The sequence below is a fragment of the Oryctolagus cuniculus genome, chromosome 1, assembly GCF_051225735.1.
Source record: "Oryctolagus cuniculus isolate XC-2025 breed Fujian yellow rabbit chromosome 1, ASM5122573v1, whole genome shotgun sequence".
Classification (NCBI taxonomy): Eukaryota; Metazoa; Chordata; class Mammalia; order Lagomorpha; family Leporidae; genus Oryctolagus; species Oryctolagus cuniculus.
Window position 1 is genome coordinate 111,996,298 of NC_142867.1, and position 142,773 is coordinate 112,139,070.

The 142,773-nt window shown below is 52.0% G+C and overlaps 2 long non-coding RNA genes across 2 annotated transcripts; one reads left to right on the forward strand and one right to left on the reverse strand.

Annotated features, from left to right (window-relative positions):
• Nucleotides 1-3,378: 3,378 nt before the first annotated feature.
• On the reverse strand, nucleotides 3,379-82,197 carry LOC149128557 (uncharacterized). Its single transcript, XR_016213220.1, has 3 exons — nucleotides 82,082-82,197; nucleotides 30,716-30,847; nucleotides 3,379-3,868 (listed from the first exon to the last, which is right to left on the reverse strand). It is a non-coding gene; the product is annotated as an uncharacterized LOC149128557 (long non-coding RNA).
• On the forward strand, nucleotides 38,022-41,314 carry LOC149128558 (uncharacterized). The gene is made up of 2 exons (XR_016221003.1): nucleotides 38,022-38,153; nucleotides 41,011-41,314. It is a non-coding gene; the product is annotated as an uncharacterized LOC149128558 (long non-coding RNA).
• Nucleotides 82,198-142,773: the final 60,576 nt, after the last annotated feature.

The window sequence follows — 142,773 nt, forward strand, 5'->3', positions numbered from 1 at the left end:
ATCTGCCCCAAGACTTGTGCAGACTTGCGCAGAGCAGAGGGCCCCTGCCCCAGGACGCTGGGCGGGGCTGCTCCTGGCTGTTGTAGAGGAATGCCAGGTGGGATGGGGGCGTGGCTATGTCAAGCTGCGTCCAGGGAGCCTAAGCAATGCCCTGGCCCCCGCTGGCCTCTCTGGCAGCCCTAAGGCAGGCTCATAGGGTGGCGGCGGCTCTGTAGACACTGGTACTCTTAGCTCGGGGACAGGGACAGGGGAGGGAGAAGGACAGGCACTCCCAGGATGGGGAACCAGAAGACCCCTTAGTGACCCCTCAGCAGGTCTGGGGCTCAGAGTCTAGGACCCCTAGACCCGGCAGCCATCATGCTGCTCCTGTCTTAGAGGTCACTGCCTTTCTGTGCCTGTCCAGGACAATAGGGGATGAGAAGGACCAAGACCTGCTCTTCCCCATGATCATCCATGTTCTCATCTCGTGGGACCCCTGGCCCTCGGCATGCACCATCTCTGCCTCCTTGGAGCGTGGGAAATGAGGGAGGCCAGCTCTGCCCTCCAGGGTGCCCAAGGCCACAGTGGCTGGGAACTCAGGTGGACCCTGTGTGACACCCCTGCTGGTAGCTGCCCAACCTGTACTTGGATGGTTCCAGGGAATGGAATACATCATCACCCATCCGGGCAAAGTTCTGACACCTATTTCCAAAGCAGGCGTTGACACAGGGGCTGTTCCCTGTGATTCAACCAGACTCCTCCATTCTCCTCTGTGGGCATGCGTGGCAGAGGTCAAAGCCCACTTTCCCAGGGCAGCTCCTTCACTGGCTGGCTGCTGGCGTGAGGTGGTTTCAAGTCCCCTCACCCGAGTGAATTTCTCCAGAACCAGGCCATCTTTACACAGGCTCTCTCGACTCTTTACAGAAAGCTCCCCCAACCCCCCCCCCCACCACCCCCGTGGGTTGCCGGAAATGCCCACTGGGCTGCTGCTGACCTTGCCACAGAAATGAAGCAGCTGCCCACAGACAAGCAATGCTGACAGACAGGTAGGGCTGAAGCCAGCAGAGCAAACAGGAGTCCACCTTCCCACAGCCATGTCACGTGTTCACAGAGCAAGGCAGGGCGAGTGAGTGGCTTGGTCCTGTGACCTCAAGAATCTCCCATTCGGACAGGAATGCCTGTAACTTCCCTCTCATCCATCCGAGAAGGCTTTCTGGAGGAGGAAGAGAGATTCCGGAAGCTGCGGACAACAGACAATGTGATAGCCCAGTCCTCTGGGGCTGCTGGGGCACTTGCCAGCCCTGGGGGACACTCAGAGTGGTGAGTGCTGTGCGTGCTAGACCTTGAGGTCAGACTGCTACGGAACCACAGCTCTTCCATGCACTACGTGCCAGGCGGGTTTCAGACTTCAGGGTTTTTTTTTTTAATTTTTGGAATATTTGCATATACATAATGAGATAGCTTGGAAATAGGACCCAAGACTAAACACAAAATTCGCTTGTGTTTCATATACGCCTATCACATTGCCCGAAGGTGATTTAACACAGTATGGTTAGTGCTCCTGTGTTTTGGCTGCAGCTCGTCAAATGAGGTCAAGTGTGGAATTTTCCACTCCTGGTGTCATATCAGGCCTTAGAGAGTTTCAGATTTTGGAGCAATCTGGACTGGATTTTCAGATCAGAGCCTCAGTTTTCTCATAAACTGAGGGTAATTGTTCTTTTTTTAAAATATGTATTTATTTATTTGAAAGGCAGAGTTACAGAGAGGGAGTTAGAGAGAAGTCTTCCATCCGCTGGTTCACTCCCCAGATGGCTGCAATGGCCAGGGCTGGGCCAGACCAAAGCCAGGAGCCAGGAGCTTCTTCTAGGTCTCCCAAGTGGGTGCAGAGGAACAAGCACTTGAGCTATCTCTCACTGCTGTCCTGGTGCATTAGCAGGGAGCTGGATTGGAAGTACTGTAGCAGGGACTAGAACAGGTGCCTATTTGGGATGCTGGTGTTACAAGCGGTACCTTTTATCTGATATGCCACAGCACTAGTCCCAATAATGGTTCTTTTCAAACAGGATATTTGTGCATTCCATGAAAGATTTGTATAACACATTTGGCACAAGACCTGATACCTGACACCTACCAATAAAGAGTAAGGATTATGATACCCTATATTTATATATATCTAATTTTTTTTGACAGGCAGAGTGGACAGTGAGAGAGACAGAGAGAAAGGTCTTCCTTTTCCATTGGTTCACCCTCCAATGGCTGCCGCGGCCAGCGCACTGCAGCCGGTGCACCGCGCTGATCCGAAGCCAGGAGCCAGGTGCTTCTCCTGGTCTCCATGCGGGTGCAGGGCCCAAGCACTTGGGCCATCCTCCACTGCACTCCCGGGCCACAGCAGAGAGTTGGCCTGGAAGAGGGGCAACCGGGACAGAATCCGGCGCCCCGGCCGGGACTAGAACTCGGTGTGCTGGAGCCACAGGCGGAGGATTAGCCTAGTGAACCGTGGCGCCGGCCTATATATATCTAATTTAATAACAAGTAGCAAGGGGCCAGCTCTGTGGCATAGTAGGCTAAGCCTCCGCCTGCAGTACTGGCATCCCATATGGGCGCTGATTCGCGTCCCAGCTGCTCCACTTCCGATCCAGCTCTCTGCTAGTGGCGTGGGAAAGCAATGGAGGATGGCCCAAGTTCTGGGCCCATGCACCCGTGTGGGAGACCAAGAAGACGCTCCTGGCTCCTGGCTTCAGATCGGCTGAGCTCCAGCTGTTGCGGCCACCTGGGGATTGGGCCAGTGGATGGAGGACTTCTCTTTCTGTCTCTCCCTCTCTCTGTAATGCTGCCTCTCAAATAAATAAATAAATCTTAAAAAAAAAAAGTAGCACCTTGAGCAGGAGAGGAGTGAGATATGTTTAGGACCCAAAGCCCAAAGGAAAAGGTCTTTGCCGGGGACTTGGTAGACACAGCCCCGCTGAGGCCGTGGGCTGGGCTCTGGTGGAGGCTCTGTCACTTCTGAGCAGTGCAGCTTCCTCCCAGGTGGCTCCCTGCATGTCAACTTCTTCATCTTTAAAGGTGAGGTCCCTTCCAGCTCTAGAGACCCCAGAGAGGTCTCTCAGCAGAGAGACTCGGCACAAGCATCGACAAAGGTGATCAGGGGGCCTGGAGCTCTCTGCTAAAGAGATGTGAAGCAAAGAATAGCTCAGAGAGAAGAAAACGCCCCCAGAGAAACAAGAACAGGAGAACGGCCGGGGCCCAGACAGAAGGCCAAACAGGTGCCGTGTGCAGTCGCTACACATGAGGAGGAGAAACTGCATATACTTGGAGTAGAACTATAAATGCATGTATATGTATTTCACGGATAAAAATAAAAAAGAACACCAGGAAGTAACAACTCCCATTTGCAAAGCGTTGGCGCATTTATGATTTCATTTTGTTCCTGGAACACAAGTGCATAAAATTATCACTCCCCGCCCCATTTTGCAACAAGGAGGCAACAGCTCAGAGAAATGTAAGTTCCAGGGTCAATGGCTTCCCAAGGGTGGGGTTAAATCCCGAAGCCACATCTTCTGCCTCCATATCTGAGTTCTTGCTAAGACAACGTCAGTTATAACAGAGATGTATAATGAGTAATTGTATTTTTAAATTATCCTTAATGCCTTCTACTGTTTTGATAAAGCATTTCAGGATGTTAGAGTTATATATTCCTGCTGGAACCTTTCTCAGTTCACTTTGCAGCTCGGAGCAGTTGCACAGCAACGCTTTCTTTTGATGCAGTCCTCCGAGCTTCACTTCCCAGCTGCTGCAGATGATGTGTTCTTATCCAAGCAGGTGACAAGTGTGAAGTCACTGACGGTGAACTCTGGCAGCGTCCCAGATTAATCATGTGATGTTTTGCCACCTGTCATCCAAAGATATTTATATTGTTTGCTCAATGAAGGGGAAATGTTATGCATTTTGAGTTTATTTTTTTCTTTTCAAATGTGAATCATAGGGCTGGTGTTGTGGTGTAGCAGGTCAAGTTGCTGCCTGCGATGCCTGGATACCATATGGGTTCTGGTTCGAGTCCCGACTGCTCCACTTCCGACCTAGCTCCTTGCTAATGTGCCTGGAAAAACAGTGAAAGACAGCTCAAGTGTTTGGGCCCCTGCACCCACTTAGGGGACCCAGATGAAACTCTAGCTGCCGGCTTTGATCTGGCCCAGCCCTGGCCTCTCTCTGTCTCTCTTACTATCTCTCTGTACCTCTGCCTTTCAAATAAATAAATCTTTTAAAAAAGTTAATCGCTTAAAAATATAAAGTCATACAGATTTTCAACCTGGTTAACATAAGAAATGACTTTTTAAAAAATATTTATTTATGTATTTGAAAGTCAAAATTACAAAGAGAGAGGGAGAGACGGGGAAACAGAGAGATCATTCATCCACTGGTTCACTCCCTAAATGGCCACAATAGCCAGGGCTGGGCCAGTACAAAGCCAGGAGCCAGGAGCTTCATCTGGGTCTCCCACATGGGTGCAGGGCCCAAACACTTGGGCTGTCTTCTGCTGCTTTCCCAGGTGCATTAGCAGGGAGTTTGATTGGAAGTGGAGCAGCCGGGACAGTAGGCGTCCTACGTGGCGGCTTTACCCGCTACACCACAGTGGCCCCGGCCTTGACATACTTGGACATGCAGCTGTATGACCCCATTTCTCTTGTGTCCTTCAAGTTTAGAAAGAAAACCTGAGCCTTTTAGCTCTTGTAGCTCTCAAAAGATTCCTCCACTTACGACAAAATCCCCTGAAGGGTATGATGTTTCCTGTGCACATGGAAGTGCTGGATGGATTCTGAGGTCATTTCTTTTTAAGATTCATTCATTTATTTATTTGAAATGTAGAGTTACAGAGAGAGGGGGAGAGACACGGAGAGAGCTCTTCCATCTGCTGGCTCACTCCCCAGATGGCCACAACAGCTGGGGCTAGGCCAGGCTGAAGCCAAGAGCAGGAGCTCCTGGTTTGGGCGCAGGGGCCCAAGCCCTTGGCCCATCTTCCACTGCTTTCCCAGGCCATTAGCAGGGGGCTGGATCGGAAGCGGAGCAGCCAGCACACAGCTGGAGCCCATATGGGATGCTGGGGCTTCAGACAGTGTTTTTACCTGCTGCACCACAATGCCAGTCATTTCCTAACACAAAGGTTTACCCTCCTGCTTTGATTTTCTGGAGGAGCCTGTGCGAATCCATTCTTCGACCTGACTGAATGCAGCTGTCTGGGTAGAGAAGGTTATACCTGCTGAGTCACCCTGGCTGGAAGCTTCCCCTGCAGATGTACAAAGAGGCATCTGGTGATACCTTTAGTACGATATAAAGACTTGGAATATCACATTTGCAAAGCGCTGTCTCTTCCTTTATCTCATCTGGCCCTTAGGACAACCCTCAAAGTGTTAGGACACCCCCCATCATAGATAGGACAACCTCCAAATTAGCATTCCTGCTGAAGCCCAGAGAGTCTGTACAACTTGCTCCAAGTCCTTGGGCTGGTGGACGGGCTGAGCGGGGCTGCAGCCAAAGTGGCCCCCAAATGATCACTTCCTGAAGTTCACTCTCCCAACAGCCCCAAGGGCCCTCTGGGACCATGAGCAAGATATGGTTCTGGAAAATGCGCACACTCACCTTGAACCTGTCTTGTTCCCAAACTCCTTAGGCACAGTGTGTCATGACCTTGTCCTGCCCTGACTTGGCTCCTCCCAGGAGTGGAACCTGGGCCGATCTCTGCACTCGCGCCTTCTCAGCCGTGGGGCAGCAGTCATCTGTCAGTCCTGCCTGCCCCTCAGACATGGAGGCGGGGGTGAGACAGCTCTTGGGAAGCTTCGAAGTGCTCTGAGGACACTGGGCATTATAACTCTGTGTTTAAAGCTCTGTGCTAACCATCTTCCTACCATCGGTCTTAACTCACCGTGTCTGGGTTCTAAGATGCCCGGGCTTCAGGGGTTTGTCGATTTGCTTTGTTCTGCTTTTCCCCCTCAGTTTTCTTGCATGGACGGATCCTCACTTCTGGTAGCTCCTGATGGAGCCCCCTTAGCTGCACAATAGCTGAGTAAGGGACACCATGCAGGAAGAGGACCAGGTTTCCTTCCCTTCTGAAAATACCCGGATCTCACAGATCTTTTGGGCTGTGTCTGTGTTGAGACCGCCCACTAGTCGGCTGTACCCCCAGAGTCCTTCATAGCTCTGAGGTCCCTTCCTTGAGTCAAAACCAGTCGCCCAGGGCCCTCAGCTCAAGCATGAGCCATTTTGCCAAGTGAGCTTCCTTCTGCTTTAGCAAATCAAAGCCCGTTCGCGAGTCTGCCTTACTGTCCGTACGTTCTGAAAGCAGCTCTGTACCGCACGCCCGTCATGTTCCAGGTGCGGCTCAGGCTGTGAACCGGAGCAGGGGCAGCCTACCGCTGGGCCTGTCCTCACGGACTGCGCTTCCTTCCCCTCCGTCCTCACCCTCCCCACCCTGGGGTCTATTGTGCTCTCTCCCTGTGAGGGGTGTGTCTTACTTGTCACACCAACCAAGGGTACCATTTGGAACGGGATTACGCTTACTCCCATTTCCCAGGTGAAGAGGCAGCTGAGGCTCAGAAGGGTGAGTAGTTTGCCCAGGAGTGCATGGGATCTGGGCACACGGGATGGAATCCAGCTCTGCGTGGCTTCTGAACCGCGAGCCTCCAACTCGTCAGCTTCAAGTGTGGAAATGGTGATCTCCAGAGTTCATGAAGCTCTCAATACGGTTTGTTCACACGGAGATTCCTGGGGAGTGTTCCGTGAGAATCCTTTGCGTGGAGCAGCCTCCTCCTTTCCCTACAGCTCTGAGCCAGTCCTCAGCTCTACATAGTGGCAGTGTAGCACAGTGGTTAGGAACACAGCCTACGTCATGCTTTGCTTTGTTGTTTCATTTTGTTCTAAAGAAACACTTTGGATTCTGGCTACTACCTGCATCTCTCAGTTTCTTTGTCCATAAAACAGGGAGTATGATGCCTATCCTGTGGAGTTATAAGGATTCAATCAGCTAACACTCAATAAAACAGTGGTGCGTATTATTATACAACTTTTTTCTATTTTTTTCTTTCTTTTTTTTAAAAAAAGATTTTTTTATTTATTTGAAAGAGTTGCAGAGAGAGGTAGAGACAGAGAAAGAGGTCTTCCATCCGCTGGTTCACTCCCCAGATGGCTGCAACAGCCAGAGCTATGCCGATCTGAAGCCAGAAGCCAGGAGTTTCTCCCGGGTCTCCCACATGGGTGTAGGAGGCCATGGACTTGGGCCATTCTGTACTGCTTTCCCAGGCCATAGCAGAGAGCTGGATCAGAAGAGGAGCAGCTGGGACTAGAACCGGCGCCCATATGGAATGCCGGCGCTTCAGGCCAGGGCTTTAACCTGCTGCACCACAGCACCAGCCCCACAACTTTTTTCTTAGCTACAATTTTTTTCCAATAGCTTTGAATGTTGGACCCTTTGAACATATGTAGAAAATCTAAAACAAATGTAAGCTGGCTGCTGTTCAGTGGGACTCACAGGTGTATCTCACTCCATTTGGACAGTATTATTTTCACCTGAATTCATCACCAACATTTAAAAATCCAAGGACGTCTGGGCTGCCATTACTGGCCACCACATGCACTCAATAACTATTCATTGATTGACACACGTGCATTCCTTAGAGCACCCAGAAAGAGAGCTGCATTTCTAGAGTTGCAGAATTCAGGAACACAGGGCAGTGGTTCGTTGAGACCTTGGTCTGAGTCAGGCAGACCCGGATTGGAACCCAGACTCAGCAGGTGGGAGGTTTGGGACATGGAGACACCAGCAGACACTTCTTCTCAGAGCCTCGGTGTGCTCCTCGGAAACCCAGGAGGGAGAGTGGGAAGTCCTGGCAGGCGTGCGGGTGTGGAGAGAGGGGACGTGAGGCAGGCCACGGTGCAGACATGGTGCTTGGTGGAGGGTGCCAGTCGGACGTGCTGGGGGCATCACAGCTCCCCTCTGCTGGCCGCTCAGCCATTCCCTGAGGCTTCTCATGCCAGGGCAGCCCTGGACACCCTGTGGCCAAGCACTCAGAGAGCCTGGGATTCTGAACACTGGTTTCCTGCCTACCCTTGGTCTTTCTTCCCAGCCCACACAGAACCCTGGGGCCAGAGAGTGCAAAGCCTCCAAGGTTAACGGTGAGGTTAACCAGGCAGAGGTGGCTCTGCCCCACCTGCCGTGAGATCCTGTTTTGGGGTGAGGAAGACCAAAGAGCCCTCTGGTGCCGCTGCCTCTGGCTCCCGCTCTCAGCACCGGGTGCCCCCGCTTTGCACTCACTCGGTGCCTGGTGGAGGAGCCAGTTCTCCCAGTCTGCACTGGGTCGAGGCTGCCGGGATGTCACGAGGCCCGAGTCATCAGCCGTGGGTTCAGACAGTGACTCACGTGTGCAGATGACACTGCGGAGGGGCTAACAGCAGTGCTCCCCGGGGTGGGGTGACAGCTCCAGGGTGCTGTCCTTTAGCTGCAGAGAGCTGGAGACAAAGCTGCCAGGAGCCCGTCCTGGGCCTGGACGCTGTCTCAAGGGGCTGGAATCCCGATGGGGGAGGGGGAGAGGTGTGTGCAGGTGCACATGTAGCTGAAGTGGTCTGGGATTGCTTGAGCATTCCCAGGCCCAGTGACCAGTTCATGGGAATGTCCTGCCTGATGTGTTTCTCCTAAGAGCCAGGAGGCCATCGGATGAATATGGTTCATTCATTCATCCCGTGTGAAATTTTTAGCAACATCACCTAGACAGAATTCAGATACCATTCAGGGGCCAGCACTGTGGTATAGTAGGTAAGGCCTACGCCCACAACACCAACATCTCATATGGGTGCAGCTTTGATTCCCGGCTGCTCCACTTCTGATCCAGCTCCCTGCTGATGTGCCTGGGAAAGCAACAGAAGATGGCCCAAGTGCTTGGGCCCCTGCACCTCACATGGGAGACCTGGAAAAAGATCCCGGCTAATGGTTTTGGATCGGCGCAGCTCTAGCTGTTGCAGCCATCTAGGGAGTAAACCAGTGGACGGAAGATCTTTTTCCCTGTCCCTCCCTCTCTCTGTCTGAACTCTGCCTCTCATAAATAAATATTTTTTTAAAAAAATCAAAACAGATACCATACAATTCACCCACTCAAAGGTGTAAAGTCAACAATTGTGAGTATGTTCACAGAGTTGTCGCATCGTCACCACCATTGACTGATTCTAAGACATTCGTCATCCCCCAAAGATACGCCCTCCTCTGGCCGGTGCTGTGGCTCAATAGGCTAATCCTCCGCCTGTGGTGGTGGCACACCGGGTTCTAGTCCCGGTTGGGGAGCCGGATTCTGTCCTGGTTGCCCCTCTTCCAGGCCAACTCTCTGCTGTGGCCCAGGAGGGCAGTGGAGGATGGCCCAAGTGCTTGGGCCCTGCACCCCATGGGAGACCAGGAGAAGCACCTGGCTCCTGCCTTCGGATCAGCTCGGTGCGCCAACCGCAGCACGCTGGCCGCGGCAGCCATTGGAGGGTGAACCAATGGAAAAGGAAGACCTTTCTCTCTGTCTGTCTCTCTCTCACTGTCCACTCTGCCTGTCAAAAAGAAAAAAAAATAGAAACGCCCTCCTCCTAGGCATTTTCCCTGCATTCCTCCCCCCAGCCCAGGGCATCTATTTGCTGTGTCAACAGGGTTGTCCGTCCTGGACATTTCCTGTGAATAGAACCAGGGAGCAGGCGGCCTCCGGTGCCTGGCTGCTGCCGCTCACTGTGGTGTTTCTAGGGTCAGTCCACATGGTGGCTGGCATCAGTACCGCCTTCCTCCTCGTCGGGGACCTACGGTCCACTGTGGGGACAGGCAGCCCATCCCTGACCCACCCGGCGGTTGAGGGACCTTGGGCGTGTCCACCTTTTAGCTCTCAGGAAGCATTCTGCGTGAACGCTCAGCTGCCAGTTTTTGCGGGCGAATGTCCTCGGTTCTTTACGGGGTGTGCAGCTAGGAGCAGGATTGCTGGGCCATGTGGGAACTACACCTGACCTTGCACAAATAAGCCAAAGATGTTGAGAAGGCAGACGGTGAGCGCAACCAGGTAACGGGCACCATCATTTGTATAAGGAAGGGAGAAGGCCGAGAGGATGGAGGCGCGGCCACAGAGGCTCCAGAGAGCAGAGAGGAGTCGGTGTGCAGGGAGCTGGAGGCGCCGCGTGCTGGGAAGGGGAGCGGGCCGGGCAGAGCCCCGCGGACCACAGCACGTGAGCCCTGTCACGCAGGCGCAGGGCGGAGCCAGCGCTGGCTGACGGCACCTGCTGACCCTGTTCATACAAACCACACTTGGCAGAGTACGCACGCCCACCGAACAGCTCCCTGTCTGTGGTCTGACGAGCGTTGACAAATACACTCAGCTGTGTAGCCACCACTCAGCTTCGTACACGCTCCCGTTTCCCCAAAACAGTCTCCCTGCCTCTCCTCAGCCAGGCTTCTGTCCACACCCCGGCCCCGACACGGATTCACTGCATTGTCCTGTTTGTAGAATATCGTATGACACGTGTATAACCACAAAGAGGCACTCCCGGGCGTGTGGCTTCTTCCACTCAGCTTAATGCTTCCGAGTCCTGCACAGCGGCAGCCAGCGATGCTCTGCTTCTTAGTCATGATGGCTGGTGGGATCCTGTTACAGGGTCCGGGCTCCATTCATTGATCTTGTCACCAGTTGACTGACGCTTATTTCCAGTGTGGGGCTATTATGAATGAAGTGCAGCTGAATGTTGGTGTGGACATTTTTATTTATTTATTTATTTATTTATTTATTTATTTATTTATTTTGACAGGCAGAGTGGACAGTGAGAGAGAGAGAGAGAGAGAGAGAGACAGAGAGAAAGGTCTTCCTTTTTGCTGTTGGTTCACCCTCCAATGACCACCATGGCCGGCGCGCTGCGGCCAGCGCATCGCGCTGATCCAAAGCCAGGAGCCAGGCACTTCAAGCACTTGGGCCATCCTCCACTGCACTCCCCGGCCACAGCAGAGAGCTCGCCTGGAAGAGGGGCAACCGGGACAGAATCCGGCGCCCCGACTGGGACTAGAACCCGGTGTGCCGGCGCTGCAGGCGGAGGATTAGCCTAGTGAGCCTTGGCGCTGGCCGTGAACCTGTTTTCATCCCCTGGGTAAATACCTAGGAGGAATGGCAGGGTTGCAGGATCGGTGTATGCTTCACCCTAGAGAAATACTACAGTGTTCTCAAAGTGGCTGTACGGTGTGTGCGCCCAATGCCCACCAACCGCTACTCTGCGTCCTCACCAGCACCCGGGGTGTGGAGGAGTATGCCAGTGTGGTTACAGTTGCATCTCTCTAATAGCCAATGGTGTTGAGCATCTTTCTCTTCCTGTGCTTGCCAGAAATTTTTAAAAAAGATTTTATTTATTTATTTGAGAGACAGAGTTAGAGACAATGAGAGGGAGAGACAGGGAAAAAGGTCTTCCATCTGCTGGTTTACTCCCCAAATGGCCATAATGGCCAGATCGGGACCAATCCAAAGCCAGGAGTCAGAAGCTTCTTCCGGGTCTTCCACGTGGGTGCAGGGGCCTAAGGTCCTGGGCCATCTTCCACTGCTCTCCCAGGCCATAGCAGAGATTGGAAGAGGAGCAGCCGGGACTAGAACCGGTGCCCATCTGGGATGCCAGCACCACAGGCAGAGGATTAACCTAGTGCACCACAGCGCCGGCCCCTCCATTTCTTAAGTGAAGTATTAATTCAAATTTTGCTTCCCATTTTAAATTAAATTGTCTGTCTCCATAATGAGCTATAAGAGTTCTTCAGATACACTGAGTACCTTTCACGTGTCATTGATACATCGTTTGAAAATCCTTTCTCCCAACTGTAGCTTATCTTTTCACTTTCTTCTGACTTTTAAAGAGCAAGGGGTTTTCATTTCTGGTGAAATGCAACATATCTCCTTTTTCCTTTGTGGCTCATGTTTCTCATGAATTACCTAAAAATTTTGCCTGACTCAAGGAATTTGCCTGTTATTTTCCTCTAGAGTTTTTAAGTTTGAGTTTTTACATTTAAAGTGAGTGCATGAGTATGGTCTGAGGTAAGAGTCCATTTCTGCTTTCTATTTTTAAAATTTGTTTATTTGAGGCAGAGTTACAGAGAGAGAGGGAGAGAGGGAGAGAGGGAGAGAGAGGGCTTCCATCCACTGGTTCACTCCCCAAATGGCTGCAAAGGCTGTGGTGGGGCCAGGCAGAAGCCAGGAGCCTGGAACTGCATCCAGGTCTTTAACTCCATCTGGTAGATTTATTTATTTATTAACCAGCTGCACCCAACACGGTCCCCATAAACACCATATTGAAAATTTCTATTTTCTATTGTTGATTGGTAGAAATACAACAGAATTTTGTATATTAACTTTGATTACTATGGCCTTGTTAAAATCATGTTTTTTTTAAAATTTAGTTATTTGAAAGGCAAAGTTACAGAAAGAGGGGGAGAATTGTTGGGGAGAGAGAGAGAGCGAGCAGTATCTTCCAACCACTGGTTCATTCCTCAAATGGCTGCAAAGGCTGGGGCTGGGCCAGGCCAAAGCCAGGAGTCTGGAACTCCATCTGGTCTGTCGGATGGGTGACAGGGCCCAAGGACTTGGGCCATCTTCTGCTGCCTTCCCAGGCACAGTAACAGGGAGCTAGATCACAAGTGGAGCAGCCAGGATTGTTCCGAACTAGAGCTCATATTGTTAGGTAGGAAGCTAGGAATTATCCTCTGTGTGTGAGGGGGCCCAGGGAGAACGCGGCAGCTGCAGAAGCTCCCCTTGGAAGCAGCCCAGTATTTCACACCACAAAGCGCACCCACGCCTCTACAGGGGTCTCAGCCTTCCCCGAGGGAAGCTCCCCAGGGGAATCCTCTCCCTCAGCACCAGGCGGGTTACCCGGCTGATGACACGGAGCGACAAAACCCTCACAGCCCCGTCCAAGGCAGGCCCACAGAGGGCAGCCCCTCTGCCCTGTGCCAGGTGGGCTCCCCGGCCTGACAGCTGAGGAGTGAAAACTTGGGGGGAATTTCACCTGATTCACACTCCGCAAACCCCTGTCCTGGAGGAGGAGGAGGAGGGGAAGGAGAACCGGGGTTGGGGGAGGACTGCACCCCTTTCCCTTAGATGTCCTATGCCCAGCTCTCTGCTGAGCCGCCCGCCTGGCCTGCCGGGAGTGTTCTCTCCATAGAACCATGGAGCCTTGCTCTCCCGGGTCTGAGAGCCTGGGCACTGTCTCTCAGATTCTGTACCGTTCGTTCTGACGGATGCCCTAGCCCAGAACATCTTGCTACCGTACTTACACTGCTCTCTGTCTCACCCCTGAATTCTTTCTTGTGCGAAGACAAGAACCTCGCCCACCCATTGCCACTAACAATATGGGATGCCAGTCCCATATGGGTGCCAGTTCTAGTCCCAGCTGCCCCTCTTCCGATCCAGTTCTCTGCTGTGGCCTGGGAAAGCAGTGGAAGATGGCCCAAGTCCTTGGGCCCCTGCACCCATGTGGGAGACCCGGAAGAAGCTCCTGGCTCCTGGCTTCGGATCGGTGCAGCTCCTGCCATTGCAGCCATTTAGGGAGTGAACCAGCAGATGGAAGACCTTTCTCTCTGTCTCTACCTCTCTATGTAACTCTGTCTTTCAAATAAATAAAATAAAATCTTAAAAAAAAAAAATACGGGATGCCTGCATGGCAGGTGGCAGTTTAATCCACTGCACCACAATGCCTGCCCCAGATGTCTTGGTCATTTTTTTTTTAAATGTAGATACCATGTTGTTTGTGAATAAAAATTTTACATTTTCGGGGCTGGCACTGTGGCGCAGCAGGTTAACGCCCTGGCCTGAAGTGCCGGCATCCCATATGGGTGCTGGTTTGAGTTTGGCTGTTCCACTTCTGATCTAGCTCTCTGCTATGGCCTGGGAGAGCAGTGGAAGATGGCCCAAGTCCTTGGGCCCCTGCACCCACGTGGGAGACCCGGAGGAAGCTCCTGACTCCTGGCTTTGGATTGGTGCAGCTCCGGCCATTGTGGCCATCTGGGGAGTGAACCAGCAGATGGAAGACCTCTCTCTCTGTCTCTACCTCTCTCTGTAACTCTGTCTTTCAAATAAATAAAATAAATCTTTAAAATAAAATTTTACATTGTCCTCTCCAGTATGTGTATGCCTTTTATTTTTTTCTATTTTTATTATTACAGTAAAATGTTGAATTAAAATGTCCCCATTTCTTCTGGGGATTCCACTTCAACATAGACTAAAAACAGTAAGAATAGACACCTTTGTTTGTTCCTGATCTTTGGAAAACCATTCATCTTTCATCATCAAGTAAGATACTAGCTGTAGGTTTATCTTTGATGCCTCTTATAGACTAAGGATATTATTAGATTTTCAAGTTTTTTTTTTTATTTTAAAAATTTATTTCTTGGAAAAGCAGAGAAACAAAGAGAGGGACAGAGACAAATTTTCCATTTGTTGGTTCACTTCCCAAATGCCTGCAACAGCTGGAGCTGGTATGGGCCAAAGCCAGGAGCCTGGAACTTAACCCAAATATCCCATGTGGGTAGCAAGGGTCCAAGCACTAGAGCCATCATCTGCAGCCTCCCAGGGTGTGCATTAGCAGGAAGCTGGATCAGAAGCAGAGGAGCCAGTATTCAAACCGGCCACTCGGATATGGGATGTGGGCACCCCAAGAGGTATCTTGGCCACTGCACCATACACCTGCCCCTTCCTCGCCTTAACCACAGATGGAAGTTGATATACCAAACTTTTTTCTGCTTGCACGGAACACTTTTTCTTGCTTAGTCTGTTGATGGCGAATCATACCGATGGCGAAGTCTAATTCATGATCGTAAAAAGCATTCTTAGGATGAATCAGAGAAGAGCTGGGAGGCCAGTTTGGAGGTTCCTACCATTACCTGAGGGAGGGACGAGGGGGCCGGGGTGGGCTGTCAGCACTGGGTCCTTTTAGAACTAGAGCTGTTGTCTGCAAGCTTTACTTGGACAACTGAGAGGCTGGCAGTGCCCCTGTGAGCCAGGTCGGAGCCAGGTGGAGGGCAGCAGTGAGCACACATCTGTGGGGGCACCGAGCACCCCCACCGCCAGCACTGAGGGGACTCTTGAGACCGTGTGCTAAGGTGTTAGTTAGAGCAGAGGCCTGGCATGGCTGTGTCAAGCCCCCAGTCAGTGTGGAAGCCGGAGTTGTGTCCCATCCTGTGACCCCGACACAGGGAGGCAGTAGGACCACCAGGTACCAGCAGGTGCCCTGGGCTGGGAGGGGCTCCCCCGGAAGTGGCCTCCACTGAGCAGAAGCAGAGGGAGGAGCCCAGGGCATGTGTCCACTCTGTCCCCAGCGACCTCTTTCAGCTCCTTTAACGGGAAGCAGAGAGGCTGGGGACGGGCAGGCCCTGGCGGGTGCTGGCCATCGCCAGCCGTCCTGTGCCCACTTTTGCACTACCTCTCAGGGCTGCTGCTGTGGCACTGGAGCAGTTACCAGAAGCAGGCCTTCTAGAAAGATCCACAACCTGGAGACAGTCCAAGGGAAAGAGCCCAGGAAGGAGGTGGAGAATTCTGCAAAGCTGCGCCAGTGTGTCTGCCACACACAGCCCTCAGCTCACCCACTGGGGATTTTCTCATCAGCAGAGCAAGGCATTCTGCCCCCAGAAGCCAGCCCCCAGGACACCACCTGCTCCCCCAGCTTGGAGTAAACCTGCACAGGGGACATGAGAGGGTGCACAGGCTCTCAGCCTTCAAGAGTCCTGCCCCTCCCCCAGGCCTGAGCAAGCCAGACCTTTCTGGAAAGGTTCTAATGCTGAATATTAGGGACGTGTCAGCCCTGCCTCTCCGTCCTGGGAAGACCCGTACTGTCCACTGCCGAGCCTCAGCCGCTGGCTCCTCTTCCTCCCATTCGCCTGTCGACCAGGCGGGCACGTTAGAGTCTGTCTGTAGCCCAGGGTTGGCCAGGCGGGTTTATCAACACAAACTCTCAGCCCAGGCAGAATTAGAATCCAGTCCTGGCTGCACCACCTCCTGCCAAGCAGCCCTGGGCAGCATATTGGAACTCTTCAGGTCTTGGTTTCCCTGTCCATTAACTACAGTCTCCTGGGGTTGGTGCGAGGTGCCTGGCATGGCGCCTGCAAACTGGCGCCCGCTCTGTTGATGCGCGCTTGCACCGTCGCTGCTGTCACCTTGCAGAGAGCCTGGCGATGGTAGCCAGCTCCTTACACCATGGGTGCCCAGTGCATGTTTGTGGCTCAGGGAATTGAGCTGATCTCCTTCCTGGGTCTCCACCTGTGTCAGCTGTGTATGCCTGGCTGCCCTGCGCAGGTGCAGAACTTGAGGAGGAAGACAGGACAGTGGCACAGCCAGGTGGGGTCAGAGACCTGGATGCAGCCCTGATGAGCTGTGTGACCACAGCGGGGGCCCTGCCCACTCAGTTTCCTTATCAGTAAGGTGGGGCAGGTGGTGACACCTACCTTCTAGACCACCACAGCTTGATGGAAACACACACGAGCCACATCATGGTGGGTTTTGTTTTTGTTTTTAGCCTTTAGGACCCACAGCGAGTCAAACAACAAGAAGAGGCCAGCGCCTCCAGCGCAGCGATTGCCCACCCCTTGGTGTGTCCATGTCAGTGCTTCTCTGAGCCTGAGTCCTGGCTCCCTGCTGATGTGCACCCCAGGAGGCAGCCGATGATGCCTCAAATACTTGGGTTCCTGCCACGTATGCAGGAGATCCAGGTGCATTTCCTGGCTCCTGGCTTCTGCCTGGTCCAGCCCAACCCTGACTGTGGCAGGCATTTGGAGAGTGAACCAGCAGATGGGAGATCTCTGTCTTTCAAATAAAAATATAAGCAAATTAACAAATTAAATTTAAAAATATTGGGGCCGGCATTGTGATGCAGTAGGTTAATTCTCTGCCTACAGTGCTGGCATCCCATACGGGTGCCAGTTTGAGTCCCAGCTGCTCCTCTTCAGATCCAGCTTTCTGCTATGGCCTGGGAAAGCAGTGGAAGATGGCCCAAGTCCTTGGGCCCCTGCACCCACATAGGAGACCTGAAGTTCCTGGCTCCTGGCTTCAGATCGGCCCAGTTCCAGCCGTTGCAGCCATCTGGGGAGTGAACTAGTGGATGGAAGACCTCTCTGTCTGTCTCTCCCTCTATCTGTAACTCTGCCTCTCAAAAAATAATAAAAATCTTAAAAAAAAAAAAGAGCACAAGGGCTCTCTCTGCTTTATTGAAAATATTGAAATTAATCTCAATAGTATCTGTTTAGCCCAGGATTTCCAAAATATTGCCAGTTTGAAATGTAGTTAATTAAAAGAGGAAAGGGAGGCCGGCACCGCAGCTCACTAGGCTAATCCTCCGCCTGCAGCGCCAGCACACCGGGTTCTAGTCCTGGTCGGGGCGCCGGATTCTGTCCCGGTTGTCCCTCTTCCAGGCCAGCTCTCTGCTGTGGCCCAGGAGGGCAGTGGAGGATGGCCCAAGTCCTTGGGCCCTGAACCCCATGGGAGACCAGGAGAAGCACCTGGCTCCTGCCATCGGATCAGCACGGTGTGCTGGCCGCAGCGCTGGCCGCGGCGGCCATTGGAGGGTGACCCAACGGCAAAGGAAGACCTTTCTCTCTCACTGTCCACTCTGCCTGTCAAAAATAAAAATAAAAATAAAAAACAAAGAGGAAAGGGTTACTTATATTATTTATTAAAAGCAGCAAACGTTTGAAACACAGCGTGCACATGCACACTGATCTCAGCTTAGACTAGCCAGCTACAGGGCGCTGAGCTGTTGGGGTGAGAAGGAGCTACCGCGCGGGATGGCGCAGCACCAGGGGCTGGAAACACGCATGCACTGATGGAGGCAGACTCAATGTTAATGCACCTAGGAAGGAAGCAGAAGATGGCCCAAGTGCTTAGGCCCCTGCACCCATGTGGGAAACCCAGAAGAAGCTCCAGGCTCCTGGCTTCAGTCTGGTCCAGCGCTGGCCATTGTGGCTATTTGGGGAGTGAACCAACCAATGGAAGACTTCTCTCTCTGCCTCTTCCTCTGCTTCTCTGTAATTCCACTTAAAAAAAAAAAATTTAGGGGCTGGCGCCGTAGCTCACTTGGTTAATCCTCCGCCTGTGGCACCGACATCCCATATAGGCGCCGGGTTCTAGTCCCAGTTGCTCCTCTTCCAGTCCAGCTCTCTGTTGTGGCCCTGGGAAGGCAGTGTCTATAACTCTACCTGTCAAATAAAAAAAAATTTAGAAACAGAAAAGAAAAACTCAGAAGTTGCAAAGTTGGATAAAAACAGAAAGACCCAGCCATATGCTGCCAACCAGAAATGCGTTTTGAATATAGAGATACATACTGGTTAGAAGTAAAAGGATGCAAAGATAGGACGTGCTAACACTAGTCAAGAGAAAATGAGTACTGATATTAACCTCAAACACGCTGGATCTCAGAGCAGAGCATATTTTCAGAGACAGAGTTCATCTTATTGATAAAGGGATCAATTAAGAAGACATGAGAATCTTGAATATCATATACCTTTGAAACACAGAAAGAAAAACTGAAACAGATAAATGCAGCTTTATAGGTAGAGATTTCAATGTCTTTCTCTCGAGAGTTAGAGCAGCAGGTAGGAGATCAACAGCAGTACTGTTATTCGCACAGCTCTGTCAGTCATTGACTTGATTGACTTTTACGAACCATCAACCCAACAGCAGCAGAATACATCCTCCGACACATAGAGCATTTACCAACACAGGCGTCAGTCTAGGCTGTCAAATAAGTCTCCATAAACTCCAAAGGAGCATGCTCCCTGATCACAGAGATACTAATCAGAAATCAAGAACAGGGGCTGGTGCCGTGGTGCAGTAGGTTAATCCTCTGCCTACAGCGCCGGCATCCCATATGGGTGCCAATTCTAGTCCCGGCTGCCCCTCTTCTGACCCAGCTCTCTGCTATGGCCTGGGAAAGCAGTGGAGGATGGCCCAAGTGCTTGGGTCCCTGCCCCTGCATGGGAGACCCAGAAGAAGCTCCTGGCTCCTGGCTCAGAGTGGCACAGCTCTGGCCATTGCAGCCAATTGGGGAGTGAATCATTGGATGGAAGACCTCTCCCTCTCTCTCTCACTGTCTGTAACTCTACCTCTCAAATAAATAAAATCTTGGAAAAAAAAAAAGAAATCAAGACCAGAGGAATATCTGAAAAATCCCCAAGTGCCTGGAAACGGAATCTCCTGTTTCTAAGGAACCCATTTTCACAGAGAACCTAGAAAAGGGAATCACAGAGGAATCTGAACTCACTGAAAATGAAAACAGAACGTGGCAGGGTTTATGGGATGCTTCCAGGCACCATGCAGCAGTGTGACTGTATGGAAAAAGCAGTCCCCGGTGCAGCAGCGTGGAGAGGGGAGACCTTCACTCTTGAATTAGCATCATTTATATGGGAGCTGGTTGGCTGTCTCTTCTCTTGTGTAAGCGGGCTCGCTTGCCCTTCCGCCTTCTGCCATCGGATGACACAGCACAGAGGCCCTCGCCAGACACCTTCTCAGCCTCCAGAGCTGTTGTAAATAATCTCTGTTCTTCGCGAAGCGTGCAGTCTCAGGCGTGCTGTCACAGCAGCGCAACACAGACTGAGGCTCAGCGCCCAAGGGGAGCTACGCACGCTTCCACGGCTTTCCTAGAAGAGGATTGTCAAGTAAGCAAGCTCGTATTCTGCTTTCACAAACTAGACGGAGACAGATAACATGAAACTTCAAATAAGCGTAAAAAGAAAATAACAGGACCAAAGTGGAAATTAATGAAAGAGGAAACAAAACAAAACAAGAGAGGAAGTCTGTGACCCCAAAAGCTGGTTCCCTGAGAAGACGAATAAACCGGTAAACCTCTAGCTAGACCGACCAGCACAGAGAGGAGACACAAAACACCAGTACCAGGCCGCTGGCACCGTGGCTCATTTGGTTAATCCTCCACCTGCGGTGCCGGCATCCCATATGGATGTCAGGTTCTAGTCCTGGCTGCTCTTCTTCCAGTCCAGCTCTCTGCTGTGGCCCGGGAAGGCAGTGGAGGATGGCCCAGGTGCTTGGGCCCCTGCACCCACGTGGGAAACCAGGAAGGCACCTGGCTCCTGGCTTCAGATCGGCGCAGCGCTGGCTGTGGCAGCCATTTGGGTAGTGAACCAGCAGAGGGAGGGCCTTTCTCTCTGTCTCTCTCTGACTGTCTATAACTCTATCTGTCAAATAAAAAACAAAACAACGGCTGGCGCCGCGGCTCACTAGGCTAATCCTCCGCCTTGCGGCGCCGGCACACCGGGTTCTAGTCCCGGTCGGGGCGCCGGATCCTGTCCCGGTTGCCCCTCTTCCAGGCCAGCTCTCTGCTGTGGCCAGGGAGTGCAGTGGAGGATGGCCCAAGTGCTTGGGCCCTGCACCCCATGGGAGACCAGGAGAAGTACCTGGCTCCTGCCATCGGATCAGCGCAGTGCGCTGGCCGCGGCGGCCATTGGAGGGTGAACCAAAGGCAAAGGAAGACCAAGACCTTTCTCTCTGTCTCTCTCTCACACTGTCCACTCTGCCTGAAAAAAAAAAAAACAAACAAAACAAACAAAACAAAACAAAAAAATAAAATAAAACAGTACCAGGAATGAGGGAGGGACAGATATTAGAAGTCTAATAAAGAAGTACTACAAACCTTGTGTCAAAAATCTGAAAACGTAGATGAAATGGACTAGTTTTTCAAAAGCAATGACTGCCGGTGCCGCAGCTCAACAGGCTAATCCTCCCCCTAGCGGTGCCCTCACACCAGGTTGTAGTCCCGGTCGGGCGCCAGATTCTGTCCCGGTTGCCCCTCTTCCAGGCCAGCTCTCTGCTATGGCCCGGGAGTGCAGTGGAGGATGGCCCAAGTGCTTGGGCCCTGCACCCCATGGGAGACCAGGAGAAGCACCTGGCTGCTGCCATCGGATCAGCGCGGGACACCGGCCGCGGCAGCCATTGTAGGGTGAACCAACGGCAAAAAGGAAGACCTTTCTCTCTGTACAAAACATAAAAGAAAAATTTTAATTTAATTTAAAAAGTAAAGCCAAAATGTTAATTAGTTGAACATCTAACACCAGATCTACACAAACTGTTCCAAAAACTTGAAGGAAAAGGCATGTATCCCAACTGGTTTCATGAGGCCAACGTTACCTTGGTACTAAAACCAAAGCCATTTACAAGAAAGGAAAACTGAAAAACAAAATCTCTTACGAACATAGATGCAAAAAATTTAAACCACACTGTAGCCAATCAGACCCAACAATGCAGTGATTATCAGGACCAAGCGAGGTGGGCCCCAGGGGTTGGGCTGCAATTAGCACTTGAAAACCCCTCCGTGTAATTCCTGACATTCAGAAGTCAGAAAGGGAAAATCATGGCCTCATCTCTGTAGGTGCAGGAAAAGCACTGAAGGAAATTTAGCACCCATTCCTGATACACATTCTCAACAAATGAGGACTAGAAGGGAACTCCTTCAATCTGACTTAAAAAAAAAAAAAAAAAACTTCTAAAAAATACCCCCTTCAGCTATCATCACACTTTAGGCAAAAGACTGAATTTGGGGCCGCTGCCCTGAAGCAGCCGGCAGTGCCAGCATCCCTTACGGGCTCTGGCTCAAGTCCCGGATGCTCCACTTCCAATCCAGCTTCCTGCTACTGTGCCTGGGAAAGCAACAGAAGATGGCCCAAGTGCTTAGGCCTCTGCTCCCATGTGGGAGACTCCTGGCCTCGACCTGGCCCAGCCCTGGCCACGGCAGCCATGTGGGGAGTAAACCAGTGGATATAGGACTTCTCTGCCTCTCTCCCTCTCTGTAACTCCACCTTTCAAATAAATAAATAAACCTTTTAAGAAATAGAAATTTCCCTCTTAGATCAGGAATAGGACAGACATCCCTGTTACTTCCAATCAACATTTCACTGGAGGTTCTAACCAGCACAACCAGGAGAGAAAAAGACAGAAAAAACATCTAGTTTGGAAAGAAGTAAAATGGACTTTATTTTCAGGCAACATGATCGTCTCTGTGGAACACCTGGTAGGATCTATGATACAGCTTCAAGAGCCAGTCAGTAGTAAAAGGCAAGGTAACAGGTGAGGACCCATATACGAAGATCAATAGTATTTTATATAGTAGCAACAAATAATCAGAAATTGAAATTCATAATAACAGCATCAAAAATATCAAATATCAAATTAATCATATCCTATGTCATAAATCAAAACTCAGTGACTTTCAAGAATTTAAATCACTTCGAGGATGTTCCACAAATCAATAAAAATGATAACAGGGGCCAGAGTTGTGGCACAGCAGGTTAAGCCCTCACTTGGGGTGCTGGCATCCCACACTGGTTCAAGTTCAGGCACAGGAAATCGTAATAAAGATTTAAAATATTTTTAATCAAGTGGTAGACACAACCAAACCTATGGAATGTGCCTGAAACAGAGCCCAAAGGGAGATGTAGAACCTCAAATACATAAATTAGCACTGATTTGGCCGGCGCCGCGGCTCAATAGGCTAATCCTCCACCTAGTGGTGCCGGCACACTGGGTTCTAGTCCTAGTCGGGGCACCGGATTCTGTCCCGGTTGCTCCTCTTTCAGGCCAGCTCTCTGCTGTGGCCAGGGAATGCAGTGGAGGATGGCCCAAGTACTTGGTCCCTGCACCCCATGGAGACCAGGATAAATTCCTGGCTCCTGCCATCAGATCAGCGTGGTGCGCCGGCCGCAGCACTGGCCGTGGCGGCCATTGGAGGGTGAACTAACAGCAAAAAGGAAGACCTTTCTCTCTGTCTCTCTCTCTCACTGTCCACTCTGCCTGTAAAAAAAAAAAAAATAGCACTGATGAAAAACTGAAAATCAGTTATCTAAGTTGTCAAGTCAAGATGACTTTAAAAAGCAAATCAAACTAAAGTAGAGGATTATAAAAAAAAAGACAAGAGCAGAGGCTTATGAACAGGAAACATGGAATTCAGGGCCCAGTGTTGTGGCACAGCAGGTTACGTCGCAGTTTGCGTCACGGGCATCCCATATCAGAGCCCTGGTTCCAGTCCCGGCTGCTCCACTTCCGATCCAGCTCTCTGCTATGGACTGGGAAAGCAGTAAAAGATGGCCCAAGTCCTTGGACTCCTGTACCACGTGGAAGACCTGGGAGAAGCTCCTGGCTCCTGGTTTCGGATCGGCCCAGCTCCTGCCATTGTGGCAACTGGGAAGTGAATCAGAGGATGGAAGATCTCTCTCTACCTCTACTGTCTCTGTGTAACTCTGACAAAGAAAGAGAGAGAGAAAAGAAGAAGAGGGGAAGGGAGGGGAGGGGAGGGGAGGGGAGGGGAGGGGAGAGGAAAGGAATCGAGTTGAGTTGAGTCTGTAGGTAGGTTTGGGTCTCCATAGTCTGCGCTCTCTGCTTCCAAGGCCTCTTCAACTTCCAGCTTCTCTGGCAGCTCTGGGCCTGGACCTCCGACTTGGGCCCCAGCCCGGCAAGATTCTCCTTAATGTGCACTGCTGGTCCCCACAGGGGCCACCTGGAACCGGCATGAGGAATGCAGGAACCTCCCCAAGTTCGCTCTCTTTCTTTTATGCTTTTGTTTGTCCAAAAGAGATGGGTTCCTTTCTTTCTTTGTTTTTGCAGATTATATGACTTTTTGGGGGTGGGGGATTAATCTCCAACTTCCAGAAGAGTTGCAAAAAAAAAAAACAATAAGGGGAACTCCTGCATATCCCTTACATCATTTGTTTATCAGCTGTTAACGTATTTCCATGGTGGCTTTCCTCTGTTGGCAATAGACAGATGATAGATCATACAGATACGTGGATGTGTACATGCGCCATTTGTCGATGGTCTTTAGCTTTTTAGAACAGTTGTCAATTAGCAAAAAAGATTGACAGCATGGTGCAGAGTTCCTCTGCAGCCCACATTCAGTTTCTCCTCTTAACTCCCCTCATCAGTGTGGCGCATTGCTACAGCTGGGGACCCAGTGTTGCGACATCACTAACTAAAGCCCCGATTTTACTCGCATTTCCTTAGTGTGCACCAGTCGTCCTGGGTCTGCGCTGGGATCCCGTGCTGGGTGGCCTCGTGTGTGTCTCCACAGGCTCCTTGGTGGGGGCAGCTGCTCACAACTTGCCTGGTGTTTGGTGACCTGTGACCTTGCCAGTGCTCAGGAGCACTGCTCCGGTGTGGTGTTGTACAGGACGCCCCCTGTGGGAATTTGTCGAGAGCGCCCCCCCACCCCCCCCCCCCCCCCCGCTTCTCTGTGGAGTTAGCCATCCCCCTCCCTCCACACTGTATTTCCTATCAAAGTGGCCCCAGGCCTCCACCTGAAGGGGGAGGAGTTTGGTCCTGCTCCCCCGCCCCCCCAGGCATGGCAGATTATGGAAGGCACATGGGATTCTTATACATGGGGCATTTGTCTTTCTACTTGGGACTTTCAATGTTTTATTCAGAGTTTATTACCGGTGTCAGCCAAAGGGTTATTCAAGAGTAGTTTGTATTGGAAAAGAAACTTGGCTGATAACGATGATAAACACGGAACTGGATCTACCCAAATTGGATGTGTGCTGGACACCTCGCTCGGCTCTATGAACTGTGATGGACGTCCCTTACGTATCTTACTTCATTGAATCCTTGTAATAATCCTATGCAGTGAGTGCTACTGTGCCTGCTTCACCAATAAGAAACCGGGACCCAGGGAGACACTGTATTTGTCCGCTTGTCTCAAATTTGGAGTGAATTCCCTTAATGCCTAGTTGGTCCAGCCACCCCTGTGTGTCGGCGGACAAAAACTAACACCGAGGCAGACTCAGGGGGGAAAAGGCGAGACTGGGGGGGCTGCAGCCTCGTAGGTCGGAGCCCTGACTGCATGTGTCCGCACACTTTCATTTGCTTTACATGCATCAGGGCTGAGGGTCAGGGTGGCCTGAAAGTCTCCGTGTACCTAAGGGAGAAGACATCTGGGTGTTCTCAGCAAAACAGCTTCTCAGGAAGACAGCGCACTTTTATCTGCTCTCTCCCGAGGCAGGCTCCGGGAACTGCAAAGAACCGACCAGACGGCCTGTATTCAGGGGTTCCTTGTTCCCTAGAGCTGCGGCCACCCTGGGCCCCAGCTCAGCCTCTGCAGCCATGGGTCCGGAACCTGCTTCTCCTGGCCTCGACACCTTGGCCTTGACATCCACCCAGGTCTGCTGCTCTAGGGGAGCCCTGCTCCGAACCGTCTTCACACATCTCCCTCCCCTGCTTGTGTTGTAAGTGGGTGCTCACCTGTGCCTGCTCCAGAGCCCACCGCAGAACCCAAGACCTGGGCCCCCGTAACAGCTCCAGGGCCTGTGGGGCCACAGCCCGTGGCTGCCATTCACACATCCAGTGCCCTTGTCGTCCAAGGGCACCAACAGCACTCGCACCTACTAGGAGGACCTAGCAACAGCTAGAAACCTGTTTCACACTTGGAGCAAAATCCCCCACTCAGACATTCAAAGGCGAGAGGGCAGGGAGGGAGCCGAAGACTCAGAAACCGCTGTGGTTGGATAAGAAAGCCAAGCAACTTGACTTGAAGTGGTTAACCCGCCTGCCCCTGCAGCACTCCCCACCAGGAGGAGTCACGGGGACAGTGTGGCTGAGCCAAGCTCGAAAAGTTCAATGGTTCTGTCCCCAAGGCTGCCTCTGCCCACCTCTACCCCCAGCCTCGTGCTGGGGCCCACAAGGCCTGGGTGCAGAAACTCATGGAGTCCTGGGAGGCTGCAGGGCATGGATTCTTATCTTCACTTTGTCATAGAAATCGAGGCTGGGAAAAATGGAGGGGTTAGCCACACCCATTCCAGTCAGTGGCCAGTGGCCGTATCCTCTGACTCCTCCTTGGGCTTTCTGTGGAAAAGACCAGAGCCCCTCCCCTTAAAGACCAACTCATGCAGAAGCTTCTGATAAGAGTGACTGATCAACAAGACGCAGATGCAACCTGTAGGTCAAATATTCCTTCCCAAAGTTGCAGCGTTTGGAAAGATAAGCATGGCCAAGGTCAATGGCAGAGGTTCTCTGGAGACAGCGCTGTGCTGTGCAGGAGGAGGGAAGGAGGCCAGCAGAAAGAAAGAAGGCCAGGTGGGCCCATACCCCCAGAACACGTGTCTCCTGTCTCTGCTGGCTCCTGGCAAGCCGTGCCTGGCCTGGGGTCCCTGTTTGTGAATCACCAGCTGGTGTGTGTCTGGGGATGAGGACTGGTGGGCCACAGAGCTGGAGGCTGGAAGAGGAAACAAGCAACCCTGGTGCTCCACTCCCAGCAGGTGCATCTCTCAGCGTTGCCAGCTCCCGGCCTATGCCGGCCCACAATGAGTCCACCTTAAATGGGTGTGGACTTGGGGTTAGGAGCTCCTGGAAAGGTACTCAGGCACAGAGAGGGGAAGTCATTCTCCCAAGGTCACACAGCCAGGAAATTGCAGAAGTGAGACTCGAGCCAGGTGAGCAGACTATTTGGTGCGTAAACCTTTGTGTTTTCCTCTCTGCCACACAAGGCTTCTTTAAAAATTGTATGGAAACACGAAGTTAAAAGGTAAGCTTATTTGGGTACAAAACTTTTTGAAAGCCTTGCATACGTGGACTCTTCCAAAAGTTCATGAAAAATGTGTAGTGTGAGAAAAGTGTGCATGGATTCTCTTGAATGTTTTTTTGCACCAAAGTAAACTTAGTTCTTCATTCTGTTTTTTATGAACTTTGTGGAGTGCCCTCGCCTAGTTTCTTGCTTCAAGAATCAGAATAATGTCGTGTTCTCATCCTATTCCCTGTAACTGCCACCACCATGTCTGCCTCACCATAGCCTTTACAAATTTTTTTGTTGACCAAAGTTTAGTGGTCTGGCCCAGTACCAACCTAGGGGATTTCCTTGCTGAACCACCTGGCACTGCACTGGGCAGGAAGGTGAATCAAGTCTTGGGAGAATGGAGCAGTGGACACAGAACAGTGGCCAAGAGCAAGGCGCGGGGTAAAGGCTGGGGAAGGGCACACCACAGTGACCCCACATAGTCCCTGGAAGCCTGGCCTACCTGCCTCCAGCCACCCAAGCCCTGCGCCACCCATCAGTGCTGGCCACGCCCCGTCTGTCCCCTCTGCCTGCAACTCCCTGCCCTCCCTGGTGGCCCCAACTCAGCCCTCAGCACTGCACTGCAACGCACTTGCTGTGGGCGCCCCCAGGGCTTTGCTCACCAGGGAAAGCCCCACCTGCAGGCTCTCAGAGCACTTGCCGCCGAGACAGCTGTGCGCTCATCGCATGTTATTTGAGTGCTGCTTTGATGAGTGCCCATCTTCCCCTCTAACCCGTAGGGCTGTATTCCAGCAGGGCTCTGCCTTGCTCCCTGCACATCTTCAGTGTCCTGTACACCACGTGCTGTTGAGGAGGAGCCTGGTACATGTGTGGAAGGAATGCAGGGTTGAAGGAACATCCACATGAATGTTGAAACTTGCTCAGATGTCCCCCCCGGGAATAAGGTCCTCACAGATGTGACTGAATCAAGGATTCAGAGATGGGGAGATGACCCTGGATTATCGGGGCGAGCCCTAAATGCAACTGCATTTAAGCTGTTAGGAAATAGGCATGATATGAGGGAGGCTGAGGGCCAGTTGGCACACACCGAGGAGAAGGCCACAAAGCAAGCTGGCGACCCCGGGAGCTGCAAGCAGCAAGGAAGAGATTCTTCCCTGGAGCCACTGGGCAGTGCAGTCCTGTCAGTGCCTAGATTTTGGCCCAGGCCACTGCTTCCGGCCTCCACCCTGTTTGGGGTCACCAGCCACAGCAGCCGCAGGAAGCTCATACACCTCAATCTTCCTCCTCACCAACCCCCAGCCCTCTTCCCACCCGCCCCTCTGCATCCAGACACTTCAGACCCGGGTGAGAGGGAAGAATCTGAAACAGGAACAAGAAAGGGTGGACCAAGAAGACAGAGAAGAGAGGACGAGGGCAGAGAGGGCCGGAGTGTGAGTCCATAGGAAGTACAGCTTACTGGGGGCCTGGAGGCAGGGCCCAAGGGGCTGGAAGGAGGGCCCTGTGGCCACACCACCCCCAAATCCCTCCCCCTACCCAGTGAATATTCTTGAGGGGAAGTGGGAGAGACAGAGTTCTCAAATCCTCTGCCTTTCTGTCTGCCTGCCACGGGCCATGGTCCCCTATAGCCAGGGGAACCTCACTCTCTGGTCTCCAGCCCCACACTGGTGTCCCAGTTCCCAAACCAGGCAGGTATACTCCCACCTCAGGGCCTTTGCACGTGCCATCCCCTTTGCCTGGAATGCTCTCCATCCAGATATCCACATGACTCACTCCTCGCCTCCTTCAGGGTCCGGTTCAAATAACCGGGAGGAGGCCTTCCTACATGCCCCCCCCCGCCCGGCCTTCACCCCTTCCTTACTTTACTGTTCTCTGTAGCACCGATCAGTGTCCAGCAGACTACGTATTTTCTAATCTATTGGTTGCTGATGTCTACGCTCCTGCTAGAATGCACTCTGTGCGGCAGGAGTTCATGTGCTCGCTCTGCCCGGAGGAAAGGCATTGATAGCTACTTAAGGGCAAACATCCTCAGAGGGCCTTTCTGTGGGGGCAGTGGAGGGGCTGCAGTGAGAGCCATCGGACAGGCACAGCTGGGAGCAGGTTGACCAAGTCACTGCTTCAGAAGCCAGAAGCCCTGCCCTGTCTTCCACAGCCCCTAGGGGTTCCCCCCAACTGGCTGCATGGGCAGTGGGCCTCTAAGGGGAAAGCAGCGGCACGCAAACACCTGTCAGTGGGCCCCAGAGCTGGCTCTGTGCCTGGCAGTTTCCCACCAGCCTACAGTTAGAATTGCCTGACTGCTTCTCTGTGGCTATGGCTGGTGTGGGGAGGCCTGAGCAGCGGGGGGGACTGGCTGTGATGCAGCCAGACAAACCCAGGCTTTATAGCAGCTGCACCATTTACTGGGCATGCTTGGGAAAACTGCACACTGATTCACTGGCTGCATACTGATTCTTCGACTTTGCAATCTGGGTCTTTCCAGGGCTAGCACCGTGCAGTCCGGCTCGCTCTCTCACAGCACTGGGCATCAGCAGTGACCTCAGCCCCCAGGCAGCCCCGTGGTCACGAGGGGAACAAACCACACTCTGCAGTGTGCTGTGCTACTGAGCCCAGATGTGCAGTAGGTTAGGTGGAGTAATGCGTTTCCCACGTAGCTGTTTCCAACTTACGGGGTTACTGAGATAGGACCCCACTGTAAGTCGAGGGGCATCTATATCATTTCTCAGACTCACTTTCGTCCTTGTAAAGCGGGGAGGAATGACCTGTCTCCTACAGGATCGGATGAGCTCCAGGGAGGAAGTTAGCCTGTACTGTCGGGTTAGGTTTCTAAGTAAGCACGCTCCAAGGCAGAGGTCGCCAGGCTCCTGGCTTTGTGTGCAGGTGCTGGCATGGTGTCTGACCCCGCGCAAGCACTCCGTGAACGTTCGCAGGATTGAGCTGAGACAAGAGGGAGAAGGGCAAGAGGATGGTGCGGTGCGGCGGCTGTGGACTCTGTCATCAGACAGGGCCCCGGCTGCTCCACTGCCCATGCACTCCCTGCCAATGTGCCTGGCAAAGCAGCAGAAGATGGCCCCTGCACCCACCTGCGAGACCGGGTAGAGTTCCAAGTTCGGAGCTTTGGCCTGGCCCAGCCCCAGCTGTTGAAACTACATGGAGAATGAACCAGCGATGGATGGATCTCTCTTTCTCTGTAACTAATTTTTTTTTTAAATAGAATTTCTACGATTTGTAATGTTAGAGGTGAGCGGCGAATCATCTAACTGAAACTTGTTATTGTCTATTGTCTATCAATGTGAGGATAAGAGCTGTGTATCTGTGAACATTTGCTTACTTGATCAAAGAGTTTTCCTGGCTTTTGGACACACAGCTATCAATCACAGTTTTAAGAAGTATAGCAGTGGTCCCACCACACACAAGAGCTCTGAAAACCTGCAGAAGAAATGCCCATTTTCCCCTCATGGGTCCTGGTGATTTTCCATTTGGGGGTCCCTCGGCGTCCGAGGGCAGGGTGGATGGAGGGCGAGTGAGCGAGGACGGAAGGGGGCCCTCCCCTGTCACACAGCCACTTTGGGAAAAGAAGGTGAGAAGGGCTCCAGCTGACTCTTTCTCTTGTCCCCAAAGGTCAGGTGGCCACAGAATGAACCTGGGGGTGAGGTGTGAACTGCCGTCGGCTCGAGACAGCCTGCTCTGGCTTTCATTTTCTCATAAATTATCAGAGCTTCAGCTCCACCCGAGGACGGTGGCGCTTCCCTCTTCCCCCGGCCCCGGGCTGCTGGTGCCTGCACACACTCCCCACCCACGGGCCCGGCTGCCCTCCAGCCACTGTTTCTCCTCTCTGTCACCCATTCTGTGAAAGGGGGAAGCCTGCAGCCCAGCGCATCCTGGGCGGGCGTCAGAACAGAGGCAGAGGAGCAAGGGTTGGTGCCCCACAAGGATCCCAGTGTCCCATGGGGGCAGGGAGACCCCTGGAGTGTGGGGGTCGGGGAGAAGAGGCTCCCATGGGAGCTGCTCATGTCACACTCAGCCTGGTGTCATCAGAAAGGAGCTCCCGTCTCTAGGAGAAAGGAGAGCAACAGTAGTTATGTCTCCCGTGTGTGGAACGCCTTGGAGCCTCCGGAACACCATCCAAGCTGGTTCTTCCATGTCCAGTCCACATGATTTCCAGCGGGTGGAAGCCCCCCCCCCCCCCCCACACAGTGTGTGAGCCCGATGTGGCCGGTAGCTGACTTACCTTTCAGTCCCACCAAGCCCAGGCCAGGCCACTTCGTTCACCCTCACGCATCCTCTCCGCAGTGCTCATGGCCTGGGAAAGGCTGCAGACTGCTGGGCGCTCAGAGCTGCCATCCAGAGGCACACGCAGCTTCTGCATGACAGAGCAGAGATCAGCACTGACCCTCAGGTGGGCGCCTCCCTCCGTCCCGGGAGAGCCTTCCCGCTCTTGTCCATAAGCGCATGCCTGTGGCTTTGGAAGAAGCCCTGGACATCCATGGCGGGGCCGAGGCAAACGCCTCAGACTGGGGTGTTACAGATTTTGTCTGGCAATGCCAACTGTCTCCCTGGCAGAACCAAGCCCCAGAGGAGTCAGAGGAATGGCTTCCCTAAGTCTGAGTTCTTTGTCTTATTTTTTGAAGACCAAGAGCCCAGACATGGGCAGGAGGGCCTGGACCACCCAGCTGCTGTCCCCCTGTGCCTTCACCCATGGCTAAAGTGCACTTAAGGCAGCTCGCCCTGTGTGGGCAGCTGGAGCCAGGCCAGACTTCAGGGCGTGGCTGTTCCTGCCATGAGTCATCTCAAAGCCAGGAGTGGGCAGGAGAGGAAAGACCCCTTCTCTGTGTGTGCGCAAGAAAGGTGCTCACAGAGGCCCAGGCATTTCCCAAGGCAGGAAGGTAGCCGGCCTCTCCCACCACAAGGACTGCAGAGCGGGGCAGAGCTGCTGGGAGCTCCGAGCCGCGGCTTCTGGAAGCATGGGTAGGCCATGGCCTCCTGGGCACTCCCACACACTCGGCCAAGGGCCAGCCTGCGTCCACGCAGGAAGCAGGCAGCCGCAGCCCAGGGGCCATGGCCATGAGACAGTCAGCCAGGGCAGTGAGCACGCCAGAACAGCTCTGGGAGTGGGAGCCCAAGAGGACAAGAACTTCCTGTATTGGCGGCATGGGGTTCAGACTGCTGTTATTTTAGAATTAAGGGGAAATGATACCCTTCAACACTGAAGAAGTCAGGGCCATCTGGACTAGGGAAGGCATAAGTGCTTCTTGAAATGACGCAGGATATTTCTGTCAATGGTCTCTTTAAAAAAAAAAGATTTATTTATTTATTTGAAAAGCAGAGTTACACAGAGAGAGAAGGAGAGGCAGAGAGAGAGAGAGGTCTTCCATCCGCTGGTTCACTCCTTAGTTGGCCACAACAGCTGGAGCTGTGCCAATCCGGAATCAGGAGCCAGGAGCTTCTTCCGGGTCTCCCACGCAGGTCCAGGGGCCCAAGGACTTGCGCCATCTACTACTGCTTTCCCAGGCCATAGCAGAGAGCTGGATCAGAAGTGCAGCAGCCAGGACTCGAACCAGTGCCCATATGGGATGCCAGCACTGCAGGTGGCAGCTTTACCCACTGCACCACAGCACTGGCCCCAGTGGTCTCTTCATAACCCCTTACACCCCGAGTCACAAAGCAATGATGATGGGCCACATGCTTCCTAACATGGCGACTTTCTCAAAAAGCTCTCTGCCATAGGGAGGTGTCCCAAGGCCAAGCTGTCCGGGGCCGAGGCAGTGGGGCCCAGCTCCTCACATGGCCTGGAAGGAGGCCGAACATCTCCAGGCAGCTAGAGAAAAGGGCCAGCTCCTCTAGTCCATAAGAGGCACTTTCTGCCCAGTGCTGCCACTGACCACACCACCTCTCACTGCGGAAATGTCGTCACTCGTCAGAGCACTCTTGTTTCAGCTTTAGGCAGCCTGGGGCGATGATAATGACTCCAACCTTGCCAGTGGTGCTTGGGGGTAAAGGGGCTGGTGCAAGGGCCCACTGCCGGTGGTGGCTGAGCCTGGGTGGAAGCAGGTCTCGCGGCTCTGGATTATCTGCTCTGCTGATTCCAGGGAATTAGCAAGGGAGGCTCCTCCCCAAGAAATCAGATTCCCTCCCTTCCCTGTGAGCTGATGCGTTCAGCAGTCTTCCTAGTGCCCCGAGCTTAGCTGCTGCGGTGGACACCCAGATGGTTGCACTTGGAGCCGGAGGGCGGAGTTTTCCTCCTGCCTCTAAGTAGGGGAGTAACCCCGGCTAGTCACCTCCACGCTCTTGAGTTTCCACTTGTATTTAACATGCAAATCTGCCGGGCCCCTCTCCACAGCCCCAAACCGTTCACTGAAGCCTGGCACCCAAACAGCTAACGCACAAGCAATGGCCCACTCAAACCTGAGCCATGATCCACAGCCAGAGAGAAATGACAGCAGGAAGCCTGGCCCTCTGGGCGCTCATCCTCAGCCAGCAGGCAGGCAGGCCGCGAAGGGATGAAGGTTCTGCAGACAACGGCTGGGAGGCTCGTGCTGGGGGCGGGCAGGGGCCGCAGAGCAGGCCCCGTCGGCCCCTCGACAGGTCCCTTGCCTTGGCCTCTGAGATTCCTTTGCCTCAAGGACTACCGATTTTCCCCAGGCAGCTCCTTCCATCTGCCTCCCTCCCTTCCTCCCTCCCTCCCAGGGTTCATTCCTTCTGCGTGCAGCTCTGACACAGGGATCAAAAGGCCTGGGACTTCCCTGATCCCCAGTCCTGGGACTGAAGCCACAGGTTGTGCCCGTGACCGTAAGCAAGCGTGACTCTGTCCCTACCCAGATACCCACCTGCCCCTCACCACGCCCACGAGGAAGCATCATCCTGAAGAACTCAATGAAGTAGAGTAAAAGGGAGACAGGGACCAGCCAGGGCTGCACGGTTCCCCTAAAGGCTTCCCACGGGGGCCAAGCTGTCCACCCAGCTCTGCCACCGCTTCCCTGGGGTGTGCCACATCCCCCGACTCTCCACAACACTCAGCCCTGAGCTGCCCTCCTCCCACTGACTCCCACCCTCTTTCCTCTCTCTCTCAACTCACTTGGCATTTGCCTAGCAAGAACTCTTCTGGGGCCAGCATCGTGGCACCTGTGATGCCAGCATCCCCTATGGGCGCCGGTTCCAGCTGCTCCACTTCCTACTCAGCTCCCTGCTAATGACCTGGGAAAAGCAGCAGAAGATGGCCTAAGTGATTGGACCCCTTCCACCCATGTGGAAGACCCGGATGGGGCTCCTGGCTTTGGCCTGGATCAGCCATGGCTGTTGTGGCCACTTGGGGAGTGAACCAGCTGATGGAAGACCTCTCTTTTGTTGCCTCTGTCTCTGTAACTGTGCCTTTCAAATAAATAAATAAGCCTTTAAAAAAAAAAAAAGAAAAAAGCACTCTTCAAAGGCCACATGTTAACCTGTGACCGCAGCAGGGAAGGGTGAGCTGTGGACTGAATAGCTTCGTCCTTAGCTCTGCCTCTTATGGATGGAGAAGCTGGCAAGTGGCTGGATCTCTGCAGAGCCCTGAGAATGACGTTCATGTCCCTGGGTGGCTACAGGGAGTAAATGACACCATGCCTGCAGATTAAGCAGCAAAGCTGGTCCTGGCTGCTATAAGAAAAACCCCTGTATCCCAGTGGCTTGCTGTAAGGGTTCAGCCCTCACTCTGTGAATAGTGCTTTGCAGGTTTGATGTCTTCCCACTCAGCTCTGCTCCAGGGGGTGATTCAGGGGCCCGACCTCCTTCCATCCCCTGGGAGTCCTCCATGGACCCCTCCAGAGCGCTGACACAACTAGAGGCTAGATCTGGAAGCAGCACCTCTCAAACCAACTTTACATCGGCCATGACCCCAAGGAGACTGCTACGGCTGCCAGCCCTGCGTGCTCAGGAGGAGGAAAAGGATTGCTAAGCGCCTGGTGAGCATCCGCCAGCAGGTGCTCACATCTCAGCACCGTGCCTGCAGCAGGGCAAGAGCTCAGTAGACAGACGACGTCCCAACACTGGTGTGAATGTCAGAAATCACACAGCTCTGGGCAGGGGCTTTTCAGAACACTGAGAATGAAAAACCAAATAGGAAGCAAACCCACCAGGCGAATTTCTTGTTTTCCATTTTTTTTGTTTTGTTTTGTTTTTGAGGCTTGGTAATCATCTGTTTAACAGGACTCCTATTCAGAGTATTTTCTCTCTCTCTCTCTCTCTAAAGATTTTATCTATTTATTTAGAGGCAATTATAGAGAGAGAGAGGGAGAGACAGAGAGTGATCTTCCGTCCACTGCAACAGCCTGAGCTGGGCTGATTTGAAACCAGGAGCCTCTTCTGGGTCCCCCATGCAGGAGCTCAAACATGTGACCATCTTCCACTGCTTTCCCAGGTGTTAAGCAGAGAGCTGTATCGGAAGAGGAGCAGCCAGGACACGAACCAGCGTCCATATGGGATGCCGTGCCACAGGCGGAGGCTTAGCCACTACACCACAGTGCCTGTCCTGTATTCAGAGCACTCTCTAGAGGCAGCAGGAGATACCAGGAGAGCCCTCGTGTTTAAATGCTCCCTCCGCCTCTAGCCAGGTCCGCCCACAGCAGCCATGGCGGTGGCTTTGTCTCCCAACAGGAGTATCAATGTGCCCACTCTACAGGGCCCTTCAAAAATGCCACCATCTCTCATCTGCAAGGGCACACTTCCCTCTATCTGGAATGTCCCCACGGCCACCTGCACTCCACCACCTCCCACACATCCCTCAAGTCCCTGCTCAGATGGCACCTCCTCCAGAAGCCCTCCTGGTCCCCTACGCCAGACGTGCTGAGTGCTCGTTCCCTGGCACTTCCCTTCCCAGCACCCTCACCACAGAGTTCTTTTTTACAGATTTATTTATTTATTTGAAAGGCAGAGTCACAGAGAGGCAGAGGCAGAGAGAGAGAGAGAGAGAGAGAAAGAGAAAGAGAGAGAGAGAGAGAGGTCTTCCATTTGCTGGTTCACTCCCCAATTGGCCGCAACGGCAAGAGCTGTGCCGATCCGAAGCCAGTAGCCAGGAGTTTCTTCCGGGTCTCCCACGTAAGTGCAGGGGCCCAAGGACTTGGGCCATCTTCCACTGCTTTCCCAGGCCATAGCAGAGAGCTGGATCAGAAGTGGAGCAGCCAAACTCAAACCAGCACCCATATGGGATGCCAGCACTGCAGGCGGCGGCTTTACCCACTAGGACACAGCACCGGCCCATTACCACAGAATATTAAAATTCCTGTTCACTCTTTTGTCTCTAGGTAGATAGTTTCTTAGGGAGGATACTTTGCTTTGAGCACTATCTTATTCTTGGCACCAGAACAGTACCTGGCTCACCGCAGGAGGCAGTACGTGCTGTCCTATGAATGAACTAAGAACCTCTGCTCAGGGCCGCTGCTATGGTGTAGTAGGCTGAGCCTCCTCCTGCAGTGCTGGCATCCCATATGGCAGCCGGTCTGTGCCCCAGCTGCTCCACTTCTGATCCAGGTCTCTGCTTAAGGCCTGGAAAAGCAGAGGAAGATGGCCCAAGTGCTTGGACCCCTGAACCCATGTGGGAGACCGGGAAGAAGCTCCTGGTTCCTGGTTCCTGGCTTCGGATTCGTGGAGCCCTGGCTGTTGTGTCCATCTGGGGAGTGAACCAGCAGATCAAAGACCTCTCTCTCTGTCTCTCCCTCTCTCTCTCAGTAACTCTGCCTCTCAAATAAATAAATATTAAAAAAATAAAAAATAATCCTCTCTCCTTCAAAACAATGATGGGATAAGACTTGCATTCTTATCAATCAACAAAAAACCCAAAGTGAAGACCAGATCAGGGAGACTGCCACAGTGCCCGCCTCCCCACAAAGGTCAGTGGGAACAGGGAAATCATCTCACAGAGCAGCCACACCCTGTGTCACGACCCACGCTCTTGAGCAATCTGCAGTCTTAGTTTCTCAACTGAGCAACAGAGAGTGCACAAACCATCCTCACACATGACAAAGCCTGGGTCTCTCTATCCCAGATCCCCCAGTGGTACCTGGCCAGCTCGTGTGTCCTGGTGAACCTGTGGATACCACTCCCCATGTGGTTGGGATGCCCCAGCCTCCCCTGGCTGTCACCAAGAAGAAAGTCTTTCCAGTGCCAATGGAGTCTGTCAACACAGGAGGGGACCTCTACCATTCCCACCCTTAGCCAGCTGGGCTACCCTCAATCCTGGCCACTTGGAAGAGAGACTTGACTCCAAAAACATTCAAACAGGCTTGCTTACCTCTCCACAAAGCATGGGAATAACGCCTTACTAATCTGTTCGCCACATACACAGTGCTCAGGTCACATAAACCAGACTTACAGATGCTTTTCCAAAAGCCACAGTGGATGAGACCTTCAGTGCAGGCAGTAGGCACGGTCAGGGAAAACTCCCAAGGGCAGAGAGAGCCTGGGGACCCCAGCCCCAGCCTGGAAATACCCCGAGTCCTTTGAGAACAAGGGCAGGGCTCAGAGTGCGTGCACGCACTCTCACTCGCTCACACTGGAGGTCTGGCCCTCCACCAGAGTGGACCAGCAGTTCGTGTGCCACACCCCCCATCTTCACTGCACCTGCAGGGAGGTGTGATGGGCTCAGTGACACAGAGGTGCCAGCGACAGGCGGAGCTTGAGGGTCACCCTGCAAAGCAAGTTGAGGCACACGGGATGTGGCGGTGACTGCGCCTGTTGGGGCCACAGTGAGATTGGCCACTCAGAACGGTGCATTGTTTGCCCAGAACAAGGGGTTCAGAACGGTGTCCCCACTGGTTTGAAAACAGAAACGAAAGAAGTAGAAACAGTGGCTGATGGCTTGTTGGGACTGCACTGGCTAACAAGAACAGCAGGAGCTGCTGGCTGGCTGGTTCTCCTGCTACACATTCTAGAAGGAAGAGCAATGAGCAAGCATGGGCTACGCCTGTGTTATTTAAGGAGACGTAGGCTTTACTTGCCTTATCTACTGTCCAAAGGACATTGGCTGGCTGGCCAAGATTAACCAGGCCTTTAGGTTCTCCCATGACTAATCTCGTTTCCCCCTGGGCCTCTTTGTCATCTGGTTTTAAATCCCTTTCTCACCTACCAGCAGCAAAATAACTCAACGTGCCACTTCGGGGAACCCCCCAAAAGGCTAAGGGTCATTATGAAAGCTCCCAAAAGATTGCAGGCAGGGAAACGCTTACCCTGCCACTGCTCTAGCTCATAGCCCTTCACGAAGGTCCTCCAAGACACACACTGGTCCTTGCACCCTGCACTCAGTGCCTTCAAACCCCTTCCCCACCGCGGCCCTGGAAGCTGGCGCCCGGGGCCCAGAGCCAGCAGGGAGGAGAGAGCTGTCGGGCACCCCACTTCCATCCCGGGACAACCGTGCGCCCGCGCCCCAAGCCGGGAGCCCAGGACGCACCACGGTCAGCGCCGGGCTGGAGGCGAGCTCCAAGGCGGCGCCCTCGGGGCGGGGCATCTCTAGGCCCCGCCCCCAGACGTCAGCCCCGCGGGCGCGCGCGGGGCGGGAGCTGGGTGTGAGTCCCAGTCCACCGAGCAGCGGCTGCAGGCGCGCAGCTCGGCTCCCCGACGATGCGGCTCACCTAGGATGCTGCGGCGCCTGGTAGTGCCTCTGGCGGTGCTTCTCAGCCTGTGCCCAGGTCCGGGCGCGCACGGTAAGGCTCCGGCTCCCACCGTCCCCAGCCCGCTGTTAAAAGTTCTGTGTCCGGCAGCCTGCTGGCCGGCTGGAGGCACAGAGACGGCAGGTCTCCCCCGGCCAAGCCAAGAGTTGGCAGCGCGCTCCCCAAAAGCCTCCGCTGGCAGTTCCCGGGAGGATGCAACTGGCTGCCCCTGGCTGGCTCCCTCCCGCTGGTCGGGCAATGCAAAGCCAGACCCACTTCTGCCCCCTGGGGTCCTGGCCTCCAGGGCGCGCTTAGGAGCGGAGCGGGCGGGCCCCCTTCGGCTTCCGTCTGCCCTTCGCCCGCCCGCGGAGCCTGCCGCAGCCAGCCCTGGAAGAAAACAAAAATAAAAACAAAAACAAACAAACGAAAAAGTTCTGTGTCCGTTGAAGAACCGCTTCGCGCTGGCCCCTGATTCCTCCCTGGTTCTCTGCTGGGGCTCCCTCGCTCTGGCAGAACTCGGTTCGGGGTTGCCTGCTGTGGCAGTGGGAGAGCCAGGGTCTGATGGGGGTCGGCGCGGGTTGAAAAGTAGGTGAAAGGTCAGCAGCCTCCCCGCCTACCCCCCGCCAAAACTCATCATCCAGCCACCTCTCCCCGAACTTAAATGTAGCTCTGGCTTTTTACCTGCTCTGGTTCAGGTGGTGGGGGCTGCTTGTCGCCCAGGTAATGATTTGGATCCCCTGTGTGGTCTCCTTCCCCTTGGTCCTCGCATCAGCTTCATTCTGCTCACCTCCCATCTCTCTTCCATCACCCCCGTCTGATGGTCTTTAGCCCTAACTCACTCCCAGTGCCACCTGTCTCCCTCCCTCCTACGCTCCTACCTGTTAAGTCAGCTTCCTAACCCAGCCGCTGTCCTGGGAGGTTTCTGCAACTGAGAACGGTCAGTCCCCCAGAGAGAATGAAAAGGCAGGGAGGTGGAAGGACCAAGTGCAGAGGCTCAAAGAGCAGGGACCGAAACCACTTCTAGGTGACGTCAACACACAGAGTAAAACATGTAGTTGGCCATTCATGTGATGGAGAGCCGTGCGAGCAAACCCCAAAGTTCCCTTTCTGCCTAATGCTGGGCAGTCACGGCCCAGACTCAGGGACGTGTGTGCTTTCAGAGCCAGAGAGCTGAGCGGAGAGGCGACAGCCTTCGAGTACAAGGCAGGGGAGGGGCAGAGCTGCGGCCACATGGAGAGACCCTGGGGAGAGGGGAGGCAGCCACGCTTGCCTTGCGCACCCTGTGTTCTGCCTGATGGCAAGGCTCCCCCGCTCCCCCCTAGGGAGGGTTCAGTGCGTTCTTAGAAGTGAGAGAATCGGTTCAGCGAGGCCGAATCACTGGCTAGTGCTGGCTTGAGGCTCCTGATTGATGAGTGTCAGGGGCAAAGGAGAGGGAGAGTGGACACGGGCGTGGGTAGTTACTGTCTTACTGCCTGCTCCTTGCTGCCCCAGGGAAGCTCTGCCAGTAGGGGGTGACAGAGGTGACTGCAAGGCTGGCGGAGGAAGGAGGGACTTAACTCCTGCCCACTGCTGCCTGTGGTTTTTTGTGGATTTCATGATGCTGCCGGCATCTCCCAAGGCTTCTTTTTTGCTTCCATAGTTTCTTCTGGGAGCACTTGGATCTACTTTCCAGTTTGTCCAAGTTCATAGACCCAGTCTTACTGTCCTCTCCCTCTGCCACGGAAACACTAGCATGAGACTGCCAACGCCCCTTGGGACTACCTCCGAAATTCCTAGTGCTCCCCTTCTGGTTCATGGCCCTCTACAGTAACAAACGCTCCCTCCTGAAATAACTCACATGATTTCTGTTTCCTTACTAGACCCTAATTTTTCTATTTCTGTCCAGGCAGAAATACAACAATGCCTTGGGCAGGAGGATACCACATAATTTAGGTTGGCCTCAGGCTTCCTCCCAGGACCTTAGTGCTGGGAGTGATGGAACAATGCCTACAAGATTCTAAGGGTAGAAGTGAAATGCCAACAGATTTTACCAAACTGAGATTCTGATCAGATGTCAAGACAACAGGCAGGCGTTCCCAAATAGGGGCGAATCTGAAGACCAGAATGGCCACATATGCTTCTCGGCCCGACAGCCATTGGTGGGGGGAGCAGCAGCATGGTGGCTCTGAGGAGGGCGTCCACGGAGCGGGTACCAGAGCCCGAGCAGAGTGAGGAAGGGGTCGCTGAAGCGGTGGTCTGGCAAGCGGGGTCAGAACCTGAATGGGATGGGGAGGCATCCACAGCAGAGGCTTGGGGGGATGGCCCAGCAAGTGATATCAGAGACCACACAGAGGCCGGCGCTGCGGCTCACCAGGCTAATCCTCCGCCTGTGGCACCGGCACCCCGGGTTCTAGTCCCGGTCGGGGCGCCGGATTCTGTCCCAGTCACTCCTCTTCCTGTCCAGCTCTCTGCTGTGGCCGGGAGTGCAGTGGAGGATGGCCCAAGTGCTTGGGCCCTGCACACCATGGGAGACCGGGAGAGGCACCTGGTTCCTGGCTTCAGATCAGCGCGATGCGCTGGCCACTGCGCGCCGGCCGCGGCAGCCACTGGAGGGTAAACCAACGGAAAAAGAAGACCTTTCTCTCTGTCTCTCTCTCACTGCCCACTCTGCCTGTCAAAAAAAAAAAAAAAAAAAGGAAAAAAAAAGAGACCACACAGAGTGAAGAGGGGAGCCCTGATGCGGAGCCCAGCAGAGTGGGGTGGGTGGCAGTGCACATAGGACGCTGACTGCATACAGGTGGTTAATCAAATAAGTAAACAGACTAAGAATGTTGGAAGCCAGATTTCATACCTTTGGGAAAAGGAGTTATAAACACAAAAAGAGAAACATGGCAGGGCTCGCGCTGTGAAGCAGTAGGCTAATCCTTTGCAGTGCCGGCATCCCATTCCGGTTCCGGTTCGTGTCCTGACTGCTCCTCTTCTGATCCGGCTCTCTGCTGTGGCCTGGGAAAGCAGTAGAGGATAGCCCAAGTCCTTGGATCCCTCCCTGCACCTGTGTGGGAGACCCGGAAGAAGCTCCTGGCTCCTGGCTTTGGATCGGCGCAGCTCCAGCCATTGCAGCCTTTGGGGGAGTGAACCAGCGGATGGAAGACCTCTCTCTTTCTCTCTCTCTGTCTCTCCCTCTCTGTCTGTAGCCCTACCTCTCAAAATAAATAAATAAAAATCTTCATAAAAAAGAAGCTTCATGCATAGTGGAATATTTATATAGTTCTAAATTATTCTACACAAACTATTTTTTACTTATTTATTTTTTGATAGGCAGAGTGGACAGTGAGAGAGAGAGACAGAGAGAAAGGTCTTCCTTCCGTTGGTTCACTCCCCAAATGGCCCCACGGCCGGTGCTGTGCTGATCCGAAGCCAGGAACCAGGTGCTTCTTCTGGTCTCCCATGCAGGTGCAGGGCCCAAGCACTTGGGCCATCCTCCACTGCACTCCCGGGCCACAGCAGAGAGCTGGACTGGAAGAGGGGCAACCGGGACAGAATCCGGCGCCCTGACCGGGACTAGAACCTGGAGTGCCAGCGCCGCAGGCGGAGGATTAGCCTATTGAGCCACAGTGCTGGCCCTACACAAACTATTAATTACAGAGAAAAACTTTGTGGAGGGGAAGCCTGGCAAACCCCAACTTAATCAAGAGACCCAGGTGCCCAACAGCAACGAGAGTCACAGAAACGAGGTGCAGCCTCAGAGGGTGAGAGCAGAACTCAGCATCTCTTCTGGGATATTCCCGCTGAAGAAGCGTGCCTGAGCTTCCTCGTGAACAGGCATCACGCAAACCCCGGCCGGGCGGCCAGCTCACACGACACCTGCCCATCTTCTAGTGTGAGATCACGTGAGTCAAGAGAAGCCTGTGGACATGTTCACACTGAAGCAGACTAAGCACGTGGCAGTGGGGCGGGCGTGCAGCCTCACGGGTAGGACAGCCACGCTCCGCATCAGAGAGCCTGGGCTCAGTTCCCCGCTCCGGCTCCTGCCGCCAGCTTCCTGCCAACGAGGGGCCTCAGCGGCAGTGATGGGCGCTCAGGAATTGGGTTCCTGCCAGGCACGTGGGAGACCCGGCTAGAGCTCTTGGCTCCCAGCTCTGGTCCTGGTCCAGCCAAGCTGTTCTGGGCACTTGGAAAGTGAACCAGTGGTGGCAGTGGGCTCTCCCTCACTTTGTCTCTCCCCCTCTCAAATAAATAAATAAAAATAAAAGACGCATTAAATACAACTTGTGACTTTGAACTGGACTTGGCTACAAAAACGACTACTGGGGCAACTGACAAAACTCGAGCAATCTAAGGATTAGAAAGAAGCAGTGTGGTGAGGGGCCAGCGCTGTGGCATAGCAGGTTAAGCCTCCGCTAAGGCACCGGCAGCCCATATGAGCACTGGTTTGTGTCCTGGCTGCTCCTCTTCCGATCCAGCTCTCTGCTGTGGCCTGGGAAAGCAGTGGAAGATGGCCCAAGTGCTTGGGCCCCTAAACCCGTGTGGGAGACCGGGAAGAAGCTTCTGGCTCCCAGCTTTGGATCAGCTCAGCTCTGGCCATTATAGACATCTGGAGAGTGTGCCAACGGATGGAAGACCTTTCTTTGTCTCTCCCTCTCTGTCTTCTACCTCTCAAATAAATAAAATATTTTTAAAAAATAAAAAGAAGTAGCGTGTTGACATTCATGTTCTGATTTTGGTCACTGTATCATGGTGACGTAGGAAAATGTAAGAACACGTTCTAGAGTATTCAGCTGTGACGGGCATCAAGTCAGGGACTCACAGCCAAATCACTCAGGAAAAAAATGGCTTTGGTTATTTTTTTATATGCTTTCAACTTTATTTAGTTTGGAATAATTCCAAAATAAAAATAATTTTTTAAATGTAGAGGACTCTATTTGCTGGGTTATAAAATCCCCAAAACATTATATTTAAAAAGAAAAGTATAAGTGAACATGGTAAAAAAAAGTTTCTGGGAGATGGACTGTGTGGTTATGGGAAAGAGGTTTTATTTTTATTTTGTATCTTCCTGCATGAGTTAAACCCTACTACCAGGTACATGGATTACTGTATTTTTTTTAACAAGACTTTTATGGAAAGTGGGATTATATGCTATTTTTGTTTACCTGATTTTTCTTCAAGCACTAATAAATAACATTAAACACTTGCATGAATGCACATGACTTTCTCTGTTCTCTCTGTGATTAGGCTAAAAGGCAAACCAGGACCAGCTCTCATCAATGAAGGCAGGTTTTGAACGATCGCGATGACAGGAAGACTTTCTGTGGTGTTTGATTGGATTTGAGTGTTGTAAGCTAAAGACACACATGAGGGACATCTGGGGCTGCCACCCAGTAGAACGCACGGAGTCCAGGGCAGGCAGCTTGGGCCCACACCTCACCCCGGGGGATGTATTTGAAAATCTCCCTCCCTGTTTGGATTGAAATCCCTTGACAAACATTTCCCAAACGTGAACTCCAGAAGGTAGCAAACTTCAGGAGAATTTGGAGTTCCTAAAACCTCTGTGTGTTTCCTTCCTGTTACTTTGCACACTGCCTGCTTGGTCTGGTCAGGCAGCTTGTTCTGTTGTTGTTGTTGTTTTGTTATTGTGACTTCCTGATAATGTTCTTGTAAAACCCGGAAAGTCGAGGGCAAGGCCCACAGCTAGTCAAACATGGACTGGCTACACAGACTTGGGTTTTCAATGATCTCTTGATAAGAGATGAACAGACAAGTGTCTCCCTTGAAGCTACTTCAAGAAGCAAGTTTCAGAAGGCACTTCTGAGGAAAGCGTCCGAGTTCAGAACCCTGTCAGACAGCCCGAAACCTCCCTGCAGAAAAGCTGGGAGCCCTGAGCAGCGAAGACCAGAGCTCCAGTGGGCGGGGACTGGGCTAGACAGACGTGACTGTGTACCCCAGCTTTGCCATTTATGCACAGGGCGTCCGTGAGCAAGATACTCTCTCCGAGACTTCGTTCATTTATGTGGGAACTTTAGATAATGGAAGTAGCTGCCACCTGGAGTCACTGCACCTGTGTTTGAAATAACGCACGTCTACCACAAGGAGCGTGCTTTCTAAGTATTAGGCGTCACTGATTTCTTTTTTAAAAATCTTCACTGTCTCTGTCTATGCTCCCAACCTCGTGGGCAGAATTATAGGTTAAAGTAGGAGGGAACTGGGTACTCTCTGTGTGCACCGAGACATTTATCACAGGAGTGACAGGTAGGAAGAGGGACCAAGACCACCACCCCAAGACCAGAGCTGTTGGTGGAGCTGCCCTTGGGACATGTGTCCACCAAGCTGCCAGACAGGAAGGCCCGGCTGTGATTATGAACACCAGCGGTGAGGAGTTTTCTGGAACGTACACAACTCTTCCCCTGGTTGCACGTGGACTCTGAGGAGAGCGTCAAGCCCCCTCCCCACATCCTCTGTCACTCTGTGCTCCAGAGAACAGCCATTCTTAGCAGCAGCAGTGTTTATAGGGTTCTTCCCACAAGCCAAGCCGTATGCTAGCCCTGGGGAGGAGCCCCACACTCTCAGGACTGTGTTCCGTGGGGAGGGCTGTTGGGCCATCATCACCCTCGTGGGCTGCTGCTCCGTGAAGCACTCGGGGGAGAATGTGACCAGCACAGGGGATCTGTGGGACAGGCTCCCTGTGTCCGACATCCAGCGAGCCCTGAGCATGCTGGGAGTCAGAAGAGCAGCACAGAAGAGCATTTCAGGCAAGGAAAACAACTGTGGGAGGAGGGGAAGGGGGAGACGGGGCGAGAACAACTGGAAAGGTTGGTGCGAGCCTAGAGCGTATGAGAGTACTTCAAAAAGTCTGCAGGAGAAATCGAATTGGAAGATGATTGTCCGGTGCAAAGAACGACCTTCATGCCTAGTTTCTACATCATCTACATTTCCCATGAGCTTCTTAAAGACCCCTCACATGTGGTGGGGTGAGGAGGGTGGGGCAGCAGAGGGGGCGGGGCTCAGGGGCGTGAGAAGAGGCAGAGGAGATAAACAGCGCCTTGTCCACCATGTGAAGGATTTGGGGTTCTATTGTTAGAACAGGGAGCCCACAGAAGCATTTCAGCAGAGTAATGTTATGATCAGACACGCTCTTTCTAAAAACCACTCTGGCTGCGTGTGTTGAATAAATTAGAGCAAGAGGCATCAACCGGCAGGAACGAAGGGAAAGATACACAATTGAACAGGAAGGGTTGAAAGTCTCAAAAGTCTGACTTTCTATATTGGATATCATGAACAGAAGATTCACAAGGACATGGAAGATTTGAACAATAGTATACTACTAACCATACCTAGTAGATGGCTATAGAACACCATAATCAAGAACAAAGAATGGGGCCGGCGCAGTGGCTCACTTGGTTAATCCTCCACCTGCGGTGCCAGGATCCCATATGGGCGCCGGATTCTGTCCCGGTTGCTCCTCTTCCTGTCCAGCTCTCTGCTGTGGCCCAGGAGTGCAGTGGAGGATGACCCAAGTGCTTGGGCCCCTGCACCCGCATGGGAGACCAGGAAGAGGCACCTGGCTCCTGGCTTTTGATTGGTGCTTTTGATTGTAGCAGCCATTTGTGGGGGTGAACCAACGAAAGGAGGACCTTTCTCTCTGTCTCTCTCTCACTGTAACTCTACCTGTGAAATAAAACACACACACATACACACACACACAAAGAACTACACGTTCTCCTCAGATGTTCAAAGAACGTCACGTGCTAGGCCATTGAGCAAATCTCAATAAAGTCCCAGGGACAGGGCAGGCGTTCAGCCTGTCAGCTAAGACGCCCACATCCCTCATTGGCATCCCTGGGTTCAACGCCCAGCTCTGCATCCTGACTCCGTAGGCTGAAGCCGTGGCTCAGGTCGCTGGGTGCCTGCCACCCACTGGGAGACCTGCATTCAGTCCCTGGATCCCAGGGCCAACTCCGGGCCCAACCCAAGGCTGCTGCAGGCTTTGGAAAGAGAACCAGTGAAAAGTCTACTCTCACACTACTTCTCAAGTAGAATTTTTTTTTTCAAAAAATAACAAAGTATATCCTGTGACCACAGGATAATGAAATTAGAAATCAATAGGCAAAAAGTTGAAAAACTCACAAATATGTGAAAATTAAACAGCACACTACTATGACCTATAACTAATGGTCAAAGAATAAATTAAAATATTAATTTAAAAATGCATTGATATGAATGGAAATAAAGGCACAATCTACCAAAACTTACTGGGTGAAGCTAAAGTGTCAATCAGAGGGAAATGAAATGTGTATCTGTGAATGCTTAGTGAGGAAAGAAAGATCTCTAATCTTCCACTTGAACACACTAGAAAACAGGATAAACCAAGCCTAGAGAAAGCAGGAGGAAAAGACTAAGGATTGGAGTGGAAACTAGTGAAACAGAGAAATAAGAACAATAGACAATAATCACTGAAACTAAAACTTGACTCTGAAAACACTCATACAGTTGAAAAGATTTTATCTAGATTAACCAAGAAAAAGAGGAGAACACTCGGCTTACTAGAATCAGGAATGAAAGGGGGGACATTACTACCAACTTTACAGAAATAAGGAGTACAAACAAGAGCTAGGAGCACGTTTACACCAACAAAATAAATACCATAGATGAAAGCGGCAGATCGCTAGGGACACAGACACCAAACTACCAAGCCCGACTCAAGAAGAGACAGGTGAACTGAGTATACACTGGGAGTGTGTGCAGGACGGGGAGAATACCAACGCCAGCCGCTGCAGCCACGGGCTCACCGCGACTTGACACATTTCCCTGTGCAGGCGCCCAAGCAGGGCGACCCCGGGTTTGGATAGCGCTGGGCTGAGCGAGAGGCACTGAGGAAGTGGAGAGGCACTAGGTGTGGGATCAGAGGTCCCACCTGCCAGGGGTCCACGGGCCAAGGGTGAACCTTGTGTGGAGGGAACGGCAGCACCTGCCCCGTGGGAATGTGGTGTGGATGACATGACAGGCATGAAAACCTGGGCAAAGAGAAAAAACCCTGAGACCTGTGCATGGCCAAAGCATCCATGGGGGGTTAAGATGCCCACATTGGAGTGCCTGGGCTCCACTCCAGCCCCACACAAGTCCAGCTTCCTGCTGGTGCACACTTTGGGAGGCAGCCGATGGGAGGACGCGATAGCTCGAGTCCTTGGGTCCCTTCTGCCCACAGGGGAGACCTGGATTAAGTTCCCAGCTCTTGGTCTTCAGCCTGGTCAGCATTCGGAGAGTATTGGGACCATTCTATGCACACGCTAAGTATAAAGCGTGAGTCGGGGTAGGCGTTTGGCACAGCAGGTGGGATGGCCGCATCCCACATCAGAGTGCCTCAGTGGGCACCCCGGCTCTACTGCTCCAGCTTCCTGTTAACACAGACCCCGCAAGGCAGCGGAGGCTGGCCCAGTAGCTTGGTCCCTGGGAGAACTGGCCGGAGGTCCCAGCTCTCAGCTTCAGCCTGGCCCAGTCCCGCTGGTGCAGGCAGCTGGGGAGTGAACCAGCAGATAGCTGCTCACTCTCTCTCTAATAAATAAGTAAATATTTAAAAATTCAGCCCTTCTGCCCCACCCCCAGCTGCACCCTGCCTCCCTTTATCCAGGAGACACCCAGCCCGCGCTGCCCACCCTCCGCCTTCCCCAGCTGCTCGTGGTGCCGGGGCCCCAAGACAGGAGAGAGTCAGGAGCAAAGGAGAATGGGGAGCTGTTGAGGGCAGGACTGGGCCCTCGGAGGAAGCAGGGAGACTGTGCCCAGGCTGTCGCGCCATGGAGTTACTAAGCGTTAAGTGGCAGGCCCCCTACCTGACTGTCTATTGATGAGTCTGCTCTCTTGTTCTATGGAAATCACGTGTGACTGGGCCTGCCCAGGCTCTCCCCTGAGATCAGCCCCATAGCCGGCACCTCGGCTTCCCAGCCTCAGCCCGGACTCCAGTCTTGCAGCCCCGTGGGTGGCCAGCCTCCGCCGGCAGCCAGGCAGGTTCCCGGCGCTGGGCCTTGGCTGATGGCGTTGTCCTGCCTGTCCTTTCCCTAACTCTCTGGCCTGGTGCACTCCTTTTCACCCTGCAAGGCCCACAGCAAACAGCCTCCTCCAGCTGGGAGCCAGGGGTCTGCTCCAAGACCCCCCATAGGGGCCAGAGACCACATAGTACCAAGCCCTAAACACACAGTTTTTCCTGTAGTATGCATATACCAGTGGTCAAGTCTGATTATCAGGTGGGCATAGTCAGGGCCAGTGCTATGGCCTAGCGAGTTAAGCTGCTGCCTGCAACACCAGCATCCCATATGGGCACCAGGTTCATGTCCCAGCTGCTCTGCTTCTAAGCCAGCTCCCTGCTAATGTGCCTACAAAAGCAGCAGCAGACGGCCCAAGCACTTGAGCCCCTGCCACTCACATGGGAGACCTGGGAGAAGCTCCTGGCTGCTGGCCCCAGGCTTTGGCCTGGCCCAGCCCTGGTCATTGTAGCCATTTGGGGAGTGAACCAGCAGATGGAAGACTTCCCTCTCTGTCTCTCCCATTCTCGCTGTAACTCTGACCTTCAAATGAATAAATAAAACTTCTAAAAATTTTTAAATGGGCACAGTAAAAGATAAACAATAATAATAAATACAATAAAATGATAATAGAGTAATAAAATAAAAATAGAAAATACATACCTATAATAAAACTGCCAGAATCACCACTCTTGTGTTTTGGGGCCATTATTAAGTAAAATAAGGGTTAACTGTTGCCAAGCTGTGACACCACAGCAGAGGGTCTGATAAGGACAAGGCAGCCAGTGACTAATGGGGGTTGGGGGTAGCATATAGGGCATCGATGCACTGAACCAGGGGATGCCTCACGCCCTGGGCAGGACCCACAGGGACAGTTCAAGATCTCACCCCGCCACTCAGAATAGCAAGCAATTTAAAACTCATGAATTGTTCATTTCTGGAATTTTCCATCTGCTATCTTCAAGCCACAATTGACCGTCACTCAAACAGCAGAAAGTGAAACTGTGATAACGGGGCTGACGGTAGGAGGCCTTCCCCAAGGCCCAGACAGAGTCAGCACTCCTTCCTGGGTCTCCCCGCAGCAGTCGGCACGTCCCCGCCTGTCCCTCCATCACTGCACACACGCACCAAAACCCTGCCTGGCACTGCAGGTTCCAGGGTTGGCCTCCCTGCCCAGGCTGCGTCTCCTCCAGGGCCCAGGCAGGCTCACAGAGCCCACCTGCTTGGACTCCTCTCTCTCAGGTGCAGGAGAAGGTCTGTAGTGTGTAAGGGTGACCCTGGAGAGTGATGATGGGCACCTGGCCTAGGCCAGGGGCTCAGGGGTGGGGCTACGATACAGAGCAGGCAGGCAGCAGAATTTGGTGCTCAGTTGGATGTGTGGCTCAAGGAACCGATGAATGGCCCTAGTGCTGTGGACAATGATAGAGAGAGTAGTTCTGGTGCCCAACTGGGCATGGCTCTCACAGCCTTGGCCACCTTCCTTGAGTTCTCCTCCAAGAAGGGCCTGAAAAACCTTTCTTGGAGCCCAGGCGCCCCCTAGTGGTTGAAACAGCACCTGCCCAAGAACTAGAGGCAATGGCAGGCCCGGTCCACGGGCCTCCTTCCCGCATGGCTGCTTGACCCCTGCCCCGCACAGCAAGGTGTGTTCCAGGGTCTCATTCACTGGGAGGCTCAAGTCCTGTGATTCCCGTCGCCCCGTCCTGGATGGCTGTGAGCGCTCCTCCTGACCACGGTCCCAAGGACCCCACCCCAGGCCCTGTTCCCCTAACAGTGGCCGTGGTCTCCAGCCCTGCTCTGACGTTCCTGCCCGTGCCATCCAAGCTGGCCTGGCAGCCTCTGCGTGGGCGCTCAGGTCTCCTGGAGAACCCGCCCCACCCCTGGGTGGCCGTGCTCCGAGCGGCCACCCCAGCCCCGGGTCGGGGACAGCGCTCTGTCCAACCCACGCAGTGTCCTAGATGTGCTTGAATGTGAGGCCTGCTGGGGCTGTGCCTCCTGCTGGGGTCCCTCACCCCCTTGTGGGCACCTCTCTGTTTCCCTGCATCTCCCTGGGCGCCTCAGAGCCCCCTGCTCGCAACAGTTCCTCATCTTCTCTTTTTCCTACCATTTCACATCTGCCTACAGAACACCAGCCTAACCACCACCTCTTCTAGGAAGCCCTCCTTGATTATTTATCAAACAACTGCCTACTGTTGTTTCGCCATACCAGCCAGGCATGTGAAATGGAGCTACAGCCCCGGACCTCCAGCAGGGGAGCCGGCAGGGCAGAGCTGTTCTTCCAGCAGAAGGCAACACACAGGGACCCACACAAGGGATGCACAGGTGGCGGGGGCGGCATCAAGGATGCATTCCTGGGGCCAGTGCTGTGGTGTAGCGGGTAAAGCCACAGCCTGCAATGCCAGCATCCCATATGGGCACTGGTTCAAGTCCTGGCTGCTCTACTTCTGACCCAGTTCCCTGCTAACACTCTTGGGAAGGCAGTAGAAGATGGCCCAAGTGCTCAGGCCCCTGCACCCACATGGGAGACCCAGAAGAAGCTCCTGGCTCCTGGATTTGAATTGGCTCAGCTCCAGCCGTTGCGGCCATTTGGGGAATGAACCAGCGGATGGAAGACCTCTTTCTCTCTCTCCCTCCCCTCTCCCCATCTCTTCCCCTGCCTCCCATCACTCTACCTGCCAAATAAATGTCATTAAAAAGATGGAGGGAGAGGAGGAGGAGGGGGAGGAGGAAGAAGGGGGAGGAGGAATAAGAGGGAGAAGGCGCGGTCTTTACTGGAGGATGGTGTTGGGGGGGCTTCGCCTTGGGGGGCTGGGCAGCAGGTGCTGAAAGCAAAGGCAGAAGGGGGCTGGTGGCTGGGGAGAAACTGGGGAGCTGACATCCTTTAGGAGGTGAAGAGCAGGTGTGCTGAGCCCAAGGGAGGGTGTGAGAGCACGCCTGGAGGATGAGCCACTGCACACTGGGGTTTACGATGCCGAGAGGCAGTGTTTGTAGAATTACAAGCGAAGAGCTTAAAAATAAGTAATGACGTTCATCTTCAGTTCACCCAAGCCTGTAATTTGATACTTGGCCGCGGGCAGGGCCACCGCAGGCAGAGGATTAAACTCTACTGGCCCTGTGACCTCGCCCTGGCTGGGTCAGTGTTACAGCCAAGTAGCTGTTCGACCTAATTAGAACAAGTATGTGGCTGGCTGAGCACCCCCCCCCCGGGGGGGGCTGTCGGAGCAGCCGGGGAGAAGGGTCCTGGAGCAGGGGGTGCCCTGCAGCCCCCAGGCTGGCCCCTCTCTCTGCTGCAACCCCATCTGGGGCAGGACTTGCCCCCAGGCCAGGCAGGCGGAGCAGGGGCAGGGAGGCTGGGTGTGGGCGCGGCTGGGGGGGGGGGAGGCCGGGGTCCAAAGCGGCTACAACGCAGGCAGAGGAGGAAAGTTGGCATTCATGGCCGCCGATTGGTACAGGGACCACACAAGAAAGCCCTTGCAGGAACAAGAGAAAACTTGGATCTCAGGAAACTCGTCCCTCGTCGCTGAAGTGTGGGGTGGCCAGACTCGCCCAGGCCAAGGGCTCCTCCCCACAGCCTCAATCCCATACCCCGGGCACCCGCTTGGGGCAGTATTAGGCTGTGCAGGAGGTTGAGGCGGGGTTGGGGGCGTTGGAAGATTCGTGAGACCCCCCTGAGCTTCTCAGGAAAAACGTTGTGGCCGAGAAGGGTGTGGGGCTTTGTAGTCACAGGAGTCATCCCACGGCTCCCCGCTCCGGCGGGCGGTGAAGAAGGCTGGCCTGGGCCGGCTCGGGGCACCAGCAGCATGGGCTTTAGCCTGGCGAGAGCCACCTCGCGTGCCTCAGGGTCGAGTGAGAGGACGCGGGAAACGCGTTGGCCACTGATCCCGGCGTTGTCAACAGGCACTGAGGCTCCGCCACCAAGGTAGGCAGCGGGGTGAAGCTTCCGCTGTCCTGGGGCCTGTCAGGGTCCCCCAGGCTGGGTAGGTCTTCGTTTATTATTTAAAAAGATATATTTACTTATTTTAAAGGCAGGGTAACAGAGAGAGAGAGAGAGAGAGAGAAAGAATCTTCCACCCACTGGTTTACTTCCTGAATGACAGCATGCCCAGGCTAAAGCCAGGAGCCAGAAACTCCATCTGGGTCTCCCATGTAGGTGGCAGGGGTCCAAGTATTTGGGCTGTCGGGTGCTGCTTTCCCAGGTGCATTGTCAGGGAGCTGGAGGGGAAGTGGAGCAGCGGGGACTGGAACCAGCGCTCTGGCATGAGATGCTGTGGGTAGGTCCTCTGATGAGGCTACACCGGCTTTTGTGCCTCACCTAGCAAAGCAGGCATCTGACCCCCTGCAGTGCCGTCAGGAACCCCCAGATCTGGGACGCTGCTGAGGTTCCTGCCTCTGCTGCATAAACGTGTACAGATGTGCAGGTCCCACCCAGGGCTGCAGGGCATGCGGGGATCAGAGGCAGGGAAAGTCAGAGCTCAGGCAAGCTGCGCACCTACTTGTTCTGTTTTATCTCTGATAAGCATTTTATCTCAGCCGCCTGCTGGGAGCAGTGGAGGGGCAGGCCCACCTGCGTGGGCTGTGGGCCGGGAGCAGGAGTGTCTGGGTGTGGGGCTGGGTGGGGCCAGGAGGCCTCCATCGACCTGACCTGATTCCCACACTCTGGGGGCTCTCACACCGCATCCATGCACTAACCTCTTCCCCAGGGGCCTGCCCAGACGGAGTCCCTGCCCAGAGCCCAGGCATCCCCAGTCATGCTCGCCAGTGGGCATCCCGGCTCCCTCTCGGCCTCCCCCGCAGCCTCTGGCAGTCAGCACTGGGCGCTAACAGAAGAGCGGGAGTCGGGGCTCTCCTGCAGCCCTGCTTTGCTCCAGCCAATGTGAGAAGTGCACGTGGCTTCCCAGGCTGCCGTGGAGGGCAGGATGGTGCGCAGGCAGCCTGGGAAGCGTCAGTGGTGGGAACTGGGAGGTGCATATGTTTTTGTAATAATAAAAATGATTCCAGGGTGTGGCCGGTCCCCTTATCTTCTTCCTGGCATCAGTGTTTCAGGGAAGCAGGCAGTCACCAGGCTACCAGGTACACACGCCAGATAAGAAGTAGGAGGGGCGGGGGAAGGCTCCCCCTGCGCCCTGGAAGAGGCCCCTGGATGCCCCTGGCCTGCACGGGGCTACCCTGGGAGACTGCTAGGGGCCCCGTGGCCTGGCCCTGCCTCTGCCCTGGCCTGCAGGATGCTCACTCGCTCTCTCGCTTGGAGCTAGGACGCTCGTGTCCTCTGCCTCCCCTACCCCGCGGTGTTCTTCTGCAGACGTGTGTGCATGCTGCTGACTGTGCCAGAGTCAGGCCGAGTCCCAGGAGCCTCCACAAGGAGCTGTGGCTCTTGCATTATGAGTTGACTTCACAAAAGCCCCGCTCCCTGCTCAGGGAGTTCCCGCTTCTGCAGCCCGCAGCCGGCTGTTGACGTGCAAGTGACAGCACCGCTCAGCCACCCATGGCCATGGCCAGATTCATTTCCCCCTCTGAGCTGGTAGGTCCTTGACTTCCCCATCCAACAGCCGTCCAATTTTGTTGTGTCCCAGACAGAAGCAGGTGGGGAGAGGCAGCCCAGAGCTAATGCACCCAGCCAGGCACCCCCCTTTGGCTCACAGCAGCCTTGGGTGCAGGCCGGCCTGGCTCTGGGGCCCCTACCCCACGGAAGCCAAGGTCATAGGTGCTGACCAATCTCTTCCTGATGCCCAGCTGAGGGTCTGCAGGCTCGTGCCCTTGGCTCCTTTGGTTTTGCAGTTGGGAACCAGGCATGTGGTGGGAAGGGGGAGGGGGAACACAGGCTTCAGCCCCCTCCCTGCCTCTCTGCATGTGGCCAGCCTGCCACACCCCAGCCCTTGACCTCCGTGTCCATGGCTCTGAGCTTCTGCCACTTTGTCACCTCCCTCTTTCTCCTCAGTCTGTGATCCCACTCTCCTGTCTTCTCTTTCGGCTGTTTTCTACTCCTCTCCCTGCCTCCAGTCCTCTTTGTCACTCTCTCATCTCCCTCTCTTTCTGGATCTTCATTTTGGCTCCCTCAGCTTGCCTACCCATAACGCCCTGCCCTTCCAAGGAGACATTTTCAAATGGGAGAAAAGATAGCCACCACGTTCCCGCCGATGTCACAGCCCTGCCCCCCCCAGACCCCCAAATCCTGCCGGAGGTTCCAGATGGTGGCTCCCGTGCCCTCCCCAGAGTCCTTACTGGGGGTGCACACTCTGCAGGTGCACACCTCAGAGCAGAGCAGCCCAGGAATCCCACGCAGAGCCGACCGGATCAGGCCGGAAGGAAGCACCAGGGCCCTTCAATGGGTTCACGGACAATCGGGTGAAAATATAAGTGTATCTGGGCGACAGAAACGTTTGAAATCCCCACACGCCAAAGGTCTCAGAACGTCCACAGGGATGCGTACTCTGAAAACGCTATGCATGGTTTCAGGAAACTTCTGCACTAAAATAAACTTCTCGTGAGCAGCATTTGTCCAGGAGCTCTCTGGGGTCTCCTCCTATTCCTTCCCCGCAGCCAAACCCCGGCCCTGCCCAGCCGCGGGCCACGGGCCTCCCACACCTTCCCGCGCCCCACCCACCTCCTCCTCTGCCTAGCTCGGCTCTGACGGCTCTGATGGTGACAGCAAGGGCGTTCCCGGCCGAAGCGGGGTTTCCCAGTGGAGCATGGGGGGGCGGGGGGCAGGAGGGGGCCTGAGCGGAGGATCGGGCCCAGAGGAGAAGGCAGACGACAGGTGCCTGATCCTTGGGGTTTCCCCAGATTGAACACAGCGAGTGGCCAGGGTATACTCCCTGGGACACAGCACCTGGGAGCTGGCTAGGAGCAGGAGCTCTGGCTAGAAGACACTGTGACCGCTCCGTCTGCCCCCTCCGTGTCCTTCGAGAGCAGGCATCACGTCCCACAGAGCAGCCAGAGTGCAGAGGCCGTGTGAGAGGGCCCGCGGCACCCAGGGTTCTCCTGACCACCGACACCCCTGCTCCGCGCAGACGTAGGCTCTCCAGCTTCCTCCACCCCCCGCCTGGTCCTTGCTGACCACCTGGGTCAATGCAGTAGTCCCACTCTGTGCCGGGTCTCCCTGAGGACAGGGAGTCACCCTGGATCTCCCAGCTGGCCTTCTCAGGTCTGACTCCTGCCTGAGGTCCCCTCGCCTGGGCTCCAGCCCAGCTTCTCTCACTGGCCGCCCACCCGCCTCCTGCTGTCTCTCTACCCCAGGCTCCCTTCCACACAGCTGCCTGCCAGCTGCTCCTGCAAAACAAACAAAAACCAGTCACCCTCCTGCTTCTGCAACCGGCTCCTGGGGCCTGGTTCCCAAACTTCTTTGATCCCTGCTGGTCATTCTTAACTGTTAGCACACATCTCTAGTGACTGTGTGTTTGTTTATGTATAGACTGTGTTGACGGGCGCTGCCATCATTAGCCAATGTGGGAACGTATCATACGCCTTTACGAATTACTCACATCAGATTTTAATCTATATTTCAAATTGCCTTGATAACCTGGATTTCTCTCTGCCAACTCCTTTCAATGATGATTAGGTTGTTAGGATTTTCACCCGGAGATGGAAAGAAATGAAAATCCCACTCTGAGAGTAGGGGGCAGCAGCCTCGCCGCCGTCTTCCTGTTTGCTTGTGCCTGCATCGCTGGCCATCTCCCAGTGCCTCTTCTTGCTAAGGCCCCTTGTTCATTCCGCAAGGACCCACTAGCTAAGCTCGCGGATCCATCCCCCACTGACACGGGGAACGGCATCATGATATGCTGAGGCAGGATGGAGGCGAGGACCCTCTGGTCCTGGCTGTGGGTCTCCCTGTGCCCTGCCTCCCCTGGACCCTGCAGGCCCCATGCAGGCACCTGGCACAAGGGCTAACTGCGGGCACCAGGGCCAGCCCCTGCCTTCATTAGTAGAAAAGCTTAATGCTGTCTGTATCTGTAGTTCGGGAATACAGGGAAGCGGAGGTTCCGGAATTTTTCCTGCCCTCGCAGTGGGTCATCTTGCATGATCCCTGAGTTGGGGGGCTGCTGGTTTGTATGAAAGGTCTGATTCCAGATGCGTGCAAGTCCCTCAAAAGGTGTGTTATAACCCAGCCACCCCTCTTTCGGGAATACATAGCCAGAAGAAATCCAAGAGACACCTTGTTGTCCCGATAGCTGTGACATGGACTCAACCTGGGTGTCCGTCGGCAGCTGAACAGATGAGGCCAATGAGAGCTGTGCACACAAGGGAATGTCATCCAGTCATGAAGATGTGATGTCCCACCGTCTGCAGCAAGACGAGTGGAACTAGAGGACGCTGTGTCAAGGGCTACATCAGACGCGGGAGCACGAACGCTGAGTGCTCTCTCCCCTGTGTGGAGCCACGAAAAGCTCTGAACTTGGACTAGTGACTCCTGGAGCCTGGGAAGCGTGGCGGAGGGGAGAGGGCGGAGGCTGGAGACCAGGGACCAGAATGCACTGGGAGGGAAGCACCGGGTGCAGGTGCCCTGCAGCAAAGTCCTTCCTGAAAAACCAGAGCTCAGAGTCTCCAGCGAGAAAGACGGGAACGCCAGCTGCCCTGCTTCTGTCAGCACATGTTGTATATGCACGTAATAAAGTGTCACCGGGCACCCTCTAAGAATGTACAATTACAAGGGGGGGTGGGCAGGCCCTCGGCCTAGCAGTGAAGATTCCCGCCCCCCACAGCAGAGTGCTTGGCTTTGAGTCCGGCTTCCTGCTAACGCAGACCCTGGGGGGCGGGGTTGATGGCTCAAGTGACTGGGCTCCTGCCACCCACGTGGGGGACCTGGGGGAGTTGCCAGCTCCCGGCTTCAGTCCAGCCCAGCCCTGGTTGTTGAGGTCACTGGGAGTGAACCAGAGGGTGGAACAAAATAAACAACTAAATAAAGCAAACAAATAAGTAAAACAAATAAAAAGAAAGAGAGAGAGAGAGAGGAGAGAGGGAGGGAGGGAGGCGATAGGGCGGAAAAGACGTCTTTTGTCTCCCGCTCGGGGCCACGTATGATTCCTCTCCCCAGGACTGGCACAAGGCTGGCCTAGCGAGGGTGCCCAGGAAGCGTCTGTGGCACGGCCTGCAGCTCCCTAAGCACACGCAGCCTCCTCTCTGGTCCAGGGACGCTGTTTTCCCTGCAGCCTCCCCACATCTCGCTCAAGCACAGCTCAGAAGCCACCTCCTGGGGAGGCCGCACCGCCCGCAGCTCTATGCCCAATTGGTCTGTGCGTCCTCAGAGCCCAGCCCACTGAGCGGTTCTCACAGGGCAGGGCTGAGGCCCAGGGACTTCAGCTTTGAGAACTGCCCTTCTGAGCTTGAACCTGCTCCTCTGCAGGCAGCCTTGGCCACAGGCAGGGGAATGAAAGAGGGGACAAGGGAGTGTGGGGGCATCCAGGATGGTTCTGGAGAGGAAAGTGACCTCAAAAGCAGAGGGCTGGGAGCTTCCACCAGCGGGTGGCGTCTGCACGCCGCACCCCAGGCAACCCCGAAGCCAGCGGCCTCTTCCCAAGCTTCACTCCGTGGCCAAGAGCACTCAGTCAAGCCCGACTGAGGCACCAGCCTCATCAATAAATCATCCTCCGTGGGGTTTGCCAAGGCCTGGACACAGACCATCTAAAAGCACTCTCGCTTCCAACGGGGTCAACCCAATGCGCTCAGCTGGTAATGCTTCCCCATCGACTCCATCACCCGTAAAGAAACCTGAGTCATCCCCAGCTCCTGCCGCGGCCAGGCCCTAGCACGCTGCGTCAGCAGCATCTCCACACTCCAGCGGCCCGGCCGCCTGCCCACAGCTGTGAGCTGGGTCTGCCAGCCAAGCGCACCTTTGTGGTGTCGGCGGGGAGCCTAAGACGCACTGTGCACAGTGATGGGGCAAGGTTGGGCATAGCCTGTGGCACAGGACACAGAGAGTAGAAAGTCAGAGCGTGTTTCCCTTCCTTTTCTCCCCCTCCATCCCTGTGGGCCAGGCTCCCATTAGATCTCCTCCAGCCTTCACCCAGAAACTCCACTGCCGCCCCACACCGGCCACCCTCCCAAGCGCTCCCCACGCTGCAGCTGCCGACACCCATCTCTGTAGTGGGGCTGTGGTTTTCTGGTTTTTTTTTTTTTTTTTTTTTAAGACTTGACAGCACAAAATGGACTGATTGTCTTTAGGCTGGCACTGGGACACGCTCACCTCCACACAACCCTTGCCTGCCCTCCGTCCATTTGCCAGTGACAGAAATAAACAGGGAACAGGCAGGAAGTGTGGCTTGGCCACCTGCAGACATATGGAGCCTTGGCTCCTGCAGAGAGAGGGCAGTGGGTGGGAGGGTTGCTCCATCCTCAACACCACTCTTTGGGTGAGACCACCAACCCCAAGAAGATGGGCTGCTGCCCGGGCACAAGGGCCATGTCACCTCCTCCCTCCTTAACAGCTTCTACACCCCCCTCCCCAACACACACACACACACACACACACACACACACGGCACACACCTGGCGGATTGGAGGCAGGGGAAGTGAGACTGAATTTGAAAACAGGACTCGACAGGTGACTCTGCTGCCGTAAACATGGTCTTGGCCAAGGACGTAAAGCCTGATGTGTGCAGGTGGCCCGGACTTGGCTGCCCTGGCTGTCGAGGCAGGGGCAGGGCAGAGCTGCAGGTACAGGGAAAGTGGAGCCGCACAGAGAATGAGACACAGCCCCCATGCTGGCACGGCCCTCGCCTCCCCCAGGGCTGCAGGAACAACACACTGCAAACAGGGCCGCGAACAGCAGAGATGAGTGGTTTCACGGTTCACCAGAAAGCTTGAAACTGGTGTTGAGGGAGCCACGCTTCCCCCAGAACCCACCTGCAGGGAAGATCTGCCTCCATTCAATTTGTGTTACTCTAACAGAATGCCTGCGACTGGGGGATTGGCAAACAATAGTTGGGGATGTAGAAATGATTATTTATTTGAAAGACAGATGGGGGGGAGGGAGGGAGGGAGAGAGAGAGAGAGAGACTCCCCACTCATTGGTTTACTTTCCATACGTCCACAACAATCAGGCCAAAGCTAGGAGCTGGGAACTCAATTTGAGCGGCAGGCACCCAAGTTTGTGAGCCATCACCTGCTGCCTCCCAGGGCACACTCTAGCAGGAAGCTGGAATTAGGAGTGGAGCCAGGACTCAAACCCAGGCACTGTGATATGGGATGCAGGTGTCTAAAGGGGTGTCTTAAACCACTGCCCTAGGAAGATGGTTTGGCCCATGGTTTTGGAGGCTGCAAAGTCCAGAGCGTGGCCCTGGCACCTGGCATGGCCCACGAGCCATGCTGTCACTCAGTGGAAGGACAAGCAAGCACGAAATCAGGATGGAACTTCTTATCTGGAACCCATTCTTGTACTAACTTACCCACGCCCCCAGGGCCCCGCCTCTCACCACCACAGCTGCACTGAGGCAAGGCTGGGTCTCTGGTAGAGAAGCAGTTAGAATGGGCCAAGCACACACAGCTGGACAAAACTTCCCTGTGGCTCTGAGATGGCCCAGCCCTGCCCAGAGCAGGAGGGGGCCACCTCAGGCCCTTCTCAGTTTCCCTTAGTCATGGATCTGAAAGAAGCCAGCGTCTGACACGGAGTGTAGGTGGGTCAAACCCTCAGGCCATAATGTGGCGGAGCAGGTAAAGCTGCTGTCTGCAGTGCCGGAATCCTGTGTGGTCACCGGTTCCAGTCCCTGCTGCTCCACTTCCGATCCAGCTTTCTGCTATGGCCTGGGAAAGCAGTGGAAGATGGCCCAAGTCCTTGGGCCCCTGCACCGGCGTGGGAGACCAAGAAGAAGCTCCTGGCTCCTGGCTTCAGATAGGCCCAGCTTTGGCCATTGCAGCTATCTGGGGAGTGCACCAGTGGATGGAAGACCTCTCTGTCTGTAACTCTGCCTAGAAAGGAAGGAAGGAAGGAGGGAGGGAGGGAAGGAGGGAGGAGGAGGAAGGAGGGAGGGAGGGAGGAAGGAGGGAGGAGGAAGGAGGGAGGGAAAGGGAGAGAAAAGAGAGAGAAGGAAGGAAGGAAGGAAGGAAGGAAGGCAGGCAGGAAGGGAGGAAGGAAACAGAACAACAGAGAACGAGTGATGTGTGCAGACGACTCGGCTCTCGGTCATCAAAATAGGGGTGTGCAAGGGGTGATTCATGAACTGGGGACGGAAATGTTCCTGTTCATTTCGCTGACAATGTTCACATGGCACTGACCACGTGCCAGGCACTGTGGCCAGCACTTTACAGATGCCACGTCACTCAACCCTCACAAGCGCCCGAGGGGGAAGTGAGGCACGGAGAGGTCACTCATGGGCCCAGGGCGACACAGCTGGCCGGTGACAGTCGTCACAAAAAAAAAAAAAAAAAAACCCAAAAAGGAAATCCGTGCATTTGAGGGGTCTTTAAAAGGCCTGTGGACACTGTGTGTTCTGCAGTGACTAGACAGGGGTTTCAACTGCAGAGTGCACAGGTAAGGAGGGAGCCCCAGCAGGCCCGGCCTGGCTCCCCGCAAGGAGAGATTCTATAACCACCCCTCTCCCCAGCACGGGGTGGGCCCGGAGGCTGTCGAGTGGAACCTCAAATAACCACACCAAACAAGGGCTGGGAAGGGGCCGGCTTTTCTGCGGCCCATAAGGTTCTGCTCGGGACACCCACATCCCACATTCTAGTGCCTGGGTTCAAGCCCTGGCTCCACTCCCTATTCCGGCTTCCTGCTAACGTGCTCCCTGGGAGGCAGCAGTGATGGCTCAAGAACTTGGGTCCCTGCCACCCACGTGGGAGACCCAGATGGGGTTCCAGGCACAGCTTTAGCTTGACCCGGCTCCGACTCTTGAAGGCATTTGCGGAGTTGGCCAGTGGATGGGAGACTTCTGTCTGTCTGTTTCCGTCTCTCTCTTTCAAATAAATCATATAAACTTTAAATTAAAGAACAACAACAACAACAACAACAACAAAAAAACAAAAAAAAACAACCCTGAGAATCCTTAACTTGGGCTGGAGGCCCAGGCCTGCTGTGGGCTGGGCACAAGCCTTTCTCTTATGACCCCTGGCAGGCTGGGCAGCTGTTCCCTTCCACACCTGTGTGACCTCAGCTGGGGCTGGTGGTGATTGACAGACAGAATGGCAGGGTGTGCTCAGTCCAGAGAAGCCACAAGCAGCAAAAAGCAAGAACACGTGGCCCTCGCTCCATGTGCCGGGCCCTCATGCCCGCGGGCAGAAGTCAGGTCTCCTTATTCAGTGCTCAAAGCCGCCATCCGATGCCTGGGATCCAGGTCCGTGGATCTGTGGGAGGCCAGGGCTTTTCTGCTACAAGGCACACACATGGGCCCCGCGTGGATCATGGAGAGGGCCTGTGTGCGGCCCTCCTGGGGCCTCTGCAAAGCCCCTCTGGCTGAAGATAAAGGAGTCTGGAGGCAGAAACTGAGATCCATCCTTCTCATAGTCTGGGGGCGAGGGCAGCCCAAGAGTCTCCTGCTGAGCTGGGTGCCCCTCGCCGTCCCCACATGGCACGCACTTCCCATGCGCTGTGCCGCAGACCCCTGGCATGGCTGGTGCAGGCTCAGCCAGCTCCTGCAGGCACCTTTCTCTGTACAGAGTGTCTTTCAAGGTGCTTGGACCAAAGGCTCCGACGCTGAAACTGATCTAGACTCCTGAGATCCAAGGGGAAGAAGTTTAGGTTCTTGCTGGCTGGGAGCGACCTGGGGTTTTATCTGTGTCGAGCTCGTGTCTGAATTCAGCTTGCTCCAGAAATAACAGCCTCTACCCCACCCCTGCGTGTGGGAAGAGATCTGGAACAGCGTGTCTCCGACTGTAAGGTGCATGCCACTCAGCTGGGGCCCCTGCCACGCCGACTGCCGCTGGGGCAGGGTGAGCGCTGGGACTCGGCTTTTCCAACACGCTCCCGGGTGGTGTTGACGCTGTCTGTTCCAGGACACCGCTGGAGCAGGAGGAGCGAGGGGCCCTGTGTCTTCAGAGGCTCCACAGGGGAAGAAGCGCAGGGCGGAGGCAGGCTGGGCACCTCAAGGCAGGAGCGGCCGGTTTTTCTCCCACCACCCTGTCTGAGGGCATCACAGAACATGCTTGTTGCCTGGGTGGATGGATGGACAGGCGGGTGACTGCTTGCTGATATGCACATCAAATGCACAATCAGAAACAGCTAGCAATTAATACAGAGCCCTGTAAGTTATGTATCTAGGTGAAAATGTCCCAGGGGGAAAAAACGAAGGAAAAAGGACAGAGGGAGGCGGGGGAGTGGTGGCAGATGACAAAGATTCCCCGAGGTCCCCTGGAGTTTTCCTTTTATCTCAATTGGAATGTCTTTTAACGGCTGGGTCCTCTCTCCCCCGGCAGTCTATGAGGTATGTACGTACAGCTGGCACAAGAATGGGCTCTAACAGTCGCTCAGTGAACACACGGCCTGTGAGATGCACAGGGATAACAGCTTGGCTCACCGAGTGTCTTTTAGGCAGCAGACACGTCATGTGGATGATCTCATTCAGTGTTCATAACAACCTTATGAGGTCAGTACTATTAAATGAGGTCAGTACTCTGTAGACGAGGAAGGCAGGGTTCAGGAGGACTAACTGAAACACCCCAGTCATGCAGCTAATTGGGGGTTGAGACGAGGGCACAGGGCCCCAGGCTGTTGGAGCCCATGCTCTTGACCAAAGGTGACCCAGGTTGTGTGAGGACTGAAGTTCAGACGTTCTACAGCGCTCTTTCAGGAAAGGAATGCCAAAAAAAACTTACAAAAAAATACAACTGCATGAATACACAAGGGTTCTTCAAGAAGTTCTTGGGAAAATGATATTAAAAGTTTATTTTGGTGCAAAACATTTATGAGATACATGCACAGATTTTTCATAATACACATGGGCTGGTTAAGGGCCTCGAGTTGCTGGGATCCTCCCCAGAGCCTCAGGAGGGGTCGTGCCAGGGAGGGGCTTTGAAGCTGCCTCTGACCTGGACACACAGAAGAACGCAGGCCGAGGGAAGGGAGAAGGTGGAGGAGACATTGCTGGGGAAAGAGAGAGAGAAAAGGAAGGAAAAGCGGGAGGGAGCTGCGAGAGACCTGAGGCGGCCACCCCGTGATGCGGTTTCACACCTGGCACCTGCGAGCTGCAGGCCACCTCCCCGCGGTGGCAGGCATCACAGCGGCCCTGCCCAGACCTGCCCACAAGCCTCCTTCTCAGGCCCCCCCCCGCCCCAGGCTCGAGACCCAGCCTGGAGCTGGGGCCAGAGTTAGAGCCAGGAGGGCTGAGTCACCACGCGCCCCCACCCCCACCCCCCGCAGCCGTGCCCAGCAGCCTTCCGGCCCAGGCAGCTGCCTCCTGCCTGGCTCACCTGAGCACCAGGGGAGGCAATGCAAACCCCTGGAACCAAAGCAAGGGCAGGCCTGCTCCAGGGTGGCCCTCGCCTCTTCTCACCCCACCTCCCTTTCAGGGAGGGCCCTGCCTGGACCTTCACAGCCCAGTGCCTGAAACCACCTGTTCTCAGGTCCCAAGCTCTCGACTCTTGCCTGAAACAAAGGCCGCTACTCTAGAGTGGGCAGGGGCTTGGGGCCGTGTGGGCTCAAGAGGCCCTCAGAGGCCAGCCTCAAGTCCCTGCTGCTCGCGTGCCCAAGGCCATGTGGCTCACTGAGATCTGATCACCAGGGCCATCCCAGACCACATACCCAGGGCTTTCAGACATTGCTCACATACAGAGCTCCTCAAGCAGTCCAAGAAGCCATCAGCTGAGATTCTCTAACACCTTGCAGGTTCAAAAAAGGGGTCACAAGCAAATCACCCCCATACCCAGCCCTTTACATGCCCTGTGCCCATCTGCCCTCCTCTTTCCCGCCACTGGCAGTGGCCGCCTTGGACCCGTGCATCAGGGAGCAGCGGCCCGAGGCCAGGGCTGACCTTTCTCACTGTTCCCTGCCTGCTAGCTGCTCTCTGGCCCAGTGCCTAGCAGTCTGGCTGGAGACTGGCACTGTTCCGCCAAGGGCAGGGGACTCTTTGCACTTCCCAGTGTCCTCTGCCTCCCTCGGGAAACTGACTCCTTTGTTTTGTAAAGGAAATGGTGCAGAGATGCTTCAACACAACCCCAGTGTCTGTGGCCACCACCTGGTCTCTTCCCTCCTCGGAGCACCCAGGGCATCTCCGCTGCCTTAGGGCCAGGAGAACCCCACCCCCACCCCGGGCCACGGAGGATAACGGGGCCAGCGGGGAACAGGCAGCAGCTGGGTCCGAGGTAGGCCCCATCCTCTCTCCCATCCTCGGCCAGGATGCAGCACCCAAGTGAAAGGGGAGGGGAGGCGAAGCGAGGGGAGCTGCCGCCCCGCTGCAGGGCCGCTGGGTGACCAGGTGAGCGTCTCCTGACTCCCAGCCCCAGTGCTTCCCTTCACTCTTAGCACAGGCTGGCAAAGCACTGGCTCCAGGGCAGGGGGCAGGAAGCAGAGGGGCTTTGCCTGATTTGCCTGGGCAGGGAGCCAGGACCAAAGCCCCAGCTTCCTGCTTCCCCATCCAAGGCGGCACCGGGAAACAGCCTGTGTGCAGGGCAGCTGCGTCCCCGGGTTCTGGGCAGGTGAGGGGCTGCTGCGGGCTCTCTGAGCACACTGGGGCGCCGCCTGGAGAGTGGCGGAGACAGGAGGAGCCTCCAGGGCACATCACCTGAGCCCTAACTGCAGAATGGAAAGGGCAGGAGGCCAGCTCCCGCCTTAGTTGGGCACTTGAGGCATTTGTCCCTGGACACGCATGGTCTCCCTCTGCAAAATGGGCAGAATAAGGCCCACGGCACTGCAGGCGCTCACACAGGGTTGGTGGGGAGGCTGAGAGGGCAGGAGTGGTGCTGTGAACCAGGAAGCCCTGCACACAAGGCAGCCCCTCTGGGAAACTGTGGCTGAGCAGGCCACCCTGAGCCTCTGCACTCCAGGAAGGGAGGGTGGGTGGTGGCCCATGGGCTGCAGGGCTCAGGACTGGGGTTCCAGGGTGCGACGGAGGCGCACCCTGGAGGTCAGTGCAGCCCAGATGGGGAACTTGGTGCAGCCACCCTTCCCCCACCCCTGAGGCAGTTCAGCTCCGCTCATCCACTCCACGCCAGGGCAGCGGGCCTTACACGTGCCGGGCGCTGGACTCGTGATTGCTGGGGAGAGAAAGACCTGGCTCCTGCTCTCGCAGAGCTCAGAGGCTAGAGGGCTGCAGGGTCAGGGTAGACATTCACCAGATGATCCCAGAGACTCGTGGTGGCCCACAACAGAGGCCATGCTACGGCACAGCAGGACCCGGGCCTGAGGGCTGTATAGGAGGCAGAGGTGCAGGGGGAGCGAAGGAGAAACAGCACACACCCCTACCCCTGGGTTCTTCCTTCCTGGCCTGTGTCTGGTGCGGCCTGGAGAAGGGGGTGAGGAGTCAGGCCTCCTGTGTGTCCCAGGCCCCTCTCCTCCCCTGTGCCTCCCTGCAGCACACCCGCAGCAGAGCCCTGCACTCGCCAGCCTAGCCCCTGGGGATGCCTAAGAGATCTGGGGCACTGAACATGGCAAGCGAGGAGAGACCAGTCCAGGGAGGGAGATGAGAAGAAAAACAGACCTAAACCAGGGCTCAGGGACCCCAGACAGCAGCTCCCCAGAGCCCTGGGAGCAGCCCAGGACAGCAGGCAGCAAGACTGACCTCAAGCTGAAGACCTTCAAGTTTCTCAAGCACCTGTTGCACCCTCCGCCCTCCTCCCGCTCAGATAAAGACGTCAGCCCCTGTAAAACACTCCAGGTTCCCAAGCAGTGGTTCCCCAAGGCAGTGGACTCCCCGGCGTGGAAGGTGCAGGGTGCCGCTGTGTTAATTAAACCTGCTGCCATCTGACAGTGAGCTTCTTGGCAACAGGGCAGATGGCGTCTCTGTGGTTTAGCCCAGGGCCTGGATGGAGCAGGCACTTGGTAAAACCTGTGAATGCTCCCATCACTGGATGGCAGATAAGTGATCAGAGCCTGAATCCCCTTCAACCAGCTTCTGATCTCTCTGACACTGGAAACGAAGTTCAGGTTCAACTGGAAACAGACCAGACTAGACCAGCGGTGTAACCAGAGTGTCTGGGGGTGAGGAGGGACAGGCCCCAGCCTGCCCAGACACCCAAGTAGGAGGGAAGAGGTGGGGAAGGCAGAGCCCAGGCAGCAATCCCCGGGGATGTGTTCAGCTCCACGTCCCCACCTGCCACTCCTGTCAACTTTCCCGATTACGAGAAATTTGCAAACAAGGCTCAAAACCACAACCCCTGCCCCTTGCACCCGGAACATCCATCGTCCAGCTTTCTCATATAATCTACACGCAACCGGAAACCTTCCTCAGGCGGCAGACTAAAGGAACACTCACGGAAGAGGTGACAGAGTGAGCTGGCACCTGTCCAGGGCGGCCGCGTGTCTTCCGTCACAAAATCTCTCGCACATCGGACTGGCTGGGCTCTGCCGCTGGCATGCTTTAGGCACTCCCTGCTGTCTCAGTTGCTTCCTCTATCATACTCATTTGTTCATTCATTCACTCACTCCTGTGTTGCCTGAGCCTCTACTACATGCTGGGTACTAGCAAGACGCTGTTGGGAGATTCAGAGAAGAATGTGCAGAATCTAGGCCCTCCGATCCGGGTACTGCCCGGGTGGGGCAGGAGCAGGCTAAGCCGCTGCCCCTTCCACGGGCAGAGCAGGCACACATCCACCCGGTGATGCCAGCCACTGGCTGGGGACACCACCTGGGAGTGCATGGCCAGTGCCCAGGGAGGACCTCCCCTGACAACAAGGAGCCCCTGGAAGGGTTAGAGAGCACGAGCCACAGTGGTGGCGTCTCATCTTCAGCCTAAGCAGCGAGTGCCGCATTGCTGGGGAAGCTCCGCCCCAACCTGACACAGGGTGTTCTCCAGTCAAGGCACAGACAGGTTAGTGACTTCACAAAGGTCCCTCTCCGGAGTTCCTGCCAACCCTCCAAGAGGTGGACTCCAACCACCAGCACCTGCAGAAGCAGGGCGCCCCACTTCCCTCCTGGAGGCCCGTGGCTCCTACCCAAGTATGCAGGGGGTGAAGACTGTGGCACGGCTGTTTGTGCCAGGAGACCCGTCTGCCACTAACTACCAAAGCTCACAGAAGGGAAAGCCGTGCCAGGTCAAAGGAAAACCTATGGGCAGAACCATCTCAGGCGTAATGATCTCAAGAGCTCCGCGCCTCACACCCAGTGCTGCTCAGGGGAGAAGCCCAAGTCAGCTCGAGACGGTGGAGGACAGACAAGTGACTTACAGAGAGAAAATTATGAACGGACCGGGCCTGGGGCCGGCCAGAAGCAGACGTGAAGTCCCAGGAGAGCTCTTCAGGATCACAGACCCCAAGGAGAGACCCTCCGAGGCCTGCAAGGGGCGTGGCTCCCCCACTCTGCCCCCCTACCATCTGCTGTAGAAGCCAAGCCTAGAAAAGACCAGAGATGCCTGTTGGCAAGGCCTGCGGCCCCGCCCACTTCTGCCTGGTCTCTCCCCTGGCAGGCCCTGGCTCCCCCACCCCCACCCCTCAGAATCCCCCCAGGAGCCCTTGCTGGCTCTGCCCCCTATCTCTGCAGCAACCTGCGCCCCCCTGGCTTCTGCACACACATCGTCTGTTTCCAGGAAGCGCTGGCTGCTGGAAGCCGTGTACCCTGTGGCAGGGGAAGGCTTGGCCATGACTTGCCGCATGCGTCCTCGGGACGACCGCACGGAACTTAATTTTGCTAAAATTTGCACATTTATAATTTGATAAAAAGGAGGGACCATTAAAAATTGCTGAGAGGTTATAAGAACACATCAGTTGACAGTGAAATGCCTTTGATTGAAGACAAGTTGGCATGAATAACAAAATTATACCAACCAAAATAGTTAAAAAAGTTACAAGGGAAACGTATTATGTGGTGCAGCATCTTTGCTTTAGTTCATCTGGAAATCTGGTATGAACTGTCAAGGTAATCCACATAATTCAAAATCTTTTCAAAATCTTTCTTTTAGGTCTGAGCATTTCTATTGAGTTCATCATGGTTTTAAATATGGCAAGATAAAGACATTAAAAGTATTTCAGGAGTATAGAATTTATTATTATTTGTATGTATGAATAATTAATAATTTTAAACAACTTGAAATTTTCACAGGTGACATAGTGTCTGAAGTGATGGAACAAAGACATAAGCCTCAGCCATTCTTTTTTTTTTTTTTTTTTGACAGGCAGAGTGGACAGTGAGAGAGAGAGACAGAGAGAAAGGTCTTCCTTTTGCCATTGGTTCACCCTCCAATGGCCGCTGCGGCTGGTGCGCTGTGGCCGGTGCACCGCGCTGATCTGATGGCAGGAGCCAGGTGCTTATCCTGGTCTCCCATGGGGTGCAGGGCCCAAGGACTTGAGCCATCCTCCACTGCACTCCCAGGCCACAGCAGAGAGCTGGCCTGGAAGAGTGGCAACCGGGACAGAATCCGGCGCCCCGACCGGGACTAGAACCCGGTGGGCCGGTGCCGCAAGGCGGAGGATTAGCCTAGTGAGCCACGGCGCCGGCTAACCTCAGCCATTCTCAATCACTGCCCAAAAGACAGAAAATTTATTCGTGTCCCTGAATCTCAATTCAGTTTCACACCCTAATGTCTTCACACCCTGAATTCTTCCCCAGGCTTGGACGCCCAGTGGCCAATTTAAAGACCAGTATGGAGGAATCTGCCTCTGCCTGCTGCCTACTCCCACCCCCAACCTAACCCTTCTTAAGATAAAGAAGCCCAGCCTGCTGGGGTCCATGCCTCCTGCCATGTGTTCCCTCCATGTGCATACCAGTGGAAGGTCACCCCCCTCTGGGGATTTATTTTCTCTGAATAAATTCAGTCTGGCTGCAAATTTGTACCCTGCCTCCTCTCTCTTCTGCATATCTTTTCCTTACATTAAGTAAACTATGCCTCAGGTCTACATTTATTTCCTGGAGACAAGGTATATTTTCAAGCAGATAAGAAAGCCCATTTGTGGCCTATATAGTTTTATAAATGCCTAGACTCAAAATTTATCCATAATCAAGGATGACTGAGTTTAAAATTTTTACATTTCCCCTGATAATTACTTCTATTTGGATTTATAGTTTTCAGTCACTTTTAAATGCAACAACCTGTGAATTTTAGTCTCTTCGTCTATTTCTTTAAAAATTTCTCAGTTTTTAACTACCAAGTCTTCAGCTGAGATTCCCTATCTGTGCTTTGAGCAATTGCTTTTTACTAAGTTTATTTTAATTACAAATTAATTTATATATATAAATTATATTCTCTTATACATGTTCATCAATACTTCTTTAATGTGGATTACTATTGTAGACAGCTAATCCTCTATATTCTATGCTGATTCTTATGTGTATGTCTTTGAGGATAGTGTTATTTTCTGATTTGGGACCACTCTCAGTGCTATGAATTTGGCCAGCATGACATTTTGATTTTCTTTTCTACTGAAAAACTTTCAGATTATAGTCTGTCTCTGCTTTCTGGGAGGCAAAAGATCTCAGAACAAGTCCTTGGGTTCCTGCCACCCATTTGAGAATTCAAATGTTTTGAACTTCTGGCTTCAGCCCAACCAACTGCTGCTGTGGACATGTTGCAAATAAACCAGCATATGGACTACCCCTCATTGTTACTATTTGCCACTCTGCCTTTAAAAAAAAGTGAGAATACATACATACATATATATATATATAATTTAAAAAATAAAAAGGAATTTTCACTGATACTCAATGGAATATTAATCTTCCTCTGAAACTAAATAATAAGCTGTGCACTTAAACAATGAAAGGCTTGTAATAAATGGTGTCCAACTGGAAAAATGTTGGAACCAAACTTCAAACATTTTAGAAGCAGAAATTCCAAAAGCTCAAAGATTTAATGGAAGATGACAAATCTGTTAAAGTGAAAAAGGACTCACAGGAGAATATTTAAAAATATCAGAATTGGAAATCCTCTCTCTGAACTGCAGCAAATCAAAGAATAAAAGATGATTATATTTGACTATATTAAAAAATTAGCTTAACACTCTGATATCTAACCTATGTAGCCACCATACTATAAGAACGTGATATCGGAATAATATTTGAACAGATGAAACTTTCCAAAGTCAAGTTCCCTGGTCCTGAGAATATTATGTAGATGGTCTATTTTTCTAAGATTTTAGAGCCATTTATAGAGAAATATCTTTATTAGGAAAGGATAATTCTAAGAAAGCACTTCCACATACATCAATGAGCTCAGTCACCACAGTCCTGATAGCAGGAGCTAAAAATAAAAGAAAGCTCCACAATTTTTCCTGGGTTATCCGGCTCTATTCTTTCTTTAACTGTAAAGATGCCGTGCTGCCAATCAGCTTTGGTGGTAAATGACTTTGGGCACCGCCCACCTTATTTCCTTTGGGCGCCATCTTTGAATTGCCACGTGTGCCTAATTTCCCCACAGAATCTCCCTTTTTTGTTTTATATTAAAGAGAGGAAGAGGAACTGAGCGGAGAGTGTGCCTGTCTTAGGTTGTCCCCTCTGAGTGGGATCAGCCCCTTAGGGAGCATGTCTGTCTTAGGTTGTCCCCCTCTGGGGATCTTACCCGTCCTTGACTACCACTCCAGCTGGTAAGGGCTGCCCGGGGATCTTACCCGTCACTGGCTACCACCTCAGCAACTCAGGGTATGATGTAGTGTATCTCTACATCTTGGCAGTGGCCGTGGGTGGATGTATGGAGCTCCCAATCTGGCGCTTAAAGAGCGGCATAACCCAGTTCATAAAGAGTGGCATATTGTTGTCAGTCCACCATTAACTGGACCGCAGCAATGCAATCGTAGACAAGGACAATTTATTTGAAAGGACATTTATTTGAAAGTCCAGTAACAGAGAGACAGAGAAAGATCCTCTATCCACTGGTTCACTTCCCAGTTGGCCCCATAGCCAACCCCTGGCCAAACCAAAGTCAGGAGCCAGGAACTTCATTTGTGTCTCCCTCATGGGTGGCAGGGGCCCAAACACTTAGGTTATCTTCTGCTGCTTTTCCTAGGCACTAGCAGGGAGTGGAGTTGAAGTGGAGCAGCCAGGACACAAACTGGCACAGGTATGGGATGCTTTTGTCACACATGGCAGCTTTACCTGCTATGACACAAAGCCAGATCCATCTGATGCTATTTCTTTTTTTTAATTATTTTTTAACTTTTATTTACTAAATATAAATTTCCAAAGTACAGCTTATGGATTACAATGGCTTTTTCCCCCCATAACTTCCCTCCCACCCGCAACCCTCCCATCTCCCGCTCCCTCTCCCATTCCATTCACATCAAGCCTTGGCAACTCATGACAAGAGCCTAGAGAGATTACTGACGCCATAAACAAGAGTGATAATTTGTTAAGTCACCTCACTCAATTTCTAAGGCACTTCTATCAAATTGCTTTTATTTCTGTAATATAAATTCAAGTGAAGAAAGATCTCAAAACACTAATAAGAGCGAAATTCTAATATGTATTCATTTTTATGTGAAAGAAAGTGAAATGGATAGAGAGAGGAAAAGAGAGGGGCAGAGAGGGAGAGAGGGAGAGGCATGCAGAGTCACAGAGAAGAGGGCTATCTTCCACTCACTAGTTTACTTAATTTTCCACAACAGCCAGGGCTGAGTCAGGCTGAAGTCAGAAGCCTGGAACTCAATCCACGTTTACCACGTGGGTAACAGGGACCCAACCACATAAGCCATTATCTGCTTTGTCCCATAGTGTGCATTAGAGGTAAGACAGGATCAGGAGTGGAGCAGTAACTTGAACCCAGGCTCTCCAATATGATTTGCAGGCATCCCAACCAGCATATTAACTATTATGCCAAAGAGCCACACGAAAGGAAAACTCAGAGAGTGCTTCTTAGAAAACCATTTGGAGCTCAATGATTGTTTACAGCCCTTGTCTCTACTATTGAGGAACAGTATTTTGTTCTTTATACTATTTGTTGTGCTCTTCACTTAATGTAGGATTCAGATCCCACATGAGGAGTAAGTACACAGTGACTCCTGTTGTTGACTTAACAATTTGACACTCTTGTTTATGGTGTCAGTAATCTCCCTAGGCTCTAGTCATGAGTTGCCAAGGCTATGGAAGCCTTTTGGGTTTTCCGACTTCGGTCTTATTCCGACAGGGTCATAGTCAAAGTGGAAGTTCTCTCCTCCCTTCAGAGAAAGGTACCTCCTTCTTTGATAGCCCCGTTCTTTCCACTGGGATCTCACTCGCAGAGATCTTTCATTTAGGTCCTCTTTCTTTCTTTTTTTTTTTTTTTTTTTTTTCCCAGAGTGTCTTGGCTTTCCATGCCTAAAATACTCTCATGGGCTCTTCAGCCATATCCGAATGCCTTAAGGCCTGATTAAAAAAATAAATAAATAAATACACATGATGTCACAAGAAAAAAATCTTTGAAACACATTAACATGCCAATTAAAGTCACCTCATTCCACACTACAAGTACTTGGGTTAAGTATCCACATCCAGCTCTAGCTTCCTATTAATGTGGACCTATAAGGCAGTTGTGACAGCTCAAGAAACCGAGTACCTGTTTCTGGCTCCTGACTCTAGCTTCCTGTACTGTGGACCTGGAGAGAAATGGTTATGGCTCAAGTATTTGGGCACCCATCACCCGTGTGGGAAACATGGAATGAGTTCCCAACTCCTCAGCTCAGCCAGTCTCAGGACCAGTAGGTGTGGGAATTAGGAAGTGAACCAACAGATGGGAGTCCTCTTTATAGCTGTTTCTTGCAGTGTGTGTGTGTGTGTGTGTGTGTGTGCTGGCATGTATCAGTATGTGCTTCTGAAATACATTTTCAATATAAAAATCACATTTTTGAAAAAATGTTAACTTCATTGATTTGAAAGGCAAAGAGAGCTCTCCTATCTACTCCCTCACACCTCAAATGCCTGCAAACAGCTAGGACTTGGTCAGGATGAAGTTAGGAGCAAGGAACTCAGTCTCTCATGTAGGTGACAGGGACCCAGATACTTTTGCCATCACCTGATGTCTCCCAGAACACACATTACCAGAAAAGCTGGAATTAGAGATGGATCCAGAATTCAAATCCTGGCACTGTAACACAAGACACAGACATCCCAAGGACTGACTTAACTCCCACACCAAATGTGTGCCCCCAACAAAGCTTTTAGCACTGACGAATGGCACCCAAAGGCTGTTAAAAAGCCTAAAGCTAGTACTAGGTGATCTTTCAAAACTAAAGGAAAACTCCCTTGGGTGTTTTTGCATATCTTCCTCTCCCTTCATTTAGCATATTGTAACAATTATGACAAGTTTTCCTCTCCAATCTCTTCGTTTGTAATGCCTAACTGAAGGCCGGTCCTGATGTCATAATATGAGTACAGGCCAAAAACAATCCTTTCTCACTGGTTAATATTAATATATGTCTGCTTAGTAACAATTCATGTCAACAGAAATAAATAGGAAATGACAACAGCAATAACCAAGAAAAAAAAAAACCTTGATAATCTTAAATTTTCTCTCCACATCAGTCACATAAAAAAAAATTTAGAGAAACTCAAACTCTGTGACAGTAGGGAAAATCCTCCACACTGTAAATCATCTAAGACAAAAATATTTCAAATATATCTGCCTATCCCATCAACTTAAAAATATTCTAGAATGCACGGTAATTATTCCTTTTATTTTAGTAAAACCAAAGAAAGACTTTTTATTGGAAACAACAAAAAATAAATAAAATACATAAAATATTCCACCGGACAACATTTTGTCCCAGTAGGAATACAGGAGTGCCCAGCCACTCTCCCAGGGTGCAGCCCACCGTCTGTGTGCCGGCTGCTGCTTCCCAGACCCTCCACGAATAGTGAGGGCCCTGTCAGACACTGGGCTTGCAACCTGAAGTGGACGTTCACTCCTGCCACAACTTGTAGCCACAGTCTCATCGGCACCCAAATCACAAAGCCAGCTAAATGCTGTGGACGACAACCTCCAGGCAAGAGAGGCTGGTCCTGGCACACCCGCCATCTGGCTCTCCACCTGCATTGCCCACACCTGGACGCTCTCAACCCAGCACGACCAGGATCACCAACTCTGGGAGCCGGCGGTTCCCAGATGATGCAGGGAACTCCCTGCTAGCAGGCAGCCTGTCCCCAGGGGAAAAGCTGACTGCCAGACAGTGGCTGTGGACAACCAGCACCCAAAGAATATTGACCCTTCACCCCCCCTTTCCTCTTGGACGCCACAATGCAAAGGCAGGGGGAGGGGAGCATCTCTGTGCGCAGGCCATGAAAACCCGAGATTCCCCCCAGCTCCAAGGGGACCTGCACCCCACACTTCCCCGCCCATGGCCTGAGGCTTCTTCGCCACTGCCTCTCCGCTGCTGCCTGCTTCTCTGCACTACCCCACACACTGCCACAGTCAACGCCATCTCCCAACTGCATGTCCCTGCCCACGCGCCACCAAGGCAGACTCACCTTTCCCAGCCGGCAACGCCTCACACTTCCAAGGCACCGCTGCTGCCGCCGCCCGTGAGGAACTACCCTTCAGCGCCCTGCCCCTCGTCTCACCAGCTCCCCCGCCACCTGCTGCTCCCTAGCTGCCCCCTGTGTTGCTGCTGCCACCATGGACTTACACCTCCCTGCCTAGGAAGCCCGACGCTTCACCAAGGCAGACTCAGAGCCGTGCTGCCCCATTTGTCAGCATTCCCTGAGCCATTACCAGTGCAAATTTCGTGTGAAAATGAGATTAATGATCAATAACGCAAAGTAGATTCTTCATTGATTTGAAAGGCAAAGAGAGCCCTCCTATCTACTTCCTCACACCTCAAATGCCTGCAAGCAGCTAGGACTTGGTCAGGATGAAGCATGGAGCAAGGAACTCAGTCTCTCATGTAGGTGACAGGGACCCAGATACTCTAGCCATCACCTGATGTCACCCAGAACACACATTACCATGATGCTGGACAGATCTGAGTGGATCTGGAGGTGTGGTTCAGAGGGTTAAGCAGCATTTGGGACACCAGCTTCCCGTATCGGACTTATGATGTTGAATCCTGGCTCTTCGGCTCCTGATTCAGCTCCCTGCTAGAGCGCCTAGGAGGGCAGAAGACAACCCCAGCCCTTGGACTCCTGCCACCCATGTGGGAGATCTGGAATGAGTCCCTGGCTCGTAGCTTTGGCCTGGCCATTGTGGTCATCTAGGGAGTGAATCTGTGGATAAAAAAATCTTTATCTATTATTCTCTATCTGTCTGTCTGTCTCTCTGTCTCTGTCTCTCTCTGTCTCTCTCTCTCTCTCTCTCACACACACACACACACACACACAAATTCAAGAAACCATTCCCGGGGCCCGTGCTGTGGCAAAACTGCTAAAGCTGCCGCCTGCAGTGCTGGCATCCCACATGGGTGCTGGTTTGAGTCCTGGCTGCCCCACCTCCTATCCAGCTCTATGCTATGACTTTGGAAAGCAGTAGAAGATGGCCAAAATCCTTGGGCCCATGCATCCACGTGGGAGACCAGAAGCAGCTCTGGATCCTGGCTTTGCACCAGCACAGCTCTGGTCATTGCAGCCCTTTGGAGTATGAACCAGTGTTCTCACTCTCTCTGCCTCTCTGTAACCCTACCTTGCAAATGAACAAATAGTTAACAACAACAAAGAAGCCATTCTTCAGGCATGTCCCCACATATAGCCTCAGACAAGGAATTACAAAAACAGTCAAACCCTCCTGTAAGGGGTTTTGAAACGTGTTACTTGTACATGGTAGGAATGGCAGCACATGATTACGAGGATAAAAAGACAAATCGGAAACACTGCCCATGGTGGGAACGATGCTGAAATGAGGACAATGGGGGATCTAGGAAAGCAAGATTCCTGTCCAGTGCATGGGAAGACAGGTTTATGCCTGACCGCTCCGTTCTGTGTAGGGTGTCTAACAAGCAGGTTAGATACACAGGGTGTAAACCACAGGACAGAGTCATTGTTACAGGATCTAAGAAAGGAGGGAGTTTTCCCATTGAGATGCAAGCGGAAACTGACAGAAGGGGTTCAGTAATAATCAGGTGTGTTGTGAGGCATGGCCAAGGAACCTGTGAGGTCCAGACCTGTGTGTCTCTTCACATGCAGCCCTGGATGAGACATAGTAAGGGAGGCGTGAAGCTCCTTGGGGAAGACACCCCGTTGACTTCCACCACCTTGCTGGCAGGGTAGGAGGGCTGGCCTGAATAGGAGGTTAGTATCGAATAGGTGGCGTCTGCCTTGATTGGTACTGACCCTAGGCTGTCCTCCTGATGACGGTGGTTACTTTGGGAGCTGGGCAGAGGGAAGGTTAATTTTTAGCCTGGGGCCAACAGGGTCTGCGGTTCTGACCCAGGAGTCCTTCAACCCTGAGAGCAGTTCCGCTTCCAGTGGCCTGGCGCTTGTCAGAGCTGACAGGGCTCTTCATGACAGCTACTTGCCCAATGCCCTGACTCCCCATTTCCTAAACGCGTGCCCTTCAAGGGTGGACTGGCCTTGTTGGGTCTCCTTGATGGCAGATCACGGTGTAAGGCAGCCATTAATTGGCCTGCCACCTGTCTTTACACTGCTCCTGCTGCCTAACTCGCTCCTCTTTCTCCTGGTCTCTGTTGAAGTAGGACACAGAAGCAGCCTTTAGGAATGTCAGCCAAGGGGGTGCTCAACCCCATCCCTAATCTCTGGTGGCCTGAGCTAGAAATCTACGGTCACAGGCATGTTACGACAATATTCTTCCTGTGAGGTAAGATGATGCCAATTAGGAGAGCTATGTTCTTCTATGTAAGATCAAAACATTAAGACTCCCCTATCCAAACTGTCTAATACAAGGTCTGAAGATCAAACTGTACACCCTGATGGGGAGTTCTGCAGAATACAATCAGTTTCCCATCTTGAAGAGACTAGAGAAATGAGGGAACAAGTCAGGCTTTCCTGATTGCTTACTGTCAGTAACTTAAAATCCAGTGAAAACTTAGCGAACAATTTTAGCTGTCAAATAACTTATGAAAACATTTACCGAAAGGTCCAATGCCTTCAACCAATTTTAAGAGTACAAATAGTTGGAAATACTTCTCAAATATCCATCACAAGTGTAACCCAATTGAAACAGAGAGCTGTTAATAAATTTTCCCATGAAGACATACAATACGTGCATACATATGACACAGGACAGGAGAGAACGAGAAAACAGTTTGTTAGTAGCAGAGAGATTTTTGTCTGCCACTAGACAATGGAGGGGGAAAGATGGAAGACAACAAGGCATGGAGCATCTTTGGAACAAAGTTGCTCAGGACTTACTACTGCTCCTCAGGTTTTTTTTCCAGTTCTGCCAAATATATTATTAGAGATGGCTGGAGCAGAGGTTCTGTCTTTGTGCAAGAGAGAACTTAGATGTGAGAGGAGCAGTGTGAGATGCAGCTCCATTACATTAAGTTTTAGGATTTTGGGGTTCATAGGAGGGGGAAGAGACAGGTAGAGAAGACTATTTTAGTTAGGACAGAAGCGGGGGAGGACTGTAAAGAGAGCAGGGGCTGAGCCTGTGGGACAGAGGGTGGAGTGTGGGAGTGTGGGTGGTGGTGCTGAAGTGAGGCGTCACTGCACCTGAGCAGCAGGCAGAGTCCTTTCTTAAGCTCTTGCTGGGGGAGGTGCTGAGCACCACACGGACCCTGATATGGTGGGCAGAAGTGAGAAAGGCTCCTAGTTGGAGTTGACAGTGCATTGTCTTTGGAGCTTGGCATGGCTCAGGTGCAGAGCTTTCCAGAGCAATACACATTCTGCTAGACTTTAGACTATCTTTCTACATCCGGGGGAGGGACTGGACTGGCAGAGGAGACTGGAGAGGAGAGGTCAGGAAGAGAGGAAAGAGGCAGTTTTGGCTGCCGGTGACAGGAGTGGTTAAGAGCCAGACAGGGGACAAGGGTAAGGAGAGGGTCATGGTCCCGAGGCTGCAGCATCCTTGAGAGAACAGTGGAAGGGAAAGTCGAGGGTGCCAGGGCAGATTCCAAGTGTTTCTCTGGTTTGTGGGCTTGGAATGAGAAAAGCTGACGTCAGAGGAGGCTTAATGAATGGGAATCAGGTGGGTCGGCCAGACAGGAATCACCAGATGGACGCTTGGGAGGACCCTGGGGTGGGCAGGGAGGAGGGTCCCACTCCCGGGCCAGGATCTCAGAGAGGATGATATGAGGGAGGGGAGGAGAGCGTACAGAGAGTTTTAGCTCCCTCAGGAAGAGCAGGAGAAAGAGAATTCCGGGGAGAAGAGGCTGGAAGGTGGTCACTTTCCTTGTTGCCAGTGGAGAGGGAAAAGGAGGCGCTAGAGAAAGAGGGGGAATGGAGTGAGCAGAGGCCTGTGTTCCTGAGAGGCCAGCTTATCAGGTGCGAGAGAAAGGAGGGGTGGGCAGGCTGATGATCTAAGGGGTGGCTCCAGGCCTTCTTCCTCCATGAGAAATCAGAGTGAGGAAAGTTGACCCCAATGGAGGAAAAAGGCTTGGAATAGGGGCTTCTGACCATTTGCCTTTTCTCTGTGTGAGGTTATTAAAATCTTGGAGAATTTTGAGACAAAAAAACAAAAACAAACAAACAAACAAACAAAACCAACAACCCCCACCAAATTCGTGCTGAGGTGGAATAACAGCTTTGGCTTTGTCTCCCCCTTCAGGCCAGCTTGTGCAAGTCTTTTCAGAGACAGGCCAGAAGGGAGTTGAAATGTGGAGCCCATGGATTAAACAAACTATGGTCTGAAGGAAGAGGTTCTTGTAGCAGGGCTTCCCTGGGAAAGAATCACCTCAACCGAGAACTGAAGTCCTGAGTCCTCCAAGAGGAGACAGCGATAGAAACCAACTAAACACCCAGGCCCCACGAGGGGGGATGAACAGGTCAGGAGCATCGCCCAAGCAGGCACGTGGTGAGAGCGCCCTCTCTTACCAATCTGTGGGCTGAGAACCAGGTCCGATGTGGGCCTGTGATGATGAGAGCAGGCAAAGGCTCTGGCTGTGAATTCGCTCAAAATGAGAAGTGCAAGCGTGAGTGAGAAAATGTTCTGGAATAGGGTCTTCCAGGTCAGAAGGGAAAAAGGAGACTGTAGGGAAGAGAAGGTTAGGGGCGGGTGGAGACACTAAAAAGGGGAAGAATTTGTCCAGGTGAAGGGTGGGGGGGTCACAGCTCTCAACCAGAGAATACAAGAGTGGCAGATTGGGGCAAGACGCCGGCCCCTCCCTCTACTTCTCACTCGGGGCACCAAATGTAAGCAAAAGGGTGCAGATCAGAGAAAAGACAGAATGCAAACTCACAGCCAAAGCTTATCCAAAGAAAATAAATCCGCAGAGATGGGTGACCAAATGCCAGCATGTGCGTGCGTGCGTACACACATACACACACACACACACACACACAATATACACCAGGGTGCCCAGACCCCAATTGGCTGGGCCTTTTTATCTCTTAGGTGCACTAGGGGTTGGGGGGGCAGTCAGTAGAGGTAAGCTTCTCCAATCAAGTTTTTCAAGTTTGGCCCCCTGGCTTCCAAACATGGGGCAGAATGCAGGGGGTGGGGTGGAGAACAGCACGTTGTGAGACTAAACTGGTCCCCTGAAAGAAGGTAAGGGTAACAGATACCTAAAATGGCTGAGGCTTCCGTCCTTGCTCCATCACTACCTACCTATGTCAAACAGACACACACTGACTGTCTTGCTAACAGCAGGTAGAGTCGTCTCTGCTGTCAAGCATTAGTTCTACTGCTGGGCATTAGATGGCTTGGCCCCAGGATATTAACTGCACTACTTAATGTAGATGCAAATCACACTGTTTGTGGGTCTAGGGAGATGATGGTGAAGAAAACTAAGACAGGTATCCAAGCCAGGTATGCCGCATGTATGGCAGTGGTCCAACCTTACCCAGGATATGGGAGTGGAACCAGAACTTGCAAAACAGGCATTCCAATATTGGGTGCCAGTGTCCCAAGTAATAACAAATGATTCTTCCTTTACTTTGTACACCCAGTTGAATAAATCTAATAACTTATGGCATTAATGACCAAGCATTTAATTAACTGCTTTAAAAGTATTATATGTACAGGATTTCAGTCAAATTTGTAACACTCACAAGACAATATAGACAAAAACTCAGGAGTGTGCCCAGTGTAATCAAAGTACAGGTACTCGAACTTAAACCTAGCTAAAAGACTACTTCACATATTAGTTAAGGGTACGGGTAGGTATTACTATTCCCTGAACACTAAAAGTACTCCTGGTCAGTCCTCTCAGATCGACACTGTCAACATCAACTCTCTGCTGAATCCACTATGTAATTACTAAATACAGGTGTGTAAAACAAGTTTTATAAAGTGATCTGGAAAGGTTTTATACAACCCTAGTACTTCACGGCTTAAAAATTGCCTCCTATGGAAAATTAGCAACTGACTCAATGACCGGATTTGATGTGATTTTATTTTTCCTCCATCCCCTGTACTGTCGAAGTCTTCTATAGTGAATGTGCACTTACAAAGAATAAAATTAAAATGAGCTGCACTCTGTAGCTCAAGGTCCCATCAATCCTGACCTTGCTTTGCATAAACAGAGTACCACAGAAATCAGGCACATCAAACTTTCTTTATAGAACTACAAGGGCGTGGCGAATCTAGATAGTACACTCCAGAACTGTACTGTCCCAGCCAGTGGCCACTACCAATCATGGGTGACATGCTGGACACACTACATGAGACGAGTCCAAGCCGAAATGGACTGTAAATGCAAAATATGCATTGGATTTTAAACACTTTGGTCCAAAAAAAAAAAAAAAACAGTAAAGAAACCCCTTAATAGTTTTCAGCATATCAATTAAATGTTGAAATGATAGTACTTTGGGTATATTAGGCTAAAAAAACCACTGAAGTTGATTTCACATCATTTTCAAATGAGGATACTAGAAGTGGACACACAGTTTGCACTAATTCATATTTTCACTGTAAAGTGCTGCTCTAGGACAAAATTATTCAAGTAAAGCCAGCAGCATGGCCATCAGTTGGGATCCTGTTCAAAGGCAGATCTTTGGGCCCCAGCCCCGAAGTGCTAAGCAGAATATGCATTTTAACTAGACCCCCGTCTGTTCAATACACACATTGAATACTGAGAAGCACCGTTAAAGAAAACCTGTATTTTCCCTACACGTGACAATCTCACTTTTTTAAAATTTATCTATTTATTAAAATGCTACAAGGGGTCATGACAATTCTAGACAACAAGAACACAAGGTGGATAAAAAATGCAAAAACAAATTTCATTACCATTACCTGTTTTGGTGGAGTTTCTATTCCACAGAAGATAACAAATTAAAAATAACAATCCAGTTCTACTATGAACACTTGTTTTTAAAAATGCAACCCTGTGCAACAACAACTGATGTATCATGGATTTTCAAACCAACCTATTAAAGCACCAAGAACGTATCATAGTGTCTGTGCAAAACTGCCAGTATCAGTAGCAAAAAAGACTGAAAATCAATTAAAATACCATAGAGTGTCTACTGAGCCACAAGATGTTAGGAAAATCTAAAGGTGTCCACTTAAAAAGTTTACCAAAATAAGTAACTTAGAGAATACTAAAAATATACAAGAAACATTTCGATTTGAAATGTAGCACACAGAGAAAAAACAGCAAATGACGAAAGTAGTGTAAAATTAGTGCACAAGAATACTGCGCTGATACAGACAATGGACTCATTTAGAGGAAGAAGCTGTTCTGGTCGTCAAAGTCCTTTCCTGCATTCCACTGCACCTGTTGATTCTACAGAGGTGCATTACTCAAAACTGAAACAAGCAGCTACTCACGTTCCCATGTTTCTGACTGATTATAATTTAATAAAATTCTGTCTGAGGCTTCCCGCCTAGGAAGCCCCAGGCTTCAGTTAGGTCAGGGCAGAGCCGCCCTTCCCCGCGCAGGACGCCCGACACGGAGCCGCCACCGCCGCCTCTATCCGCGCCACCCCTCACCCTCGCTGTCCAGGCCCACACCAACACCGCCCCCGCCTACCTCAGCTTCCTCGCTGAACGCCGACTTCTCGGTTTCTCAGAAGAATCACTACCGCCTCCGCCGCATCCTTCCTTACCGCCGCCTGCAGATGAACTGAGCCGCCCCGCCCACGACGTTTACGTAACCCCGACGTTACGCACGCTGATGCTGACCCCGACGCCGCAAGGACGCTGGACGCTGATGCTGACCCCGACGCCGCAAGGACGCTGACGCTGACCCCGACGCTGCAAGGACGCTGGGTCGCTGACGGTGACCCCGACGCTGCCGCGTCAGCGTACCTAACGTCTCGGTCAAGGAAACGTCGTGCGCGGGGCGGCTCAGTTCATCGGCGGGCAGCGGCGAGGAAGGATGCGGCGGCCGCGATAGTGACCCTTCTTCCAGGCCGAGAAGTCGGCGGTCAGCGAGGAAGCGGAGGTAGGCGGGGGCGGGGTTGGTGTAGGCCTGGGCAGCGAGGGTGAGGGGTGGCGCGGTAGAGGCGGCGGTGGCGACTCCGTGTCGGGCGTCCTGGGCGGGGAAGGGCGGCTCTGCCTCGACCTAACTGAAGCCTGGGGCTTGCTAGGCGGGAAGCCTCAGTCTTCGCTGGCGGCGGCTTCCCCGCTGACCTCCGATTTCCAGGGTCTCAGAAGAGTTGCTACCGCCGCTGCTGCATCCTCCTTTGTCGTTCCACGTGACCCCAACACTACGAACGCTGACGCTGACTCCGCGGCGTCAGCGTGCATAATGTCGGGGTACGTAAAGTCGTGGGCGGGGTGGCTGAGTTCATCGGAGGGAGCGGCAAGGAAGGATTCGGCGGCGTCGGTGGTAGCGATTCCTCTGAGAAACCAAGAAGTCGGCGGTCAGCGAGGAAGCAGAGGTAAGTGGGGGCGGTGTTGGTGTAGGCCTGGGCAGCGAGGGTGAGGGGTGGCGCGGATAGAGGCGGTGGTGGCGGCTCCGTGTCGGGCGTCCTGGGCGGGGAAGGGCGGCTCTGCCTCGACCTAACTGAAGCCTGGGGCTTGCTAGGCGGGAAACCTCAGTCTTCTCTGGCGGCAGCAGCGGCTGAGAACCAGGAGAAGCAGGAAGCGGTGGGTGTCGGCGTGGGCGTCCCGTGGGGCGTCCTGCTCTGGACAGCGCAGTCCGTGGGCAGGCAGCAGCGGCGGCAAGGAAAGGCCCAGCGGCAGGGCCATTCTGGTGCAGAGTCCGGCGGTCAGGAGCGTTGGCGGCCGGTGAGGAAGCAGGTAGGAATGGTGGTGCTGATGCGGTGGGCAGCAGCGAAGCAGGCAGCGGCGGCGGCTCTGCGTTGGGCAGCGGAAGAGAGAGGCCGGCGGTAGGGGCTTGAGATGGCAGTGGCATCAGCATCACGTAGGCACTACAGATGAACAGATTGGGGTGGAAAACTGGTCATAACAGTCATATTAGACAAAATGAAGGGGAAGGAAGATAGGCAGTCACTTGCAAGGGAGTTTTCTCTAGCTTTGAAAGTGCCCCTTACACTAGCTTTAGGCTTAACAGCCTTTGGGTGTCGTTTGTCAGATTCTTGGGGGCGCACATATGATATGGGAGCTAAGTTTCTCCTTGGGATGTCTGTGCCCTGTGTTCCAGTGCCCGGATTTGAATTCTGGATCCATTTCCAATTCCAGCTTTCCTGCTGATGTGTGTCCTGGGGAGGTATCAGGTGATGGCCAAAGTGTCTGGGTGCTTGTCAGCTCCGTGGGAGACTGAGTTCCTGGCTCCTAACTTCAGCCTGACCCAGTCCTAGCTGCTGCAGGCATTTAAGGAGTGAGGGAGTAAATGGGAGTGCTTCGTCTTAGCCTCTTAAATAAATAAAGTTAAAATTCTTCAAAAGTGGGTGATCTTTATCTATTCTTAATATTTATTTCAGAGGCAGATAGTCACACCCATGCAGGCACATGCACGTGCACACACACAGTGCAGGAAACAGATATAAAGAGGGTTGTCATCTTCTGGTTGACTTCCTAATTCCCACAACTATTGGGCCTGAGCCTGGCTGAGTTGAGGATTGGAGAACTCATTCTGTGTTTCCAGCAATGGTGATGGGTACCCAAATACCTGGGGCCCATCCACTGCCCTCCAGGTCCACATTACAGGAACTAGACTCAGAAGCCAGAAACAGGTACCCGATTTCTTGAGCCATCACAACTGCCTTCTCCATCCACATTAATAGGAAGCTAGAGTCAGGAGCCAGAGGTGGGTACTGAAACTGGGTACTTCAAGGATGGAATGCAGGTGACCTTAATTGGCTTGGTAACCAAGATTTCAAATCCTTGCCCCTCTGAATTCTAAAAATCATTACAGTTTAGTAACAGTTTTAAAAGGAAATGAAGAATTTAGAACGTGTTTTAATTTCATTTCCTTCATCCATTTCTTTCTCTGCAAATAATCTTCATCTTTTTCATGTGTAAACACATCTTATGTAAATGCTTTGGTACTATGTGAAGTTTCGTGACAGTATATGTAGTTTTTTTTTAACGTATCCTGTTTATCATTAATACATTTCAATAATTGTTCTTTATTGAATGTACCTTATTTTCTTAGTTCTATATTGAATTTCTGCAGTTTGGCAAATGGGTAAGCGGTGTTGTGGGGAACAAAGTAATGTACATTGGTTTTCTTTTCTTTTTTTTTCTTTTAATTAGTGTTTAGCAGACTCAGTGTGCTTTGTAGACACAACTGTAAGAACACAATGATATTGCCTTCCTCCCTCCCCCTTTCTCCTTTCCACTGTGTTTCCTTCTCCTTTTTCTTTCTGTCTTTGGTTTAGATTTTGAGCCAATTTTCGAATTACGTTGCAGTAAAAAGGCTTAATACTTTACTAGATAAGTTTAACGTGTAAAAAACAAAATTATACCTAAACATTTAGTGAGACTATAGAAAATGACTGTGAACAGTAATTGAACAGAAAAAATGATCATTTCATCCCAAGTGGTAAATCTTTAATTATAGATCATTAAAATTGTGGTAGGATCACATTCTTAACCATCGGTTTCACAAAGGCATACAACAAAGTTTTACAAACTGTATTTGCAGCAGTATTGATACACACAAACATTTCTTTCTGTTTGATTCCCTGAGATTCCTCCCAGCAGTGTCTAAGTGTTCCTTTTCCCCCACATCCTTTGCAGCATTTGTTACTCTGTTGTTTGGATTTCAGCCATTCTAATAGGGGTGAGGAGATATCCCATTGCGGTTTTGATTTGAATTTCCCTGAAGCCTGGAGATGTTGAGCATTTTGCCGTATGTTCGTTTGCCATTTGTATTTCTTCTTTCTGAGAATTGTCTGTTGAAGTCCTTTTCCATTCCCGAACTGGATTGATTTTGTTGTTGTTGACTGTTTTAAGTTGCATATATATTTGGGATATTGATCCTTGGCAGATAGTGGTTTGCAACTATTTTTTTCCATTCAGCTGGATGTCTCTCCACTCGAATTGTCACGTCCTTTGTTTCCGAGTTCGATATAGTCCTGTTTCCTTAGTTTTACTTTTGTTGCCTGTGCTTCGGGGTTCCCATCCAAGAAGTTGTTCCTACACCAGTGTCTTTGAGTGTTTCCCTTATGTGTTCTTCCAGCAACCTCATAATGTCCATGATGTCAGGTCTTAAATTGGGTCTTTGATGTATCTTCAGTTGATTTTTGTATGTGAAGAGAGATACAGATCTACTTTCATTCTTCTACGTATATGCATCCAGTTTTGCCAGCGCCGTTTTGAAAATATTATCCTTAACTCCACTGTGTGGTCTGAGAACTTTTGTCAGAAGTCAACTGGCTATCTGTGGATTAAATTCTGGGCTCTCTCTTCTGTTCCATTGAGCTACACGTTGGATTTTATGCCATTACTAAGCTGTTTTAATTACTGTAACTTTGTAGAATGCTTTGAAACCGAGTGTTATGATTCATCCAGGTTGGGCTTTCTTACTCCAGATCGCTCCAACTATTTGTGGCCTTTTGTGATTCCATATGAATTTTCTTTAAGGATTTTATTTATTTGAGAGGTAGAGTTACAGATAGTGAGAGGGAGAGACTGAGAGAAAGGTCTTCCCTTTCCCTGGTTCACTCCCCAAATGGCCGCAATGTGTTATTGTTGCTATGCCATATTCAGCCATGTTGGATCTTTTCTATATGTTCTTGGAAATGAGATGATTTTTTCAAAGTGAATGAGTATTTGTATACTTTTAGTATTAATGTCTATATGTAACTTATAGTTCTCTTTGTCTGTATTTTAGTTCTTGACAGTGTAAAATGGGAGAGAAATACAGAGGATATACAAACAGCATTTGAAAAATAAAAAAAATCTGATTTACCATCAGCTGTTCTTCAAACTAACTATATTTTTTATTTCATTTAAAAGAAGGAGGCCAGCACAACCTGTACTTAATTTAATCAGACAAAGCTTTGCTTACATTGTGTGAGCTCTCAGGCTTGTTGCTGTTTATTCAATGAATCTTTGAGTGCCTGTGTACCCAGCTTCCACTAGTAGCTCTTCAGAAATTCACATTTTTGGAGGTTAATCACACTTAAGGATGTTTTTGGTATAGTCTTGTGAATAAGTAACAGATGCTCTGTATAAGTTCTCTTGGGTGGCAGACAACTAAGTGGGAGTGTGGAGGAGAGAGAATGAAACCTATTTTCAGTTTCCTGTGGGCTCGATTACTTTTATTAAATTATAATCAGTCAGAATTTCATTAAATTATAATCAGTCAGAAACATGGGAACGTGAGTAGCTGCTTGTTTCAGTTTTGAGTAATGCACCTCTGTAGAATCAACAGGTGCAGTGGAATACAGGAAAGGACTTTGGCGACCAGAACAGCTTCTCCTCTAAATGAGTCCGTTGTCTGTATCAGCGCAGTATTCTTGTGCACTAATTTTACACTACTTTCGTCATTTGCTGTTTTTTCTCTGCGTGCTACATTTCAAATCGAAATGTTTCTTGTATATTTTTAGTATTCTCTAAGTTACTTATTTTGGTAAACTTTTTAAGTGGACACCTTTAGATTTTCCTAACATCTTGTGGCTCAGTAGACACTCTATGGTATTTTAATTGATTTTCAGTCTTTTTTGCTACTGATACTGGCAGTTTTGCACAGACACTATGATACGTTCTTGGTGCTTTAATAGGTTGGTTTGAAAATCCATGATACACCAGTTGTTGTTGCACAAGGTTGCATTTTTAAAAACAAGTGTTCATAGTAGAACTGGATTGTTATTTTTAATTTGTTATCTTCTGTGGAATAGAAACTCCACCAAAACAGGTAATGGTAATGAAATTTGTTTTTGCATTTTTTATCCACCTTGTGTTCTTGTTGTCTAGAATTGTCATGACCCCTTGTAGCATTTTAATAAATAGATAAATTTTAAAAAAGTGAGATTGTCACGTGTAGGGAAAATGCAGGTTTTCTTTAACGGTGCTTCTCAGTATTCAATGTGTGTATTGAACAGACGGGGGTCTAGTTAAAATGCATATTCTGCTTAGCACTTCGGGGCTGGGGCCCAAAGATCTGCCTTTGAACAGGATCCCAACTGATGGCCATGCTGCTGGCTTTACTTGAATAATTTTGTCCTAGAGCAGCACTTTACAGTGAAAATATGAATTAGTGCAAACTGTGTGTCCACTTCTAGTATCCTCATTTGAAAATGATGTGAAATCAACTTCAGTGGGTTTTTAGCCTAATATACCCAAAGTACTATCATTTCAACATTTAATTGATATGCTGAAAACTATTAAGGGGTTTCTTTACTGTTTTTTTTTTTTTTGGACCAAAGTGTTTAAAATCCAATGCATATTTTGCATTTACAGTCCATTTCGGCTTGGACTCGTCTCATGTAGTGTGTCCAGCATGTCACCCATGATTGGTAGTGGCCACTGGCTGGGACAGTACAGTTCTGGAGTGTACTATCTAGATTCGCCACGCCCTTGTAGTTCTATAAAGAAAGTTTGATGTGCCTGATTTCTGTGGTACTCTGTTTATGCAAAGCAAGGTCGGGATTGATGGGACCTTGAGCTATAGAGTGCAGCTCATTTTAATTTTATTCTTTGTAAGTGCACATTCACTATAGAAGACTTCGACAGTACAGGGGATGGAGGAAAAATAAAATCACATCAAATCCGGTCATTGAGTCAGTTGCTAATTTTCCATAGGAGGCAATTTTTAAGCCGTGAAGTACTAGGGTTGTATAAAACCTTTCCAGATCACTTTATAAAACTTGTTTTACACACCTGTATTTAGTAATTACATAGTGGATTCAGCAGAGAGTTGATGTTGACAGTGTCGATCTGAGAGGACTGACCAGGAGTACTTTTAGTGTTCAGGGAATAGTAATACCTACCCGTACCCTTAACTAATATGTGAAGTAGTCTTTTAGCTAGGTTTAAGTTCGAGTACCTGTACTTTGATTACACTGGGCACACTCCTGAGTTTTTGTCTATATTGTCTTGTGAGTGTTACAAATTTGACTGAAATCCTGTACATATAATACTTTTAAAGCAGTTAATTAAATGCTTGGTCATTAATGCCATAAGTTATTAGATTTATTAAACTGGGTGTACAAAGTAAAGGAAGAATCATTTGTTATTACTTGGGACACTGGCGCCCAATATTGGAATGCCTGTTTTGCAAGTTCTGGTTCCACTCCCATATCCTGGGTGAGGTTGGACCACTGCCATACATGCGGCATACCTGGCTTGGATACCTATCTTAGTTTTCTTCACCATCATCTCCCTAGACCCACAAACAGTGTGATTTGCATCTACATTAAGTAGTCGAGTTAATATCCTGGGGCCAAGCCATCTAATGCCCAGCAGTAGAACTAATGCTTGACAGCAGAGACGACTCTACCTGCTGTTAGCAAGACAGTCAGTGTGTGTCTGTTTGACATAGGTAGGTAGTGATGGAACAAGGACGGAAGCTTCAGCCATTTTAGGTATCTGTTACCCTTACCTTCTTTCAGGGGACCAGTTTAGTCTCACAACGTGCTGTTCTCCACCCCACCCCCTGCATTCTGCCCCATGTTTGGAAGCCAGGGGGCCAAACTTGAAAAACTTGATTGGAGAAGCTTAACTCTACTGACTGCCCCCCCACCCCTAGTGCACCTAAGAGATAAAAAGGCCCAGCCAATTGGGGTCTGGGCACCCTGGTGTATATTGTGTGTGTGTGTGTGTGTGTGTGTGTGTGTACGCACGCACGCACATGCTGGCATTTGGTCACCCATCTCTGCGGATTTATTTTCTTTGGATAAGCTTTGGCTGTGAGTTTGCATTCTGTCTTTTCTCTGATCTGCACCCTTTTGCTTACATTTGGTGCCCCGAGTGAGAAGTAGAGGGAGGGGCCGGCGCCGGTCTTGCCCCAGTCTGCCACTCTTGGGTTGAGAGCTGTGACCCCCCACCCTTCATCTGGACAAATTCTTCCCCTTTTTAGTGTCTCCACCCGCCCCTAACCTTCTCTTCCCTACAATCTCCTTTTTCCCTTCTGACCTGGAAGACCCTATTCCAGAACATTTTCTCACTCATGCTTGCACTTCTCATTTTGAGCGAATTCACAGCCAGAGCCTTTGCCTGACCTCATCATCACAGGCCCACGTCGGACCTGGTTCTCAGCCCACAGATTGGTAAGAGAGGGCGCTCTCACCGCGTGCCTGCTGGGGCGATGCTCCTGACCTGTTCATCCCCCCTCGTGGGGCCTGGGTGTTTAGTTGGTTTCTATCGCTGTCTCCTCTTGGAGGACTCAGGACTTCAGTTCTCGGTTGAGGTGATTCTTTCCCAGGGAAGCCCTGCTACAAGAACCTCTTCCTTCAGACCATAGTTCGTTTAATCCATGGGCTCCACATTTCAACTCCCTTCTGGCCTGTCTCTGAAAAGACTTGCACAAGCTGGCCTGAAGGGGGAGACAAAGCCAAAGCTGTTATTCCACCTCAGCACGAATTTGGTGGGGGTTGTTGGGTTTTTTTGTTTGTTTGTTTGTTTTTGGTGTTTTTTTTTTTTTGTCTCAAAATTCTCCAAGATTTTAATAACCTCACACAGAGAAAAGGCAAATGGTCAGAAGCCACTATTCCAAGCCTTTTTCCTCCTTTGGGGTCAACTTTCCTCACTCTGATTTCTCATGGAGGAAGAAGGCCTGGAGCCACCCCTTAGATCATCAGCCTGCCCACCCCTCCTTTCTCCCGCACCTGATAAGCTGGCCTCTCAGGAACACAGGCCTCTGCTCACTCCATTCCCCCTCTTTCTCTAGCGCCTCCTTTTCCCTCTCCACTGGCAACAAGGAAAGTGACCACCTTCCAGCCTCTTCTCCCCGGAATTCTCTTTCTCCTGCTCTTCCTGAGGGAGCTAAAACTCTCTGTACGCTCTCCTCCCCTCCCCCATATCATCCTCTCTGAGATCCTGGCCCGGGAGTGGGGCCCTCCTCCCTGCCCACCCCAGGGTCCTCCCAAGCGTCCATCTGGTGATTCCTGTCTGGCCGACCCACCTGATTCCCATCCATTAAGCCTCCTCTGACATCAGCTTTTCTCATTCCAAGCCCACAAACCAGAGAAACACTTGGAATCTGCCCTGGCACCCTCGACTTCCCCTTCCACTGTTCTCTCAAGGATGCTGCAGCCTCGGGACCATGACCCTACCCTTGTCCCCTGTCTGGCTCTTAACCACTCCTGTCACCGGCAGCCAAAACTGCCTCTTTCCTCTCTTCCTGACCTCTCCTCTCCAGTCTCCTCTGCCAGTCCAGTCCCTCCCCCGGATGTAGAAAAGTAGTCTAAAGTCTAGCAGAATGTGTATTGCTCTGGAAAGCTCTGCACCTGAGACATGCCAAGCTCCAAAGACAATGCACTGTCAACTCCAACTAGGAGCCTTTCTCACTTCTGCCCACCGTATCAGGGTCCGTGTGGTGCTCAGCACCTCCCCCAGCAAGAGCTTAAGAAAGGACTCTGCCTGCTGCTCAGGTGCAGTGACGCCTCACTTCAGCACCACCACCCACACTCCCACACTCCACCCTCTGTCCCACAGGCTCAGCCCCTGCTCTCTTTACAGTCCCCCCCCCTTCTGTCCTAACTAAAATAGTCTTCTCTACCTGTCTCTTCCCCCTCCTATGAACCCCAAAATCCTAAAACTTAATGTAATGGAGCTGCATCTCACACTGCTCCTCTCACATCTAAGTTCTCTCTTGCACAAAGACAGAACCTCTGCTCCAGCCATCTCTAAAAATGTATTTGGCAGAACTGGAAAAAAAACCTGAGGAGCAGTAGTAAGTCCTGAGCAACTTTGTTCCAAAGAATGCTCCATGCCTTGTTGTCTTCCATCTTTTCCCCTCCATTGTCTAGTGGCAGACAAAAATCTCTCTGCTACTAACAAACTGTTTTCTCGTTCTCTCCTGTCCTGTGTCATATGTATGCACGTATTGTATGTCTTCATGGGAAAATTTATTAACAGCTCTCTGTTTCAATTGGGTTACACTTGTGATGGATATTTGAGAAGTATTTCCAACTATATGCACTCTTAAAATTGGTTGAAGGCATTGGACCTTTCGGTAAATGTTTTCATAAGTTATTTGACAGCTAAAATTGTTCGCCAAGTTTTCACTGGATTTTAAGTTACTGACAGTAAGCAATCAGGAAAGCCTGACTTGTTCCCTCATTTCTCTAGTCTCTTCAAGATGGGAAACTGATTGTATTCTGCAGAACTCCCCATCAGGGTGTACAGTTTGATCTTCAGACCTTGTATTAGACAGTTTGGATAGGGGAGTCTTAATGTTTTGATCTTACATAGAAGAACATAGCTTTCCTCATTGGCATCGTCTTACCTCACAGGAAGAATATTGCCGTAACATGCCTGTGACCGTAGATTTCTAGCTCAGGCCACCAGAGATTAGGGATGGGATTGAGCACCCCCTTGGCTGACATTCCTAAAGGCTGCTTCTATGTCCTACTTCAGCAGAGACCAGGAGAAAGAGGAGCGAGTTAGGCAGCAGGAGCAGTGTAAAGACAGGTGGCAGGCCAATTAATGGCTGCCTTACACCGTGATCTGCCATCAAGGAGACCCAACAAAGCCAGTCCACCCTTGAATGGCACGTGTTCAGGAAATGAGGAGTCAGGGCATTGGGCAAGTAGCTGTCATGAAGAGCCCTGTCGGCTCTGACAAGAGCCAGGCCACTGGAAGCGGAACTGCCCTCGGGGTTGAAGGACTCCTGGGTCAGAACCGCAGACCCTGTTGGCCCCAGGATAAAAATTAGCCTTTCCCTCTGCCCAGCTCCCAAAGTAACCACCGCCATCAGGAGGACAGCCTAGGGTCAGTACCAATCAAGGCAGACGCCACCTATTCGATACTAACCTCCTATTCAGGCCAGCCCTCCTACCCTGCCAGCAAAGTGGTGGAAGTCAACGGGGTGTCTTCCCCAAGAAGCTTCACACCTCCCTTACTATGTCTCATCCAGGGCTGCATGTGAAGAGACACGCAGGTCTGGACCTCACAGGTTCCTTGGCCATGCCTCACAACACACCTGATTATTACTGAACCCCTTCTGTCAGTTTCCGCTTGCATCTCAATGGGAAAACTCCCTCCTTTCTTAGATCCTGTAACAATGACTCTGTCCTGTGGTTTACACCCTGTGTATCTAATCTGCTTGTTAGACACCCTACACAGAACGGAGCGGTCAGGCATAAACCTGTCTTCCCATGCACTGGACAGGGCTCTTGCTTTCCTAGATCCCCCATTATCCTCATTTCGGCATCGTTCCCACCATGGGCAGTGTTTCCGATTTGTCTTTTTATCCTCGTAATCATGTGCTGCCATTCCTACCATGTACAAGTAACACGTTTCAAAACCTCTTACAGGAGGGTTTGACTGCAGGAGCAACACAAGGCTGCTTGCTCTCTCCTTCTCCAGTCAGTCCCATCCAGTGTATAGATACCCTGTCCCTCGTCTACGCCCCATATCAGCAGGAAGTAGCCAGAAGGAAACCGGTGCCCCGCCTCTTTTCTGTACTCAAAATCAGGATTGATGGAACAAGGACAGATGCCTCAGCCATTTTAAAAAAGTTCTGGCTTCTCATGCCTTGTTTCAAGAGACCAGTTTCATCTCACATCCTGTTGTTCTCCCCCCCCCCCCCAACCTGCATTCTTTCCCAGGTTTGGAAGCGGGAGGCCAAACTTGAAGAACTTGTATAGAGACACTCATCTCTACCCACTGCCACCCACACCCACCCTGAGCCCACCTAAGATACAAAAAGGCCCTCCTCCCTACCTGGGTCTGGGCCCTCTGCCACCTGTTCGGTCTGTGCTTGCTGGCAGGTTGTCCACTTCTGGGAGTTTCTTTTCTTTGGCTAAATTCAGTCTGTCTGTGAGTCTTTTTATTCTGACTGCTGTTGATCTGCACCCGTTTCCTTACATTTGGTGCCCCGTGTGAGGAGGCACTGCTCTGCACCCCTTTTCCTTACAGTTAGCACGAGACTTTCTGTTTAGTCTTTACTTCAAAGTTTGTACGACAATATGTCAGAAGCAACCTGACACTTGGCAGCTTCTGCAAGCTTCTGGCCTGTTCTGTAGTCTGTGTGTGCGCGTGTGTGTGTGTGTGTGTGTGTGTGGCTGATAGTCAAAAAGCAGACTAATACTAGTAAAATTATGTTTCTCGGGGTGTGTTGGGTAGGATGCAAAGTGATGAAGAAAATTTTTTGCACTTAATGGTTGACTTTTGAAAACTGGTTTTTTGCTTTTATTTATTTAAAAGACAAAAAGGCACAGTACAGAGAGTGACAGAGTGACGGGGGCCTGGGGTCTTCCATCCCCTGGTTCACTCCCTAAATGATTGCCATCGCCAGGGCTCTCCAGAGCAAAAGCTATGAGCCTGGAACTCCGCTGAGGTCTTCCGTGTTGGTGGGAGGGCCCGACTGTTGAGACACCTGCTGCCTTGCTGGGCGCATTAGCTGGAGGCTGGATCTGCAGTGGAGCAGCTGGAAGTCGAACCAGTGCCCTTCTGGGAAGCTGGCGTCACAGGCCGTGGTTACTCTGCTGTGCCTCAGTGCTAGCCCAAGTGAGGAGCAGTTGTGCAGACAGTTTCCAGGTTCACAGAAGTATCTGCCTGTTGACTGTGGAGAGATGCGTCTGGTTTGGAATGGCTAGGGAAGTAGGAATGTAGAGGGAGATAAGTTGAAAGGAGTAGGGTTCTCTGTGACCTTCTGCCTTCTCTCTAGGTTTTGTGCTGGTTTCTGTTCCTGCTGTCTCTTGCTCCTTGGAATTAACCAAAACCATTTGTGCTTAAGGCTGAATACACAAGTACCTGAATCTGTTATCATGAGACACTGACTTGATAAAGGCTACTAAGTGTTCATTCACGAAGTGTCCCTTTGTGAAACTCTCGGATTAATGACTTAGGTTTTGCATGGTTTTTAAATACAATGTATGTGAATTAAGTTAATATTTTAGCCCTCCAAATGTCCCATTTAATTTGATCTGGACTAGTTTTATATATGCCAGCATGTACATTTTTAAGCTTTGATATTTTGTTCATACTGCATAGATGCTCATGCAGAGTTGTCATTTTTTTATCCAAGCCTAAATGTCATTTTGGTTTTAATTTGTCTCCTATTTAGCCCAGATCTACTTTTGTTAAATCTAGTTTTATGGCTTTTTGCAATGATCATTTTTTTTTAAACTTTTATTTAATGCATATAAATTTCCAAAGTACGACTTATGGATTACAATGGCTTCCCCCCCATACCGTCCCTCCCACCCACAACCCTCCCCTTTCCCACTCCCTCTCCCCTTCCATTCACATCAAGATTCATTTTTGATTATCTTAATATACAGAAGATCAGCTTAGTATACATCAAGTATGGATTTCAACAGTTTGCTCCCACACAGAAATATAAAGTGAAAAATAATAGATGATTTTTTTTTAAATGATGATGAAATCAGAGCAGACCTATTGTCATGTTTAATCCCAGTGAGAGTCAAGTTGGGAATTGATAATTTCTTTTTTTTTTTTTTTTTTACAGAGGATCAGTTTAGTATGCATTAAGTAAGGATTTCAACAGTTTGCACCCCCATAGAAACACAAAGTGAAATATATTGTTTGAGTACTCGTTATAGCATTAAATCTCAATGTACAGCACATTAAGGATAGAGATCATACATGAGGAGTAAGTGCACAGTGACTCCTGTTGTTGACTTTACCAATTGACACTCCTGTCTATGGCATCAGTAATCTCCCTATGCTCCAGTCATGAGTTTCCAAGGCTATGGAAGCCCTCTGAGTTCTCCGACTCTTATCTTGTTTAGACACGGTCATAGTCAAAGTGGAGGTTCTCTCCTCCCTTCAGAGAAAGGTACCTCCTTCTTTGATGACCTGTTCTTTCCACTGGGATCTCACTCGCAGAGATCTTTTGCCAGAGTGTCTTGGCTTTCCATGCCTGAAATACTCTCATGAGCTTTTCAGCCAGCTCCGAATGCCTTTAGGGCTGATTCTGAGGCCAGAGTGCTATTTAGGACATCTGCCATTCTATGAGTCTGCTGAGTATCTCACTTCCCATGTTGGATCACTCTCCCCTTTATTTACTCCATCGGTTAGCGTTAGCAGGTACTAGACTTGTCTATGTGCTCCCTTTGACTCCCAGTCCCTCCACCATGACCAACTGTGAACTGAAACTGATCACCTGGAACAGTGAGATGGCATTGGTACATGCCACCTCGATGGGATTGAATTGGAATCCCCTGGTATGCTTCCAACTCCACCACTTGGGGCAAGTCAGCCTGAGCATGTCCCAAATTATATGATCATTTTCTTTTTATCTCAAACACGTTACTTGTGAAAACCTTTCAATATTCACATCTTTGGATGACACAGAGATCTCTGCCCATTGGTCCAAGTCTTTCTATAACAAATATGTAATATAAAGCTTTTATATCTACTTTTACTTGATCTGCACTTTTCTTTCAAGTGCAATAAACTTTCTAATGTACTAGGATTCAGTTCTCCCTTACAAAGCTTTATGTGTCCTGCTTTTGTGTTTGCAAAAGTGTTGTAACTGTTTTTGTAATTCCTTGTCTGAGGCTATATGTGGGGACATGCCTGAAGAATGGCTTCTTTGTTGTTGTTAACTATTTGTTCATCTGCAAGGTAGGGTTACAGAGAGGCAGAGAGAGTGAGAACACTGGTTCATTCTCCAAAGGGTTGCAATGACCAGAGCTGTGCCGGTGCAAAGCCAGAATCCAGAGCTGCTTCTGGTCTCCCACGTGGATGCATGGGCCCAAGGATTTTGGCCATCTTCTACTGCTTTCCCAAGTCATAGCATAGAGTTGGATAGGAAGTGGGGCAGCCGGGACTCAAACCAGCACCCATGTGGGATGCCAGCACTGCAGGTGGCGGCTTTAGCAGTTTTGCCACAGCACGGGCCCTGGGAGTGGTTTCTTGAATTTGTGTGTATGTGTGTGTGTGTGTGTGAGAGAGAGAGAGAGAGACAGACAGAGAATAATAGATAAAGATTTTTTTTATCCACAGATTCACTCCCTGGATGACCACAATGGCCAGGCCAAAGCTACGAGCCAGGGACTCATTCCAGATCTCCCACAAGGGTGGCAGGAGTCCAAGGGCTGGGGTTGTCTTCTGCCCTCCTGGGCGCTCTAGCAGGGAGCTGAATCAGGAGCCGAAGAGCCAGGATTCAACATCATAAGTCCAATATGGGAAGCTGGTGTCCCAAATGCTTTTAACCCTCTGAACCACACCTCCAGTTCCACTCAGATCTGTCCAGCATCAGACAGAATCTACTTTGTGTTATTGATCGTTAATCTCATTTTCACAAAAATTTGCATTAGTAAAGGCTCAGGGAATGCTGACAAATGGGATGGCATGGCTCTGAGTCTGCCTTGGTGGAGCGTGGGGCTTCCTAGGCAGGGAGGTGTAAGTCCATGGTGGCGGCAGCAACACAGGGGGCAGCTAGGGAGCAGCAGGTGGCGGGGGGGCTGGTGAGATGAGGGGCAGGGCGCTGAAGCGTAGTTCCTCACGGGCGGCGGCAGCAGCGGTGCCTTGGAAGTGTGAGGCATTGCAGGCTGGGAAAGGTGAGTCTGCCTTGGTGGCGCGTGGGCAGGGACGTGCAGTTGGGAGGTGGCGTTGACACTGGCCATGTGTGGGGTAGTGCAGAGAAGCAGGCAGCAGCAGAGAGGCAGTGGCGAAGAAGCCTCAGGCCATGGGCGGGGAAGTGTGGGGTGCAGGTCCCCTTGGAGCTGGGGGGAATCTTGGGTTTTCATGGCCAGCACACAGAGATGCTCCGCTCCCCCTGCCTTTGCATCGTGGCGTCCAAGAGGAAAGGGAGGGTGAGGGGTCAGTATTCTTTGTCCACAGCCACTGTCTGGCAGTCAGCTTTTCCCCTGGGGACAGGCTGCCTGCTAGCAGGGAGTTCCCTGCATCATCTGGGAACCGCCGGCTCCCAGAGTTGGTGATCCTGGTCGTGCTGGGTTGAGAGCGTCCAGGTGTGGGCAGTGCAGGTGGAGGGCCAGATGGCGGGTGTGCCAGGACCAGCCTCTCTCGCCTGGAGGTTGTCGTCCACAGCATTTAGCTGGCTTTGTGATTTGGGTGCCAATGAGACTGTGGCTACAAGTTGTGGCAGGAGTGAACGTCCACTCAGGTTGTAAGCCCAGTGTCTGACAGGGCCCTCACTATTCGTGGAGGGTCTGGGAAGCAACAGCCGGCACACAGACTGTGGGCTGCACCCTGGGAGAGTGGCTGGGCACTCCTGTATTCCTGCTGGGACAAAGTGTTGTCCGGTGGGATATTTTATGTATTTTAATTATTTATTTTTTGTTGTTTACAATAAAAACTCTTACTTTGGTTTTACTAAATTAAAAGGAATAATTACCATGCATTCTAGAATATTTTTAAGTTGATGGGACAGGCACATGTATTTGAAATATTTTTGTCTTAGATGATTTACAGTGTGGAGGATTTTCCCTGTTGTCACAGAGTCTGAGTTTCTTTAAATTTTTTTTATGTGACTGATGTGGAGAGAAAATTTAAGATTATCAAGGTTTTTTTTTTCTTGGTTATTGCTGTTGTCATTTCCTATTTATTTCTGTTGACATGAATTGTTACTAAGCAGACATATATTAATATTAACCAGTGAGAAAGGATTGTTTTTGGCCTGTACTCATATTATGACATCAGGACCGGCCTTCAGTTAGGCATTACAAATGAAGAGATTGGAGAGGAAAACTTGTCATAATTGTTATAATGTGCTAAATGAAGGGAAAGGAAGTTATGCAAAAACATCCAAGGGAGTTTTCCTTTAGTTTTGAAAGATCACCTAGTACTAGCTTTAGGCTTTTTAACAGCCCTTGGGTGCCATTCGTCAGTGCGAAAAGCTTTCTTGGGGGCACACATTTGGTGTGGGAGTTAAGTCAGTCCTTGGGATGTCTGTGTCTTGTGTTACAGTGCCAGGATTTGAATTCTGGATCCATCTCCAATTCCAGCTTTTCTGGTAATGTGTGTTCTGGGAGACATCAGGTGATGGCAAAAGTATCTGGGTCCCTGTCACCTACATGAGAGACTGAGTTCCTTGCTCCTAGCTTCATCCTGACCAAGTCCTAGCTGTTTGCAGGCATTTGAGGTGTGAGGGAGTAGATAGGAGAGCTCTCCTTGCCTTTCAAATCAGTGAAGTTAACGTTTTTTCAAAAATGTGATTTTTATATTGAAAATGTATTTCAGAAGCACATACTGATACATGCCAGCACACACACACACACACACACACAATGCAAGAAACAGCTATAAAGAGGACTCCCATCTGTTAGTTCACTTCCTGATTCCCACACCTACTGGTCCTGAGACTGGCTGAGTTGAGGAGTTGGGAACTCATTCCATGTTTCCCACACGGGTGATGGGTGCCCAAATACTTGAGCCATAACCATTTCTCTCCAGGTCCACAGTACAGGAAGCTAGAGTCAGGAGCCAGAAACAGGTACTCGGTTTCTTGAGCTGTCACAACTGCCTTATAGGTCCACATTAATAGGAAGCTAGAGCTGGATGTGGATACTTAACCCAAGTACTTGTAGTGTGGAATGAGGTGACTTTAATTGGCATGTTAATGTGTTTCAAAGATTTTTTCTTGTGACATCATGTGTAGTTTTTTTTTTTTTTTTAAATCAGGCCTTAAGGCATTCTGATATGGCTGAAGAGCCCATGAGAGTATTTTAGGCATGGAAAGCCAAGAGACTCTGGCAAAAAAAAAAAAAAAAATAAAATAAAGAAAGAAGACCTAAATGAAAGATCTTTGCGAGTGAGATCCCAGTGGAAAGAACGGGGCCATCAAAGAAGGAGGTACCTTTCTCTGAAGGGAGGAGAGAACTTCCACTTTGACTATGACCTTGTCTAAATAAGATAAGAGTCGGTGAACCCAAAAGGCTTCCATAGCCTTGGCAACTCATGACTAGAGCCTAGGGAGATTACTGACACCATAAACAAGAGTGTCAAATTGTTAAGTCAACAACAGGAGTCACTGTGCACTTACTTCTCATGTGGGATCTGAATCCTACATTAAGTGAAGAGCACAACAAATAGTATAAAGAACGAAATACAGTTCCTCAATAGTAGAGACAAGGGCTGTAAACAATCATTGAGCTCCAAATGGTTTTCTAAGAAGCACTCTCTGAGTTTTCCTTTTGTGTGGCTGTTGGCGTAATAGTTAATATGCTGGTTGGGATGCCTGCAAATCATATTGGAGAGCCTGGGTTCAAGTTACTGCTCCACTCCTGATCCTGTCTTACCTGTAATGCACACTATGGGACAAAGCAGATAATGGCTTATGTGGTTGGGTCCCTGTTACCCGCATGGTAAACGTGGATTGAGTTCCAGGCTTCTGACTTCAGCCTGACTCAGCCCTGGCTGTTGTGGAAAATTAAGTAAACTAGTGATCGGAAGATAGCCCTCTTCTCTGTGACTCTGCATGCCTCTCCCTCTCTCCCTCTCTGCCCCTCTCTTTTCCTCTATCTATTTCACTTTCTTTCACATAAAAATGAATACATATTAAAATTTCGCTCTTATTAGTGTTTTGAGATCTTTCTTCACTTGAATTTATATTACAGAAATAAAAGCAATTTGATAGAAGTGCCTTAGAAATTGAGTGAGATGACTTAACAAATTGACACTCTTGTTTATGGCATCAGTAATCTCCCTAGGCTCTTGTCATGAGTTGCCAAGGCTTGATGTGAATGGAATGGGAGAGGGAGCGGGAGATGGGAGGGTTGCGGGTGGGAGGGAAATTATGGGGGGAAAAAGCCATTGTAATCCATAAGCTGTACTTTGGAAATTTATATTTAGTAAATAAAAGTTAAAAAAAATAATGAAAAAAGAAAGAGCATCAGATGGATCTGGCTTAGTGTCATAGCAGGTAAAGCTGCCATGTGTGACAAAAGCATCCCATACCTGTGCCAGTTTGTGTCCTGGCTGCTCCACTTCAACTCCACTCCCTGCTAGTGCCTAGGAAAATCAGCAGAAGATAACCTAAGTGTTTGGGCCCCTGCCACCCATGAGGGAGACACAAATGAAGTTCCTGGCTCCTGACTTTGGTTTGGCCAGGGGTTGGCTATGGGGCCAACTGGGAAGTGAACCAGTGGATAGAGGATCTTTGTCTCTCTGTTACTGGACTTTCAAATAAATGTCCTTTCAAATAAATTGTCCTTGTCTACGAGTGCATTGCTGTGGTCCAGTTAATGGTGGTCTGACAACAATATGCCACTCTTTAAGAACTGGGTTATGCCGCTCTTTAAGCACCAGATTGGGAGCTCCTTACATCCGCCCACAGCCACTGCCAAGATGTAGAGATACACTACATCATACCCTGAGTTGCTGAGGTGGTAGCCAGTGACGGGTAAGATCCCCGGGACAGCCCTTACCAGCTGGAGTGGTAGTCAAGGACGGGTAAGATCCCCAGAGGGGGACAACCTAAGACAGACATGCTCCCTAAAGGGCTGATCCCACTCAGAGGGGACAACCTAAGACAGGCACACTCTCCACTCAGTTCCTCTTCCTCTCCTAGTATAAAACAAAAAAGGGAGATTCTGTGGGGAAATTAGGCACACGTGGCAATTCAAAGATGGCGCCCAAAGGAAGTAAGGTGGGCGGTGCCCAAAGTCATTTACCACCAAAGCTGATTGGCCGCGCAACATCTTTACAATTAAAAAAAGGAATAGAGCCAGATAACCCAGGAAGAATTGTGGAGCTTCCTTTTATTTTTAGCTCCTGCTATCAGGACTGTGGTGACTGAGCTCATTGATGTATGTGGAAGTGCTTTCTTAGAATTATCCTTTCCTAATAAAGATATTTCTCTATAAATGGCTCTAAAATCTTAGAAAAATAGACCACCTACATAATATTCTCAGGACCAGGGAACTTGACTTTGGAAAGTTTCATCTGTTCAAATATTATTCCGATATCACGTTCTTATAGTATGGTGGCTACATAGGTTAGATATCAGAGTGTTAAGCTAATTTTTTAATATAGTCAAATATAATCATCTTTTATTCTTTGATTTGCTGCAGTTCAGAGAGAGGATTTCCAATTCTGATATTTTTAAATATTCTCCTGTGAGTCCTTTTTCACGTTAACGGATTTGTCATCTTCCATTAAATCTTTGAGCTTTTGGAATTGCTGCTTCTAAAATGTTTGAAGTTTGGTTCCAATATTTTTCCAGTTGGACACCATTTATTACAAGCCTTTCATTGTTTAAATGCACAGCTTATTATTTAGTTTCAGAGGAAGATTAATATTCCATTGAGTATCAGTGAAAATTCCTTTTTATTTTTTAAATTTTTTATATATATATATATGTATTCTCACTTTATTTTAAAGGTGGAGTGGCATAGACTAACAATGAGGGATAGTCCATATGCTGGTTTATTTGCAACATGTCCACGGCAGCAGTTGGTTGGGCTGAAGCCAGAAGTTCAAAACATTTGAATTCTCAAATGGGTGGCAGGAACCCAAGGACTTGTTCTGTCATCTTTTGCCTCCCAAAATGCACTTTAGTAGGAAGACACATCAGAAATGGAGGAGCCATGACTTGAGCGAGGAACTTGAGTGTTGGAGTTGAGTATCCCAAGCAATGATTTAGCTCCTGAGACAATTGCCCACCCCCTTACTTAGGTTTTCAGTGGTCATAAAAAGGAAAATGACACGCTACATAAAATTCGCTTACTTTAAAATTGCATCATTAAGACTGGAAATAGTACAATAAATTTCAGAACATGGAAAAAGAAAATATTTTGAGAATATCACAATTTTAAAAGATTGCTTCAGCAGTCTTTAAAATCATTTATAAATGAGTGAGGAAACATTAACAAAAACAATGATCTAGTCTAGTGTACAGCTTAATATTCTGGCTGTTAAGATTAGAATGCTACATTCTAAACTGGATCATGAGAAAAAAAAATTAAAAAGTGAAAATTGAACACATCTATTAAAAAGCAGAGACTGTAGGGCCAGTGCTGTGTTCTAGCAGGTAAGCCGCCTGCTGTGCTGCCATCCCATATGGGTACCGGTTCATGTCCCAGCTGCTCTACTTCTAATCCAGCTCTCTGTTGTGGCCTTTTAAAGCAGAAGATGGCCCAAGTACTTGGGACCCTGCACCCACGTGAGAGACTAGAAGAAGCTCCTGGCTCCTGAATCCTTGCTTTGGATCAGTGTAGCTCTGGCCATTGTGGCCATTTGGGGAGTGAACCAGTGGATGGAAGATTGTCTCTTTCTCTCTCTCTCTCCCCCTCCATCCATTTGTCCCTCCCTCCCTCCCTCCCTTTCTCTGCCTCCCTGTAACTCTGCCTTTCAAATAAATAAATATTTAAAAAAACATAGACTGAAACACAAGTTAAATCATCTGGTACTAGACTGACTACTATATACCCAATTATGATCAAAGTTAGATATCAATAATAGACCTGAACTTTCATTTCTGGAGAACAAGAGATGAGAGATTTTGTTTTATAACAAAATGAATTTTTATGTGTGAAGCATAAAAGATAAAAACGAAATTCTTGTTTCTGGCATTGTTTGCACTGTGTTCTAAGCCACCACTTGTGATGTATACATCCCATATCTAATGCTGAATCAAGTCTCATCTAAGAATTAGTCAGAAATTATGTATATGCTTAGATTAATGGGTGAAAATATTTTCCGTGTACATTGTACACGCTTCAGTCTGAAATTTTCAGGCTTCAGTCTGAAATTTTGGAAATGAAAGATATCGTCAAACTGCATGCTGGCAGTATTGAAGAGCTGCAGAAAAATCTGATAAGACCAAGTTCAGTAAGTCAGTCTCTTAACCTCTGTCACACTGAGAAGGTGTTTCTATATCTCTGCTAGGAGATTGGGAAAATATTTTGCCTAACAAGAAGAGTCTCATTGAGAAGTATATTTTTCTGTATTTATACAGATACTACTTGCTACTACCAAGGCAAATCTGCTAATCTTTATAGAAGGAATGGACTGAACTCATAAAATTGTTTAAGTAGTCAGATTACATTTTAAAATTCTAATTGTGTTACATTAGAAAACAATATTTTGTTTACAGTGGATCTTTTAGATCCTTTCATCAGTTGATGGACATTTCCATGATTTCTACCTTTGGTCTACTGTGAGTAGTGTTGTGATGGTCATGGTTGTAGAAATGTCACTTGGAGTCCCTAGTAATATTTACAGTACCTTTTGAAGTGTGAATAAAGTCAAGTGATGACATGGTATGGAATCTGAATCTCTTTGGTTAAAATCTAAACTCTTCATTGGGATTTAATAGTAAATTTATTTGAGAGTGTAAGTTGTACTCCTTATCCAGAATGTTACTGGTTCATTATACATGCTTTTTCACCACAAGGAATGTTACATCTTTGGGTTCTTAAAAGGAAATAGGTGCCATTGATGATCTAGAAATGATTACTCTGGCATTGTCTTACAGAGTTCCATAATGCTCTGAACACTGCAGGTTCGGAAACAAACTTTCACCTGTTAGTCTACATTCATCAGCCTTTATAAGGACTTAGTTCAGTCTCACAAAAGATAGATGTGTAATCCAGGATTCCAATTGATGGATAGTGAATACCATATAAAAATTTATCAAGTAAAACAGGATTACCCTGTCTTTCATGTCCTTGTTCATAAAAATTACTCACAAGATTACATGTAAACACTTGAGATTGTTGATTTTACCAAATAGTTTCTTTAAGTGTCAATAGAGTGCTGTTGCATTATGCAGATATTTATATCTACAGAACAAGAACATTTGTGTTGACCAGTCATTTTCATGAATTAGGAAACATTGAAACATCCTTTTACTCTAGACTTGCAGTAAATGAGTTCAAACTATGTCCATGACAGGGTGTTGATGATGGATTTTTGTGGATAAGAATGCCAGGAAATTCATACATACAAATAATAATAAATTCTATACTCCTAAAATACTTTTAATGTTTTTATCTTGCCATATTTAAAACCATGATGAACTCAACAGAAATGCTCAGACCTAAAAGAAACATTTTGAAAAGATTTTGAATTATGTGGATTACCTTGACAGTTCATACCAGATTTCCAGATGAACTAAAGGAAAGATGCTGCACCACATAATACGTTTCCCTTGTAACTTTTTAACTATTTTGGTTGGTATAATTTTGTTATTCATGCCAACTTGTCTTCAATCAAAGGCGTTTCACTGTCAACTGATGTGTTCTTATAACCTCTCAGCAATTTTTAATGGTCCCTCCTTTTTATCAAATTATAAATGTGCAAATTTTAGCAACATTAAGTTCCTCACAGGTATTTTTCTTATTCACTTTAGCCATTTTTACAAGTAAGTTGCTTACACTCTATAGTTCTACGCTGTAGAATTGTACTAGTTTTAGTGTACCAACACACTGATTGCTCTGTGATACTTCAGTAGCTTGTTAAGTGTTACAGATTTATCAGGGGAGAAATAGTGAACTGAATCTGTTGGCTAAATAATATAACATTGATTATGCAGGAAGGTGACGTCTTTTTTATCTCAGTTTAGTCAGTAATGTGTATGCATGATGGAAAGAATGTGGATTGATGTGTGTGGTGATGACATTCAAAGTATTGTTGCTCCTTGATTTTTGATAGGGCTACATGATGATAAAATCATCATTAAATGAAAAATATCCTAAGTCAAGAAAGCATTTAATACCTGCCCACTTCTCAGCATTCTAGCCCAGCAACATAGTACACAGAAGGGCTATTTCCCCTTTTGATTGTGTAGTTGACTTGGAGATGCAGGTCACTGCTGCTGCCCAGCATCCTAAGGGAGGACAGGTAACATGGCACAATCCTAGAGTAGGAAAGGATCAAAATTCAAAATATGTATCCTATGGAATGTATCACTTATGCCCCATCATAAAAATGAAAAGCCATGACTCACAAATATGGAACAATTTGCATATACTATTGATTAAATTGAACACTCATTATTAACAGTAAGGTGATAAATAATAAATGGTAATAAATATACTTTGTCAAGTGCATGTGAAACTACTTCAAGTAGCTGACACCCAGTAAGCACATTCTGTAGTACAGGTAACACTGGAAATTATGACACATTAGTTCACTAAGTTAGATGATGAGACAAAGAATTAAAGATCAAATTTGGTGAGATCAGCAGAAAAGTACATATCCTATCCAATGTGTCAACAGGAATTCTAGGGCTGGTTTAATAATACAAGTGTTTTTAGGATACAAAATGTCAGTAAACACAGATTTGTTGTTAATTTTCGTTGTAGTCTTAGCATGGTTTTATCATTATAAGGTACTTATTTGTTAAACTCTGACAGTCACTGTACTTGGCATTTTTTCTTCTGTTCTTTATTAAAATAATTAAAAAGGTCACAGTTAACTATCATTCTTCCCAGAAGTTGAGAGACATTTTTCTTGTTATATAATACAGTCAGTAGTATTGCACTGCCATGGTGAAACAGGGAAGATTAAATTGAAGGATAAAATTCACTATAATTCTCTAAAATTTTGTTCTTATTTTCACTTATGTGACAAGACATAGAGCCTATGTATATTAATTTAATGTGTTCCAGGATAAGTTGTTCAGAAATTCCATTATACTGTTCCACAAAATGCTAATATTGTATAAAATATACAATCTAACTGAAGAATTCTCATTTCTTTCTTTTGAACTTCACATATATGTATGTATATACACACACAAACACGTACACACATAGAAGTAGGGAAATGTTCAGGTCATGTATAGTCTATACGTACAAAATAGGGTGATAAATGTTTCCTCTGCCTTCCCAGCTGCCATGGACATAAATCCCCAAACCCTGAGACACACCACAGAAAGCACTCAACTGGTTTGACATTGCTAAGTATCTCCTCTATATTCTTCCAGGCTGGATCGTACCTATTCCCTTCTTATTTCCTTTTTTCTTGTTGAAAACAAATAAGCAGATGAATAATCGAAGGTCCTGCTCCTAGATTTTTAAAAATGAGTAACTGAGATGCAGTTTCATTTAGTTCACCGGAAATACGCATTCTGAGAAAGTGTGCATCAATTTAAATTTTTTTTGCAAAAAACTTCCTTACCTCTTAACCCATTTTGACAAACTTTTCAAAGAACTCTTACATATTTTGCATATGTAAAGTGAACCAATTAATATGACAAAATTCACTATTCCAAAGTATGTTCCCAGAGTTGGATAACCATTACCTCAATCAATTTTGGAATATTTGTAATCAACCCTGAAAAGAAACCATGTATAACTTCTCCATCACCCCTTCGGTCCCTCTTTCTTCCTTAGCCCTGCACAACCACCACTCTGTTTCATCTCCAGAGATTTCCCTGCCCAGGAAATTTCATTTTAATAGAGACCTACAGTATGTAGCCTTTTATGAATGGCTTCTTTCACTTAGTATACTACTTTCAGTATATACTTTTAGTAGTATACTACCATCCATGTTATAACATCTATTTATACTTCTTTTTGTTGTGAAACAATGTTCAATGTAGTAGAATACAGTTCTGTTGTATGATGAACATTTAGATATTTCTGCTTAATGTTATCATGAACATGCATTTCCACCATGCTGCATGGACAGATTTTTTCCTCCCCTGCCATTGGATTTAATCAAACTCAAGTTGTCCTTTCTGGTCTTTTACTTCTACTTTTGGAACACCATTTATTCAGACCCAGCCCAATATTTCCCTTTTGTCAATAAGCTTTTCCTTCTGTCACACTGTTGACTCTTATAGACTTGAGACTTTTCAATGTGTGTCATCCAGTTTGTGCAGAGCCACCTAATCCTTTATTTCACAAGGCTTTTATTTTTATTCATGGAATAAAAAAATTCCCCTATCTTGGTATAGATTGAGGATATTTTAGCTTATCATTTTTTCAGATAAATACTTTATACCTTATCAGAAATTTCTTCTTTCAAATATCGACATAGTATTGTGAATTAAGCTTTAGTATGAAAAATTTTACTCCAAATACATTTTAAGCAATAAATTATAAAATTAAATGCACTTATTTGCAATAGAGTAGGATTTCCCTATCAGACACTCAGGCTATATGCCCTGAGGAACAAAAAGGTCTAAATTTACTTTCTTTCATGCTGTAGCCAGAACTAGGATTTGTAGTTTCATAGTTTTTGTGCACTGGTTACAGCTTTTCTGATTCACCAAAACATAGAACGTTATGCTATCCTTAGAATGAATTGTTTTGGAAAAGTTGATTTATTCATTGGATCTAATATTTTTAATAGAAAACTTTTATTTAATAAATATGAATTCCAAAAGTACAACTTTTGGATTATAGTGGTTCTTTCTTGCATAACCACCCTCCCACCCACACACCATCCCATCTCCTACTCCCTCTCCCATCCCATTCTTCATTTTTTAAAAAGATTTATATATTTGAAAGAGTTATACAGAAAGAGGAGAGGCAGAGAGAGAGAGAGTGAGTCTTCCACCCGATGGCTCATTCTCCATTTGGCTGCAATGGCTGGAGCTGCACCGATCTGAAACAAGGAGCCATGAGCTTCTTCTGGGACTCCTACGTGGGTGCAGAGGACCAAGAACTTGGACCATCTTCTACTGCTTTCCCAGGCCACAGCAGAGAGCTGGATCAGAAGTAGAGCAGCCGAGTCTAAAACCGGTACCCATATGGGATGCCAGCACTTCAGGCCAGGGTGTTAACCCACTGAGCCACAGCACCAGCCCCCCCCCCCATTTTTCATTAAGATCATTTTTAATTAGCTTTATATAGAGACTATCAACTTAGTATATACTAAGTAAAGATTTCAACAGTTTGCACCCACACAGACACACACAGTATAAAGTACTGTTTGAAAATTGGTGCTACCGTTAATTCTCATAGTACAAGACATTAAGGACATAGGTTCTACATGGGGAGCAAGTGCACAGTGACTCCTGTTGTTGATTTAACAATTGACATTCTTGTTTATGGTGTCAGTAATCACCCAAGGCTCTTGTCATGAGAGAGAGAGAGAGAGAGAGAGGGAGGGAGAGAGAGAGAGATCTTCCATCCAATGATTCACTCCCCAATTGGCTGCAATGGCTGGAGCTGTGCTGATCCATAGCCAGGAGCCAGGAGCTTCTTCTGGGTCTCCCATGTGAGTGCAGGGGCCCAAGGACTTGGGCCATGTTCTACTGCTTTCCCAGGCCATAGCAGAGAGCTGGATGGGAAATGGAGCAGCCGGGACTCGAACCGGCACCCATATGGGATGCCGACGCTTCAGGTTGGCTTTAACCCACTGCGCCACAGCGCCAGCCCCAAATCAGTTCTTTTCAAGCAGAGTCCAGGTGCCAGCTGCAGAGCTGAGAGGGAGACAGGATCACCAGCCTGGTGCCTGACCTCAGAGCCCACTGCAGTTACCACCGCTGGTCCCTAAGGGAGCACAGCTCAGCCTGCCTGCTGCCTGCAGACTCCCCTGAGTTCTCAAAAGGCCTCCTCACTGGGGAAAGCACAGCCTGGTTGGTGCCTCCATCACCCTCCCCTTCCCTTCCCTGACATCTCCGTGCCATGATGTCTCTTCCCCCATGGCACGTCTCCAGGTGTACAGCTGGACCAGGACTGAGGGACTGAGGCTGGGTTTCTCCAGCCTCTCAGCCAAAACTAAACCTATCTTAGCCACACTGTTTACTTCCTAGGAGCCCCAATTACAAGGTCTTCTGGAGCCATGGAAGTGTTGAGGGTCCAGATTTCCAAAAGACCCATTCTTGGAGTGATCTGATTGGCTTCTCAGTTCTTAAAAGGGTAGGGCTCAAAGCATTGCTATGAAAATGACCACAAACGGAGCCTACTCCTTCCCAATCCTATAGACTTCTCCAGATCTTTTTGTCCCAATAAATATTTTCCTTTCTAAGTACCTATGGAACAAGCATTATATCTAAGCCAATCAGCGTTCTGGGACTGAATTAAGCCTCCAGTTCTACATGGAAGCAGAGGGCTGAAGACTTTACTAAGAGGCTGGATAAAGGATTGATCGGGCAGTAGCACACAGGAGAGTTAGACCTTCAGAAGCTTGCAGGGTATAAGCATCCACTGATGGCTGTGACATTGCCTTGGAAATGGCTCTACGCCTCCCCCAGGATGCCATTGGACCTCGGTCCTACTCTAGAGCTGATTTTTAGCTAAGCAAACAGCAAAGTTTGGGGTTTATGAGGTACAGCCTCTCTAGCCAATGATTCATACCTGGATTCAGCGTATGTATAGCGACCATACCAGGCTGACCTTGGTTGCGTGCTTTGGAGGGCTCAGGGAAGTCTGGGCCCTCGCTGTCCTCAGAGAATGTGTGGGAGAGTTGGGGTCACAGGTGAAAACGGCTGCACGCCATGGGGCTGGTGTGCCAAGCTGAGGTGGTAACACAGAGGAGAGGAGAGGAGTGGGGCAAGAGAATGGAGACAACATGGTAGCCAGGGTTGGGGGCAGCCTGCTGTAACAGGCAAGAGCACAGGCTCTGGTGGCCAAATCCCAGCTCCACCACTTCCTGGGCGTGACCCCTGGCAGGGGACTCAGTCTCAGTGCTGCCACTTCCTCTTCTACAAGATGGGTATGGCGGCAATCACTTCCACATCTTGGCTTGTTGTAGGGACGAAATGAGTCAATAGTTACAAAGCACTCGGAACCACATGTGCTGCATCATAGGCACTGTGTTTATCAAGCAATTTGCTGAACACTGAAGACAGCCTCAGATTCTACATACAGTCTATCTCAGATTCTGAAAGTTGCCTGGGAAGGCGCATAGCCCAGGTAGCCAAAAGTAATAAAAGGGAATTAGCACTCTGTATCTCTCGAGAAACATGAATGAGATTGTCTTTTGTAATTTCCAACAATTCTGTAGTCCCAGTCCTTTTGTCACCTATTGCTTTGCATTCTTCCATCTTGTGGCTCCCCCTATCAGTGCACTGATAGGGGGCCTCTGCCCACGGGGCTCACTTTGTCTCTCTCTCTCTCTCTCGCTTTCGCTCTCGCTCTTGCTCTCGTTCTCACTCTCGCTCTCGCTCTCTCCTGTGGGTGGCCATGGTAATGCACCTCGCAGACTCCTTAGTACTAAATGCACTTTGGTAACTGAACAAGGCCATGGCTGCCATGCTTTGAAATCCATGGCTGCCTTTGCAGGAGCCCATGAGCTCATGGGCTGTTCTCCACCAATGACTTGGGGACCCCTTTGTCAACAGCTTTGCCTCAGGAACTCTCAGTAGTTTTGCCAAACCTTCCGTAGACTCCATGGCAGGCCAGGCTAGGGCACATCCACCCAGTCTTCTTTCTCCTTCCTTCACTGCTCCCATCAGCTGGGCTCACAGAGCGGCCACTTCGTGTGCCTTAGGAAGTCCTGGGGACCTGCCAGCAAAGGGGTGCTCCAGGTAGACTCCGGGTGGGAAGGTACAATGAGACCGCTTCGGGAACCTGCATGGTGGCGTAGTGGGTAGCTCCCGTGTGGGTGCCGGTTCGTGTCCCAGTTACTCCACTTCCAATCCAGCCCCGTGCTGATGCACCTGAGGAAGCAGAGGAGATGACCTAAGTGTCAGGCTCAGCCCTGGCTGTTGTGGCCATCTAGGGAGTGAAGCCGTGGACGGAGCATGTCTCTTTCTCTCTGTCTCCCTCTCCCTCTCTGGAACTTGCCTATTAAGTAAGTGTCTTTAAAAATAAACAAATAAATAAATAGCCAGTGCCAGGATTCTGTAGTAGCGGCAGAATTTAGTGCATTAGGAAATCCCTGGTTTCCTTTCTCCCCTTTTCCTCTCTGCACCATTGCCGGGTGTCAGTGCCCAGAACCTCCTGCCTGTCCTGCACCCAGGTGTCTTCCCTTCCTCCTCAGGGGCTCACAGAGGCAGCGCCCGCCTGCCCCCATTGTCCCCACCTGGTCCAAGCCCTCACCAGGACAGCTGCCCCCATAGCTCCTGCAGCAGGTGCACGCCTCCCTCCCCCCACTGGCCCTCAAATCCTGACTGCTCCCAGGTGCTTCTCTGATCTCCCCTCTCCCCAACTAAGAACCCAGCAGAGGCATCCAGGGCTGTCAGAGGAAATGCGAACTCCTAAGTCAGCTCCAAGCCCTCCCTCCCCTATGCTCACACCCCACCATCTGGCCTCCTGCAGTCCCTGGACTCCTCTCCCGGCGTGCCATCATCCCCTGTGTAGGCATCAGCCAGTGAGCACCCTTGTATGGGACTCCAGGGGAGACGCAGAGAAAGCAGAAGGCTGGGGCGTGGCCCACAGGAGACCAGGACCAGCACAGGTGAAAAACAAGCTCCCCAAGAGCCCCACCCTGCAGAGACTCACAGGCTGTGATGATGATGCTTGGACCACCCCAGAGACGCCACATTCCTCATCCATGTCCACTGAGCAGCGGCAGCCCAGCACCGCTCCTGATGTCCAAATGCCTTGTGGGACACCGTGCACAGCGTTCTCTCCACCTCCAACACTGGGCCCCTCGGTTGCCCCTGCCCCTTGCTTGGAATTCTGGGCCATTGCCCCGCCCTGAGACTCTCAGGGAGGCCAGGACAGGAGCCACGCCCAGTGACTGGTGGAAGACGCCGGCCCCACCCTCCACCATCCCCACCTCCCTGTGTGTGTGACGCGAGCACCTGCTGGAGCCCACGCAGCCCAGTTCTGTGCACGGAGCATCCATGTAACCTCAGATCTGGAAGAAAGCTCCTTCACTAAACACAGCCTACCTGTCCCAGAAATGTGGAAGTGAGGAAGACCGGGGTGGGGGAGGTCCCATCCTCCAGTGTCCCCAGGTGGGGCAGAGGGTCCTGTCCTCTCCAGTAGGTCTCAAGCCTTTCTTTCAGTTCCCTGGGAACTTGGAAGGCCTGGGTGCTGCCAGGGGCCTCCTGAACTAAAACCAGGTCCTCGTCTTGCCCGCGTCCTCTGTTGCATTTGGGCCTCACCGTGGGCAGGCCGGGCACACAGCACAGCGTGGACGTCCTGCCCGGCTCCACCTGCAGCTGTTGGACTGCAGAGTCGGTGGATCCCGTACCCCATGAGGTCAGGTGCATGGCCCTCGGGGGAATGGGGTCGTGTTCTCCCTTGACGACGCAGGAGATGTTGGAGAAGACACTGACAGCTCTCTGTTGCAATGCACAGCTCTGTGGACTGGGACCTCCCTGCTGTGCCAGAGACCTCAGACCCCGACCCTCGTGTGCCTGTGCCATGTGGACGAGTGACTCCCCCTCCCTCCCTGTCTCCCGCCTAGCCTCTGGGAGGCGTCACTCTATGCTCTGCTTCTATGAGGTCACCCCTTCTGTGACCCCCACACGGGTGTGATCGCCCAGTGTTGGTCTTTCCATGAGAAAGACAGTACCGCCCACACCTCCATCACCTCCCCACGGTGCACACAGGGACCCAAACATCACACGGGACCAAAGCCACGCACAAAGGTGAAGTTTATTCATGAGAAGCACTTGCAAATGCTCACAAAAAACGTTCAGTCAGCTCAGCCTGCGCATTGCTCCTGGTGACGGGGGCGGAGCGAGGCTACTTGGGGGCCACTCTGCAGCAGCGGAGGCCAGGGCCGCTCCCTCGGGATGGCAGGATGCGGCACGCCCTCAGCAGGAACCGGAGGATCCTCCTGCCGACCCCGTGCCGGCCCTGCCTCTTGCCCTGGGCGCTGGCTGTGCAGTCTGTGGTGGCAGCGGTGGCTGCGGTCCCAGCCCCCTCAGGCTCACAGGCAGCTGCGGCGGCTTCTGGCTCTGCGAGGTCCACACGGCTCCTGGCACTGGGGCTGGAGGGCGACGCCTTGGAGGCTGGCTCGGGGGCTGCGCTGGGAGCAGGGCTCCTCTCCTGCGGTGGCTGGCCTGGTAGGTGAGTCAAGAAGGGGTCACCAAGGGGGCCTAGGGCTCAGCCAAAGAGTACCCGAGCTGGCTGGGGCTGGGAGGGAGAGGGGAAGACTCACTGGAGGGCTCGGCGGAGTCGGGGGCTGCGCTGGGAGCAGGGCTCCTTGCCTGCTGTGGCTGGCCTGGTAGGAGAGAGTCAAGACTGGGGTTACCTCGGGGCCTTGGGCTCAGCTCCTGGAGGCCCCCAAGTGGCAGGGGATGTGGGGAGTGGGCAAGACTCACTGGAGGGCTCGGTGGAGTCGGGGGCGGCGCTGGGAGCAGGGCTCCTCTCTGGCTGTGGCTGGCCTGGTAGGAGAGAGTCAAGAGTGGGGTCACCTCGGGGGCCTTGGACTCAGCTCCTGGAGGGCCCAAGGCAGGAGGGGCTGGGAAGGGAGAGGGCAAGACTCACTGGGGGCCTCGGAGGAGTCGCTTTGTGCGGAGGAAATGCAGCCAACAGCCATGCTGTCAGGGGACACCGACACCAGAGCCAAGCCGTCGTCCTCTATGGGGGGGCGCTTGCTGCTCTGCGAGGACTCGGGCAGGGACGTGGGGTCCTGGGGCTGAGGGCCTGGCGTCCCCTCGGTCCCCGTGCCTGGCAGCAGCCCGAGGCCCGCCAGGTACTCCCTGGCCTCTGGGTCCCGGGGAACGCCCAGGGGCTGCAGCAGGGTGACCGTGTCCTCCTCGTGCCCCTGGGCGGCTTCTCGGCCGGGGCTGAACCACCAGTGGGTCCTGGCGTCCTCCGCACTGGGCCTCCCCGAGGCGTCGACCGTGAGCAGCCACGCCAGCAGCTCCTGCAGGGCCGGGCTGATGCCACGTGGCACCATGTAGACGCCGCACAGCACCCGGTCCTGCAGCTTGTGCATGTTCTTGCCGTGGAAGGGCACCGTGGCCGCCAGCATGGCAAACAGCACCACCCCCAGACTCCACACGTCGGCCTTGAAAGCGTCGTAGTCCTCCCCGAGGAAAACCTCTGGTGCGCGGTACTCGGGGGTCCCCCAGAAGCCCCTTACCAGCGTGCCCCGCTCCAGCCGCAGGCTCAGCCCGAAGTCCGCCAGCTTGATGGTCATGTGCTCGTCCAGCAGCAGGTTGCCCAGCTTGAGGTCCCGGTGCGCCACCCGCTGGCCATGGCAGTAGCTGACGGCGGCCAGCGCCTGGCCAAACAGGGCCCTGGCCTCGTCCTCGGCCAGGCCGCCCTGCCACCGCACGTAGTGATAGAGCGAGCCCCTGGTCGCCAGCTCCATGACCAGGAACAGGTGCTTCCTCGTGTGCCGCTCCTCCAGCAGCCGCACGATGTTGTCGTGCCGCAGGCTCCTCAGGATGGCCGCTTCCCCCTGCGCGGACAGCGGGCTGCTGGGAGAGGCGTCTCGCAGGATCTTCACTGCCACGTACTTGCCTGACGCCAGGTGCCGGGCCAGCTTCACCAGGCTGAAGCCGCCCCGGCCGATCACGTGCACAAAGTGGTACCCGTCCAGAGGAGGATGGACTTCCCAGGGGCCTTTCATGCCGCCGGTCACCTAACTACGCTCTCTCGACTCCCTAACCTGCTCGACACACGCTAGCTAATCACCGACCCTCACTGCACTGCCTACAACACAAAGGGACCACGGGGGCCTGACTGCCCAGCTGACTAAGACACAGCACCAGCTACTCTCACTGCTCTAGAGGCGAAGCCACAAGACTACCTCAATAAAGGAGAAAACAACAAAGAGGAAAAGCCACTAAATCCTCGAACGCTGATACTTCTGAGCGTGCTAGCTGACTAGAGTGGGGGAAGCAAAACTAAAGAAAACTGCAAAAAAAGTCCAAATGGGCAAAACAACAACGAGGAGGAAAACAACAAACTAAACAAAACGGGAAAAAGCAAAAACCAAACAGACCCAGAAACCAACAACCAAGAAAACGCACAAGCAGCACCAACGAGCGCAACGGCTGGTTAGATGGGTCCTAGTTACACAGATCACAAAAGCGTGCTCTCTGGGTAAGGCGGACGAAAACCCAGGCCCCGCAGCGGCCATATATACTTTTTGGGGGCTCACCTCACATAGTGGCGCCTTATGAAGTCAGAGCGAGAAACGGACCAATCCCAGCCCAGCCAGGGACTCTGTAATAATACGACTTTCCTAACAGTGAGGCATTATGAAGTCAGAGCAAGAAATTGACCAATCACGGCTGCAGATAATTCACGGGGGGTTTCGCAGGAATTTTATAATTAAATTAAAAAGATACCCTAAAAGCTTTTGCCTTTGATGGGTGATAGGGATTGATACTTCATTTTTGAGAAATTCAAACAAGTATGGTGCTTGGGTGGTCTGGTCTTGTCTAGTGTAAAAGGTGATAGTAATTTGTGTCTTTTGAAGACCTCCTAGTGTCTCCACTTAGTATATCCCCTCCTTTGCCTTTACCCTCTGAGTGATGGGTCTCTGAGTGATGGAACAACTTCTCTGGCCTCGGTAAACTCAACACGTGTTCTGTTGCCCAAGACACCGTGGCCAGGTACACTGTCCGCATCTCCAGAGCTGAGAGGAAGGTGGCTTTGTCACCCTTTCCCCCTAAGTCATGGTCCGATTTCTCGGCAGAAACCCCGAAGCCCAGAAGGCAGTGCGGTCCGTGCAGTCCAAACAGGGAAGGCCCAGTCAGTGGCAGCCGAGAAAGCTACATCCTCCGAGACTGTCCTCCGCCTGGTAGGGAGGACTCGAGGCTCTGCCAGGCACTTGGGGTTCTGGGCTCCTGTCACAACAACCACCAAAACTCCTGGCTCCCGCCTTCAGCCTGGCCTAGTCCTGGAGGTCATTTGTGGGCTGTAGCAGAGCATGGAGGAGTTCGCCCCTCCCTCACTAGCACTCTCTTTTCCCCTCTTCACGCTCACACAAATAGAATACAACTTAGAAAGAAAAAAGAAATGAGACTCCCTGCTTCAACTCCTCAGGACCTGCACAGCCCAGAAACGACGAGACTTGGCCGCATCACAGCCTCGGATCTGTCTCCTTGGGACAGCCTCGTGCTGAGCCCTCAGGACCAGTGTTTCTCCCGAGGAAGCCACAACCTCGTCTCAGGTAGGAAATGAGCCCGGGAACCCCCACCCCACACAGCAGGTGGAGCGGTGTCTCCTGCAGTTCTTGAGGAGCCCCCAGGGCCCAGCACTGCCGTGGGCCCAGGAACACGTGGTGGTCCCTCTGCACCGACTGCCCAAGCCCTCTTGGAGAGGAACCCTCCCTGGGGAGATGACCCCTCCTCCAGTTGCCCAGGGACATTGCACGGTGCGATTACTCTGTGATTTCCTGCAGTGCTGGTCCCTGCCTCAAGGCTGGTGGGGAAGAACCAGCACCCCAGGAATTCTCACTACAGTTTCATTACTGAAGCAAAAAAAAATTAAAGTATGATGACTCTTGTTACTGTTTTCCATTAAGTAAAGGTAATACCAATCTTACTTCTATGGTTTTTTTCTTTCTCTTTATTCTTTGATTGATTGATTTGAAAGGCAGAGTTACACAGGATCAGAAGTGCAGAGAATGAGAGAGGTCCTCCATCTGCTGGTCCACTCCCCAAATGGCCACAAATGCCGTGCTGTGCTGAGCCAGGAGCCAGGAGCTTCTTCTAGGTCTCCCTCATGGAGAGAGGGGTCCCAGGACTTGGGCCATCTTGTACTGTTTTCCCGGGCCATAACAGAGTGCTAGATAGGAAGTGGAGCAGCCAGGGCTCGAACCAGTGCCCATAGGTGATGCCTGTACCCTGGGCCATGTCTTTATCTGTTACTCCACAGCACTGGCCCCCAAATTTTGACTTTTCTATGGCAGATAAATAAAGATGAAACACAGGGTACTTCCTAAACGTCACCACAAAAATAGAATTCATTTTTTATTTAGGTCCAAACCAGTTTTGAAACTTGATAGTTATTACTTAGCAAACTTTGACCATGAAGTTTCGCACCAAACCGTCTTATCCTTTAATTCCATTTCCTTGAAGTTTTCCAAGTCCCTTCAAGTAGCACAGCCCTAGAAAAGCTGAGTTCCCATCCGGACTGCAAAGCCGCGGCCGTAAGGACGAGAGATACCCCCAGCTCTCATTCTCATTGCTCCTCCCCAGTGCTGGTGGGAGCCTTGCACACCCACCTGGTTCTAGAAAATCCATCTCCCCTGAGGTATGTGATGGCCCCGAGACTCTGTGTCCCCCAGCTCTGCTCAGCAGTAGCCTCAACATGCTGCTAAAGTCCTATCTTGTCCACGCTGGACTAAAACGTGGCTTTCTAGAAATGGACAGGATGTGTAGCAAGGAGAGAGTGGGGTCTGCTCCGGGTCCAACCAGCCTTCATGCCCGTGCAGTCAGCTTCCACCATGTGAGTTGATGCGGTTCTCCTTGCCGCCTGCCCCTCCCTCTCCTCTGTTCAGACAGTGGATTGAGTCCCATTCCTCCTCGCTCTGGGAGCACGGGGACTGCTGGCTGTGCCCCCTTAGTCATCATCTCCCTGTTCTTGCAAACGTTGAGGCCCCGCATTTTAGCGGTGCATCTAGCCGCCCAGAGTAGAGACTACATTTCCAGCCTTCCCGGTTGTTGGGTGGGCTACACCACCAGATTCGGGTGGGCACTCACGAGGTGAATGGAGCAATGTGCGCACGGCTCTGTTCCTGCCCTTAAAAGTCAGGGCAGTCCCTTCCCTCTGGCTTCTCCCTTTCCTGCTGGCCCAACACAGATCCAGGAACGCGGTAGAGAAATCTTTGGACTAAGGGATGGCCTGAGAAAGCAGCAGAAGACAGCCCAAGTGTTTGGGCACCTGCCACCCACATGGGAGACCTGGAAGAAGGTTCTAGCTCTTGGCTGTGGCCTGGCCCAGCTCTGGCTGTTGCCAGAGTCAAAGTAGGGAGTAAAGTAGGGGAGTAAAGTAGCAGATGGAAAATCTCTCCCTCTCTGCGGAGCACTGGGGCCACCCGGGGTGACAGGCCTGCCAGCCTGGGGCCCAGCCCTGCTCTCAGGGTCAGGACAAGCTCAGGTGACCGGGAGGCCCTGGGACATCCTGCCCATGACCACTTTGGTCCCTGCACAGGAAAGCCCGAGATGGTGGATGCCCCGAGACCCTTCCCCAACCACAGCCTCATGCCTCCCGTGGGAATCCAGGTCACCAGGACCCTGGACCCTGTCCTAATTCGCAAGCTCCCTGCCCACCAGCCCTCTGCTATGCTGTCATTGCTATCCATCGCCCTCCTGATCCCAGGCTGGAGACAAGCCTAAGGCTGGGAGCCAGGCCAAGCCTCCCAGAGGGACTGCTCCTTCCATAGCTCTCAAAGCTGAAATGCCAGCGTGGAGAGGCCGCAGACATTGCACAGGGCCTGGTCAGGAGCTCAGCAGTGCACTCAGCAACCCGGCCTCCTGGGGGCCTCGCCCAGGCCACCTCTGTGACCCCTGACAGGGCCTGGTCCCTGGACCATTGCCATTGTGCAGTGGGCCCTGGGGAAGACTCTTGCACACTCACTGGCAGGAACTGGGGTTTCCACGGGACTTCAATGGTGGGACCCAGGTAACGTGCAGGTCGGGAGTCACAGGGTCTCCTATGCCCAGCACACGGCTCAGAGCCCTGTCACTCAGGACAGCTGTGAAGCACTGGTCACTCATTGGGGTGACCTTGATAACTCTCTGAGTCACTTCCCCATGGAACATTCCAGAGGCACTGCATGTGTGACGCGAGCACCTGCTGGAGCCCACGCAGCCCAGTTCTGTGCACGGAGCATCCATGTAACCTCAGATCTGGAAGAAAGCTCCTTCACTAAACACAGCCTACCTGTCCCAGAAATGTGGAAGTGAGGAAGACCGGGGTGGGGGAGGTCCCATCCTCCAGTGTCCCCAGGTGGGGCAGAGGGTCCTGTCCTCTCCAGTAGGTCTCAAGCCTTTCTTTCAGTTCCCTGGGAACTTGGAAGGCCTGGGTGCTGCCAAGGGCCTCCTGAACTAAAACCAGGTCCTCGTCCTGCCCACGTCCTCTTGCATTTGGGCCTCACCGTGGGCAGGCCGGGCACACAGCACAGCGTGGACGTCCTGCCCGGCTCCACCTGCAGCTGTTGGACTGCAGAGTCGGTGGATCCCATACCCCATGAGGTCAGGTGCATGGCCCTCGGGGGAATGGGGTCGTGTTCTCCCTTGACAATGCAGGAGGTGTTGGATAGGACACTGACAGCTCTGTTGCAATGCACAGCTCTGTGGACTGGGACCTCCCTGCTGTGCCAGAGACCTCAGACCCCGACCCTCGTGTGCCTGTGCCATGTGGCCGAGTGACTCCCCCTCCCTCCCTGTCTCCCGCCCAGCCTCTGGGAGGCGTCACTCTATGATCTGCTTCTATGAGGTCACCCCTTCTGTGACCCCCACACGGGTGTGATCGCCCAGTGTTGGTCTTTCCATGAGAAAGTACCGCCCACACCTCCATCTCCTCCCCGCGGTGCACACAGGGACCCAAACATAACATGGGACCAAAGCCATGCACAAAGGTGAAGTTTATTCATGAGAAGCATTTGCAAATGCTCACGAAAAACGTTCAGTCAGCTCAGCCTGCGCATTGCTCCTGGTGACGGGGGCGGAGCGAGGCTACTTGGGGGCCACTCTGCAGCAGCGGAGGCCAGGGCCGCTCCCTCTGGACGGCAGGATGCGGCACGCCCTCAGCAGGAACCGGAGGATCCTCCTGCCCACCCCGCGCCGGCCCTGCCTCTTGCCCTGGGCGCTGGCTGTGCAGTCTGTGGTGGCAGCGGTGGCTGCGGTCCCAGCCCCCTCAGGCTCACGGGCAGCTGCGGCGGCTTCTGGCTCTGCGAGGTCCACACGGCTCCTGGCACTGGGGCTGGAGGGCGACGCCTTGGAGGCTGGCTCGGGGGCTGCGCTGGGAGCAGGGCTCCTCTCCTGCGGTGGCTGGCCTGGTAGGTGAGTCAAGAAGGGGTCACCAAGGGGGCCTAGGGCTCAGCCAAAGAGTACCCGAGCTGGCTGGGGCTGGGAGGGAGAGGGGAAGACTCACTGGAGGGCTCGGCGGAGTCGGGGGCTGCGCTGGGAGCAGGGCTCCTCGCCTGCTGTGGCTGGCCTGGTAGGAGAGAGTCAAGACTGGGGTCACTTCGGGGCCTTGGGCTCAGGAGGCCCCCAAGTGGCAGGGGATGTGGGAAGTGGGCAAGACTCACTGGAGAGCTCGGTGGAGTCGGGGGCGGCGCTGGGAGCAGGGCTCCTCTCTGGCTGTGGCTGGCCTGGTAGGAGAGAGTCAAGGGTGGGGTCACCTCGGGGACCTTGGACTCAGCTCCTGGAGGGCCCAAGGCAGGAGGGGCTGGGAAGGGAGAGGGCAAGACTCACTGGGGGCCTCGGAGGAGTCGCTTTGTGCGGAGGAAATGCAGCCAACAGCCATGCTGTCAGGGGACACGGACACCAGAGCCAAGCCGTCGTCCTCTATGGGGGGGCGCTTGCTGCTCTGCGAGGACTCGGGCAGGGACGCGGGGTCCTGGGGCTGAGGGCCTGGTGTCCCCTCGGTCCCCATGCCTGGCAGCAGCCCGAGGCCCGCCAGGTACTCCCTGGCCTCTGGGTCCCGGGGAACGCCCAGGGGCTGCAGCAGGGTGACCGTGTCCTCCTCGGGCTCCTGGGCGGCTTCTCGGCCGGGGCTGAACCACCAGTGGGTCCTGGCGTCCTCCGCACTGGGCCTCCCCGAGGCGTCGACCGTGAGCAGCCACGCCAGCAGCTCCTGCAGGGCCGGGCTGACGCCACGTGGCACCACATAGACGCCGCACAGCACCCGGTCCTGCAGCTTGTGCATGTTCTTGCCGTGGAAGGGCACTGTGGCCGCCAGCATGGCAAACAGCACCACCCCCAGACTCCACACGTCGGCCTTGAAAGCGTCGTAGTCCTCCCCGAGGAAAACCTCTGGTGCGCGGTACTCGGGGGTCCCCCAGAAGCCCCTTACCAGCGTGCCCCGCTCCAGCCGCAGGCTCAGCCCGAAGTCCGCCAGCTTGATGGTCATGTGCTCGTCCAGCAGCAGGTTGCCCAGCTTGAGGTCCCGGTGTGCCACGCGCTGGCCATGGCAGTAGCTGACGGCGGCCAGCGCCTGGCCAAACAGGGCCCTGGCCTCGTCCTCGGCCAGGCCGCCCTGCCACCGCACGTAGTGCTGGAGCGAGCCCCTGGTCGCCAGCTCCATGACCAGGAACAGGTGCTTCCTCGTGTGCCGCTCCTCCAGCAGCCGCACGATGTTGTCGTGCCGCAGGCTCCTCAGGATGGCCGCTTCCCCCTGCGCGGACAGCGGGCTGCTGGGAGAGGCGTCTCGCAGGATCTTCACTGCCACGTACTTGCCCGACGCCAGGTGCCGGGCCAGCTTCACCAGGCTGAAGCCGCCCCGGCCGATCACGTGCACAAAGTGGTACCCGTCCAGAGGAGGATGGACGTCCAAGAGGCCTTTCATGCCGCCGGTCACCTAACTACGCTCTCTCGACTCCCTAACCCGCTCGACACACGCTAGCTAATCACCGACCCTCACTGCACTGCCTACAACACAAAGGGACCACGGGGGCCTGACTGCCCAGCTGACTAAGACACAGCACCAGCTACTCTCACTGCTCTAGAGGCGAAGCCACAAGACTACCTCAATAAAGGAGAAAACAACAAAGAGGAAAAGCCACTAAATCCTCGAACGCTGATACTTCTGAGCGTGCTAGCTGACTAGAGTGGGGGAAGCAAAACTAAAGAAAACTGCAAAAAAAGTCCAAATGGGCAAAACAACAACGAGGAGGAAAACAACAAACTAAACAAAACGGGAAAAAGCAAAAACCAAACAGACCCAGAAACCAACAACCAAGAAAACGCACAAGCAACACCAACGAGCGCAACGGCTGGTTAGATGGGTCCTAGTTACACAGATCACAAAAGCGTGCTCTCTGGGTAAGGCGGACGAAAACCCAGGCCCCGCAGCGGCCATATATACTTTTTGGGGGCTCACCTCACATAGTGGCGCCTTATGAAGTCAGAGCGAGAAACGGACCAATCCCAGCCCAGCCAGGGACTCTGTAATAATACGACTTTCCTAACAGTGAGGCATTATGAAGTCAGAGCAAGAAATTGACCAATCACGGCTGCAGATAATTCACGGGGGGTTTCGCAGGAATTTTATAATTAAATTAAAAAGATACCCTAAAAGCTTTTGCCTTTGATGGGTGATAGGGATTGATACTTCATTTTTGAGAAATTCAAACAAGTATGGTGCTTGGGTGGTCTGGTCTTGTCTAGTGTAAAAGGTGATAATAATTTGTGTCTTTCGAAGACCTCCTAGTGTCTCCACTTAGTATATCCCCTCCTTTGCCTTTACCCTCTGAGTGATGGGTCTCTGAGTGATGGAACAACTTCTCTGGCCTCGGTAAACTCAACACGTGTTCTGTTGCCCAAGACACCGTGGCCAGGTACACTGTCCGCATCTCCAGAGCTGAGAGGAAGGTGGCTTTGTCACCCTTTCCCCCTAAGTCATGGTCAGATTTCTCGGCAGAAACCCCGAAGCCCAGAAGGCAGTGCGGTCCGTGCAGTCCAAACAGGGAAGGCCCAGTCAGTGGCAGCCGAGAAAGCTACATCCTCCGAGACTGTCCTCCGCCTGGTAGGGAGGACTCGAGGCTCTGCCAGGCACTTGGGGTTCTGGGCTCCTGTCACAACAACAGCCAAAACTCCTGGCTCCCGCCTTCAGCCTGGCCTAGTCCTGGAGGCCATTTGTGGGCTGTAGCAGAGCAGGGAGGAGTTCCCCCCCCCCCCACTAGCACTCTCTTTTCCCCTCTTCACGCTCACACAAATAGAATACAACTTAGAAAGAAAAAAGAAATGAGACTCCCTGCTTCAACTCCTCAGGACCTGCACAGCCCAGAAACGACGAGACTTGGCCGCATCATAGCCTCGGATCTGTCTCCTTGGGACAGCCTCGTGCTGAGCCCTCAGGACCAGTGTTTCTCCCGAGGAAGCCACAACCTCGTCTCAGGTAGGAAATGAGCCCGGGAACCCCCGCCCCGCACAGCAGGTGAGCGGTGTCTCCTGAGACAAGGCAGGCTAGTGTGCGGAAGATCGGAGTCCTCCTGTCTCACATCTTTCCAAGTCTGTTGCCCACTAAGCCAGGAGTCTGGCTTTGTCCATCTTTATGAATGGAAACTCCTGTCTGGTGGGTGCTGGCTGGAGCAATGCTGCCCCCTTGTGGCCAGATATGACAGTGCCATCAGTGGGTGTGCGGGAGGCTCAGCGTGACCCTCAGGGACCCCTGCCCCCACCCCACTTCTCTTGTGATCTCAGGCTGCCATCTGTCTGAAGGTCTCCAGAGAACCCGGTGGGAGGCAAGGGGGAGGGGGAACAGGGCGGGAGAGGGCACCTGAGCCATGCTCCTCCACCACGGCCACGCTCTGTGACCTCTTCCCACTTCCCCGCCCCTGGGTGCCACCTGGATTCCAAGGCCTGGTTCAGTTCTGCCCCTCAGCGCTCCCTGTGCCCACCACAGGCCAGTAGGGGACTCCCCAGGCCCTACAGTTCAGTGCTTGGGGCGCTGGTTGGTCCCCCACGCTGCATGAGGATCAGGCCGGGCTGTGGATCCCAACCTTGCCCCAACTGCCTGAGGCCACAGAAAGGTACAGCTTGTCCAGGGAGCACTGGGAGCCATTAATGGTGTGTGTGTGTGTGTGTGTGTGTGAATGTGTGAATGCTGGTGGGGACCGCTACTCGAAGCTGGGATGTCACTGTGAAGGTGCTGGCTGCTGTCCCCAAGGCCAGCTCCACCCCACCAAGCCCCGCGTGGTAACCCCAGGCCTGCCCCTGGAAGTTTTCTTGAGAGATGGCCACAGCAGCATAGTGCCCCTGGAGTCACCTTCCTATCTCAAGGCCGCACCCCTGCTTTCTCCCGGGCGGAGCCCAGCGGGCCCTGGGCGGGAGCAGAAGGGATGGAGAGGCTGCCCAGGAAGATCCCGGCCGCCAGCCTCGCCCGCTGAGGAACTGCCACTCTGAGTGCTCAGGCCGGGCCACAGCCAGCGAGCACCCCTCATCTCTATGCCCACGAAGTACAGGTGTTGTAGCACTGCCCCCTGCATGCCACAGGCCCCGCCTCCCACATGCCCTGGCCAAGGGGCCTGGCTGCAGGCTTGGGCTGTCTGTGTCACTTCCCTTGTGGCTGGCGCATGGCATTGGCTGTGTACACGGACTCCCTCACCCTTTCTGGCCCACAGGTGGTAAGCAGCTACCTAGTGGGGAAGACCGTCATTGAGACCAGATCACTCCCAGGTCGCAAAATCTCCATTTAAAGTGTGGGAATCGCTGGCGCCATGGCTCACTAGGCTAATCCTCCACCTTGTGGTGCCCGCACACCGGGTTCTAGTCCCGGTCGGGGCACCGGATTCTGTCCCGGTTGCCCCTCTTCCGGGCCAGCTCTCTGCTGTGGCCTGGGAGTGCAGTGGAGGATGGCCCAAGTGCTTGGGCCCTGCACCCCATGGGAGACCAGGAGAAGCACCTGGCTCCTGGCTTCGGATCAGCGCAGTGCGCCGGCTGCAGTGGCCATTGGAGGGTGAACCAACGCAAAAGGAAGACCTTTCTCTCTCTCTCACTGTCCACTCTGCCTGTCAAAAAAATAAATAAATAAAGTGTGGGAATCAGCTCTGTGCGACCCCCAGGATCTCTCACCCTCCCCCAGGAAACCCTGTACCCATGAGCAATCACCCCGACTCCCCTCCTGCCAGCGCTCTCTGACCTCTGCATGCACCGATTCAATTCCAGGCACTTCTTGCAAACGGAACCGTACAATATGCAGTCTTTTGTGACTGGCTCTTTTTATTGGCTGGTATCATTGAGAACATTCTGTCATTCTCCAGGCCCTTCCATAAAGTAGCACAAATTTGAACCCATGGATGGAAGATCTCTTTAGATTCATTTATTTATTTATTTGAAAGGTAGAGTTACAGAGACAGGACAGAGAGAGAGAGAGAGTGAAATGGAGGGAGAGAGAGAAGTCTTCCATCTGCTGGTTCATTCCTCAAATGACCACAACAGTGGGGCTGGGCCAGGCCAGAGCCAGGAATCTGGAACTCCATCCAGGTCTCCCACATGGGTGCAGGGGACCAACTACTCAGACCATCTTCCTCTGCTTTCCCATGCACATCAGCAGGGAGTTGGATCAGAAGTGGAGCATCCAGGACTCAAACAAGTACTCAGATGGGGTGCTGGCATCTCAAATGGCAGCTTAAGCTGCTGTGCGCTATGAGTTTATTCTTATGGCTGCATAGTATTCCACCATGTGGATAAACGCATTTTATTTTTTTTTTTTTAATTTTTTTAACAGGCAGAATGGACAGTGAGAGAGAGAGACAGAGAGAAAGGTCTTCCTTTGCCGTTGGCTCACCCTCCAATGGCCCCATGGCCGGCATGCTGCGGCCAGCGCACCGCGCTGATCCGAAGGCAGGAGCCAGGTGCTTATCCTGGTCTCCCATGGGGTGCAGGGCCCAAGCACCTGGGCCATCCTCCACTGCACTCCCTGGCCACAGCAGAGAGCTGGCCTGGAAGAGGGGCAACCAGGACAGAATCTGGTGCCCCGACCAGGACTAGAACCCGGTGTGCTGGCGCCACAAGGCAGAGGATTAGCCTAGTGAGCCGTGGTGCCGGCACGTGTTTTATTTGTCCATACGTTGGCACTTGGGTTGCGTCCACTGCCCACTGTGGGGATTCACGCTGTTTGTGTGGAGCCCACTGTGTGCGTCTCTCGGGTGGACATGCAGGAGAGGCCAGGCCGTGTCTGACGTTCTAAGGAGTGGCCACACGGCTGTCCTGGGAGGCTGCACCCACGCACGTTCCCAGCAGGAGGGCGGGCTGCGACTTCCCAGCATCCTCTCCGACACTTGCTGTTACCAGTCTTTTTAATTCTCTTCCCTTCCAGCAGGTGTGGAGTGTGGGCCAGGGCTCTCGGGTTCTCTCTGCTTCAGGGAGCTCTTGCTTTCTGCCCATCCCCCATCACCACCCAAGCAGGCTCTCATGCTTTGGCTTTGAACAAAACAGAAAAGGAACTCCCTCCACCCTTCCGCTTTCCTCCTCTGTACAACAGAGCTGCCTCGACCGGTCCTCAGCTCTCTCCATTCATCCTCACTTGGCCTGACCCCTGCGGGACCTTTGGCCCCACTCTAGCACCAAAACCGTTCTCGGGGTTCCCAGCGACCTCACCGCCCTGACAGCCCCTGCTTCCCTCTGTCTTCTGACTGGGGTTCCAGGGGGAGGGCTTCTCATGTGGTCCCCTCCCTGCCCCTCCTCTGGTCCCTCCACACTGTCCTGACCTCAGCAGGAGGCACAGGCCCCAGAGGGCTCTGTCCTTGGCCCCACACCACGCTCTGTGCCTGCGGAGACTTCGGGATTTCTGCCAGCCTCGCCACTTTCAACATCATCCAAGCACCGGGGACTCTCAGACTCCTCCCCCAACACACAGACGGACACACAGACACAGACACGTCATCCGCTGGCCTCCAAACTCCATGTGGCGCTCCGGCGTCTCCCTGGGACCTCCAGCCTCATGTCTCACAAGAGCAGCATGTCCTTAGCGTCATCCTCACCTCTCCCACATCCCGAAAAACCCCAACGCTCTCCCTGCTGGCCTCAGCTATCCCCAGGCCATGCCACCACTGCCTCCTGCTTGGAGATGACCCCGGGACCTCTTCATCCAGGCCCCTGCTGCCCCCGACCCCACACTCTGTTCCCAGCAGCATCCCCAGAAAGAGCCTTTTACAATACATGCTGGCTTGTGCCCATCCTGTGAAGGGAGCCCCAGTGTTCAGAGGCAAAGCCCTCAGGCTCCGGCCCCTACCTTGCCCCCTGCCAGCCGCCTCACTGCCCCTGTCTCCTCCCCCTCCCACCAGGCACACCTGGATCTAACAGCTGCTGCTCCCTCTGCCTGGTTGCTCGAGGTCAGGAATCTTGGAGAGTCTCTCGTCTCTCTCCAGACTTTTCTCAATGTCACTGCCCTGGCAAGGCCACATCTGGCCGCTCTGCAAACCCACGACTGCCCGAGCACTCCCCACCTGCTTCCTGCTTCTCTCTGCTCGGTGCCTAGCCCTCTGCCATGTTTATTTCATGCGTTGGCCTTGCTTGGTGCCTGTCTCCCCGCCAGAATGTAGGGCAGGGCTTTTAGTCTGCTTTGTGCCCTGCTCCTGCACGCAGTAGGTGCTGAATAAATATTTGTTCAATGAGTGAATGGAGCCCACAGTCTGGAACTTCCTTCTGACACCTGGTGGCTGCCAGGGAGCAGCCCCACGGCGATGCCACAGGTGGCCAGCAGGTGACACTGTGACTACAGAAATGACAGGCCACTGGCGGCAGCCACAGTTCTCTGTCCACCCATGCACCTGCTCCAGAGGTAAAATGCTGGGATGTGCATGGGACAGTGTGCCTGCCTCACAGGTCAACCTCTGCCTGTTTCTCATCTCCCGGCAAGACTCAGGAGAACCTGTGACTGCCTCTGTGTGGCTGAGTGCCACCAGGCCCAGGGGACCATGAGGTATACGAATGGGGCAAAGCCCCAGGGGCTTCCCAGCCTGCATCCTCTCTGATCTCAGCCATGGGGCTCATCCTGCTGTCCTGGGACTGCCTGGATCCCTGGGCCTGAGTCCAGCTCTGCCCGTGCTTGGCAGTGCTCTCTTTCTCTAAAAATGGCTTATTTATCTATTTTTATTTATTATTATTTAAAAATGGCTTATTTATCTGTTTATTTTAAAAGCAGAGAGTGCAGGAGAGAGACAGAGAACTCTCATCCACCGTGCACTCTGCAGACGCCTGCATAAGCCAGGGCTGGGAGCTGCGTTGTGGTGCAGCAGGTTAAGCCACCACATGGGACGCTGGATCCCATAGCAACACCCGTTCAAGTCTCTGCTGCTCCACTTCCAATCCAACTGTCTGCTAATGAGCCCAGAAAAGCACCTGAAGATGGCCCAAGTGCTTGGGCTCCTACCACCCATGTGGGAGACCCATATAGAGCTCCTGGCTTTGGCCTGGGCGGGCCCTGGCCACTGCAGCCATCTAGGGAGTGAATCAGCAGGTGGAAGATCTCTCTGTCTTGCTCTTTCTCTCCCTCTCTCTTTCTGTAACTCTGCCTTTCAAAACAAATGAATCTTTAAAAAGTTCTTGTTTTTTTTAAAGGCCAGGGCTGGCCCAGGGCGGGTCTGGGGACCTGGAACCCCCTCCAGGTCTGCTGTGTGGGTGGCAGAGGCTCAGTGACTCGAGCCATCACCGCTGCCTCCCAGGGTGTGCATTGGCAGAGGCTGGAATCAGAAGCTGTAGGCGGGAGCAGAAGCCAGCCCTCTGGTGCCGGATGTGGGCGCCCTCGCTGCTACTGGCCCAACACCGGCTTCATGGGCTCTGCTCTCCCTCCTCGGGAGGTGAGGGATGCCAAGGGACCCTCAGCCCTCCCCGTGGGTGTGAGGAGCTGTGAGCAGGGACTCTGGGCCCAGAGCAGGGCCCATTCCCGGCTCTGCTGGCCTCCCGGTTGGGTGCCCTTGGCCAAGCGCTCAGCCTTGGCTTTGTACCTTTTGTACCCTGGGAAAGACGTGGCCACGCTGGAGGTGGCAGGGAGGGTGGGCCTCGCTGGTGATCAGGCCAGGACGGAAGGCGGGGTGGGGGGGCTGGGTGCCTAGTGCTCCTACACCTGCTCTGCTGTGCGTGTGATTCGTCTCCCTCGTGTCAGGTGCCATGCCCAGCTTCTGGGGCCTTTGCACTGCATTTGGGGAGCCAAGAATTAACAGAAGAGACAGGACTAAACCTACACGACACAAAGTTAATGGACAAACGTGAGCAGGTGGCGAGTGTTCAGTGTGAAGGACAGTGAGACAGTGTGAAGGACCCGGGGGTGAGTCTGGCTGGAGACGGGGCTGCTGTGTGTCCAGGGAGGTTGTGGTAGGATGACGGGCTGGGGGTGAGAAGGGAAGAGGGGCACGCTTCTCTCCAGGGAGAGACTGAGGCAGCAAGGCCCTGGAAGCCCCGGATGCTCAGAGACCCCCAGCAGGAGGCTGTCCCTCCCCAGGGCAGCTGGCCTTTGAGGCTCCCATTGCTGCCATCCCGAATCCCAAGCCTGTGTACAGCCTGGCCCTGGAGGCCTGGGCCGACTCTGCCCCTCTTCTAGTCCGCCTGGCTCGGAGGCCCTCTGCTGGCCCCTCTGGCTCCCCGTGCCCCTCCCGCACACAGAGCCAAGCAGGCGCTCCCTTAGACTAATTCCTCTGCTGCCCGGCCGGCCCCTCCGACCCATCTTTCATTCCTGGACAGCGCCGTTCTCCGCTCTACCACGACGCAAGCATCAACATTTCATCCTGCTTCGCCGCCGGCTCCCCGCTCTGTCCCACCTGCTTCCCACGGCTCTAGGACCTGCAAGGCTGGGGCAAGCCGGGTGTCACTGAGGATGCCAGGCTGCCTTCTCAGGTCCCTGAGCTTACCTCCGTGCCTTCGCCACATGCTAAGTCTGCCCTGGGGCAGGCGGGGTGGCCCGCTCTTTCCTGTCTTTGCAGGGGTGCCAGGATGGGAGCTGAGGGTGCAACATTCCCAGCACACCTCCTACCCCAGTGTCTTGTCTTTCTCCCAGCCACCCCTGCAGGTGCTCAGGCCCACAGGGCTGGGCATTGCATCTGGAGAGGCCCTTATGGGGGCTGGGTCTGGGCTGTGCGGGTTCTTCTGCATGGGTGTGGACCCACCCTTTTTTTTTTTTTTTTTTTTTTTTTACAGGCAGAGTGGACAGTGAGAGAGAGAGAGACAGAGAGAAAAGTCTTCCTTTGCCATTGGTTCACCCTCCAATGGCCGCCGCGCTGATCTGAAGCCAGGAGCCAGGTGCTTCTCCTGGTTTCCCATGGGGTGCAGGGCCCAAGGACTTGGGCCATCCTCTACTGCACTCCCGGGCCATAGCAGAGAGCTGGCCTGGAAGAGGGGCTACCAGGACAGAATCCAGCGCCCCGACCGGTACTAGAACCCGGTATGCCAGAGCCACAAGGCGGAGGATTAGCCTATTAAGCCACGGCACCGGCCTGGACCCATCCTTACACACACACACACACACACACAATCAAGTGTGAGGTGCGTGCGTGTCTGTGTGTGGGCAGGAAAACAGGCATTACTTCTTGGGGGAGGGGCCTGACTTTGGTCAGATTCTCTGTGAGGCGTAAAAACCATGAAATTCTAGGCAGGTCAGATATTCTCTTTTCAGTGTGGAAGGAAGAGAGGGAATGAGGTTACTGGCCCACAGAGCCGCCGCGAGGTGAGTGTGTGTGACTGTGGGCGTTACGGGTGTACAAAGGGACACTTTTGCTCGTGCGAGTATGTGTGGCTGTGCAAGCCTGGCAGCTGGGGGTGGCCCTGGGACCACGGGGACCACAGTGTCGCTGGCCTGCTCAGGAGGAACCCATGTGCCTGGCAGGGAAGGAAGCAGTGACACACGGGTGGCCCACTGCCAGCCTGGGCCTCTGTGCGGGGCCCACGACCCCATATACTCACCAGGACCCCATGATGGGCCAGGCCCTACCCCAGGTGATGTGGAGCGGGCCAGCCTGGTGTGACGCCCGGGGTGAGGTTTGTGTCCCCCGCGATGGCCCAGCCCAGCCTGGCCTGGCCTGGTGTGACGCCCAGGGTAAGGTTTGTGTTCCCCGTGATGGCACAGTCCAGCCTGGCGTGACGCCGGGGTGAGGTTTGTGTCCCCCGCGATGGCCCAGCCCAGCTTGGCCTGGCCTGGTGTGACGCCCAGGGTAAGGTTTGTGTTTCCCGTGATGGCGCAGTCCAGCCTGGCGTGACGCCGGGGTGAGGTTTGTAGCACAGACCCTGAGATCTGCTCCCTGTCTTCTGCTGTGGCTGCTCCTATGCACAGAGCTAATTCTGTGACATTTGGAGTATGAAGGCTTCCCCTTGGATCTCGCCTCATTATTTCCCATTTCTTCTCCCTGTCTCTTGATTGTTCTACCAGACCAGGGAAGTTCATCACGAGCGTGGCGCATCTGGTCACCTGGCCAGGGCTGGGGACTCCCGCGCTCCCCTGCTGGGCTGTTCCTCACTTTCTGTCTCTGTACCTCCCCTCTGCTTCCTTTCTCCTCTGGTTTGATGAGGCCCAGCCACTCCTTTTCTTTTCTCTTTATGAGATTGTATTTTTTATTTATTTGAAAAGCAGAGAGAGAGAGAGAGAGGAGAGAGAGGAGAGAGAGAGAGTCCATCTGCTGGTTCACTGTCCAAATGGCCACAATGACCAGGACTGGGCCAGGCTGAAGCCAGGAGCCAGGAGCTTCTTCCGGGTCTCCCACGTGGGTGCAGGGGTTTATTCCCTGGGGAGGTCACTGACCTTCTTGTGCCTGGTTCCCTGTGACTGGCACGTGAGCCCTGCCATCTGAAGTCTGGTGCCAGGAATAGGCGGGAGGGGCAGGGGAAGCAGGAGCGGTTGGTACAGAAAGGAGACACCCAACGGGAGGGTTGGGAGGCCCTGGGTGGGGGAGGAGGGAGCCGGGAAAGACCAGCAGCCAGGCATCCCTGAGCCTCAGGACGTCCCCACCCCCCTTCACCTCTGCAGCTTTGACCAACAGGGCCTGGACTGCGGGGTGGGGAGAGGGCGGGACAGAGAGAGGTGACTTTGGCATGGAAGTCAGAGGCAGAGGCACCCCACTTCCCGCCATCCTGGGTCTGGGGCCCTCACTCCAGTCCTCAGCCCCACCCCGATTCCTTGTGCCCGGCTCCTCCTGCACCAACACACAGCCTGGGGAAGAGGAGTCTGTGGGAGGGGAAGTAGGGGCTGGCGCCACGGCTGAGGATATAGCTGGGATGTGAACACTCATGTCTGTGGATGAGGTTGGCCGCTCACTCTGGGGGGGGGGGCTGCTCCCGCGCATCTGGTCCTGGCCTGGACCCCAGAGGTGGGTGGCCTTGTGGCCAGGTGAGAAGGTGGAAGCAAGAGACACGTGACTTCCTGAGCAGGCCTGGAACCAGGGCCTCGTGGTGCAGCTGGTGCTCCCTGGCACAGGTGACTGCCACTCTTAGGAGGATGGGGCTGATTAGGTGCTCTGCCCTTGACCTGCGTGCTGGAGGGACCCAGGGAAGATGGGAGCATTCCTGGAGGAAGGGGCCATCTGGAGAAAAAGCTCCAAGTCACAGGCTTGCCCTGAGCTGCACCTGCTCTCTGCAGCCATGCCTCTCCTTCTCCCTGGGGTCCCAAGGCCTGGGGAGCCCCGGCTGGGGTCTGTCTGCAGCGGGGAGCCTGGGTGCAGCTGAAGTGCCGGACGATTGACTACCCCCAAGAATCAGAGACCACCAGAGTCCAAAGTTTAAGCAAATTGCAGGGATCATTTATTTCGAGTTCGAACTCGGACTCTCCTGGCTTTCCCAATAACAGTGGTACAGCAGAGGAGAGCCCCAGCCCAGTTCACACAGAGCTTATATAATCGGGTACAAACAGGTACGTACGTAAGCACTTCTTTCTTTTTTTCTTTCTTTCTTTCTTTCTTTCTTTCTTTCTTTCTTTCTTTCTTTCTTTCTTTCTTTTTCTTTCTTTCTTTCTTTTTTTTTTTTTTTTTATAGGCAGAGTGGACAGTGAGAAAGAGAGACAGAGAGAAAGGTCTTCCTTTTGCCGTTGGTTCACCCTCCAATGGCCGCCGCAGTTGGCACTCTGCGGCCAGCGCACCACACTGATCCGATGGCAGGAACCAGGTACTTATCCTGGTCTCCCATGGGGTGCAGGGCCCAAGCACTTGGGCCATCCTCCACTGCACTCCCGGGCCACAGCAGAGAGCTGGCCTGGAAGAAGGGCAACTGGGACAGAATCCGGCGCCCCGACCGGAACTAGAACCTGGTGTGCTGGCGCCACTAGGCGGGGGATTAGCCTATTGAGCCATGGCGCCAGCCTTGTAAGCACTTTCTTATACCCTATATGGCTGTCTTTTTTTTTTTTTTTTTTTTTTGACAGGCAGAGTGGACAGTGAGAGAGAGAGAGAGACAGAGAGAAAGGTCTTCCTTTTGCCATTGGTTCACCCTCCAATGGCCGCTGCGGCTGGCATGCTGTGACCGGCGCTCCGTGCTGATCCGAAGGCAGGAGCCAGGTGCTTATCCTGGTCTCCATGGGGTGCAGTGCCCAAGACCTTGGGCCATCCTCCACTGCACTCCCGGGCCACAGCAGAGAGCTGGCCTGGAAGAGGGGCAACCGGGACAGAATCCAGCACCCTGACAGGGACTAGAACCTGGTGTGCCGGTGCCGCAAGGCGGAGGATTAGCCTATTGAGCCAATATATGGCTGTCTTAATGAACCTATGCATTTCATTGGTGCTTTTGAATATAAGGGCTACAGTCTGAAAAGGAGGAAGTTTAAACAAAAAGACTGTGGTGTGCAATTGCGGTCCCTGATTTTACAACTCCGGCAATTGTTTGCCGTTGCTCAGTTCTGGGAATTCGGCCTGCTCTGTTTATCTGAGGCGAAACAGGGGGCTTGCGAAACAGGGGGCAAGCAAGCAAGCAGTGTACAGAAGCCTGAACTGCAATGAGCAAAGGTTCAGGCTGTGAGGGTTAGGGCCCCTTCTCATTCCCCCCTTTCACGTGAAGCTTGGTTGGAGCCAATCTTGGGTCACTAACAGACTTACAATTCCCGTTCATCCATGAGATGGTGTTGGGTCCTTAATACCAGGAGTTGAATAGTATTAACTCTATTATTAACAAATGCAATGAGTCTATTAATTATGCAGGGGCCTATGGTCAAGACTAATAATAGCAGAAGTAGGGAGCCTGCCAGAACCGACAATAGGGTCGTCAGCCAGGGAGAGACATTAAACCAGGATTCAAACCACCCCTGATTTTGCTCCCATTCTGTTTTTCGCTTTTCTAAGCCTTCTCGGAGTCCTTTGCTACTCCTATGTGATCAGTGTAAAAGCAACATTCCTCTTTTAAGGCTGCACACAGCCCCCCTTGTTGTAAAAACAATAGGTCCAGTGCTCGCCGATTTTGGAGAACAGCCTCCGAAAGTGAGTTTAGAGATTTTGTTTGACTAGAGATGGACTGGTCGATCCAATCCAGGTCTTCATCTATAGCGACCCAGAGAGCTGAAAAATGGTTACCCTGCTGTGCTACTGCAGTGGCACCCAACCCGGTCCCTGCTAGTCCTAGCAGGGCCACTACAGTTAACAAAGTGGTAGCTGATTCTCAGAGCCTCCTAATAGGTGAGGTCGTGGGCCCTAGGCTAGTTAGGAGCTCGTCATAAGGGTGATGTATTATTCGGGGGTACAGCCTTACTAGTATACACCATTCTCTGTTGTGCTGCAACACTATCCCTGAGACGCACGGGGTTACTCCTGAGGCGTTTCAGGCCCACCAAGTATTGAGGGGCCTTGTCGAGCCCACCATTGAATGGTAAACCGGATACCAGGGTCAGTCCCAGAGACATACAGCCTTAATCCCCAAGTTTTTCCTCTGACCCATTGGGAATTTTGTACCGCTTTCCAGGTTTTTACTTTAATCTGAATTTTACCCCCCTTAGTCTGAATTTTACCCCCCTTCCCTGGGCTGTTAACTCTGGTTATCTCTAGTTCTGTGTCTCTGGTAGTCCAAGGAGCTATTGTCTCACATCCCCATCGACTGCAATAGTAGTCTTCTGCCCCCCCACAATCAGGAGAAGCCTCGCAGGGCAGACATACCATCTGGTCTGGTCTGGTATAAGTTAGCCTCTATACCGGGTTGCCCGCATCCCACCATCCTTACCCCAGGAGTCCAATGCCAAGTAGCCTGAGAGATAAACATCTTAACTCCATCCGTCCCAAGTCCCGTGTCCGCCTCTGGTAACATGTCACAGAAGTCGACAGTGAACACAGGCTGTGCTGTGCCGTTATAGTGGCTAATTACTCCCCCTTGCACCCTTAAGGTCCAATATCCGGGTGGGGGTTGATGAGAAAGGGTGCTCGAAGCCACCTCTCTTCCGACAGCTAGGATTAAGAGGATTGCAAGGTTATGCCTCATTTTCCGGATGATCTGCAACCTAAGGAATGCGATGCAGTCTAAGCTTAAAGGGGTCGTTCTCGTTTTGGGTTCTGTCAACCCGCCAGGCTGACTTGGTCGCAAGAGGCTCTATGATGTCCAGGAATGGATCCACTGGTTTGGCATGGGTGTGATGGACCCAGGAGGACACTCCGTCTACCTTGAGAGCAGTGGGGGTCGTCAAGATGACCTGGAAAGGACCCTTCCACCTGGGTTCCAAGTTTTCCTGTTGGTGGCGTTTTACCAGCACCCAGTCACCTGGCCTGTAGCCGTGGGGCACTGGAGGTGGCCCTGTTTCGTACAGGTCTCTCAGTATTGGCCACACCTCTTCATGGATCCTCTGCAGGGTTTGGAGTGAAAACAGAAGTTCAAAATCATCATTGCTTTTCTTAATTAAATTTTCTTTAAGATCAGGTATCATGGGAGGTGGTCTGCCAAACAAGATTTCATAGGGAGCAAGCCCCAACTTAAATGGGGAATTGTGGACCCTGTACAGAGCGTAGGGGAGGATGGCTACCCAGTTTGCGCCAGTCTCCCTGGTCAATTTGGTTGAGGTCTCCTTTAATGTTCTAATCATTCTTTCTACCTGTCCTGAACTTTGGGGCCTGTATGTACAATGTAATTTCCAGTTTGCCCCGAGTATGGATGCCAACCCCTGGTCCATTATCTGAGCCTATCATCACTGGGAATGATGTCCTCCAGGATCTTCTTAGCTACCACCTGGGCTGTTTCACTCTTAGTGGGAAAGACTTCTACCCATCCTGAAAAGGTATCTATAAAAACTAATAAATATTTATACCCCTACTTTCCTGTCTTCACCTCAGTTAAATCTACCTCCCAATAAGTTCCCGGTGTATCTCCTCGCTGTCTCGTTCCGGAATTTTGGCAATTTTTTCCTTCTAAGTCCTCCAATTTCTGCAGTTTTTTCTTAATATCAGGGGCTGCCTGGTTTACAAATGACATGACTACAGCTGCCTGGTTCTCGGGGGCTTCTGGGTCCATGGCGTGAGCTGCCTAAAGGCTTCCATTAACCTCTCTAAATACCCCGAAGGGGAGTCTGCTTTCCCTTGAGTAACTGCATATACCTTGGCCAAATTGGTGGGCTTGCGGGTCACTGCCCGGAGACCTGACATTAGAGTCTGGTGATAAACCTGTAGCTGTCCCCTACCTTCTGCCATGTTGTAATCCCAATCATCCTGTGGGAGCCTGGTCAAGGAGAAAGCATCATTAATCAAATCCGGATTGACGGTGGGCTGGCCATCATCACCAGGAACCAGTTTCCTGGCTTCCATTTGGATCCATTCTCATTCCTCCATGGTGAACAGGATTCAGAGGAGCTGTTGGCAATCATCCCAAGTGGGCTGGTGGGTGAACATAACGCTGTCTAAAAGAGAAATCAGATCTTTGGGATTGTCAGAAAAGCGGGCATTCTGAGTTTTCCAGATATAGAGATCACTAGTGGAGAAGGGCCAATATCGAAGCCTAGGATTTCCGGTGTCATCGGGAGGTCCGATTTCCCGCAGTGGCAAGGCCACCGTGGTGTCAGGGCGATTTGGACTCGCTGCTCGCTGGGTGCGACCCCTTGTTCTTTCCGCTGGCCCCCCAGAGTCGGTTTTGGTTTCCCTCTCCCTCAGTGCTGCTTGCGCTTCTCTGTCCACAGGTTCTGCCGGCCTAGGGTTTAGGGGAGGGGGTAGGTATGGAGAGGGGTCAAGGGATAGGAGGTCCAAAGACTCAGGCAGGACTGGGTAGAGAGGAGCCGAGGGTTTGGTCGGTTCGCCAGCGTCTGTGCGGTGCAGGGCTAGGATTTTAGTAGGAAGGAAGGGGGTCAGCCAGGTCGGCGGGTTCTCCATCAGATCCTGCCAGACAAGAATATAGGGGATCTGATCTGGGTGTCCCACCTGTCCTGGGAAAAAGATCTTTTCCTTGACTTTTTGCACAACAGAATGGTAAAAGGTTCCCTCTGGTGGCCATCCGACATCAAAGGCTGGCCACTCCGACCTGCAAAAAATGATGAGTTTGCCCTTTTGGACTTCCACACTTAAATTGAAAGCCCCAGTCTTTACATCCTTGAAGTGGTCCAATAGGATGGTGAGAGGGGTGGCCTGTGTCTGTTCCACTATGGACCAGAAAAAAACCTGTAATTGGGAAGGAGTTGTTAAAGGAGGAAGAGAAGTTCTGTCAAATAGAGAGATAAAACAGGAAAACGGCATGTGAGTTTTGTTTTTTCCAAAGTTAGCAGCCTTGCAGGTTAGCAGCCTTAAATTGAAAGCTTTCGGTGAAACATGCAAATACACTCACATACACAAATACCAATCACATGCGCTGTTGGGCTATTCCAGCCGGACTAGATGGACTATAATTCATACAGATAGTCCCAGATGGGGTCCGAGGAACGTCTTCCCATGGCCCCGCTGACAGTCCTACTATAGTGCATCCGCCAGGACTACTCGTCGGCTCAGATATAGAACCTACAGGCAATTCAAACCAAATGGCAGACAACACAGAGACAATACTGGCAGACTTATCCAGACCAGTCCTTCTGCGACCCCTCGACCCAGAGTCTTGGTGGGCTCTGGGGGCAATCCCGGAAGAGCCCCCAAATGAAGTGCCCGACGATTGACTACCCCCAAGAATCACAGACCACCAAAGTCCAAAGTCGAAGCAAATTGCAAGGATTGTTTATTTCGAGTTCAAACTTGGACTCTCCTCACTTTCCCAATAACAGTGGTACAGCAGAAGAGAGCCCCAGCCCAGTTCACACAGAGCTTATACAATCGGGTACAAACAGGTAAGTACGTAAGCACTCTTATTCCCTATATGGCTGTCTTTATGAACCTATGCATTTCATTGGTGCTTTTGAATATAAGGGCTACAGTCTGAAAAGGAGGAAGTTTAAACAAAAAGACTGTGGTGTGCAATTGCGGTCCCTGATTTTACAACTCCGGCAATTGTTTGCCGTTGCTCAGTTCTGGGAATTCGGCCTGCTCTGTTTATCTGAGGCGAAACAAGGGGCTTGCGAAACGGGGCAAGCAAGCAAGCAAGCAGTGTACAGAGGCCGAAACTGCAATGAGCAAAGGTTCAGGCTGTGAGGGTTAGGGCCCCTTCTCATGGCCCAGTATGACCTTCTTGGCCATCTCCAGGCCTCTGCAGACCTCAGGGGAGATAAGTAAGACCAGCCTGAGCAAGGGTGGTGGGGAAGGGAGAGAGAGGGAGAGAGGGAGAGAGAGGAAGTAAAAAATAGCCCCTTGTGGACCACACAGGAAGAAAGCAATTTCCTCCTGAAATCTTTTTGTGACTCTTGAAAGATACAATTTAGAAATGTCCTGGTGGCTCCTGCAGGGGTGTGGGCCAGGCCACTACAAAGCATGGGGGTGGGGAATTGGGGAGCAAGGTTCAGCCCAGGGCTCAAGGACAGGGGGATGTGGTGAGTGGGGCAGGGAGCGAGTGAGCTGTGGGGCTGCCCAGAGGGGAAGTGGGGAAATGCGTGTGGGTGGGGGTGTCACAGGCCTGGTGGGGGCAGGAGGGGCTTGGTACCCCAGGACTGTGTCCCAGGAGGACTTGGGAGCAGAGCCTCAAGTCTGCCTGGAAGGTAGTGAATTCTCCACCGTCTTTACCACAAGGTCTCTGGGTGCTGGGTCATCAGGTGGTACTACAGGGGCCTTGTCAGAGCTGCAGGAGGAGCTGGGACGGGCCTGGGGGGAAGGGGCATAGGCCAGCCCGTCTTCCTCTTCTGCTGCCATGTTCCAAGTTCCTCAGCAGCCTTCTCCATGGCCCGCTGCACTTCCTGCCTCCGCCCTGTGACGGTGAGGTTTCAGTGTGGGGGCGGCTCTGGGCAGAAATGGAAACTGACACTCATGGGCCCTGTAGGGGCCTCTTTGAGAGGCATCCTCCCCTCTGACTTGGTATTAACTCCATGTCCCAAAGGATCAACCCATCACCCAGTCCTCCAAGTAACCCATCCACCAGCTAAGTCCACCAACCTACCAGCCATCACTCCACTAAGCAATGCATCAATCACCAACCAACCTGTTACCCTCCACCCTGCCACAACACCAGCCCAGCGACCTAAGCAGGAACAAGCCAGTCCACCAACCAGATAATCCATCCCCCTACCTATCAGCCAACCGACCTATTCTTTTCTGTCATCTTACCTCCCTACTAACTGGCCTAACAGCCAACTCACCAACCAGCCCACTCTACATCCAGGAGATAGAAACTACACAGTAACAACACAAAAGTTTTAATACCAGAATCATTGAGATGACCTAATAACTACAATGGGATTGCTCACCTACTCTAGGAAACCAGGAATGAGAGATACAGGGCTGAGACAGAGCATCAAAAACAGGAATGGATCTGAAAGACTCCTCCTTCCCCCTCCCCCTCCTACCCCTTACACCCAGGTCTGAGAACCAAACCTGATGGCGCTCTCCGGAGTGCTGAAGGCAGCTGGGTGCTGCTGCGTGCCCCCCTCCAGGAGCCTGGAGAGGAAGCTGCCCTCCCACAGTGTCTCTCCAGCTCCCGCTGCTCATAGAGCTGAATGGGACCCAGCCCCCTTCCCACAGACAAGGCACCTAAGATTAGATCTGAAGCTGAGAGGCAATAAGGTAACAAGTGGCACACCTGTCGTCCTGCCACTCTGTCTACCCAGCAGCCCTCTAACTGATATGCCAATCAGCCAACCGACCAACCAAGCGACCACCAACCAACAAGCTTACTCCCCAACCACACAATCACCCCACCAACTGGCAATCCTCTAACCAAACACCACTCATCTACCCGCCTAACAGCTACCCCAGCTCCCTCGTTTTCCTGAATGCCAGCCTGTTCCAGGCCCTGTGCTCCGAGCTGTAGGGATCCAGCAGTGAAAGACAGCTTCAACCCTGGAGGAGAGCCCCTTTGGAGTAGATTATCCAAACAGGGGTGACTCACACAACCCACGCCTCTGACCACCTGTTAGTCAGCAGGGACCTGTCACACAGGTGGCGTCCATCACATGGACAATCAGTGGTGGGAGCGATCCCTGTGGCCCAGTGCAGTGGGACAGCTTCGTGGTGGAGAAGGCTCCCTGGGCTTTGAAGAATGAGCAGAGCAGAGATTTAGATTTGGGAAGGGGGAAGGCAGGAGGGTGGCATCCCTGGTACCAAGAGGACTCGGGTTCAGGAGGCTTGGACTCTCCATGCTGGAGGAGCCTCCACAGCACCTACCTGGGCCTCCAGGGAGTGAGTGTCCATCATGCCCTTGGAGGAGATGCTGAGCCTGGCAGCAGCTTCTTTCTCAGGCAGTGGACAGGGCTTCTGCTGCTTGTGGCTTGTCCTTTTTCACCAAGGACTGAACTGGAATGATTAAAACACGGCTCCCCCAGCATCAAGCAGACATCAGAAAGAACTTCCAATCCAGACCAGCAGGAGGCTCAGGAATCTATTTATCTGTAGACTTCACAGAAAACGGACTCACATCCATCTGGACTGGCTGGCATCCTGACCAGCACAGAGGCAGGGGGATAATGGTGATGACCCTTCCTAACCCAGCTCTTAAAGGGCTCCCCATGGCCCGCCCCGGTGCACCTGCTCCCAGGCACCCATCAGCCCAAGTGCCATTAGGTACCTTGGAATAAAAATCTGAGTCCAGGATCAATTGATGGAGAGGGGTTCTCCAAACATCCACAGTGACACAGTGAAGGTAATTAAATTCCGATAGAAGATGGAGCGTCAGTGACAGGGTGGTGGGGGCAGTGTGCTGGCGCCGGGCTGCTGAGCAATGCCATCGCGGGCGTGCACAGCCCAGAGCTGGCAGAAGCACAAAGGAAATTGGAGCAGTCAAATATTTCCCTCCTCGTTGAGTTCCATTTACATGTTTATAATAGAGGTTCTTAAGGCCCTAATGAGAAGGCTGCTCATTGCAGGGAAGAGGATGATTAAGGCTCTGCCAGACGAGATCAGGGACAGGAACAAAGGCCTGTTAATTACCAAGAGGGACAGAAGGAGAGCCAGGCTCCTACTTGCTGCTACCCCAGGCTTCCCGGGCCCGGTGCTTTCCTGTTCTCTGAGGCTCACCTCTGCCCCCATCACAGGTGACCTCTGCCAGGTGGGTTACATGACCTCTGGGCTGGGTTCGGAACACCTAGACCTCCTTTTCCCTGGGTGGTAACCTCAGGCTGCACCCACAGCACATGCAGGTTTGTCCTCTGGATATGCCCTGGGGGCCGGGGTTGAGGGGAGCAGGGGAAGCCACTGTCCTAGCCCCCAGATGTGCCTGTCCTTTAGGAGGCAGCTCCTGTGAACTCCGGGGACCTTGACAGGGGAGCACCATGGGAAGATGCCAAAGGCCCTCTCCCCAGCCTTTGGGACGCCCAGGAGACACCCATGCACCTGTGGAGATGCAGGCCATAATTAGCGAGTGATGATGCCCTCTGATACAAAGGCAGGGAGTTCTTGCCAAGCTGACTTGAGCTCATGGTATGGTGAGAAAAGCACAGGCTTTGGGTCGACAGACTTCGAGTCAGACAGTCTTGGGTTCAAATTCCAGGTTTACTGTTTGCTACTGGGGTGTCCTGTATGGGTTATTTGGGGGGGGGTGGAGCTAATACTTTTTAATGGATTATTTATTAAAGATTTATTTATTTGAAAGGCAGAGTTAGAGATAGAGAGGGAGGGAGAGACAGGGAGGGAGGGAGAGAGAGAGAGTGAGAGAGAGAGAGATCTTCTATCCACTGGTTCACTCCCCCAAAGGACTGCAACAGCTGGGGTTGGACCAGGCCGAAGCCAGGATCCTGGAGCTTCTTCTGGGTCTCCCACATGGGTGCAGGGGTCCAAGCACTTGGGTCATCTCCCAATGTTTTCCTATGCACATTAGCAGGGAGCTGGATCACAAGTGGAACAGCCAGGACTTGAACCGGCGCACATATGGGATGCAGCAACACAGGCAGAGGCTTTACCTGCTACGCCACATGGGTTTTTTATTTATACATTCACAAATGCACAGGAGAATCATGCAATGCCGCCTGCTTTGGATTCAACGCTGGGCCACAAGTATGTGCCCTCTTTTTCAGCTGGTCCTGTGATGGCAAATCTTTCATCTCCCCTTTATTGCTTACTATGACCCCTGTATTATCTTCAACATACAGAAACACACCATATTTTCTCCATGTGCAATTTTCATTGCTGGGTCTATCTTCCTTCTGAGCTTGGGTTTGCCTTTCTTCCTGGTGGTTGTCACCATGTCACCCCCACCAGTAGTGGGAAGTCTGTGCAGCTGTCCCTGGATCTCCTTTGTTGAGATGACCCACAGAGGTTTGGCTTCTGTGTCGTTAGCGCAGTTGATCACTGCCAAGGCCAGAAGACCCAGGAAAATCCAGAGTTTCACATCAGAGGACCCACCATGTCCTGGCTTCTACATCCTGAGTGCCAGGAAGGGGACAGAAAGTCTAGTACAGGTTTTTAACCTCT